The following is a 144,179-nucleotide window of genomic DNA, read 5'->3' as shown; positions in this document are numbered from 1 at the left end:
AAAAAAGGGGGGGGGGGAATGCGTGTCAGGCGATCTCACGGGTCAGACACGCGTTTCCTCGACCAGGACTAAACTGTCCACAGAACATCCTACTCACATGCGTGTAAGTTATTTCCGAATTCAGCTGTGATCACCTCGAACGACTCTATGTCTACACTTGCGTTAAACTCACGTCGTAAAATAAAACTGAATGCGACAAACATTTATATTACCAAAGTCCGAATTCGTATAGTAGCGATTCACATGGTTGTTTGGTGCGCAGTCGTCCAGTCCAGCTGTAGCTGCTCTGTGATGATTCGCGCTGTCAAGACGCTCGGCTGCGCTGGCGTTGGACTGTTTGGCTGAACCCCACCATGCGGTAGCGTCTTGGACCTGCAGGCTGATGTACGGATGTGCCACTGACCCCGTGACGATGCTGCATTACTGACATTTCTATTTCAACATTCCTTTGTTGCATTTTATGGGTTGTTAGTTTTAATTTATTCTTAATTATTTCTTTCATTTTACTCTCACAATTTCATAAAGGTTATTGTTACTTATCCCTTTTATAAGCCTTCTTTCACCATCAATCTATTTGCCTAGACTGTAAAGCACTTTCAGTCAACTCCTGCTCATTTTAAATGTGCTTTTAGAATAGGGACTTGAAAAGTGACTTCTTTTTCATGTAGTTGGTTAAAGAGCATATGTCAGGTTAAATTTGTAAATATGATTAACACAAAATATTTAGGGGAAATACACGTTTGACAAGTTGATGTATTGTTTTGTATGTTTTTTGATACTTAAAGGCAGAATATAAGATGAAAAAGGTTGTTATTTTCAGCACTCACTTAAAACTCCCCCTCCCCTCAAACAAGTCGGTTGACGTCATAAGAGGGAGACGTATTTCTCTGGTCGCTGAGAAAAATGTAGGAGCTGAGCTGTAGGCTACAGTACCCACAGCTGTTATCTGTCAGTCTAATAACTCCGCCATGCCCCTTTAACAGCCCACCCTGAACAGGACAGGTAAAGCTCAACAGAGAGGGGAACTCCGGTGGACATGTCTGAATTCAACACAGCTGCTGATGTAAACACATACTGAAGACTGATAAAATTCATCACGCACCAGTGCTTTATTTGACCAAACAGTAAGAAAATCATCATGTCAATAACACTGACAAATACAACAAACTAAAGTCACTGGGAATCATAATGACTGTCAGGGGCAAGTGTAAAATTTGAGTGTAATTATAGAAGCACAATGTCTATGGTCAGTCGATCATCATCACCATCACCATCTCAAACAGGTATTCGTACACCCGGACCAGATACTTCTGCACCATCTTGCCTCTAAATACAGAAAAGGACAAATACAATGTGTCTGTATAACCAAGCCAAAGAACCAATGAATGCACTGACTAGGCAATGACACCAGTAGGTGGACATGTGCTCCTTTTCATCATTATTCCACTTTGCAAGTGGTCAATTCAAACTCAAAACCCAAACATGTGGACATGTCAAATAGACCTTTCTGTGTGTGAATGTGGCTGTATATGTGTGTATGTGTTATTCTCTCTATGTGTATTTGTTTGTGTAACTGTGTATCTGTGTGTGTATTTGTGTGTTATTATGTGTGTGTGTGTGTGTGTGTTTGTGTATCTGTGTGTATGTGTCATTAGCCCCTTCAGACTGTCGAGCCAAAGCCGAGCTAGCCAGGCCGTGCCGGGGCTAACTGCTCTCACACCTTCAGGTGCGGGCGCTAACTGGTGCCACTTGGGGGCTATATTGGTGCTGCTGACCCCTGATTTCTGGCCCACCCTAAACGTAAACGTTGGGCCACTTGGTGCTAGAGCGGGGCTGGGGGTGGTGTCAAGGTGAAGGCCAGGTCAACCCGTTGTTGTGTGTGGGGTCGAGAAACTTGTAGCCATAGATATGTAGATTTGAACAAAGTCTGAACAAATTGTGTGTGTGTGTGGTGGGGCACTGGGTGGTGTCGTGACTGTGTGTGTTGGGGCTTTGCCCTGTGCGGTCGGCGGCATCAGGTGGTGTTGTGACTGTGTGTGTTGGGGCTTTGCCCTGTGCAATCGGTGGCATCAGGTGGTGTTGTGACTGTGTGTGTTGGGGCTTTGCCCTGTGCGGTCGGCGGTCTCAGACGGGCAGAGCAGACGCGCATGTGGTTGCGGCGCAGGTGGACGCGGGGGAAGCCACGGCCGCACAGCGGGCACAGGAAGCGGCGCCTGATGCCGCTGGGCGCCTGCCGCTGGCGCTTCAGGTCATGGCACTTCGGGCGGGCATGTTCACGTTCACCACCACCACCACCATCTCCACCTCCGCTATCGTGACCTCTTGTGGACAGGGCAGACGTGGACGGTAGGGCGCAGAACTGGGTGGGTGGTACTTCCGAGGAGGGGAAGAGGGAGTATGGTGATTGGCTGATGTTCTCAGCGTCGTAAGCGTCCGTTTCCTGTTCGGATGTGAGGATGCTGAGCTCTGGGTCGACTGGCCCCTGTTCAGCTTGCCCATCTGGGAAAGGATAAACAAGTAAACAGTGTTGCTGTTATAAAAATGCAACAACAACAATGACCACAAAAACAGAATAAGTTGGGTTAAAATGATGACACACAGTAAGGATGTTAACCACATTAACAACACAGTCAGTCAGATGTAAGTAGTAAGGACCACATCAACATGTTCTGCAACACTGTTGGGTCCATCTGTCTGTCCACACCCCTTAAAAAGCCCTTAAAGGTATCGTCAGCAAATCTAAAGCAATTTCTAACTCAGACCACTTTTTCGAAACATTCAGTGAATATCTCCTCACGATTCACTAACTGTAGCTATCAATTCTGTGAGTACAAAGCCTGCATACACAGCCCAGGCTCCATGAACTGAAAACAAACAAATTAGAGCAAGCCTGTCCCCAAAATATAATAAAACTGGTCCAGCCACTGAAAGGGGGATATGGGAGTTGGAAGGGGAGTATGGAGATCAGACTGGTTCGCGCTCTCGTGTTTTGTAGGTGTTTGGTTCAAATATCAATGGACGTAACATCATCCAGAATCGCTGACGGTACCTTGACCCTCCATCAACATAATATAATCCCTCAAATATCCGAGAGATCAATAAATCACCTAAGATGAAGGCTGTCATATAAGATCATATTAAAACCACTTAGAGGGGCAAGGATCTCTTTTGAAATATTAATCGATTGGAGAAAACAACAGTAACAGTATTGTAATAACCAGTAACAAATATGCACTTACATGGACCAGCAGAGTTTTTAGTGTTGTAGTCCTGGACATTAGTACATCCTACAGGAATGAACATGACACATGTGTTCGCTATTAGAGGTCTGTTATAAGTAACATATTTGACATTTGTAGACATGTACATGATTGAACCCTATGTTATTTTGTGTCTGACCATATGTTCTATGCATACCATCTACGCTGTTAAAATGCTGCTTTACTACAGACTTTAACAATCGCTATCGTATGATGGACATGAAATCTAACAAATGTAACTCTTTTCACTACTCATCCATTTGTAACTAATATCATATGATTTGACACATAGCCTATAAAACGTAACTGGCATTAACATGCATTCAAAAAGTACTGCAGGACAGAGTAGAATCTTACCATGTATTTCTAGATGTCTCTTAATAACGTGGCGTCTCCCCAGCATGGCGCCACATTTAAAACAGTGCCAGTGACTCCGCTTGTCTCTCTCCGGCACTCTGTCACAGTAGCAGGGGACCGTGAACAGATCTGTGCAAGGGCAGAGGAATGGGCCACGTTACTATCGACATTACCGCGACACCCTGCTTATTGACCAAGGCTCATGCTTTGATTTTGCTACATTTATTCAGCCATGAGGGCAATACACGGTGGCAGGTTATACTTAAGCAATAAGCCCCGAGAGGTCGTTGTAGGTTACACTGATTATAGAACAGCTAAGGGGCATCAGGATTTAAAGAGTTATCTTCAGTTAGCATTATGGTTGGCTCCCCCTCAGCTTTAAAAATTGACGCGCACAACTCCAAAGTGGAGATTGGAATGCATTTATTTTCTTCATTCTTCTTTATGATTAAACCACATAGCTCTCAATACAAATTTCAAGTTTTTGCCTGAAATTGCACTGTGCCTATTTACAAGGGCATTGTTCCCACCTCTTCTGGGGCCTACCATCAAATGTTGGACCTCTTTAGAAAGCTGAGAACCTCTAGTTTTCGTAGGAAACAGTCAACATAACTGTGTGATGTACTCACACAGAGTTACAGAGGCTAGAATATAGTTTTTTCTTTCTGCCGGATTACAAGCATCTCTGAACTGACCACATTTCAGCCCTCTGGGTCACTTGATATCCCTTAGAAACACAACTGAGCCCTAGCACCAGGTCTTGTGAGGCTGTGTGCAAAAGTAGATCAATATAGAATGAAAATATGAGTGCTTTAGACCATTATTTGCCAAGGTATGCTCATGCGTTTTGTAAAATGCCTACGGAAACTCCCCATAGGACTTTTTGTTATCCAAAATGCATACTGACACTCAAATGCTTACTGCACATGAACCCCTTTGTGTAGAAGCATAATCCTGGTCTCAAATGAAAGGTAACACTTTGAGGTTTCTTGTGGACTATTTAGATTGTATGTCAGGTGTTCTGATATAGACTGACTACAGAAAATATGGAATAATTACAAAAAAGTATCTATTATTGCATTTACTTTGTTGGTTCAATGGGTGTGTATAAGATAAACTATACATCTGTACAACTAATATTGGATAATACAACATGAAGATTCAATTTCTATGGATTCTTGTGAATATTACAGTACCCAATATGTTGCATCTACTTATGGTGCTGCAGCTACACTGCAGCCAGAAGTCAGGGTAGCACCAAAAGCGGAGGAGGGGGGCATTTTGGATCAAATTTAATTGAGACATAATAAAATTAATCTGAAAATGTAAAGCACTATACACATTGTACATGAAAAAAGTTGTCTTTTTTGGATTCCCTTTGCTTTGAAATGGTGTATAACATTACTATGCTACATAGCAATATGGTGCATACAATTGATTTAGAATGTTGGGGGGAGGTGGGGGAAGGGGGTAACCGTCCCGCCGGCGGGTCATGAGGGTTAAACTGTTGAAGCACAATCTGATTTTGATTCAATGGGCTATTGGCCACTGCGGTTTATACACGGGAGTGGTCAATATGCAGATTTGTCTTTTTGAATTTGTATAAAACACTGTCATGTGGTTTATACGTTAATACGGCTAACACACACTCACCACCATCACCACCACCTCTTATACTCTTTCTTCACCAGTGCCATCCTCTTTCATGTGCACCGCCGCGTATCTTAAGTGTGATCGATGTTGCGCGTGACTACGATTGGACACTGCGGAACAGACTCAACTCACCAACGCCATGCTCTTGGAAGTGTACGGCGTATTTGAAGTGTCGTCGGTCCAGGTGTTCCTCGGATGGCTGCATGCCGCTCTTGCACATCAGACAGGCGGCAGCGCCTTCGTTGGCCTTGATGAGGCCCTGCCGTGACCTGAACGTGTGGGAGCCTGTAGGGTGCAGACACACACACACACACACACGAGATTTCAGTAAAGGCATTTCAGGCACGAAACTCTCATAATACGTTTTCTTGATGTAAGTATCAAGGGGAGCCATGTGAGTCTGTGCAAATTTAAACAAATGCTCTATTTTTTGGCGTGACCTGAACATGTGAGTCTGTGGACCACAAACAAACAAACAGGAATTCAGCACATGTATTTTAACCATGGAGGTATTATATAGACCTGCAGAGACATTCCTTATGTCAATGCTAGGCTAGCTACTTCAGCCAAATGCATCCTCAGTTGACTGCCATCACCATCTTTAAAAATGGCGTCTGACGTGCTGACTTCTGGCCACATTTTCACAGAGGGCCACAAGTTATGTTGTCCATGTGGATTTGCTGCTCCAAGCTTGGAAACTTCCAATCCACATAGACAGCATACTCTTGGCCACCACTAACTAACATGGCAGCTAATCGGCTTGTTTGTAAAATTTAACAGGGGGCCGGAAGTCAGCATGCATCAGACGTCAAATTTGTAAAGGTGAGGGGAGCCAACCATAATGCTAACTGGCTGAAGCTAACTCTTTAAATCCTGACCCCCTGATTTTCAGATTTCAGAGATTATAGTGTTCCACTATGTAGGCTGGAATGTTTTTACTTGTATTAGAGGACATAGGCATACAACTGCTCCCTCCAGGGGCACGTTTCTCAAAACCATAGTTGCTGAGTAAGTCAGCAACTTTGTTGGTTGCAATACAATTTCCCATTGCCAACCAACCAAGTTGCCAACAGGTTAGCAACTATGGTTTTGGGAAACGCACCCCAGATTGATCCAAGAGCCAAATTGGGATGAACACATCAGTCTTGTATTTGTTTGCGTACTGCCTCAAACATTCCACGGATTACAAAGTCATACAGTTGAGTGGTCACAGCAAACTGACTACAGAACATGTGTGGCTTTGACACATGAAGCATGTTGGTCACTTGAAGCCCTCAATTTAAAACAAACTCTCTTGTAAAGATGACACCATGAAGCACATCATAAACATTTACATGTTTAATGAATTTATCAAGAACAGTAAACAAAACAGTGTTATATGTTAATACTGTATCAAATTTCACCATTTCAAAGTATACTGGTGAAAAATGAAGCTTCATGATATAGCACACACTACTCAAAAATGTAAAAAGAAAATATATACTGTATATGATGTAAAAAAGCAATTTGAAAAGATTGAAAGGTACACTCTATCGACCACATACAGTGTAGTCAAGAATCCAAACACTTGTGAATCTACATAATCAGAAGTGTGGGGGCTGATTTCTGAGAACGTATTAGCCTGAGAACGTATTTCTGGTCGCCGTGGCAAACCTATACTTCACATGCTCCTGATTAATACTCTGAAACGACCTACTGACGGCATCCTATGATTGTCTGCACCAGCACAAGAATCACCCGGATCCATAACTGTTGTGGTGCCTGTACAGTCTAATACATAATCTGAGGAACAACAAAACTGTACAAATACAGCAAACTTTTTAACCTAAAATAAGTCAAACTTTCAATGTGAAAATAACACCATAATAACAACACCACACAAAGACACATCACAAGCCAAACTCGTGTGATTTTGTCTCTATTGCTTTCAGTGGCTGTTGTTAAGAAGTCTGGCGCGAATCTCTCGGACTCTCGGGCTCTCCTTGGCGCTGCCCACGTCAATGCCGTACACCGTGGTCTGCAGGAACGTGAAAAAGTTGTACAGGGGCTCGTCGTAGGACCGGCCGAACACAAAGTGCGCCTTGAAGAGTTCGTCGAAGGCCGCGGTGGCAGTGTTCACTTCGCAGGGGATGGCCTTCTGTTCCAGAACGACGAAGTAATTCTGAATGCTGCTCTTCCTCTCCCCAACACAGAGGAGGAACGGAGGTGCTGCTCGAGCTTCCTCAAGGAAGTTCTCCAGGCTGTTGCCCGTCTGGAAGGCAAAGAGGGAGACGGAGAGTCAGAGAGAGACAGAGAGAGAGAGAAAGAGAGAGAGAGAGATAGAGAGATAGAGAGACAGACAGACAGATAGATAGAGAGAGAGGTACAGAGAGAAAGAGAAAGAGATAAAGAAAGAAAGAAAGAAAGAAAGAAAGAAAGAAAGAAAGAGAGGTACAGAGAGAGAAAGATAAAGAGAGACAGACAGATAGAGAGAGAGAAAGAGAGATAGATATATATAGAGAGAGACAGAGAGAGAAAGAGAGAGAATGTGTCTATGACAAACAGAAAGAGTTCCCTGATGTTTGCATGTAGAGAAGTGAGACATCTTACTTTCATGAATTTCACCAGATGGTCACCAGCTTCCGCAGCACTAATCTTCTTGTGCTTCTTGCCCTTTGAAGTTGGCGGCAAAAGATGCAAGAGCAAGAGTATGGTTGCCAGGTCACTATCCCAATCTGTTCACAAACAAACACATAAACAAACAAACAAAATAACTGCTGCATTTAAATCGGTATGATTCCGGACTGATTGATAATTATGATTTTAGGTCACACTGTGCATTCAACAACTCCGAGGTTGCCCTTAGTTACCTTCGGACCATTCAGACGGCTGGCTCAGTGATGACAGGAAGAGGAGGCTGTCCATGTGTGTGCCGTGGGGGAGTCGCTTACAGTCGTCGATGATCCTGGGCTTGTAGAACGTCTGCCACCGCGACAGAAATCGGCCTGACACCTCCTCTCCAAACAGCATGGTGAAGTCCTGATTAACCTGCAGCACAGAGGAAAGAGACAACCATGAGAACATGCAGGCCAACTAGCCAACTAGCCCCCTAGTCAATAAGTTACATTTCCTGTCTCGGTCCGCTGGATCAGATGTTATTTTAATTCATATATCGGTCTATTTATGACCCCTACGTTTGCGTGTGGCTATTTTGTTTTGAATCCATGATCTTCCTTGTCAAAATATAAAGGCATTATTGACAAACAAATTTCCTCCTGTTCATCGCACCCCACCTGTCATGTCTCTATTCCCCACATTTGAGAACTGGTGTAATGTATGGAAAAATCTGTCTGCTGGATATTTTTGTTTTGTTGACCTATGAGTGTCCTGCTGTGGACGTGTCTAAGCTTAAAGGCAAAAAGGTCAAAAAAGGGTGCCATTAACCCAAATTGGCCACTTGAAGAATATTATATAAGACCATATATATTTATTATTTAAAATATATAGTAAATATAAAGCTTTTTTGAGGAAAAAAAACAAATCTCCATCTTATCTCCTCACCAAGCCAGGCGTGTCCAGGAAGCGCGGGAAAAGATCGAGCACGGCTGCAGCCGACGCCGTCTCGGGGTCGTGCACCACATCCTGTCGGCGCTCTAACGTGGCCTTCATGTTCTCCCTCACGAGCGCCACGTCGTCAGAGCCTCTCATCAGCATCACGGCCTCTTGACACTGCTCAGCAGAGATCTGCGGAGGTGCCGAGTGGGCCGGTCGCCGCGTCCTTGGGCCATCCTGATAGGTGGACGGACGTCTCGGGACGTCCTGATAGGTGGAGAGACGTCTCGGAGCATCCTGATAGGTCGAGAGAGACCTTGGGGCATCCTGATAGGTGGAGAAAGATCTCGGGATGTGACTGGATGAGGAGCGCTGGACTGTTTTCAACCTCCAGGCCAAGTAACCAGAACCACTCTGATGGTCGTAGTAGTGCTCCTGAAAAGTAACGGCACATTTTTAGCTCACAATCTTGCTGTAAATGTGGGATCTAGATTTTACCAACCGATGCATATTTAAACACACACAAACAATGGTAATGTGACATACGATGGCAATAATACAACAATATCAATAATAACATCACCTTTAGCAATAATATCACCTGTTATTCATCCAGATACTTACATAACCGTTCTTGGAATTCAGATCCTTTAAGAGAGGGAATAAGGTTACTATTCCGAGGGCGTAGGACACCCGGACACTCACTGGTGGGGGTCTTCTGCAGAACAGGACAAGACTGGATTAGCTGGTCAGACTCAAAATGACAAATGGGAAATAGAAATAACAACAAAAACAAACAAGCATCTGTAGTCTACCAACCCAATCACTACTACAGACGTTTGAACTTCATTCATAACATCAGCAGTTTGAATATGACCAGGGGCGCCTGCAGGATTAAATGTTAAGGTACGCACAGACATCGGAACCCCCCCCCAACACATCAACACAAAAAAAGCGCATAACATAACAAGCGCTAACATATTTGAACGGAACTGATTTATTGAAGGGATTTATTGAACTGATCGATCTAATGGGCACCAAGTTGGAGGACTGTGTCTTAGCCTGGCCGCTAGCCCTTTTTTGACGGTTCAGGAGACGGCTGGCAAGCAGAGGACGCCTGTGCATCATTGCATTTAGGCATTTTAGAAAATGTTTGAAATAAACTCATTTGTTTGAAGCTTCGTTTACTAATTTTTATGCTGGTAATCGCACACGGTATGGTAGAACTACTGACTGATACTTGCTGTTCTTCAATTTGGAGGGAATCGACACTGATGACACACAGCGAGGGGGCAAGCGATACAATTAAATTTTTTACTTTCCCAGTAACCAATCAGTTGTCATGATCACTCACACACCCCGCCCCATCTACTAGACCGGTCTCTCTATCGCAAACCCCATCCCTGCCCCGCCCCCGATCACACACAAACTTCTAAACTCTCTCTCTCTCTCTCTCTCTCTCTCTCCCCCCGCGGAGCTTGAAGGTACGCACAGTGCGTACGGCCGTACAGCTGCAGGCGCCACTGAATATGACCATTTCAATACATGCTTTACATTGCATTTCTAATGAATACCGGTAAAACTCCTTTGAGGTGGAGACAGTAATTAAAAAAGAGGCACGAATACAACAACAACAACAACAGAAACAGAAACAATAGCAACAACCACCACAACAAAGAAAAGGGCTCAATACATGACTCACCCATGATTTTCCATCATGTCCGCCACCAGTATGTTCACCATCTTCCTCCTTGTTGCGTCGGAGAGACATTTCATCTTATTGTACTCCTGAAATATCCTGTCACCCCCAAGCTTGGAACGGAGTGCGGTCTGGACAATCTTAAACATTAAACAGGTCACAGGTGCACATTTTACAAAGCGTACAGCCAAGTCTATTAAGTAATGGTGAACAATCATAAAGCATATATGAAAAGACAGTTTGACACGTAGATACAAGGATATGTAATTAAATAACATAAAACAGCAAATATTTTCACTCTACGGCACATCCCCTATGAAATCCTGGCACTCACTCCTGTACGAACACGGCATACAGTAATTCTCTGTGTATTAGCCACATTGGCTCCTTTCAGACATACACTGGACTTCTGACATGATCCGGAGGTCACGCGTGTGGGCAGTATGTGTGGACACAAATGTCCAAATTATTTGACCTCGAAATCACCCGGGTCTTACACTACCAGCCCCCTAGTCCAGAGATTATGCGGTTGAAGATATGTCTGAATACAAAAGGGTAAGATGCGGGTGATTCACACCTTCGCTGTGTGAAGCTGATGGTGTCCCCATGGCTTAACTGTAGTTTATAAGGTTATGATGACTGTCATAATCAAGTTCATCCATTAATTCTGACGCTATAATGACGCTAATTTGCCAAGACGGGAAGTTGTATGTACTGTGTGTTATGCTCGGGAACACAGTTAGAAAGCAAGCCAAACTCTGAGCCAAGATTACCGTTGCATCATGATTTAACTGTAGGCTATGGCCAGATTGTCGCCATAGCCTTTATGTTGACAGGGTTTCGGCTACCACTTTGATGAGGACGATAACTTAAATGAAACTCTGTGGGCATGTCCGTGAGCTCCCATGTACATGCCCCCAGAGTGTAGCACTGTAGCTGCCCCATGGACATGCCCCCAGAGTGTAGCACTGTAGCTGCCTGGCTGCGTTAGCTGCTGGCTGTAGCAACTCAAGCAAGGTAAAACCGTTTACTTTTTAAACTGATGGATTTTGTTTTAGTACTAGGTGACCTCGCCAGATTTTTCTTTTAAGTACATCAGTTAATAAGTGGTTTAAGTACAGCATGTTAAGAGTTTGTAACAAACATCCTTTTAATCTCATGTCCTAACTTTTATGCAAAGTTTAAATGTCTTTAGTCTTTGTATTTCATGACATAGGAGCAAAAGCTCACCACACTTGCTGAATGGCTGTCAAGAGGAGCCTCCACCAACTGCCTTTTTCGAGTTTGGGTTGCATTCTGAACCGCAGGTGAATCTGAGGAATGAGACGAAGAGCTGGATGTTGCCGCTGAAAACAATAATAATAATAAAAGAATATATATGAAACATGGTAAAATCTGTCCATTGAAAATATTGTAAAATCTACACATGTGCATTGACTGAATGCACAACCCATTTGTTCATGCCTAACTGAAGAATGTGGCATTCACAGCACAGTACTGTACATCACACTCCCATTACACTCCCATACCGTTTATTCAGCATTATGTCATAAATCAGTTACTTTACCCAACATTAATGACCAAAACCTAGTTAGCTAATTTATAAATCCTGGCTAGTTGGTAAATGGTATTACCTAACAATCAACAGCTAGCTAGTTCACTTTGACACATTAACAGATTTAGGTAGTTTCCCTGGTTAAAAATGCTGGTAATGCACTTGAAAGGCACTTACCTTCTATGGCGGCCATATCATGATTACTGTAGGCATATGAAGAGTCATTGTCCGGTAGTTCTCCACTGTCGTGTGCTACACAAATAAGCAAACAGAGGACAAGTACGCTACTCCAAATGGACAAAATGTTTTACACTGAAAGATCAATAAAACTACAGAGTAAATACAATCTGGTACTAAAGACGTCAAATGGCTCCTTTGAAGTAATAGTTTATTCAATGAATCTTCCTAGACAAGAGTATTTAATTAATCTCCCTAGATAAGAGTCGTTTGTGGTGGATTACATTCTATTATGACAAATTAACTCAATCAGTTACAATTAGTACATTTCAGTAGGGGTATTTACCGTATATTCTAAATGACTGTTTTGTTTCAAATGTACTGCATTAAACAAGTGATGAATATTTCTAATTTGTAGCAAAACGTGCTTGTCATTTTCTGGACCACCAATAACTGGTACATGAGCCTAGACAAGCAGAGTTTGTGCTTCACTGGAACCTGTTTACCAACAGCCAGGGCTTTGGTAGTCAACACACAAAGATTTGAAGTGCCTTCAGATTCTTTTGAACAGAGGTGAACATCCAAAGTGAACATGTTTTCGCCGAAGTGTTAAATTTGAGCATGTTTTAGTAAATATACCAAACATCTTTAGTAAACATTCCAAACATCTTCCAAACATCTGTCAACCATTCCTCCAGCGTCATTATATGTTTGTATATGAACTACCTCCTCTGACTGTTTGCCAGTGTTCGCAAATCTTCACAGTAGGGCTGTGCAATTAATCGATTAATCGATAATGACTTCCAACGATAATGAAAACAGCATAATCTAAACACATTATAATGATTGTATTTTGCTGCACTATGCTTTGCAACAATGCTCTTGTTTTGTCTTGAGATACATGTCCAGCACACCTTTGTTTTATGGTGTGTAACTGTTCCACATTTTAATTTTTTCTATGCGTTGTTTTTTGCCTGATTTTCAGTTTAATTATATCTCAAATTCAACTAAAACCCACATCTGTAATTCGGCCGTAGGTATGAGGTATTATGATTTGTTTTGCTATAATCGAGCAGCCCTAGTTTACAGCGATTTCTAGGTTCACATTTGTTTGTGAATTTAGGCGCACCTGTAGTTTGTCATTAGCCGCTGGCTACCAACCAGAACTGCTAAAGAGGTAGTGCGTCATCTTTGTGGAACAATGATAAATGAGAGGTTGTTTAATAATAGTCTCACAATAATCGCTCCCACTCAGCAGTGGTCATTGCACAAATGAAGATAGCAGCAAACACCACTGTGGATCTAAGAATAATTGCTCAGGTTAAGCATCCCAAAACGTCACAAGGTGGCCCGAAGAGGATATACAACTTGCACAAAACATAGTAGACAGTAAATACTTACATACATACATACACATACGTCATATATGTACGTACTATGCAAACATATGTAACAGGAGTAAAATCAACAGGAAAGGGAAACACAGAAGTAAAAGTGAGAACACAAAACACTGTACAGAAGAATAATAAAGTGTAAAAAAAATTACACTAAATTATGACAAATACCACACAATCAAAGAAAGTACTAACAAATAGGGCTGCCACTAATGATTATTTTCATAGTCGATCATAGCCGATTAATTTCCCCATTATTTTCTCGATTAATCGATTACCGTAGTTGTTTGATTGATTAAATGCCAGAAAATGATGAAAAAAAAAAATGTTTCCAAATCTTTGCCTTGCTTTGTCCACACACCAAAGATATTAAGCACACGGTCATAGAGGAGTAAGTAAATCTGGCTACAATCTAGTCTACAATCTGAGCTACAATCAGACAATTTTGATGTATTTTCCTTAAAAAAAGGACATAAACCGGTTAATCGATTATCACTAGTCGACGGTTAATTTAATAATCAACAACTAATCGATTAATTGATTACTCGTTGCAACCCTACTAACAAACCTAACAAAACACATATGAAATAAATGTACATCACTGATTTACAGGGAGCTTCTCTACATTTGCCCTAAGAGACCTCTACTTACCTGCATGGCTATATTCAAAGCTCCCGTCCCACTCGCTGTTCTCCACCTTCACCGACTCATCAGGGACCTGCCCCTCGGTCTCCCTGTCCTCGTGCCCTCCGCCTTCCCCTTCATCCATTTCACATGCCTCCTCCTCCTGTTTGACCCCTGGAACAGCCACATCGGTTGTCCTGCCACAATCAGAGATGAGTTTCAGAAGGGTGCATTCTTGTGTGGAATTCTGGGAAATGTAGTCTGGAGCCATGGGGCCAGCTTCAGCGGGGTGGAAAAGAGTACGATGGGTCATGTCATCAAGAGTATGATGGGTCATGTCATCAGACGCCTATAAAAAAGAAAAAAAGAAAAGTATTGTAAAACATCTTCAAAAAAGACAAAGAATCTTCACGACTTACTATCTAGTAACTGCATTCACTCAAATACTTTCTGAGATAAAGCTCTCCAAGTTTCTTGCACTATGTCAAAACTCCAGGACCTCCAACTTAAAATCGTAACCGGATATTTCAACCAGATAATTCAATATCTGCACAACCGTAAGCATTTTTAATAACAAGCTCCGGACCTGTGTTCTGACTGGGCTGGCGAGGACTTCTGGGTTCTGCATCTGTGTGTCGACAAGTCGATGTTTGTGAGCGTGGGACGCCAGCAGCTGTGTGCGCAGGGCCCTGATCTCATCCTGTAGACCAGTGATGATCTGCGTCACACTCCTCAGAGCACGAATCGTCTAAAAAAGGACATAAATGGAAGTCGAAGACAAATTCACAGTTTCTATCTTTACGTTTATTACACACAGTCTGCATAACTGCAGTGTTTCCCATACAGTACATTGACTTATTTATGGTGGCCCACCACAATATCAACATTGACCACCACACAATGATTTTCTATGTTGTACTATTTAAACTGTAGAGCTATGTGACACACTCATAATATGATACTCATGATATCAGTGTGAAGCAGAGAGATGATTGCATGGCCCCATCAGTGGGACAGCCAGCTGTTGCTCTTGCTGTCACAAATAGAGAGCAATCACAATAGCATCCAGGCAAAGTCTTCTTTTTTTTGCGGATCAAATGTTTGGAAAAGGTTAGCTGCTATGTCACAAAGCACAGAACTTACACTTTGTTTTTACAAAGCATGTTGAAAAATAAACATCTTCTGCTATTATCACATAAACATGATGCACAAAATCATGGCGCTTTCAGTTATTTTTACCTCATTGGCATCCGCTAACTGGTAGTCCTTTTCCTTCAGTTTGTTCTGTAGTTCCTGAAGCTGCAGTTTCAAGAGTCTGTTTGCAACATCTTGTTCGTTCAGTGCCCGTTGCGACTCCAGCTCTCTCTCTTTAATTTTCGACATCAACGTTTGCAGGGCATAGTCAACGTCACACTACGAACAAAGAAGAAAAGAGTAACGGTATCAAAGCAGACTCAGGTTGAAAACGGTATCGTCTGTCTTTTATTGTCATCGCGAGCAGGGGAAGAACACTTAAGTAAGAGTGTAGGTAGGTTGTATTCTACCAGCAGACAATGCAACAGAGGCAAACTGGTAAACCAAAATAAATGTTTACTCACGGGAGTCATCATCATGGCTATGCAACGTTATTGCTGTTGTGACCGGGATGGCAATGTTCTCGCCGTTTCTGCTTCCTTTTCTTCTTTCCTTACTACAGTAGGAAAACACCCAAATTGCTCAGTAGCCTGCAAGGCGACTGTAACATTACCTACATAATATTTCAGTGGAATTTGCAAATTATGTGCCCACTACGTACTCTTCCAAAAGGAATTATGTAGGCTAGTCACACTCACAGCTAGTTAATTAATTTCCAGTTTAACCAGTTAGCTGGTACCTACTGTTTCAGTTGATCGTGCTTACGTTAATTTAGTTTGATAAGTCTATTCTAAACGAATTTTATCAAAGTGAGATACAACCATACAACGCTACAGGCACAACCTGGACTACCGAGACTTGCCACTGTTTTCCTCCGCCCAGTCTGTCACCCCAACACCTCTCTTCTTCTACACATTTTGAGTAGCCTACGCTTAGAAGCACACACCGCCACCTACTGGAACAGAAAAAAAGAAACGCTTACCTTCAAAGTTTTCAGCATGAAGGACTGACACCTGACCTGAATGACTGCGATGGCTGTTTAAAACTGCAACAGAACCTGAGGACATTACCACCTTCTCTGGTCTCGTTTCGTCTCCCCTACTCCACTCCATGGGATGGCTTCAGTGGTGTAGTGTAGACAAACACTTGTCAGTCAGCCTCCAAGAAAAAAAATCACTCCAAACTTGACAACCATAGAAGCTCCTATCCATCCAGTCCCTGGGTCCTTAGCATGGAGTACAAATGGGAATTCCAGCTCTGAGCCAGATCTTTTGGCTCATCTCAGCAATAAGAATCACCTCTTCTGGCGCTTAATATAATATCACTTCTGTGATTTTATATAAATGTGACACATTTTTGATATATGATTACCCTCAGCCCCTGATGGGGTTAGGTCTGTCTCTCTGTGTGTCTGCTCATAAAACAAAACGACAACAACTTACAATCAAAGCAATATTTTAACAAATGAGGCCTCATCTACACATGAACTAAATATTTTAACAACAGTAATGTGTGTATTCAAAATGTTTCCAAAAGTGTCATCCAGACAGATAGATGATGTGCATGTCCTCAGGAAAATGAGTAAAAAAAAAAAAAAAAAAAAATATATATATATAAAAATATAAATATATATATATAATATATATATATATAAATAATAGTAGAACATCAATTAGCGAATAACCCATCTGAACTCATCCCTGGTGCTTACTGTAACTGTTTATTTCACTCATGATGTGTCTTGTAACACATCAAAAAATACCTGCAACACACTCTGATCTCTTCAAAGACCAACGTTTCGGCAAACAGCCTTCTATCAAGGTTACAAAGGCTGTCTTTTGAAACGTCAGTTTTTAAATACATAAAGAGATCAGCCTGCGGCTACTCGGTCTTTTAATTTGATAACCTCCTGGTCAGCACCTCTACTAGGGTGTGCATTCCTCCCACTCGCTGTTCCAAAAAGGTAAACTTTAAACAAAAGGTTTCCATCAAAAAAAAACACTTTATTTTAAAGACTGCAAAAACATGGCTGAAACCTGTTTGGTAGCCTACAGCAGATATATTGAAAAAAAAACAGAATATATATTTTTTTTAACAGCCTGGTCCCATGCGATCAGCATCATCCTCAGTCCTCAAATATCATAATCAGTATCAGTTGAAAAAATCCTACTTCGGCCGGGCCTTACATCCATATCTACACTTTGCCCCTTAAGAGCAAAACTTTCGTTGTTACATTTCCGACGGAGGACAGCTCTGATTTCGGATGGTGAGGTTCCAGGGAAGTGTCCAATGACAGCATCTGTAAATGTTAAACAAACAAAAAAATAAAAATAAAAATGTCTCTTATCCGACTGGTGCCTGTGTCACAAATGAACCCTGTAGTTATACACACACGGTACATACCAATAATTGCATTCACTTTAGCAGGGTCCAGAGGGCTTTTGTTTGTTTTTCGTCCCGTCAGGCTACACTTTGCTAAGGTGTCTCTTCCAAATATAACCACAGCCAACTCCTGCGCAAAAAGGCTCATTTTTGACCGAGACAGACGGTCATACATTCTTTTTGGAATAGACAGACCTCCAGGCAGCTGGACCTGAAAGAACATTCCACACAGAACAAGAAATAACATTCATACAAAAAAACATTAGAGAGACTAATTAACTGTGCCAACATGCATCTACCAAAACAAAACTGTCAAAGCTGATACAACGCTAATGGGTTGAATAGCTCATCACACTGGCATTCTTGAATGTGTCTGATTGGTGTGAAAAAAAAGTTGGAACCCAAAGTTGGATCATCACATCTGTTCACACAGCTTGTGTAGAAGACCCCCCCATAAGAAAGCAAACGATGAAATGAGATCTCACCTGACAGCCCTAAGATGACAATGTAGTGAGAAAAGAAAATGTGAGTATTTTGAGATCTTAAGTCGGACTTGAATTGGACTTGGGCTGAGACAAGAGGAGGGCTATTGATCACAATAATAAGAATGCATTTTGTTGCATGTGACCTCTACATCCTAAAACATGTTATAGCACCATGATAGGAAATGTAAAGTTAATTTACTAACAATAAGAATTTATGAGTATTTTGCATACAAGCCTATAGGAGCCAACAATCTTCTGCCACCAACACATAATGTGACACTGACCATTTCATTTTATTTTATGTACTTTACCTTTTAAACTATTATAACTATTTGCTGTTTGTATGCTTTTGTCTTGAGTCTTATACACTATATAAGGTTTTAATGGGTTAATCCAAGTGAGTTCAGATTCTTTCTATGACAGTTATGTTAAATGTCTTAAAAAAAATGATATATTCATTAAACCAATGAAAGTGTTTTGTGAGAGATCATTTTTGCTGTGCTACGTGGACACCAGTTTCTTACAGTAAGTGGCACTCACGTAAAACTATCACTGGACTATAAACACTAGTATGGACATACTTTACCATTTCTCTTGTAGGAGTGGAGACTGGGGGTTCGCTAAAAGATATGTCCAGTGGTAAAACAGGTGAGGCAGATGGTATTTTCATGGCTGTGACCAGGTCTTTCAGCGTTTTTACGAAACTGGGCCACTCTGCAAAGGCAAATGAGTTGTTAGGGGCCACTCAAGCTTGAAATATCCCGGTAATATTCATCAGTGTCCCATTTCGCCCCCTTCTGACAGTGCACACAACAGACCACAGAAATTACATAACAGAATGTTCATAGCAGTCAAATCAGATTCCGTAGATCTGCACTGAAAACCCCAGAGTTGCCAGCAGGCCCTAATCTCTGGAATGCCCTGCCAGCGCTGCGCATTTGTACAACATTCTCCTTCACACCATCAAAACCATGCATAAACATAAACAAAAGTGATGTCATATTATTAAATTATCAATTATATTCTGTTCTATTAAATTATTAATTTTGAAAGGGATAGTTCTGGCCTTCGATTGCACTATGTACCTTTGAATGCTGTAACAATATCATCGTTTAGCGCACATTTGAAAGCTGCAACAATATCATTGATTAAAAAAACGTTGAAAGCTGTAACAATATAATTGTTTAGCGCACCTTTGAAAGCTGTAACAATATCGTCGTTTAGCGCACCTTTGAAAGCTGTAACAATATCGTCGTTTAGCGTACCTTTGAAAGCTGTAACAATATCGTCGTTTAGCGCACCTTTGAAAGCTGTAACAATATCGTCGTTTAGCGCACCTTTGAAAGCTGTAACAATATCGTCGTTTAGCGCACCTTTGAAAGCTGTAACAATATCGTCGTTTAGCGCACCTTTGAAAGCTGTAACAATATCGTCGTTTAGCGTAGCTCTTTTACTCGGAGGTAGCACCACGCTCTCGTCACTCTCTTCTTCACTTCTATCGCTGACTGTGTCTATCAGGGTCTGGAAAACAAAACAAATTTTAAAATGAATTTTTGCACGTACGACCCAATATTTTCTACTGCAGAGGAAACACAAAAGCCAGTTGTAAAACATAATTCACTGTTAAATACAAAATTACACTCATTTTGTGTGAGGTAGATACATGTTGGAGGCTGTGTTTTTGCCTACTCCTGGAGTACTAAACCCTTTTCAGACATAAACATGGAAGGAATCCCTAAACTAATAAACTACTGAATAAGAAGCTGCACTCCTTGAGCTTGGTAACATACATGATTCCAATATATGTACTGTTTTATTCTTGTGATTTATATTCTCTGTTAGCACATGGAAATGGATAAATGAAAGGAAAAGCTCACCACACTTGCTGAATGGCTGTTTAGAGGAGTCTCCACCAGCAGCCTTTTCCGAGATTGGGTTGCATTCTGCACCACAGCAGTCTCTGAAGAACACACATACGAGGTGGATGTCACTGCTAACTAATAATAAAAAAGTGATTTTCATGTATGCAAACATATGTCGATACACAGTGTTCAACTCTTATTACTGGTCATAATACAGCATTGCAGAGAGCAATTGCTTTCATTTATTTCTTTGTCTACTCAATATGAATGATTTAATTATCAATTTTAGTTGTAGTTCTCAATGTTGGCTACATTACTGTTCTGAAGTTTATCATTAAACTAAAACTATTATCATTAAATGGCCATGACTTCATATAGACCCTAAATAATTACAATACGGTGCCTCACCAAGTTATCATATTATAAGTATTCAAAAACCATACAAATAAATAATGAAGAGATTTATGTGGCGATTTTCTAGGCTGATTTGACATGGAACTACACTCTCATTCCGGCGTTATGATCTGCTGCAGCTCAAACTTGTTGCTGGAAGTTACAGCCTACAGGGACTATGTCAAAGAAAGCCTAGAAAATCGCCACGTTTCATTTTCCGTTAGTCTTATTACACTTTCTAACTTGAGAAGAGACAAGTTTTAACCTGTACTGTCATTGTATTTCTATCTGTATATTGTCAATAAAAAAATTTATAAAAAAAAAAAAAGAAGAGACAAGTTTTAAATAGGAAAATTACCGGAAATCTTAGTCACTTTTAAGCGTGATGCTAGCAGGCGAGATGCTAATGGTCTAATCCGATTCAATGATCTATGCTAGGCTGGAGCTAAAATTGGTATTGCCAGACTCACAGAACGGCTGGATGAACTGGAGAAAGGTAAAAATCAATTATTGTTTAACTCGAGGGGAGGTGGAAAATGAGTGTAATTCCCAAAATGGTGGAACATCCCTTTAAATAAACAACAGCAGTAATAATCATACTTTCAAGTTATAAATCAAAAATAAATTTTATATGTGATGACCCACCATGCAGTTTGTAAAAGTGTTTTTATTAAAAAGTAATTTTCAAAACTCAAACGCAGTTTACAATTATTTATAACCATCATCTTTACATCAGTCCTGTATTTTTCAATTTCAAGTTCAATTTAAGACATTTTAAGACCTTTTTAAGACCATGCTGAATTAAATTTAAGACCTACAGGAAATACGAAAAAGTATGAAAGAGTCCCAGAAAGGCTTTCAAAGTAGTAGTTGTAGTTTTATTGCAGCATACTAATACCTGGATCTACAACACACAGAATTAAAACATTCGGAAACACATTTCTCAAACAAATAATAAAAAATTAAAAAAATACAGGACAATGGAAGAATCTTTAAATGAACGTACATATTTAAGACATAACTAAATATAAAGATCTAGTATGCAATATCTGGACTTTTTAAGGCCTGAAATTAATATTATTAAATTTTAGACTTTTTATAAGACCAGCAGAAATCCTGCTATAACATGATAAACAAAATGATAAATGGAAAACTGATTTCATAGCAGCTGTCAACAGGCAAAACAACAGAGCTTTTCTATATAAATCCAGTTACGTATACAGACATGATAAACAAAAGAGAGTTTAAAAAAAATCACAATAGAAAAAAAAATATATATATATATTATACATGTTAACATTTTAGACCTTATTGACCTTTAATTTTCCCTATATCTAGCAGGTGGTTTGATTCTTTCATAACCGTGATGAGGCCTGCGTTGGGCTCCAGACTACACTGAGCCATGCACAGGGACGCAAACCTCTGCAGGCTGTCGCCTCTTCTGAACGTCGCCCTCATGACCCTGAACAGCTCCGGGTTGACCGCCGCCAGCTCCGCAATCGGCGCCTGGCTGACGATTGTGTTTCGGTCCACCTTCATTCTAATGTAGGCGTCAGTCTTAGTGTGGCCACTTTTAACAAGCTTGAGGACCTTGTTGTATCTCAAGATGGAGTCTTCGGGAGTTCTCACTGAAATAAAACACCGATAGTGAGTATGTGTATACATCCACAAATGTAAAAACATTATATGACAAATACACACCGAGACATGATCTGATGAAGGCCCTATATACCAAAATGTCATTATCTAATAAACTTTTTCATATGGAGCCAGAATGTGTGGTACTTTCCGATCATCGAAAAACACACCGAGAGCCTTAATTTAAATGGTAGGCAAAGTGAAAAGTATAACTAAATCCAAATTAATAACAAGGCAGAAACCCTACTTATTTAATATCAGGAGTAATATCCTAAGCACAAACATAAGTGGATCAGCCCACACACCACATAATAGCATTGAGTTTACGCATGAGACTTTGTGGTGATGCATCTGATGTCAGAACACCAGAGGGTAGATATTTAACAGCTGGGGATTAAAGTGGCCCCCGTATGGCGCACTGATGTCGGCCTTTTCATTCGGTCCCCTGTACGGCGCACTGATGTCGGCCTTGTCATTCGGTCCCCTGTACAGCGCACTGATTACATTGTCATTCGGTCCGCTGGAACTGGTTTTCGGTGCCTAACACTTCTGTCATTGTTGTGTTGAACAAGCGGACTAGGTGCCCTATCATGACAGTCTAAAGTGCATCGTCACTAGTCAAAAGCTTATTCAAATTTAGTAGGATGTCCAGTCCACATTGGGAGTGTTTTCGTTATCAAACATCGAGCGCATGGTGCAACAAGGTGTTCCTAGGTTTTTTAATCAGTCATATGGGTGTGTTTGGGGCGCAACATCATTTAAACCTATTAGAATGACATCTGTCATTCCCTTTAACGGCGCAAAGCGCAACGTCAAAGAATGCATCGGTATTTTGACAGTCAACGGCGCATTTGAAGGAGTTGCTGCTTGCAAGAGCGTATGGAACAGTCATTTCACTAAACCATGCTTTACTAAAACCTAGCATAGCCTTTACGCATTTGCACTCGTCTATTATTTGAACTCATTGGTAAAGTGAAACTAACTTAACCATGGTGTCGGTCAACGACAAGGCAGTTATACGCAATAAGTTACTTTCACTATTGACTGACAATGGGTTACGTTTATCCTGTAGAGGAGTTGCTTATAGCTGCGTCTTCAGCTGTGCTTTCGCCTAATCACTTTTAACAGTCATTACCAATTTGCAAATGCATTGTGACATGTATTTCGTAATATCTTTATTCTAATTATGTTTCCCATTGTAGCCTAATCGTGTAATTTCTAATGTTTTGCATAGATGTAGGCTGGTGCGCGTTCATGGAGGATAGAAGGATGGTGCGTTGTGCATTTGCCAATATGCCTGTTGACAATGCGCTCTTAAAATAACATATAAACAACTCGCCATAGACTTAGGTTTTTCTTGGTCCGTGGCGTAATGCATTTTAGGTGGTGTACAATAGCGATTTTTAGACAAGGCGCTAGGCCACTTCCTAGGTTGTTAAAGGAATTATCCGGAGTAAAATGCACTTTAGATCAATTTACGGATGATTGGGAGTACATACGTTGAGTTGACATCCAAATCATGTCATTCGGATGTGTTTTAAGAAAGTTCGATGTTACCGTTTTTAGTCAAAACTCGTTAGCGTGGAAGTGAGAAGTGCATATTATTTCGCCGCTACAAAACGCTATTTTTATACCTCTTCTACAGTTCCAAACAACATTACACTTACGTGGTAGTGAGTAGAGGGTCCCTAAAGCCAAACCGAAGTATCCCGAGGTCTTTATGTGGTTGGATAGAGAGTCCAGAATGAATTTCATCAAGCCAGTACCTTTCCGGAAATGTTGTCATCTTTGCTGCCATCTTTAGGGGAAAGTCCGTAGGAGTCAATTGCCAAGTGTGCTCTGGAAATTCACAGTTTTGTCGCCGTTTAAAAAAAAAAAAAAAAAAAACATAGTCCAGTATTTCTTTTGAAATTGAAATGAAGTTGTATTGACTGGACTATGTTTTTTTTTTTTTTTTTAAACGGCGAAGAAATTGTGAACTTTCCCCTAAAGATGGCAGCAAAGATGACAACATTTCCGGAAAGGTACTGGTTTGATGAAATTCATTCTGGACTCTCTATCCCAGTGTTTCCCAAATTTTTTTTTTTGGGACCCACTTTTTAAAAATGACAGACTATCGCGACCCATTTCACTTCAGATCTAACATGCAAAATGCATGCAACCACCAATATTTAATTTATTAGACAACATAAATTGTGCTGGCGACCCAAATAAAATCTCCTGCGACCCACCTGTGGGTCGCGACCCAGTCTTCCTCGGGATACTTCGGTTTGGCTTTAGGGACCCTCTACTCACTACCACGTAAGTGTAATGTTGTTTGGAACTGTAGAAGAGGTATAAAAATAGCGTTTTGTAGCGGCGAAATAATATGCCCATCTCACTTCCACGCTAACGAGTTTTGACTAAAAACGGTAACGGCTCCCACACACAGCTGCGTTCCGTCAATGCATGCCAGTGGGTGTTCCCGACGGTAGCTATGCAAATGACTTGAAGTAAACCCGTAATGTGATTGGTTGGTGCCGTCCGTAGATTGGCTTGATTGGCCGGTGCCGTCTGTCGGTGCAGCAACAGCTGAACTCCTCAACGCGAGCGGTGGGAAACGCGACGCGACGGACCCACAATTCAGTTCGGCAACGGATCACGTGAGCCCATTTAAAGTGAATGGGATGCGTCTCCAGCAACGCGAAGCACGCAGCTGTGTGTGGGAGCCGTAACATCGAACTTTCTTAAAACACATCCGAATGACATGATTTGGATGTCAACTCAACGTATGTACTCCCAATCATCCGTAAATTGATCTAAAGTGCATTTTACTCCGGATAATTCCTTTAATTACCACACCCCTGAGCACATTGTTTAAAAAATAGATGTAAGAAAAATAGGACAGAGGCCGCACTATGCATACATACTCTTTTATTTGCACATACGCGTTTCGGCGTGTGCCTTCTTCAATTCTTCTTGTATGTATAACTATCCAGGCCAGCACTCTTAAAGTTTAGAAATAGACAAATTGAGTGAAGCCTGCTCCTATCCTCACTGACTTAAAAAATAGATGTACAAAATAAGAAAATAAACTTTGCGTTGGGTGGAAAACAAGTTTTACGCCATGCACCAGGGTGCAAAATAGGGGCATAGATCATTTTGATCCTGTAGTCAGAGGGCTTTAATCCTGTAGTCATGCAAGGCTTTCTCTCTCTCTCTCTCTCTCTCTCTCTGTGTGTGTGTGTGTGGTGCGTGTACTCAGTGAAATTACTCCAGCACAACTATACATAATGTTCCCTAGCTTTAGACGGACACCCCTTATTATTGCTTTCAATAAATTATTCAAATAGGATACATGTTTGGATTAGGTAATGTGGTATTTTTCTCAAGCATACTATTAATTCATAGCCTCAGTTATCAAACAAACTCTCTTGTGTTTCAGGACCTACATATTGCATTCCAATGTAGCTTAAACTTTTGTACTCCTTTGTAAGTTGTTTTGGAAAGTGTCCGCTAAATTAATAAATGTAAAATACTGTACACAACGTATTTTTTTACCTCTTCTGTCCTTCTTCTTTTTCTTTGGCAAGGGCTCGAACTCTGATGTTTCGGCTGAGTCTGAAGATATATCGGAGATGGTTTGGTTTGAAGGCTGCTGAGATGGTTCACCAACTTCAGCTTTCAATTTTAGGGCTGTCACCAAAAAAAAAAACAATAAACAAACAAGCACAAAAAAAACAAATATATCTACTGGACTATGCTCAATAAAAAAAAAACGGTTGGCATCAAAACAATAAAAGAATAAGCGACAACAGAAAAGGTAACACTAAATGTATACATTAATAACTCTTGGATTAGAAACATAATCAATTTAATTTCCGTATCGGCCTGAATTTTAAGTGTGGTACATAGTGTGATCCTACTGTTAGACAGTATCATTGCATTGTATCATGATATGTAGACAATACCCTGCCCTATTGCTGACTAAAACAGAATTGAAAATCTTTATTTGAATCAGTATTTTTCGATTTGTAATAATAATTATTTTATTAAATTGGGGGAATCCCATCAAGATAATATCTATTTTTCATGAGAGACCTAAATAGACATACACTTAATCAGAGTTGTAAAAGTCCGGCTTCAGAAAGTTAAAGTCCTGCCATGCATTGTTTATACCTGTGCGCTTAACACATGTGATTTCACTAATTAGCTGATCTACCTGGCCTAAGAATTGTGCTAATTAGAATCAGCTGATGAAGTGAATGGTTAGAACAAAATATGGCAGGACTTTTTTACTTTCTTAAGTCGGACTTTTACACCTCTGCACTTCATCATGGGGCAATGGGATCTAACATGAAAGTACAAGACAACGTGCGCCTGGGAACTTACCACCCTCCAGTCCTTCACGAAGGAAATTTCTCTCTTCGGTCAAAGACTCCACTTTTCCCTCTAGATTCAGGATCTTCCCCTTCAGAATCTCAACAGTTTGTTTCGCACTGTGGACAGTCTGGGCCTCTTCTAGGTCAGATCAAAGGAGAGAGGTGTAGCTGTGAAAATTGTCGGATGGCAATGACCTAAGTGAATTGTAGATACATTGTAGCTTCTGATTGCTTTTGTTTACGGTCAGTCAACAAAATGAAATGTAAAATTATTCACTTATTCAATTATTCACTTAACATAGTGTCCCTCACTGGAGTTTTTAAAAGCTTGATTGGTTTAAATAAGTTACTAAAGAAGTGACTAGTTATGCTCACTGACTGTTCAGAAAAAAGACTAAATAAATGCTACAATTGAAATCATACATTCAGTCATCGCATCCTTTCCCCAAAAAAATATTTCCTGAATCAGTTATAGCTAAATGACTTTGGTTTATCTGATGCTGGTTTGGTTTGGATGTTTGTGTCTGCACATGGACACCATTTATGTAAACCCACCTTCTTCCTCAGCACTTGAATACGCTTCCGGGCTGGACTCTCCAAGAATAGATAGTGTGGTTATTGAGCGGATTGTAGACATAACACATAAATGACATGACTACAATTGCCTGATCGGCATCTTTAACGTGGTGGCACTACTCACGGGTCTGTCAATCAAGTGTTCACCTCACTTGGTAGCACCTTGGCTTGATGGATTAAACACTTTATTTATTTTTCAACAGCAAATAATGGTGTGCGAGTTTTTTTCTTGATTGACTGTTACGTTGCCCAAAACTAACGCACCCGCACAGCTACTACTAAACAGCTAAACTACTCACGGGTCAGACACTGTCTTCTTTTATGACTTGCCATGAAGGGTGCCTCAACACTAAGGTCTTCACACATGATTACTGCTTTTATGTCTAGTCTTGTTCATCTGAGACCAGATCTTAAGGTCCACTTTGCGCTAAGACACTTGGTGGATCCTGCCGGTCTTCTCTATCAAGAAAACTTCTGACTAATGTCAAACATGGTGCTGTTCCATGTATTTAAACTCTGTGGTCACAGTTAATAAGGTTTTAATGTTTGACAGACTACACACATCCACACCAATACATTTTAGTTCTGTGAAATAGTTAAACATTTATAATGATAGGGAAAGCACTTGAAGGGGAAGGTAAGCTGAGCTGCACGGAAATATCAGTGTACCAAAATCTGACCAGCAGTTACTGAAATAGCATCTCCTAAACAGACCTGTTTGTTGTGTGGCTTCAATCTAACTGGCTCGGTCTTGTTGCAGATGGCTAGATGTTAAAATCTACAGCTTACTCCCATTGAGGAATATGCTTGGACCCCAATGATCACCGCTTCCAGCCATCTTAATTACGATGTACTGTATAACAGTATCAATTTATTAACAAAAAAGTGCTTGTTTCTAAAAATTGCCGATTAACCGAATAATATGATGATTGCACTTTAACCAAGTATTTTCAATTCATCTGACCAAAATTTGGGCATCACTGTGGGTCAACTCTCCTATTAGGAATTTTGCCGGTTTGCTTTCAAAACAAAATGTTACAGAGTGACTTGTACTGTGTGAGCAAAAACAATTTGCTGATTTATTTTAAAAAATCTTGTCAAATACATGCTATGGAACATTTACATTTGTGCGTATTGTTTTTATAAATACTGACATCTTAGAATTATTGAAAGAAGCTCCTAAAAATCTTTACAGCTTTAACTCATTGAGTGCCTTTCCTTCCCATGCGTTGAGTGCCAAAAACGTAATATTACGTTTTTAGCTTTTTTTTTAAATTAGGAAACTAGACACTCTAACACACCTTATATGTGATTTTGGGAACTCTGTGATGAATGGAAATGAAATATATGACGATTGTGAAACTCGTGAAAACGCACAATCTGGACATTTTATCTGGACATTTTATCATAACTCGGTTGCCGCTTTGGGTCGAATCAGTGACGCATCCACGTCAGGTCAAAACCAGGCCATTTTCGTGGGTCTATCACTAGGTGGCAGTCTATCCAGGTCTCACTGATCACTTCCCGGAAAGTTTACCCAAGTAAGTAACAGGCAACACTCCATATTTCATGAAAGACGTTATATCTCCATTTCTAGAAAAAAACAGCGATTTTGATGAAAACTAGCCACTGTTTAGCTTGGGATTTCTCAGGAACAGAGGCGTGTAGAAATACACGGTTTGCACCCAGCGAGAGCTTAAAGTCTCACCTTTTAATCAAGCTATTGTTTGTGTTCATAGCTATAACACAGAATATGCTGTGGCTGTACAAAAATCATCAACAATGGTCTAGATTGCTGGCACTCTAGGGCAAAGCTCCCGAAAACAGCTTGGCATTCAATGAGTTAAAGTCACAAATACATACACCATTGATTTATAGAGAGTATCTCTTAGTTTTGTGGTCCACTTACCTGCATGGCTATTTTCAAAGCCCCCGTCCCACTCGCTGTTCTCCACCTTCACCGACTCATCAGGGACCTGCCCCTCGGTCTCCCTGTCCTCGTGCCCTCCGCCTTCCCCTTCATCCATTACAACTTCCTGCTCCTCCTGTTTGACCCCTGGAACAGCCACATCGGTTGTCCTTCCACAATCAGAGATGAGTTTCAGAAGGGTGCATTCTTGAGTGGAATTCTGGGAAATGTAGGCTGAACATGTGGGTCCAGTCTCAGTGGGGTGAAGAGTGTGACAGGACAGGTTATCAGATGCCTATGACAGAACAAGGGATATAAAGGAAAAAGGACAAGTAAATACAAAAGTAGAGCATTTTAAAAGCATTTTAAAAACTAAAGGCCGATTCAGACCGCCGGCGTAGCATGTGCATTGCGTGTCTGTTCCATGGCTGACACATAGCGTTTTGTGTAAGTACTCATACCAATAAACATCTCTGATGCAGCCAATCTGCCTATTAAAACATCTCTTCATTGTCTCTTTCGATTGGAAGCGCTTCCAATACACACACCCTCTTTCTAGTTGGCACACGTTTGGCAGATGTGATGATCACCCCGTTTAGCTGGCAAGTAATTATGATATATGAGGGGTACTGCATGTCAATTGCAGAATGATGATCGCTAAAAATGTTGCATTTTGGGAGTGAGATGTCTGCAACCTCGCGTCCCACTTGCTATGTGTTCGCACCACAATAGGCGGGCACATCTCCCCCAGTTTTAGAACTACTGCGTTACATCTGGCTGCATGCACCAACCCGCCACAGTTTCTTAAATGATGTCTTTTTTTTGGTTGACTGGTAGGAAAGTCGCATGCAAACAAATACATTACTAAGAATGGCCTAATCACTAACAAATGTCCTGTGGCATCTTTGATCAAGTTTAAATACTGGATTTTATTTAAAAAACATTACAGGTAGTATTTCTATAATATGCTTCCATATTTGCAAACGTATTCACATGCAGTTTCCATAACAAGATGGTAGGCTCTGTGTCTGAATTTTGATTGACTGGGAGGATATTGGTAGGTTCTGGACCTGAGTTGTGTTTGAAGTGGAGCGGGTTGCTGGGTTCTTCTTGGGTGTGGTGACTAGTCGATGTTTGTGAGCGTGGGACGTCCGCAGCTGTGTACGCAGGGCCCTGATCTCGTCCTGCAGACCAGTGATGATCTGCGTCACACTCCTCAGAGCACGAATTGTCTGCAAAGGACATAAACACAAGTAAATACAAATAAATTCACAATCACCATTGTTCATAGACACAGGGGGCATCTGCAGGGGCTTAGCCTACAGATTAATCATCTTGTTCACATGCAGCCCAGTATCTGAGTTTCCAAAAGGGGTGACTGCTGCAAAAACATAAACAAACTTTAAACTAGCCTGCATATTAACATACTCTTAAAATAGATTACATTAGAAAATGTAATCACAATTTTTAATATAAAATGCAAATGTCATTAGGCCTATTCAATAGTATCCACAAAAAAGTAGCTTAGCTAATCACGAAAAGCCAGACAGACAAAACCACTTCATTCAATCGTCTCCTTTCGGCAGGCTACATTACTATATGTGTTGTGGTAATTTCCAAAAGTCTATCTACTTTCATAATTCACACATAATAATTTCGAAACATCAAACATCCACGAAGTGAAGGCACTTCACAGTCCGTAGGAGCGTAGTTACCTCATTGGCATCCGCTAACTGGCTCTCCTTTTCATTTAGTTTTTTCTGTAGTTCCTGAAGCTGCAATTTCAGGAGTCTGTTCGCCACATCGTGTTCGCTCAGTGCCCGTTGTGACTCCAACTCTCTCTCTTTTATTTTCGACACCAACGTTTGCAGGGCATAGTCAACATCACTCTAAGAACAAACAAGAAAAAGTGCATGTATCAAAGCAGAGGTACCAGTCTCGGTTTGTTTGCAACTGTAATTTCTCTCCCTTGCACGGTATCGCGAGTCAACCTTACATTAGGGGAACATCCGAGACTACAATCAGTCAGTGCAGACAACTACACAGGAGCATAAAGGCTTCTGTTCAATTAAAATACAAACATTTACTTACGGGCGCCATGATGACTACGTTTTGCTATATTGTTGTTGTTGTTGTTGTTGATTGATTCTGTATCCAATTCTGCCAGGGAACGCAGCTTCCTGTGTAGCCAGAGAAGAAATTTTCAATATGGCCGCCATTTAGAAGTTGCTTCAAAATAAGAGTGGAGACCGATTCCGTTTTTCAAAAGAAAAGTCCCTTAAAGGACACCATTCTTTTGAAAAACCACAGCCATTTTTTTTAATGAAAATGAGTGCAGATAAGATAGACTGGCTCTACCCGTCCGACAGTAGGTGGGGTGGATAGGTATTTTTGCACATTCTGATTCTAAAATCTTAAAATCCCTTTGAAAGAATGAATGGGGTTTTGGAACATTTTGACTGGAGTGGGAATCCAGCCCTAGTATACATTTAGACGTAATGTCAACAGTATTATCTCAGACATTCATAAGTCAGTCAGACCCCTGATGGAGAGGGCAGACTTTGTGCTGCGGCCTATGTGAGTGCGGTGACCATAGTGCTGTGGATTGGAGAATATTGTGACCTATGCAGCCTAAGGTCTGGGCTGGGGTACTCCGTACCGACAGGATTGAGTAGTAATGGATTACATGTTATCTGGATTACAAAAATCAATTACTATAATCAACCCAGATTACGAGATTATAGCAGAGACTTTCTAATGAGGAGACACGGCACTCAAAAAATCCTCCATAAAAATGCATGGGGCTAGTTTGTAACGGCAATATGGCCATTGTCTACACATATCCCACCCCTTCCACGGCAAAATGTCAACATGTGAATACATTGAGCCAATCATGTGTTGTGAACTTGCAGCTGGAGCAAGGTTGGTGTCGTGAAGCCTTGCGCACGTGCATTTCTACTGAATAGGATGCCCGATGAGTGCCCAAAAAGCGTTGCAATATGGCCGCCGAGTGGAGGGACTTGCCTAAAAGGACTTTGATTATAGTTACATTGTTTTGGATTACTTGATTGTTTTATCATGCAACTTTCTGATAGCCTAGCTAATGTTTTAATTTGACAAGCAGTCCACGAGAAGTCATTATCATCCAATTGTCTGTGTAGTTTCTTGACAAAAAAGAGGTTCAAATCAAAACCCAAGATGGAGGAGCCGTCGATGTCGACTGATAGACCCGTTCCAGTTGGGAAAAATGCTTTCAGTACTTGGCAATATTGCCACAACTTTGAATTTAAGACAGTGGAAAATAAGATAGTGTATGTCATGTGCAAGTTGTGTAAAAAGTAATCCTAAAGTAATCAGATGTCACATGTTACGCTGCATAACGGTAGGCCTACACAAAAGCACAAAATGGCAGATATTGTATAGGTGGCAAGTGCTGTCATCACTTGCCAATATTACACATTTCTGAGGTGGACTGCCAAGATTGAGGAGATTATCCACATCAAAAGCATCTTCAAATAGCATCAGGATCTGAATCTGCAGTGTGAATCTTGGCATCCAGCCACTCACTACATCATTAGCATAGAAACAAAACAAATCTTGATCTTTCAACATAGCTGTATGCTGTCCCAACAGTGGCACATGTTGTTGCCTTTTCTGTCCTTTTTCATTGCACCCAAGATGAACCCCAACAAGGTAAAAGTGTGTCCTACCACATTGCACTGAACCCAAAACCTCTATTGTGCTAATCCATGTTCTATCTAATTAGATGCAACTGTTCTCTTCATGTTTAACATAACATTCTGGAAAACAGGTGCTGTATATTACCACTAGAGAGCAGTATAAGTCACTATACTTCTTTGAATAGAAGGGGAAACAAAATATCAGTAGGCTATGTGAAATTTAACTGAAAGCATTTCTCTCAATTAAAGTGGTTTCCGTAATTCATGTACAACCACTAACCTTTTTTTGGTTCAGAAAAGGCACACATCATGTTATGGAAGGAATGGCTGTTTATTAAATGGAACTCCACTGGAACAGGTGTCAGGATTGAGCTGCATATGACATTTAGGTAGGTTAGGGAAATGAATGAACTCGTCACACGTTTATTCAGTCAAAAAAGGTTCTCCACGGGGATGCATGTGCAGTCCAATAACACAGAGAAAGGTCAAAATGGTCATTTTTTTGCTATTTTGAAGACATTTTTGGTGTGTGTGGATGTGTGTGCGTGAGTGTGTGTCTGATTCTAAGCATGATGCTCAGGTGCTGGAGATGTGTACGCATGAGAGTGTCAGCCCTTCTCTGCTCTCTGGGCTTGAGCGAGTTCCTCAACAACTTACCAACACACTGGATGAGAGTACTAGCATGTGCTGGGGGTTGCTGGAGGCTCATCTCTACCATTATCATTATCACCATCATCTTTATCATCTGTAGTTACTTAGTGGAGGCCCTGCTGTGCAGAGTGGAGTCTCCTCAGGACGTCAGCCAGGGTTGCAGACTTGGGGGAATGTCCTACTCCTGCATCTGCAGAAGCTGTGCGATGGCGTGAGGTCCAGGTGTCTTACCCAGGGGCCCAGAGACTGTAGCCTCAGGTGGCTTGTGGTCAGACAGAACTCTCGATGCAAAGGCTGCTGGGCTCAGCAGTCAGTCAGTCAGTATTTTAGAAACGCATGCACAGAGGGAGAAAGGACAACAGGGGAAAGACGATGCTACACAGTGGTGACAAGACAAGAAACACAGATAGAGAGAGACCCCCCCCCCCCCCACACACACACACACACATACACACATAGGAATGTGTAAACAGGAGTGTGTGGCTCTCCTCTCCTGCAGGATTAGGAAGTCATGTGATCTGGCACAGGGACACTGAGGAGTCATAATATCCAAACCTAAACCCAGGATAGAGGGGCTCAGTGAATGTGGAGTGGAACGTGTGCAGGTGGGTGAGTGTGTTAGAGGAGACGTTGTAGAAGGACAGAGTGCCTACTGGCCAGTCCAGGTACACTCCTACTCTGCTGGAGTGGGAGGAGGGGTCAGGTATGGCAGTCTTCTTATTATTGTGCCAGGCAGAGTAACTGTTACCAGAGTACCTCAGTCTCCAGGACGTGTCATTATGTCCAAACCCACAGTCATCACCCCTCCCTTTTCTCTGGATGCTTTTATAGGCCACTGCTACTTCCGCCCCATCACCACTCCACTCAGCCTCCCAGTAGCAGCGTCCAGACAGACCCTCTCTACACAGCACCTGATAACAGTAGTCAAATCTGTCTGGGTGGTCAGGATACGGCTGCTCCTCCCTCACATATGTCACCTTTCTGTTCCCCTCAGAGAGAGAGATAATTCTGTGTGCTGTGTTTGGGTCCAGTGTGAGCTCACAGGCATCTGCAGAGAAGAGGAGAAGAGAGAGGAGCAAACATCCTCATCAGAATGGGATAGGAAAGGGCACACACACACACACACACACACACACACACACACACACACACACACACACACACAAACACAAACACACACACACACACACACACACACACACACTTACACACACGAGACAAGTGAAGGAACACACATACATACACATGAAGAAACAAACACTAACACACAACTTTGCATGAACATGGAGCTCATGAACATGCCCCCAGAGTGTAGCACTGTAGCTTCCTGCAGCAACTCAATCTTTGTAGAACCTATTGTTTTTGTTTTGTTGTTTTTTCCGCACTGATAGTACTCAGTGACATCAGAGATCTATGTGGAAAATTGCTGGAATTCTCCTTTGATGGTTGATCGTTTTTCAGGAAAAGTAAAAACACTCACATTTTCTCAATCCTGGTTTAATCCTGCACTCTCCTCCATGGTCATACCTTAAGAGGGATAGAAGAAAATACAAAACTTTAAGTATGTGAACTGAGACAGTAATATTACTACAGAGTCTGTATATCAACTCATCAATATTTCTCTAGAATTACTTCTATGTTAAGCAAAGTGAAAGTAAAGTGACTGGGATTTATTGTGTTAGTGTGTATTTATCCAAAAGCGACACAGACTCGAATCGAACCCAGATTGTGCCAGATTGTGTCCCGCCAACAATCTTGCGGTGTTTGTCTCCCGTCAATAAGGATTTCAAAAGCTGCTGTGAAAAGGATGGGAGAAATTGAACAGCCTATTGTAATCCCCAGTCAAGGCTTCCTGTGTCTTATAGCAAACGCTGAGGCTGCCAAATTACTGTAGCTGGATACCAGGTTCTGGATCCAAGTTGGTATATTGAAGAACTCAAGGACAAAGCTGATTAGCTGGTGGGGAAACTGAGTCATTTTCTAGATCCAGCCAAACTACATGGAGGTCTGCCTTTACATGTTTGGCTGTCTGAGGCCCCTATCTTGCACCTGGCACAAGGTGGTGCAAAGCGCAACGCAAAGCTTGTTCGATGGTGTTTTAAGCCCCCACTGTCGACTTCAAGGCACCTACAGTAACCCTAACCTGAACCTTAATCCTAACCCTTGCCTAACCCAGGTGCCTTCCATGCAGCGCTGCCTGGAAGACAATGTTGGGGGCTTAAAACACCGCAAAACGTATTCTTATCTTACACCCTGTCAGTGGCGGATTTCTTTTTACTTATTAAATCTTGCGCCCTCTAAACACCCTCTAAAAAGAATTACGCCACTGACCAAGAAAAACATGGTCTATAGTGAAAGGCGCATATAAAGCAGAGCTGAAGATGCACTGTCATGAGATGTAAGCAGCAACTCTTCTGCAGGATAAATATCCTTAGGATTTTTATTCAGTCATTCGAACATTACTGGGGTAAATGTTGTTTTTTCAGGCTATGTTTTCGATGGTTCAAAGGATGTTACCCCCAAAGTACACCCATGACTGATTAAGAAACATAAGAACAACCTTTTTGCACCAAGTGCCCAACGTTTGATCAGATAATCACGCCATTAAATCAGTGAATATGGACTGGCCATGCCTTTAATGTCTATAAACTTCACGCCTCTGACTATCCGTTTCTGATCGCCAAGAGAGAGCCCTAAATCTGCTACCAGATCATGGTTGAGTGGAGGAAACAGTACTTAAAGGGCCACAACATGCCCAGTTTAGTATGTGTGATTTAATTATCTGTAAACATGAGAGAATATCCAGCCTCCACACTAAAAGCTCTCGAACACAGGACAAATGGATGAACAGCTCCACTAGAAAGATGTAATACACACTCACATGAAAGTCTCAAGCTTACAGTTGGGATCATCCAGTCTGTGTGTGAGCTCTCTGACACCTGAGTCTCCTGGGTGATTGTAGCTCAGATCCAGCTGTTTCAGGTAGGAAGGGTTGGATTTGAGGGCAGAGGACAAGAGAAAACAGCCCGCATGTGTGATGAGACAACCAGAGAGTCTGAAACAAGAGATGTTTTTTTCTCATTATAAATGGAAGACATTGCATTGAAGGTACAGTATACAAGCCAGTTGCAAATTCAGTCAGTTTGACTAAAAATCCACAACAATTTGTCATTCATGTACAGATCATTATTAACAATATTCACAAACATTTCAAACAGGTACACTGGCACATCGGGTCAGTACTACACTGCCTGGCCAAAAAAAACGTCACACACTCCAATATCTCATTGGACCGCCTTTAGCTTTGATTACGGCACACATTCGCTGTGGCATCGTTTCCACAAGCTTCTGCAATGTCACAACATTTATTTACGTCCAGTGTTGCATTGATTTTTTGCCAAGATCTTGTATTGATGACGGGAGATTTGGACCACTGCGCAGTTTTCTCCATCACATTTCAAAGATTCTCAATGGGGTTAAGGTCTGGACTCTGTGGTGGCCAATCCATGTGTGAAAATGATCATTTCTCATGCTCCCTGAACCACTCTTTCACAATTTGAGCCCGATGAATCCTGGCATTGTCATCATGGATCATATGTCCGTGCCATCAGGGAATGGAAATGGATGGAATGGATGGAATAGCCTGGTCATTCAGTATATTTAGATAGTCAGCTGACCTCATTTTTTGGGCACATACACATTGCTTAGTTAAATCCTGGTGGTGACCTTTTTTTGGTCAGGCAGTGTATATTACATTACACTCCTTATTACTGACCTCAGTGTCTCCAGCTTGCATTGTGGATGTCTTAGTCCCACACAGAGCAGCTCCACTCCTTCATCCTGCAGGTCATTGTCACTCATGTCCAGTTCTCTCAGATGGGAAGCTGCACTTTGCAGTACAGATGCCATCATTCCACAGCTTGCTTTAGAGAGGTGGCACAGATCGAGCCTGTTTCAAATGAGAGTGGAAGGTCAGTCTTTGAACACTGGACATTTTCAAGGCCATCCGTTAGCACCATGAGGTCACTGTATCTCATGAGCATTGACACACGCACAGATGAGCGAATCACTCACATTATGTACACAGCAGGGACATGGAGAAACACTACATCACACACTCTGCAGCCATGCAAATAACTTGTTGTTGCTGTTCTTGCTGTTTAGTGTCAGGAGGACAACAAGCGACTTGTTGACCCTAGAGGTTAACTTAAATAAACTCTAAACTCTAGATCTAAAGTCTAAATGCACGTACAGTAATAAACGTTTTCTTTTTTCTTTTCTGCTATTCTGAATGTGTATCACTTATTTCTATTGTTCTGAGATGGGAAGGTCTCCCTTGCAGCACTGCTGACATCATTTCACAGCTTGTTTTCGAAAGCTGCTACTGACTCTGTCTGTTTTAATACATACAGTAGCTGATTCCAAAGATACAGGCAGCATACAGGCAGCCAACAGTGCCACAATATTTGTGCACACAAACCTTAAACTTGTCAGTATACAGTTGGGGCTACTAAGTCCCGCAGTGAGACAATGAAATCCAGACTCGTTCAGGTCATTGTGACTCAGGTCCAATTCCTTTAGAGAGATTGCGGACTGCAAAGCAGGGGCTGCAACTTTACAGGATTTCTTTGTGAGCTTAGAACCAGTAAGTCTGCATAGAGTGAGAGGTCAAGAGACAGAGAATAAAATATGGCATGGTAGCATGAACACAAACAAATAGTACACTGTTTAACATGTTATAGGACAAATTATTGGATAAATTATAGGACAAGAGTAGAACCAGATTGTAGGATTAAAACAAAAATCAACACAACAAACAAAGAAGGAACAAAGTATTCACATGTCGACTTTTTTGCCGCGGAAGAGGCAGGATATGTGTAGACAAATGCCATATTGGCTTAATAAACAAACCCCATGCATCTCTATGGAGGATTTTTTGAGTGTTGTGTCTCCTCATTAGAAAGTCTCTGGAAATAGCTACTATTTCCTTATAGGTGTCACAATCAAAAAGTCTGATGGGATGAGACTCTGGGGAAAGACATACTTTTCAAAACTCTTTCCAAATCCTCTCAAAATATATTACCAGCCAAGGCAAGCACACAGTTTCAGTAAGATGTGGACCACAATGAGGTGCAAAGCATGAGCGCATGTCTGACACATACGTCATAAGAAAGTTCAGCACAAACCTTAAAGTCTGCAGTTTACAGTTAGGGCTACTTAGTCCGGCAGCAAGAAGCTGAGCTCCAGACTCCTCTGTTAACTTACAACCAACAAGTCTGCATAGAGTGAGAGGTAAACAGACTGATAATAGATCATGGCATGGTAACATTAAATAATAATTAAAAAATACACGTGTTTAAAATATTATAAGACAAATAATATATATATATTTTTTAAAGTTCAGTTCAGTTCAGTTAACTTTATAGTCCCAAAGGGAAACTTGTCTCGTAAAATACACTGTTTAAATATTATAAGACAAATTATGGGACAAATCATATTACAAGAAAACAAACAAATTATAAGATACATTTTAGGACATAGGAAAGCAAAACATACAATAAAAAGAAATAATGTGCATGATGATCCATTTGTGCTTGGCAGAATTTGTGAGATACTGGCTAGTTTTTGGAAAATGTTTGTGTTATTTAAGGATAACCATGATTTATTATCATATAATTGTGTGTGCCCTTTTTTAAATAGTAATGATCACTGAAATCACTCAAATAGCCCTGATAAAAAGTTTACATAGCCTTGAATGTTTGACCTTAAAGGCCTACACACAAGGCCGGTGAATGGGGCAATGTACACAGCAAGTGGAATGCAGGACTATCTTGTACAACAGTCATGACTGTACTGTTATGTGTGACATAAAGGTCTAGTGACAAGTAAACAAAATCAAATCATTTTGGCGGGTTAAGTTTGTGCTGGCTTTCCAGGCTAGGAATCTATATGTGTTTAGTGAACTGCTTACAATATTACTGACCTAAGGGTCTCCAGACTGCAGTTTGGACTCTGTAAAGCAGATAGCAGCTTTTCTCCTGACATCTGCAGGTCATTCTGACTGAGGTCCAGCTCTCGTAAGGAGGAGTTTGCATACTGCAAAACTGACGTCACAATCTCACAAGACGTCTCCATTAGCTTACAGCCAGCAAGTCTACAAGAAAGTGAAGGGAAGACAAAAAATTGTAGTTTGGGGTAATTTATTAGATGTCTGCATTTAAAACCTTCATTTACAAGAAAGATTTGATTGCTACACTTCTGAAATGATTTGGTCATAACAGCTGATAAGGAGGGAAAACGCCTTCTCCCCTCTGAATGGTAAAGTGACACGCCCACTCCGGGTTAAAAAACAACTATTTTCTGGTTCAAATTCCGAACAAGTGCCTGTTTGGTCGAAATGCTCCGACCAGTTCAAATGTTGGTTCACGAATGGGAATGGAGCCGGTTCTTTGTAAAGTATGAAATTAGCCTATCTATTTCTACTCTACAGTCTAGCAGCTCTTTTCCATTATGATTTGATTCTAGCGACGGTGCTTCACTGGGGCTATGACCATGGGGGCTCAAGAACAGGCCCCCAGAGTGTAGCACTGTAGCTGCCTGGTAGCTCTGCCGGGGGCAGCCATGGCCTACTGGTTAGCACTTCGGACCGGTAACCGGAAGGTTGCCTGTTCGAACCCCGACCTGTAGGCATGGCTGAAGTGCCCTTGAGCAAGGCACCTAACCCCTCACTGCTCCCCGAGCGCCGCTGTTGATGCAGGCAGCTCTCTGCGCCGGGATTAGTGTGTGCTTCACCTCACTGTGTGTACACTGCATGCTGTGTGTGTTTCACTAATTCACGGATTGGGATAAATGCAGAGACCAAATTTCCCTCATGGGATCAAAAGAGTATGTATACTTATACTTATAATTATAATTATACTCTAGCTGTTGGTTGTAGCAACTTGAGCTAGGTAGAACCAATTGTTTCCGTTTTTTCCGTACCGACAGCACTAGGTGACCTCAAGAAACAGAGATCTATGTGAAATATTGATGGAATACTCCTTTAAGGTAAAAAAAAACCCTTTAGGTCTGCTTTAAATAGTATCATGCAACCTGTAAAAGCTCCTTATAAAGTTACCTCTATGACAACAGGATTACACTTACAACAATTCAGCCATTCAGCAAACATTTTTTCATGTAGAAATTAACTCACAGAGCCTTTCTGCAACATCTCATGGCTGGAAACAGTCTCTTGGCACGTTCTGGAGAGGTTTTGTACTTGTTCAGGTCAAACTCATCCAGCACTGTATCAGACATCAGAAGCACATGAACCAAGGCTGAACAATGAACCAGTGAGAGCTGTTTCACAGCACCTTTCTCTTCCTTCAGGAAAGCCTGGATTTCATCTTGAACAGAAGAGTCATGCATTTCCACCAGGCAGTGGAACAGATTTATCCACCTCTCAGGTGAGATATTTGGTCTCTGCATCAACTTGAGGTTATTAATTGCTTTCTTCACACTCTCTGGGCTGCTGTGTGTGTGTGTCAAGATGCCAAGTAGAAGTCTCTGATTTGACACCAGAGAAATGCCATGAAGGAAACGAACAAACAAATCAAGGTGTCCATTTTTGCTTTCCAACGCTTTGTTCACTGCATTCTTCAGCAGCTCATCTAGAGGTACATTGGGTAAAGACCTGGACTTTTTGCTTAGAAATGGTTTCAGGACCTCCATGTTCTTACTCATGTAGGAGGTAAACAAATGAAGTGCAGCAAGAAACTCCTGGATGCTCAGATGCACAAAGCAGTAGACATTCTTCTGGTGAAACACACATTCTTCCCTGAAGATCTCAGTGCACATGCCGGAGAACATTGAAGCTTCACTGACATCAATACCACACTCTCTAAGGTCTTCCTCGTAGAACATGAGATTGCCATTCTCCAGATGCCTGAAAGCCAGCTCTGCCAGTTTCAATATGACACCCTTGTGGGATTCCAGGAGCCCCTGTCTATCTGTCTCACTTTCCTCTTGATACTTCTGGTTCTTCCTGGTGGTCTGGATGAGAAGGAAGTGTATGAACATCTCAGTCAGAGTTTTAGGGGCTTCCTTCCCATCATCCTGTTTCAGTATTTGCTGAAGGACAGTGGCTGAGATCCAACAGAAGACTGGCATGTGGCACATAATGTGAAGACTCCTGGATGCCTTAATGTGCGAGATGATTGTGTTGGCTTGATTCTGGTCACTGATCCTCTTCCTGAAGTACTCTTCCTTCTGTGGGTCATTGAACCCTCGTACTTCTGTCACCTGACTGATGCACTGAGAAGGGATCTGACTGGCTGCTGCTGGTCGGGAGGTTATCCAGAGGAGAGCAGAGGGAAGCAGAGTTCCATGAATGAGGCTTGTCATCAGCACATCTACCGATGATGATTGTGTCACATCAGACAACTTCTGGTTCTCTTGGAAATTCAGAGGAAGTCGACTCTCATCCAGACCATCAAAGATAAACACAATGTGACAGTCTTTATATTCACCATCCTGTAGCTCCTTAAGCTCAGGGTGGAAGTCAAGCAGGAGCCTCTGAAGACTGTACTGATCATGTTTGACCAAATTCAGCTCACGGAACGGAAGCACAAACATGAAATCTACATCCTGGTTAGCTCTCTCCTCTGCCCAGTCAAGGATGAATTTCTGCACTGAGATGGTTTTTCCGATGCCAGCGATCCCCTTGGTCATCACAGTTCTGATGTGTCTCTCCTGTCCAGGTAAGGGCTTGAAGATATCATTGCAGTTGATTGCAGTGTCTACTGTAGATTGTGGTCTGGATGCTGACTCTACCTGCCAAACCTCATGTTCATTGTTCACCCCTTCACTCTCTCCCTCTGTGATGTAGAGCTCTGTGTAGATCTTGTTCAGGAGTGTTTGAGTCCCTGACCTTATGATGCCTTCACATATGCTCTCAAACTTCTTCTTCATACTGGCTTTATGGGTCATCAGTACTCTGGTCAGGACATGGTCATCTGTTTTGGAATAATAATAATAAAAAAAACAGTTTAATACAGGTGGTGTGTGTCTGATTGGCAGCGAACAAACAAACAGACACATACATACATAACAATAATTAAACAGACATCAGTACTGCACACAGCTGACTGGTCATTTAGTCCAGAATAGCAACAATGAAAACTGGTCCCTGGGTCCAGCTCTTTGGAACAGTCCCTTAAGAACAATTGTTCTGAAATAAATATTTTCAGACTTCCGACTTCCGTATAACATACCTGTTAATTCAGCCCTGTTGACTGGAGCATGCTCAGTTAAATTGTTCCGCCCAACACTGGAGACAAAGAGTACTTATATGGTAAATGCACTGAACCAATAACAGCACACACGCACACACACACACACACACACCACACACACACACACACACACACGTGTACACACACACACACACATGTGTACACACACACACACACACACACACACACACACACACATATATAATATATATAGTAACTATATATAATGGAAGGAACACCACTCCATCATCAACCGGCCATGCACAGGAGCTCCTCACAAGATTTCTGACCAGGGAGTCAGAAGGATAGCCAGAACAGTAGCCTAAGAGCCAAGGACCACTCGAAGAAAGCTCCAGAAAAGACTCAGAGGCAGCAGGTACAATCGTTACAGAGAAAATCAATACACTCCATCTCCATCCTCAATCCATATAATACCCATTGATCCCCCAGCACCTCTACACACACACACATACACATACACACACACACGTAAACCTACAACTGGCACAGTAGACGTGAGGATATCTGGGGGGAAAAGCTGATGACTCACTTCATATCTGATTGGGATGGTCCACTGCTGAGTTTGGGAGGCTGATCCATGGACCAGTCACTCCTTATGGACACACAGCTGGGCACTGGAAACACTGGTCTGTGTGTCTGTGTCTGCAGAGAACAAAATTGATTTGGCAAGTTATCTTCACAATGGTGGTTCAAGAAGAAATGCCTATGTCTATCTCGTTCTTTCTAACACTTGTTGATTTCTCTCTCTCTCTCTCTGTCTCTCTCTCTCTCAGATCAGACACACACACACACACACCTACAGCTGGCACATAACAGTAGACGTGAGGATATCTGGGGGAAAAATCTGATGACTAACTTCATATCTGATTGGGATGGTCCACTGTTGAGTTTGGGAGGCTGATCCATAGACCAGTCACTCTTCATGGACACACAGCTGGGCACTGGAGACACTGGTCTGTGTGTCTGTGGTCTGGAGAGAACAAAATTGATTTGGCAAGTTATCTTCACAATGGTGGTTCAAGAAGAAATGCCTATGTCTGTCTCGTTCTTTCTAACACACACACACACACACACACACACACACACACACACACACACACACACACACACACACACACACACACACACACACACACACACACACCTCCAGCTGGCACATAACAGTAGATGTGGCAACTACAAACAGACAGTCACTAGAGGCTAAGTGAGGAAGATATAAAAACACTGTTCGGACTCGTTCCAAACAAACGCAGATTCCTCGATGACGTTAACTTTGTTTTTATTGTCCAAACTCCAGGTAAAAACATCCAAGCAGCTAGGCAGGCAAGTCCAGACATAAAGTGCTAGTGCAATGTGCAAAGATGCAATAAAGTGTGTTGTTTCTATACAAAATGATTAGATGTGACAGGATACGGTCAACAAAAATGTGCTCTCCCTACTCACCCACTCTCTATGCCGCCATACCTATGCCCAGGTGCCTATATCCATTCATTCATTACTACACCTATGCCCATGTGACTTCAATACCAATGACAGATATCAAAATAAAAGTACCAATACAAAACGCACACACACAACATACAGGAAGTGGCATAAGGCCGCTACAGTAGACATGGGGATATTTGTGGGGAAAAGCTGATGACTCACTTCATATCTGTTTGGGGCGGTCCACTGCTGAGTTTGGGAGGCTGATCCATGGACCAGTCACTCTTCATGGACACACAGCTGGGCACTGGAGACACTGGTCTGTGTGTCTGTGGTCTGCAGAGAACAAAATTGATTTGGCAAGTTATCTTCACAATGGTGGTTCAAGAAGAAATGCCTATGTCTGTCTCGTTCTTTCTAACACACACACACACACACACAAACACACACACACACACACACACAGTAGACGTGAGGATATCTGGGGGAAAAAGCTGATGACTCACTTCATATCTGATTGGGGCGGTCCACTGCTGAGTTTGGGAGGCTGATCCATGGACCAGTCACTCTTCATGGACACACAGCTGGGCACTGGAGACACTGGTCTGTGTGTCTGTGGTCTGGAGAGAACAAAATTGATTTGGCAAGTTATCTTCACAATGGTGGTTCAAGAAGAAATGCCTATGTCTGTCTCGTTCTTTCTAACACTTGTAGATTTCTATCTCTCTCTCTCTCTCTCTCTCTCTCTCAGATCAGACACACACACAGACACAGACACACACACATACACACACACACACAGCTGGCACATAACAGTAGACGTGAGAATATCTGAGGGAAAAAGCTGATAACTCACTTTATATCTGATTGGGATGGTCCACTGCTGAGTTTGGGAGGCTGATCCATGGACCAGTCACTCTTCATGGACACACAGCTGGGAACTGGAGACACTGGTCTGTGTGTCTGCGGTCTGGAGAGAACAAAATTGATTTGGCAAGTTATTTAAACAATTCTTGCAATTCTAAACCTGCAAGAAGAGGAAATAATAGATTTATTTAGAATGTAGTAGTCTTACATCTTTACTTCCTGTGTTTTGTTTGCTTTGTTGACCATGTGCTCATCTCTACTACCATGTGTTTATGTGTGAACCTGGTCATTCATATTAACAAGAACGATATTTGTTTATCGTTATAGTTATTGCTCTGGGTGTGAACGGCCCTTTACATCTTTACTTCCTGTGTTTTGTTTGCTTTGTTGACCATATGCTCGTCTCTGCTACCATGTGTTTCATGGTGTTGCGCCTCGCTGTGCCATGTGTTTCATGGTGTTGCCCTGCGCCTCACTGTGCCATGTGTTTCATGGTGTTGCCCCTCGCTGTGCCAAGTGTTTCATGGTATTGCCCCTCACTGTGCCTCGTTATCTTAGTGGCACTTCTGTATTGCTTCCTCATGTTTCCTCACGTCCTCGCTTTATCATTGTGTTAATGTCACTTCGCTGCAGCATACACCTCATTGTTGTATGTCCGAGTGCCCAAGTTTCAATGAGACACTCTAAGAAGTGGAGTAGAGTGCCAACGTGTCGTCAGTGTAGATTGGTGGTTGAGCAATTTCCTGCACGGAGGATCAGCCAATCCACACAGATTACATCATGTGTGGCCGTCGGAAAACTGCGACAGAGTGACAGAGAAAGACAGGACCCAGTTAGCCCCCTGCTTGGCCCCTAGAGGGTCTTCATTGTCGACCCAAGCTGCCCCAATGATTTGCCCAGCAGGGGGTCAGGATTTGGAGGGTTCAGCCAGTTAGCATCTTTAAAAATGACGTCCAACATGTGCTCACTTCTGGCTCCTTTTTCACAGTCAAGCAAATCAGGTGCCACATTTCCGACAGCCACAAATTATGTAATCTATGTGGATTGGCTGATCCTCTGAGGAAGAAATTGCTCAACCACTAATCCACACCGACGGCATGTTGTAGGCCCACTGGCTACTTGGCTACTACTTTGGCTAAATCCCAATCCCAATCTCTCCCCTTACGCACCCACACACTTTGATGCACATTCCTTAGGGCTGTACCACTGGGTCGCACCCTTTCTGAGCCCTTTCCCCAAGTCAGCATATGAACACTTTACTCAATGGAATCACCTACAATTCATAACGCTGTGACGTGAAACACGGGGAGAAATCTTTGCTTTGTGTTTAGAGGCAACCATAGCAACACAGACAATATTTTAATACTGTGTGTGTGTGTGTGTGTGTGTGTGTGTGTGTGTTAAACTCACCCAGCACTGAATAGCACTTGTCCTTTGCTGACCCACTGTCCATGAGTAACAGATTCCTTATCCTTCAGGGACATGTGGCTGGATACAGGGTAATCCATCCTAATCAATAAATGTATCAATCAATACAGAGAGAGAGAGAAACAGAGAGAGAGAGAGAGGAGAGTGATTTAGATGAAGAAAATCATGAGGCAGGTCCCCTATCATTCTAACAAAATAGACAGATCGGGTATAGTCGGAGTGTAATGGACGGCCCTATATGCCTCGGGGTTACAGCTCAACTATCGGCCCTGGGATTGGACATTCTGACCCTGAAAGGAACTATATGTGTGTGCGCACAGTTTGGGATTACTTCAAGAATCTCCATAAGAGTGTGGTTGCTCTGAGTGTTTGACAATGATCACCATCACTGGTTTGCACAATTTTGAATCTTTTAATTATTCTATGTTGTCTTTTATGTCTTTCAACTATTTTAACTTTTTCTATTTTATGTACTGTACATTCTGAACTACTGCCCTTTTAAGCTTTTATGTACCATCTGCTCTTGTTTATGTAAAGTACATTAAATTACCCCTGTGTATGAAATGTGCTATTTATATAAAATTGCCTTGCCTTGAGGCACTTACTTTTTTGACTAATCAGAAGAAATGTGAGGGTAAACGTTTGCCCTTTTTGTTTAGTTTGCGAGGGTTTCAATCAGTTCTTTGCAAACACAGGTAAACAGTCTGATGAGGTAATTTCATGTGGATATACCATACATGGATACTAGACAAATTCCACAAACTCCAACTGAGGTCCTGAGACTGTGTAAACAAAAAAACATTTTACTTCTATAGAATATCGTTACTTTCAAACACATGCATACAAACTGCATTGTTGTTCATCAGACTCAGATGGATTTGAACTATTCATAGAGAACTGCAACACTGCGAGAACATTGCACACCACTTCATACATGAATCAGAATATATGCAGCCAGTGTCCCTCTCTATGTTGTTGGTCTCACAGGTTTGAACTAAGAGCACTGGTGTAGTCCATGTGATACAAAGGACTACACAGTATACCCACTTAAAAAAAAGCATCAGTATACCCACTTAAAATAGGCAAGGGTACATATTAACATTTGGGGTTGATCACCCAACTACAGCTACTGCACTACAGGTGAGGGCAAACTGATAGATATCTGACTTCCCCAGGTGCTTTAGAGAGATTGATGTTTTCAAAATGTCTCTCAGTTATCAAAGTGTGTATTCTAAGGGATCACTTTGTTTTACACACTTCACATGAACCACACAGCAACACATGAAACTGGAGACTATTACAGCCTATAATACTTGGCTCATCTACAGAATTGTAATGATTTGAAGTGAACGCCTCCTTACCTGTTCAGTCTGCAGTCTTGTCCCCTTTCCCCCTCTCTCACATATTTCATAAGGCAGGAGGTTATCTGAAGCTCTCAAGTGGTTCTTTTCTTTAAGATGGTGTGAGACTCAGTGAAACTCAACAACAGGGGCGTCACTAGACCTTATTCACTGGGGCACGTGCCTTAGTAAAAGTCTCCAGTGCCCCAGTAAAATTCTAGCGCGGCTCTAGCTGGAAACGGCATTCATGAGCGCATCTCCGTGCCTGCTTTAACTCATGGCTCGAGCCTGTCACTTACCAGCCAAAAAAAAACAAGGAATAAAGAAAGGGGCCATAATAGCCAATCAGGAAATAGCACCTCTGTAGCTAGGTAAGATTGAACGCAACAACCAATGAAAATCGTTCACATGATTCTTCCGAGTGTTTCGTTGTAGGCTACTGCACACACATACACTGTGGAATCCGCTGGAGCTCATTACATCACTTTGAGCACAGAGTAAGTCGTCCCCTGTTTAAAGTTACAACAAATTCACAACTTGTTTGACAGAAAAAATGACAAGTTGATCGATCGCTGTTAGAGAGTGTTGCCCACATAACTAGCATCTGTTTTTCAATGCTTAGCGTCATTGTAGCCTAAATTTAGCAACAGTTTACCTGCTTGTGCTTTCTCACTCACACACACACACACCATGCGTAGGCTGCATGCACACATGCGGACAATTAATACGGATTTACTGTAGAGAGAGTCCTGTAAAAGTAGCCTATACTGTTTGTGAAGCTGTCCTACTGTAAAACTAAACATAGCCTTCTGATAAACTATATAGAGATGGACATCAGAAAATTCTTCCTGAACAGAGGCAGAGGGAGAGGAACAGTGAGGAGAGATGAGGAGGATGAGGGAGGTATGATAATTTTGCCCACATTAACGGTAACATTAACATTTATGCTGGTAATAGCCAGTGCTGTGATTTGATCAATGGTTTAATGGCAAACTTAAATAAGTTTGCTGCATTTGCAAATGTAGCCTATAGTTTTTTATATTACCTTGTCTACATTATACTTTGCTCTCCTATTTGTCCATATTATTTATGCTGGTCTCTAGACCTTATTTTTGCACTGTTGGACTAATGTTGGACTACTTTTTGCACCTTCACCATGACACTCACTCTCTTGACCACCTTACCATGCACACATAACTAAAGGACTACTGTTGGACTACTTTTTTCACCTTCACCATGACACTCACTCTCTTGAGCACCTTACCATACACACAGAACTACAGGACTACTGTTGGACTACTTTTGCACCTTCACCATGACACTCACTCTCTTGAGCACCTCACCATGCACACAGAACTACAGGCCCTGTCACTACAAGCGTCTCATGCTTGATCGATCACCCTCAAGCACACTGGATTTTTTACATTTAATTTATATAGTATATTTAGTATTTAGTTTTGTTAGTTTTTCTTATCTCCTACTGTCTCTATTGTACAGTGGAGTTTGGTTATATGTTTATACTTATACTTATATTTACCATTTCTGCTGTAAGTGCATGTTGTTTGTGATGTCTATATGCTACCGAGACCCCCCTGAATTTCCCCTTGGGGATCAATAAAGTTTTTATCTATCTATCTATCTAATAATACACATAATCAGATAGCCATCTGTGTAGATTATTATATGCTACATTTGCAAATGATCACCAAAAGTCAGTATGAAGGCTTTAGTAGGCTATTTAAGCTACAAAGAACTGCAGTATTGCCAGGATGTCTATAGGACCCTTGCCTAGGAGGGAAGTATATCTCAATTTTGACTAAAAATAAGCTTCCCTTGTGTTAGTAGGAAAGCCTATTAAATTCATGCAGTGAGTATAGGCCTACTTATGCCTATGTGTTTGGATGTTGCTGGATAGTGGCTGCTACAACAATTGAGGGAGAGAGTGCTGAAGGAGGAGGAGAAGAAGGTCAAAGAGAGGGAGAAGAGAGGGGAGAAAGAGCACAGGCTGGGCAGTCCAGTACCAGGCACGGGGAGGAGGAGGAGAGAGACAGGCAAGAAACGGATGAGAACATGATGGAGGCTAGACGTAAAACTATTCAGAGTATGGAGGAGGATGTCTGTGACCTAGGGGAGATATGTGATGGTCCAAATCAGGCTAGCCATTTATTTCATATTGCGCGCACAGTTTTTTTTTTTTTTTTTTTTTATGTATTGGGAGCTGGGGGCCTGTGCCCCAGCAAAGCTCTAGGTCTAGAATCGCCCCTGCTCAACAAGCAGGATGTCTGAATGAGGTAATTCTGTTAATGATCAAGCAGCTCATGAATCACTGCAGAGGTCAAAGGTCATCTCCTCACCTGTTTTATAACTCACCGTCTTACAGCACACCAACAGAATCTAGTTTTGTGTACAATAAGAATTGTGAAGTTTTATATTACATGTCTAGATTGTCTACATGTAAAACCAGTCACCATGAAATAGCATTAGGTCCTTGTGTGGCCTAACATGTTTTTCCACTGCTCACAGAACCAAACACATTGAGACATTGAGGGTGTGTATAGCCTGACGCGTCATACTCAGATTCTAGGTCCTAAGGAGCCAAAAGCTGCTGAAAGACCTTTAGCACTTCTTCAGAAAGGGTATGGACAAGCTGTCACATTCTCTCTGTGACGTCATAAATAAATTAATAAATAAATAATGAATACCTCCCCCAACCTGTGTGATTTAAACAGCGCTAGTACTGTCAGTCAATAAACTCCACTAGTAGTGTTATCAGTCTGTAATCATAGTCAGTTCCTGACAGCTTCAAACACACTAAATAACAAAGGCCTTCTGGAGAACACTGCAGGTCACAGCACTGTGTGCACAGTCACAGAGAGAGAAGTCTGTATTGCCTCATGTTGTGCTGCATTGGTTTTACTCAAAGTGAAATATATATTATGTGTTCACTACCTGTTATCATTGATACCAATCTGTTAAACACAGTATACAGGTAATAAAAACTGACCTTGTTCCTCCCATCACCACGTGTAGTCTTAATGACCTACTGCTGCCATCTAGTGTTCCAATAAAGCAGAGGCCACATTGATGAGCCAGAGGACATATGAAAGTACCATTGTGTCTCAGCCATAACTCCTATGGGACCTATATATTGCTGTACATGGTGACTACCTGAGAGCAGTTAACGTTACCGGCCAAATTTAAATCATAAAGCCTACAGTTTTTGCACAGGTGTAAATGTCTGCTTGCAACACATATAGGCTGCAGGTTATGGCTGAGACACATGGTACTTTCATATGTGCTTGTACTGTGCTCTGGTTCATCGATGTGACCTACAGCTGCAGATACCCACACTCTGATGAGGGTATCTGCAGAGATGCTCCCTGCAGCACAGGGGACAGGTGAGTAGGAGGCCGCTTGGAACCAAAAGGCCCGTTTGTTCTGCTTTAAGCACCATCCTGTTGTTTGATTGGATGCTTACTCTCCCTCCTGCTGTACCGCTGGTATATATATATTTCAGCTAGAGGAATTATAATTATTTTCTTTATTTTATGAAACCTTGCCAGGTATGTGGACCTGATGATGTTTTCTTTAGGTCAGAATAAAGTGGAGCGACTTCTGCTATAATTGAGAATGCACATGCGTAGTGTGACTGAACATGGTATTGTGTTAATGGCTAGTGGGGAAAAAGGAAGATGTCTCTTGATGTCATGTTATTCAGCAACACTCCAAATGTACATCAGTGAACACAGTCTTCTCTTCGTCCAAATGAAATGACAGACTCCCCCTTAATGGTCATTTTGGACCACAGATAAATGCAGAGCCAGTCAGGCAATGGTGGAAAAATCAGGAATGAAAGTTTATTGTTTACAATGGTAAACACCAAGGGGAAAGAGCATGGATTTATAAAAAGATTCAACAGCTTCTCTGATTAGAGGAGCAAATAGTTGGACTTAAAGTGTCCCTCCAGGTTGAAGAGAGAGGGGCGTTAGTCACTGGGCCCAGTTTATCTGGACCACTATAAAGCCAGCAGAACTCCAGACGAGACGTCCATCAGCATTGGTCATTCAGGCCATTTAGACTCTCAGATAACACAAAAAGCAACAGTGACACTGAACACTCTCTCTCTCTCTCTCTAACACACACACACACACAAACACACACATATACTCACAAACAGAAAATAGTTGTGTCATACACAGAACAATCTTAAAGAGTAACTCTAGTGAAAGTGTGGCCAGCACTAGATCCGCCGCCACAGTGACTAATCTGGCCAGGGGGAAGCTGCCCACTGAGCTGGTTGGGTCTGCTTCTAGTTCTGGTGCTGCCTGATTGGTGGATCTGCCAGCAGATTCTGAGGGGTTGGGCCTGTCTGTGGCCTCCATCAACAGGTTCCCCCTACAAAACCAGACACAACAACGCTACCAAGACAACTAATCCAACGACGCTGAAACCGGAGCGGAACCAGAACAGAAGCCAAATTGATTGAACATGACAAAAAGTCATTCAACAATATACTGGGTTATGAAATGGAGGGACAGTGAGGACTGAAGCTTCAGGTTCGTCAGCAGCAGCAGGAGCATAGTGGAGCAGTGCTAACTTCCCAGCAGGCCTGAGGAAGCAATAGTTGTCTGACCCCTCACTCCACTTTTCTCTCTCTCCTCTGCTGTGTCTCAGAAGCTGGATGAGATGACCCAAGGAAGAACAACTAACCTATGATGATGTTTCCTTAACAACTAACATATGATGATGTTTCCTTACTCCCTATAGGACCTTTTCCTGGGAATGAATTAACCAGCCTCGTCCTTTACATGAGACATGAGTACTGAGGATGGTCAGTCTGTTAACTGGACTTAGTTCATCTAACACCTGTGCGTATTGGTTTCACAGTTGGGTCTCAAAAGGCAGTAGACACCCTCTGGACTAACTCATCAAGGTCAACTGGTATGACCTTTGCTCACTGAGAATGCACAAGACAACAAACCATTTATTTGTCATTTTCAATTTATTTCTATGCAGTTTTCCTATAAATTAAACCCTGTTCCCCTTTGTTGATATACAGTACACATATCAAAGTAAAGACAACATTTTAAGCAAATTACATACTACCTATTATTGAAAATAAAAAGACTCCCCTCCCTCTCTCTCACTCACAATCATATCAGAAAGTCTCCACAGCAACAAACTTAAATCAAATAACAGTGGATTAAAATTCAACCAATTCAAGTTCAAATGTACGAAATTCAAAACACTGCATCTGATATCTGATGTGTTTGGTCTAGTTGGATACTTGTCTACTCAAAATGCTCATTATACATCATGTAAAATAAATGATCAAATATTAAAAGAATAAAAGAATAAAGGATACAAATGGAGCAACAGATAGAGGGAGAGAAATGTGTGTGTGAAAGAGAAGAGGAAGAAAATGGAGGGATGAAACAGAAATAGAAACAGGAGAAGGAGCCAGAAAAACAGGAGGAGGGATGATGAGGAAACAAAACAAACACACACACAAGTGTATAAACAGGAGTGTGTGGCTCTCCTCTACTGTAGGATTAGGAGGTCATGTGATCTGACACAGGGACACTGAGGAGTTAGGATGAACATAAAACCCAGGATAGAGGGGCTCAGTGAATGTGGAGTGGAACGTGTGCAGGTGGGTGAGCGTGTTAGAGGAGACGCTGTAGAAGGACAGAGTGCCTGCTGGCCAGTCCAGATACACTCCTACTCTGCTGGAGCGGGAGGAGGGGGCAGGTATGGCAGTACTCTTATTATTGTGCCAGGCAGAGTAGCTATAGTTACTATAATGCACCAGACACCAGGACTTGTCATTACATCCAAACTCACTGTCATTACTCTTCCTCTGGATGCTTTTATAGGCTACTACTATTGCAGCCTTCACGTTCAACCTAGTCTCCCATTCATCCTCCCACTCAGCCTCCCAATAGCAGCGTCCAGACTGACCCTCTCTACACAGCACCTGATACCAGTAGTCAAATCTCTCTGGGTGGTCAGGATACGGCTGCAGCTCACTCACTCGTGTCACCTTCCTGTTCCCCTCAGAGAGAGAGAGTTTTCTGTTTGCTGTGTTTGGGTCCAGTGTGAGCTCACAGGCATCTGCACACAAGAGGAGAGGAGAGAGGAGAGAACATCCTCATCAGAACATTGGGTAGGAAAGGACATGTTTACAACACACACACACACACACACACACACACACAAACTCCCTCTCTCTCACAAACACATTCAGTAAACACAAACACATGGAATAGCAAAGGAAATGCTTACAATACAGACACACAAAAAACAGTGCTCTCTCTCTCTCACACACACACACACTCAGCAAAGTCAGTAAACACACAGAAGAAACAGAGTCGGCAGCAGAGAACAGGATGCTGAATAGGGTCATTCCGTGTGAAATCACCCAATTTCAGCACAATTTGGCAGGTGACCCTCTCTGAAAAAATCTGAAAAAAATCACAGGTGTTTGTAGACCAAACCTATGCATAAATCTTAAATAGTATATCTGTATCACTAATGGTTCCAAAACTACAGTCCTTTGAAGTTTCAAGTCATTTTAAGCATCGTGGTGAACAATCCTTTTTGTTCAACTTCCAACATTATTGGCTCTTTTGGTATTTCACACACATTAGTGAAACTATGTGAATAGAAGTACATTTTCCTGTTGAATTAAAAAATCCAATCGGATCTGGAGTGTTTAGATTGGATATGTGCAGCAAGCAAGTGACTCTCTTACTCTTCCATTGACTTCCATTGTATTAAAAGAGCACCACATGTCGTGCAAAGTGGTACTGCAGATAAAGTACAAATTCAGTGGATTTATAGACAATATTTGTAAAAAATCTTATCTCAATGAAGAAACTCAGCAACAAGCCCACATTTTGGGCAGATGATCCTCACATACAAAATGATATATGGTAAAATTAAAAAAAATCCTGTTAACTGTCCACGTGGTGAAATGAGAAGATGAAAACGGGCTTTTTGAAAATCAAGCCCAATTTAATAAAAATGCTCTGACAATATGATAATGTTAACAACCCAAGTTAATGCATGGACATGACCTTATAATCCATACATGAGTGGGAAAATATCTGATGAATTTGTGTCACATACTTTTTGAATGACAAGCCCTCAAAGGTGGTGATGTTTTTTCACATAATGAATTTATAGCCATTTTCAAAGCTTTGCAGAGGGGAAATTACACAAGATACACCTGATTTGATTGGATTGTTTAATTCAACAGGAAAATGTACTTCTATTCACATAGTTTCACTAATGTGTGTGAAATACCAAAAGAGCCAATAATGTTGGAAGTTGAACAAAAAGGATTGTTCACCAGGATGCTTAAAATGACTTGAAACTTCAAAGGGCTGTAGTTTTGGAACCATTAGTGATACAGATATACTATTTAAGATTTATGCATAGGTTTGGTCTACAAACACCTGTGATTTTTTTCAGATTTTTTGGGAGAGGGTGACCTGCCAGCCACTGGGTGATTTGACACGGAATGACCCAATAGAGACAGAAGGAAGGGAAGGGAACACATGCAGAACACAAACACACACACACACACACCTTTCTCTCTCTCTCAAACACACAAAACATAAACACACTCAGTAAACACACACACACACAAACACACACCTTTCTCTCTCTCTCAAACACACAAAACATAAACACACTCAGTAAACACACACACACACACCTTTCTCTCTCTCTCAAACACACAAAACATAAACACACTCAGTAAACACACACACACAAACACACACCTTTCTCTCTCTCTCAAACACACAAAACATAAACACACTCAGTAAACACACACACACACACACACACACACACACACACACACCTTTCTCTCTCTCTCAAACACACAAAACATAAACACACTCAGTAAACACACACACACACACACACACACACACACACACACCTTTCTCTCTCTCTCAAACACACAAAACATAAACACACTCAGTAAACACACACACACAAACACACACACACACACACACACACACCTTTCTCTCTCTCTCAAACACACAAAACATAAACACACTCAGTAAACACACACACACAAACACACACACACACACACACACACACACACACACACACACACACACACACACACACATTACTCCCTTTCTCTCTCTCTCAAACACACAACACATAAACACACTCAGTAAACACACACACACAAACACACACATTACTCCCTTTCTCTCTCTCTCAAACACACAAAACATAAACACACTCAGTAAACACACACACACAAACACACACCTTTCTCTCTCTCTCAAACACACACACATTACTCCCTTACTCTCTCTCTCAAACACACACACATTACTCCCTTTCTCTCTCTCTCTCTCAAACGCACACACATTACTCCCTTTCTCTCTCTCTCTCTCAAACACACACACATTACTCCCTTTCTCTCTCTCTCTCAAACACACACACATTACTCCCTCTCTCTCTCTCTCTCTCTCTCTCAAACACATAAAACATAAACACAGTCAGTAAATACACACACACAGCCACACACACAAACAATCCTGAACTCGTTCAGAACACAAACACACACATTACTCCCTTTCTCTCTCTCTCTCAAACACACAAAACATAAACACACTCAGTAAACACACACACACACACAACACACACACACACACAACACACACACACACTTCGGACTTGTAACCGGAGGGTTGCCGGTTCGGACCCCGACCAGTAGGAAGCGGCTGAAGTGCCCTTGAGCAAGGCACCTAACCCCTCACTGCTCCCCGAGCGCCACTGTTGTTCCAGGCAGCTCACTGAGCTGGGATTAGTGTGTGCTTCACCTCACTGTGTGTTCACTGTGTGCTGAGTGTGTTTCACTAATTCACGGATTGGGATAAATGCAGAGACCAAATTTCCCTGACGGGATCAAAAGAGTATATATACTTATACCAACACACACAATCCTCAATCCCAAACAGACTGACAGACTTCACCTCTGTCTTCAACAGCATCATCCAGGCCCTGCTACAGGACAAGCTCTCCCAGCTGAGTGTGCCTGACTCCACCTGCAGATGGATCACAGACTTCCTGTCTGACAGGAAGCAGCAGGAGAAGCTGGGAAAGCCCACCTCCAACCCGCTAACCATCAGCAGTGGTTCCCCACAAGGCTGTGTTCTGTCCCCTCTACTCTTCTCCCTTGTGGACTTCAGGAAGAGCCCAGCCTCACCTGCCCCCATCACCCTGTCTGGGTCCCTAGTTAGCACAGTGGAGTCCTTCTGCTTCCTGGGCACCAGAATCACCCAGGACCTGAAATGGGAGCTGAACATGAGCTCCGGAAAAAAAGAAGGCTCAGCAGAGGATGTTCAACCTGCCAAAGCACATGATGGTGCACTTTTACACTGCCATCATTAAGTCCATCCTAACCTGCTCTATCACTACCTGGTGCGCTGCGCTGGTAACCCAACGATAAGAGCAGACTGCAGCGTATCATTGGTTGTATTGAGAGGATGATTGGCTGTGATCTGCCATCACTCCATGACTCCACCACTCCATGACCTGCATGCCATCCCTTAGTTATGCTGCTACAAGCCTTTTCTTTCTCTTTCAGTGTGTTTCTGCAGGCCCCCATACATACAGTGATCACCTATGCCAAAGTGACATTTAGCTGCTAAATAGAAAAAAGTAACTTTGACATAATTAGTACATCTATACAACACTCAACAGTAGATCACTACTTACATGTTTTCAGTTCTCCATGGCCATGTCTTAAATGATAGAGAGAGAGAAAGAAAGAAAGAAGAAAATAAAGAAAGAGAGAGAGAAAAGGAGAGATAGATAGAGGGAAAGAGAACAGAAGAGTATCCGAACATTAGAGCCTCTGTAATTGTCAGCAGCATGTGAAATGTTCTTCATGAAGGGTTTTACTGATGGTGGTTTGAATAAAACAAATCTATTCATGTTGTAGTAGAAGTGCATTCTACTATTATTGAATGTTGGTGGACAGTAGGCTTTACCAACTTGAGTATTGTGTAGCCATTCTAAACAAAGTTACTGTGTTATAAGAGCAATGAGCCACTTAAAGCCTTGCTATCAGTGACTTTGCAGGTGCATTCTAAAATTTGTCACTGATGGTGAATGTTTCCAGAGTACATCATACCCCTCATTAGTCATCAAATTCCAAACAACTAATTAAACTGATCACTGACTCAGCCATGATATAAGACTCTGACACGACTATAGTGACACTCAACACACACTCATCACCTAACCCATATTTACTGCTGGGTAGAAAAAACACTGAAATAATGTTGTGTGGTGAACATACTGGTACTGAACCCATATCTTAAAGTCACTGTTTAAAAGCCTGAGGAGAATAAAAGGAAAGTCAAACACACACCTCAATGTCTGCAGCTTACAGTTGATGTCACTTTTCAGTTCACTCAGAAGCTGAATTCCAGTGATGTTCAAGTGATTGTCACTCAGGTCCAGTTCTGTCAGGGAGACCATGTGCTGCACAGCAGAGGCTACAACCTCACAGGACTCCTCTGTTAGTTTACAACCAGCAAGTCTGTAAAGGATTGGAGAAGAAAAGGTGTACACAGCCATCCCTGATATCATGATGCTCTTATAAGAATAGTGTATGTAATAGGTCAACACTGCCTCCTGACTAGGTTCCTCAAATGTTTTCACCAACTCAGACCTCCAAGTATATGTGTTTTCGCTTGGAAAAATTATTTTTTAAGCCTGGCTTTATCACACAATCTGATCTTGTTTGTAAGCAAATTAGTGCATATTTAATGAGATAGGGTCTAATTTGCATATTCAAACATTAAAATAGAAAACAACATGCAATACATTTTTTTCTCATCTTAAGGGACACCAGGCAACGTTTTCGTGTTAATTACTCATCTTCGTAAGTCGGTATATGGTTAAATGACTCATTATAGGGCGAATGAAGACTCTCTCACCCGCCCCTACTACCTGTAGGAAGAATATCCCGCTTGCAAGTTCAGTGTATCGTACCCGCCGACCGAAGCAGGATCAGTTTACAGCACAGAGGCAGGCTAACGAAACGCTAGAGATTGTTGCAAACGTGTGTATAATTGCAGAGCCGGCGAAGAAGCAGCGAAAACCCTTGACGGAAGAAGCAAAGAAAAGGAAAAGAGCTTCAGACCGAGCGAGGGGGAGTTTCGTAGAGAAAAAGCATCAGGCTTGCCTGGTGTCCCTTTAATGAGTGGCTCACTAGTTCACCCACTGGATTGCTTAGACTGATGCAGTGCTAACACCCCCTATGGATGAGAGGTAATTTATAGATTGGCACTAATAGTGAAATGGAGGAGCAGCGGAAGAGGGGGGAGTCTTTGCAACTCCACAGGCCAGTAAGAAGGGTTTTATTCCCTACAAACGGAAGTGGGGTCGTGATGGCTGTCAATCAACCCTATGGACTCCTCCTGAACATTGTTTAGAGAACATAATTTAATACAGTCTACTTTTACCAGTCTGTGTCTGTTTAAACAGTCTACAATATTACTACCTCAGATTGTCCAGTTTGCAGTTTGGACTCTGTAGAGCAGAGGCCAGATCTTCTCCTGACTTCTGCAGGTCATTCTGACTGAGGTCCAGCTGTCTTAAAGGGGAGTTTGCAGACTGCAGAACTGAGGCCACAATCTCACAGGCAGGCGCGCGGGAACCTATTTTTGACCAGGGGTGCTGAATAACAAAAATAATGGATGTCCGACGATCTCCCCGCCCCCCCTCCCCTGGACATGTTTCGGATTTTGACTGCTAAATAGCCTACGTCATTTTAGTGCGGTGTGCGGGTGATATCGAGAAGTTTTAGAAAAGTCCTGGGCAGCCACAAATTCCAATGTTCCGCGACAGCACTCCGAGTCCACTGCGCCCACCCTAACCCCACAGAAGCGCACTTGACATCATTAGCCTATTTCAGTATAGCTAAGGAAAATTACTTTTCTGATCGTCAAAACCACACCAGAGATGTTAGGTAAGGGATAATCCTCGACGAGGTGTCCATTATCAGAAATAAATGGATGACGCGGAGGCGTGAACTGTCCGACGCGAAGCGAAGTCCATTTATTTCTGATAATGGACGCATCGAAGGGCATTATCCCGTTTATACCATGGTCACTTAAGAAATAAATAAATATGAAATCAATTATTAATACTAAATGAGTTTTAGAGTTAAAATCGTTCGTTTTTTCAGCTGTTTTTGCAATGCTGTGGAATATTGATAAGTCACAGCTGAGCGGACTAACTCAGGCGTTGTCAAGCAACGTCATAATAATTTTATAGGTGTAGTAGCCTATATCACTTTTTAAATGACACAATTTTCAACCTAGACCATGGTATAAGCTTTAAATATAGGCTAATAATCAGGCTGCAATGATCTCGCAAATAATTTCTGAATAGCCTAAAGTGTGTCGTCTCCACAGCAAGTAGGCTATGTGTTCTAATAATTTCTATCTTAGCGACTAGGATAGTGAAATGATTTCACTAGCTATACATTTACTAGTTTCTTTCAGCTTATCCATGCTTTTTTTGAACGTGTAAATCGCATAGAATATGTAGGCCTATATCAACCATAGGGCTACACACTTGATCGCTATCACATAGGCCTAGCTGAAACCACGCTACGGTTACAGTAGCCTAACTGACTCACGTTCAGGTTGATCTCTATAACTGTTAATTTTTAGTAGCCTATATTCGAACCTATCCATAACCCTTTTTTGCTATTTGACTCATCATTTCACATACAAAAATATAAATAATGTCAGACAGCGAATTAGTAATTATTTTAAAAAAATATTTAAAAATCTATCTCCTGCCAGCAGGGGGTGCTGCAGCACCCTCAGCACCCCCCTTCCCGCGCCCTTGCTCACAGGACTTCTCTGTTAGCTTACAGTCAGCAAGTCTGCAAGAGAGGCAAGACGATAACATGGTAATGGCTCATGTCCTAGTATCTTAAACGAACATACCAACATTTTGGGAAATTAGCTTATTCATTTTGGGAAATTAGTTTATTGAAAGTGTTCCCCAGAGTTAGATTAGATGATATATACTCTTCTCGTGTCTGTGTGTGCTGTAACTAGTCTGTCGCACCCACCGTTAGCTTAGCATTACTCATTGAGTTGGGCAGAACCAACTAGCATATCTTCCAAAAGTGATAAAAGAACTCCAACATCAAACATCCAACATGACACAAACACACACACACACACACACACACAAATTGAAAAGTGATTTATTTTTGCGTAGAGAATGTGCAGGACTGAGCAGCGATACATCTAGTAAGTCAGGGAAAGCTAGTGGCATGTTCAACTGTTCTCCAAGACATACACATGCAATGTGAAAACATGTAATATAAACTAAGCCAACCTCAGGGATTCCAGCTTGCAGTTTGGACTCTGTAGAGCAGAGAGCAGTTCTTCTGCTGACTTCTGCAGGTCATTCTGACTGAGGTCCAGCTCTCTTAAGGGGGAGGTTGCAGACTGCAGAACTGAGGCCACAATCTTAAAGGACTTCTGTGTTAGACTACAGTCAGCAAGTCTGCAAGAGAGGCAAAAGTGGACAAAAAGGCAATGTCTCATGTCCTAATACCATTAAGGCACCTGTGTAGTGTTAGTCCACTGGAATCGAATAACATGAGGTACTGCATGTAAAAATAACCTTTCAGCAAGGTCACAGAACTATCACCAAACTGAACCATTACCAAACTATCAGTGTCTCCTTCCATAGCAGTGTGTCAACCATTTGGAAAAGCTGTATCAGTTGACAATGAACTTGAAGTAGTTAAAGGACAATTCCGGCGCAAAATGAACCTAGGGGTTAATAACACATTTGTACGAGTTCGACCGTTCGCTGGGATTTATTTTCATGCTAGTCGAATGTGACCAGTTTTATTGCAAACCGCTAATTAACGTTTAACGCTAGCCTTCGGGGCACACGTACAGTAGAAAGAAATCGCTATTTCTATACCACTAACAAGGCTCAAAATAACACCACACTTACACAGTAGCATAATGAGGGTCTCTACATGTAAACCGAAGCATTGAGAACTTTGTAAGTGTACAGGCAGTTTATTAAAAAGAAACACATTACCGTTCACGTCTGGTTCACATACAGGCAGGCGCCTTGGGAAAACGAAACTCTGGGATGTGAAGTGAATCTCATGTGAAACGTTGTTGCTGAAAGAAAGGACTGTGCAAAAGAGAAGCACTGAACGCAACAGGAGACATAAGAGATGGCAGGCTATTTGAACGAATTTGAAGACATCGAGGATGAACCCTTATTGGACGTCTGAATATAGCCTACCAACGAAGAGCTGCGGAGCTCCGTGAAAGGGCTATGAGAGAGAGAGAGCTACCTGTAGTCAATGCTGCACACAGCCTCGCACTTCTAGAAACTGTAGGCTACCTGCGGACATTGTGAAGCTATAGCCACCGAAGAGGAGTGCCTGTGTTGCATGGAGTGGGACCTGTTGCGTCGCGACCCCCAAGAGACGCAGTGTTTTGTAGAGTCTGAAGATTTCCCCTCATTGATAAACAGGGCTGTAGTTGAAACTTTTTTCCATGTCCCGAAAAGAAATTGGAGGCGGCGATCCATAACAGAGAGACCAGATGGACATCCACTAAGTAAGTACACTATACAAGTTATGTTACATCGGAGCTATTATTTCTGATAGGCCTATATTGAGCAAATTACGTTTGATTTTAGTTTACATCGCCTGCCTGTATGTGAACAACCAGACGTGAACGGTAATGTGTTTCTTTTTAATAAACTGCCTGTACACTTACAAAGTTCTCAATGCTTCGGATTACATGTAGAGACCCTCATTATGCTACTGTGTAAGTGTGGTGCTATTTTGAGCCTTGTTAGTGGTATAGAAATAGCGATTTCTTTCTACTGTACGTGTGCCCCGAAGGCTAGCGTTAAACGTTAATTAGCGGTTTGCAATAAAACTGGTCACATTCGACTAGCATGAAAATAAATCCCAGCGAACGGTCGAACTCGTACAAATGTGTTATTAACCCCTAGGTTCATTTTGCGCCGGAATTGTCTTTTAAGACAGATGCCACCAAGGTGGCAAAATGATGTTTTAAGACGCCATGTGCTGTACAGCAGATTCAACAACATCACAGGGAAATACAGGCCGCTTGCTTATTATTATTGGCACCAATATCAGTAGAGAAATTGTGTAACACAAGCTCTTACAAGATATTTGGTGTTTTTCACCTAATAATACCTGAGTGTCAACATCTTGCAGTTTGGATTCAGTGCTTCAGAGTTCAGCTTTCCTCCACAATCCCCCAGCATATTCTTACTCAGGTCGAGCTCTCTCAGGTGGGAGTTTTCTGACTGCAGAGCAAATGCCACAATACCTCCAGACATCTTAGTAAGTCCACAGCCAACAAGTCTGTAAATCAAATGGACATACTGTAAGAGTCAAGGAAAACAATTAGTAGGGGGAATGTCCATCAAAATGACAGAACAACAATAAAGGGCAAAGCCCTGTCCAAGGACCACTGTGTTACAGATTAACAGAACTACGGAAAAAGGGTCAGCAGCATAGTCTATATAAACATATAATAGGCTATGTTATCATGCACTGCATCCAACTATTGATTCAAATCCAATGCATTAGCCATAGGCCTAGTCTAAACTAAAGTGATACATTCATTCACAGAAATGGAATTTGTGCAAGTTTTCCCTCTCATGCACATCTGTGCACTGAGAAGCTCTCTCTGTTGGACTGAGATTTCATTCCTTTACACTCTGTTGAGTGTAAAATGATAAGAAGGTGGTAAGAGGTGGGGAAAGTGGCAGAGTTTGCACTGGAACACCTGGTTGAGTCTAAGGGACGGGACACCAACCCGACGGCCGACCATCGGCAGAAAAGCAGTCGGACTGATCAGTCGGCTCCCGTCTCCCCGTGTCGGTCAAAAAAATGCAGCGGAACACACTGAAGCGATGCCGACGCCGAGTGTACGTTTTGTGCGAGCATAAGACGTAATACATTTCCATAGCAGCAGCCAATGGACTGAAATGGCACTAGTTTCGGACTTCTCTGATTAAGCAATATGAACATATGAATATAAATATATATTGTGTACTATTTTATTGTCATTGCTTGTGTGTGAGGCCAATGAAACACTCTTTCGGACACGGAATAAATAATTTATTTTTGCCCGTTACCCGAGCTAGCTAACGTTAGCAGTAAATAAAAGTGAATGTGAATGTTCACTAGCTAGATAGCAACTAAGGACTTTGGTTAAACTTGTATGTTGTTTAAAACTAACCTGAAATAACATATGTTCAGCAACTGTGTAGTAGTCTACTAGTTCTAGCAAAAATGTGTTAGGAAAGTTTTATCAAAATGGGTTCCGAACTTCATCGCTGAATGTAGGGCTAATGGTAACAGACCTACTAATCTGAGATAATGGGCTAGTCAAGGGTTCTAGCACTCCACCAATCAGATTGGTCATTGAGGCCGACTGCCTTTGGCCGATTCGACATAGGCCGAAATGAATGCTGACTCCGACTCCGTCTGACGACGGCATAGGACACACCAAACCGACTTAAGTCACCGACCTCGCCCGACTGTCTATCTATCTATCTAGTTTCTATCTGAACGATTTGGATACTTATGGCCAACATTTTGAGATCATCCAATCAGAGTGCTAGCAATAAATCACATGACCATGTTTAACCCAAACTGGGCATTTTACCTCATCAAATGCTTAATAAAACAACTAACTATCTATTTTTATGTGTTGGGGTTGTTAAGAAGACATTGTTTTCCCCCCAGTAAACTGTTAGCTACCATTGCTCCACTGAGATTGAATGGGATTTAGCGTTTTGCTAACAAAGTTATCGCAAGGAAGTTGCAAGTTGTCTGTTGCCCTCATTTGCCCTGTGTCTCATCTGGTTGCCCGTTGCAAGCACAATTGCCCCGTGCATCATCAGCTTTACAGTTAGCCATCATATTTTAATTAAGGAGGGAAATTGAAATCTCAAAGCCTACCTAGTGGGAGGCCTGATCATAGTGAGTGGCACAGAGCTTGTCTATTCTCGATCACACCAACAAATTCACTGTGAGGATTCTGTGCTCTATATGGGACCGAGACATATGAGGAAGTATTGGACTAACGAAAATGTGTGGGACCAAATCTAGCACCAAAGAACAGTGACATGCCTCTATACCAAAAAGTATGAATGTGTAGACGAAACCTAGTATTACTAACCTCAGTTTCTCCAATCGGCAGTTAGGGTTTCTAACACCAGAGAGCAGCTTCATTTCTGATTTATGCAGATCACAGCCACTCATATCCAACTCACTCAGTTGAAAAATATATAACTGCAGAACTGAAACCGCAACCACCGAGGAGCTGTATTTAAGTTTACACCTGTTAAGTCTACAGCAAAAGAGGGAAACACTGTAAGCAACATGTGATCTATACCCCTTACATTCCCAAATATGAAATGGAAAATAAAGGTTTTAACGGTTTAGCTGTACATCAAACAGAAATACCAGCCTCCGTGCACGGTACAAAAATACAGACCTCACTTTACAGTCTTGATTCAGTGGTTGATGGAGCAGTCCTCCACAGTCCTCAAGCTCACTGTCACTCATGTCCAACTCTCTTAGGTGGGGGTTTGCCCCGTGGTGAGCCAAGGCCAAAAATCCTCCCCTCAGTTTACAGCCAACAAGTCTGTTAAAACATACACCATGTAAAAGGTAAGTACTGTGTAACATAACCGTAAACCTAACTGAAATCAGAGAGGACAAGTGTAAAGTAGTAATGTTGTTAATGTGTGGCTCACTAGTTCACCCATTGGATTGCTTAGACTGACGCAGCGCTAACCCCTACGGATGAGAGGTAATTTATAGATTGGCACTAATAGTGAAATGGAAGAGCAGCGGAAGAGGGGGGAGTCTTTGCAACTCCACAGGCCAGTAAAAAGGGTTCTATTCCCTACAAACTGAAGTGGGGTTGTGATGGCTGTCAATGAACCCTATGGACTCCTCCTGAACATTGTTTAGAGAACATAATTTAATACAGTCTACTTTTAACAGTCTGTGTCTGTTTACACGTTCTACAATATTACTACCTCAGATTGTCCAGTTTGCAGTTTGGACTCTGTAGAGCAGAGGCCAGATATTCTGCTGACTTCTGCAGGTCATTCTGACTGAGGTCCAGCTCTCTTAAGGGGGAGGTTGCAGACTGCAGAACTGAGGCCACAATCTTAAAGGACTTCTGTGTTAGACTACAGTCAGCAAGTCTGCAAGAGAGGCAAAAGTGGACAAAAAGGCAATGTCTCATGTCCTAATACCATTAAGGCACCTGTGTAGTGTTAGTCCACTGGAATCGAATAACATGAGGTACTGCAAGTAAAAATAACCTTTCACCAAGGTCACAGAACTATCACCAAACTGAACCATTACCAAACTATCAGTGTCTCCTTCCATAGCAGTGTGTCAACCATTTGGAAAAGCTGTATCAGTTGACAATGAACTTGAAGTAGTTAAGACAGATGCCACCAAGGTGGCAAAATGATGTTTTAAGACGCCATGTGCTGTACAGCAGATTCAACAACATCACAGGGAAATACAGGCCGCTTGCTTATTATTATTGGCACCAATATCAGTAGAGAAATTGTGTAACACAAGCTCTTACAAGATATTTGGTGTTTTTCACCTAATAATACCTGAGTGTCAACATCTTGCAGTTTGGATTCAGTGCTTCAGAGTTCAGCTTTCCTCCACAATCCCCCAGCATATTCTTACTCAGGTCGAGCTCTCTCAGGTGGGAGTTTTCTGACTGCAGAGCAAATGCCACAATACCTCCAGACATCTTAGTAAGTCCACAGCCAACAAGTCTGTAAATCAAATGGACATACTGTAAGAGTCAAGGAAAACAATTAGTAGGGGGAATGTCCATCAAAATGACAGAACAACAATAAAGGGCAAAGCCCTGTCCAAGGACCACTGTGTTACAGATTAACAGAACTACGGAAAAAGGGTCAGCAGCATAGTCTATATAAACATATAATAGGCTATGTTATCATGCACTGCATCCAACTATTGATTCAAATCCAATGCATTAGCCATAGGCCTAGTCTAAACTAAAGTGATACATTCATTCACAGAAATGGAATTTGTGCAAGTTTTCCCTCTCATGCACATCTGTGCACTGAGAAGCTCTCTCTGTTGGACTGAGATTTCATTCCTTTACACTCTGTTGAGTGTAAAATGATAAGAAGGTGGTAAGAGGTGGGGAAAGTGGCAGAGTTTGCACTGGAACACCTGGTTGAGTCTAAGGGACGGGACACCAACCCGACGGCCGACCATCGGCAGAAAAGCAGTCGGACTGATCAGTCGGCTCCCGTCTCCCCGTGTCGGTCAAAAAAATGCAGCGGAACACACTGAAGCGATGCCGACGCCGAGTGTACGTTCTGTGCGAGCATAAGACGTAATACATTTCCATAGCAGCAGCCAATGGACTGAAATGGCACTAGTTTCGGACTTCTCTGATTAAGCAATATGAACATATGAATATAAATATATATTGTGTACTATTTTATTGTCATTGCTTGTGTGTGAGGCCAATGAAACACTCTTTCGGACACGGAATAAATAATTTATTTTTGCCCGTTACCCGAGCTAGCTAACGTTAGCAGTAAATAAAAGTGAATGTGAATGTTCACTAGCTAGATAGCAACTAAGGACTTTGGTTAAACTTGTATGTTGTTTAAAACTAACCTGAAATAACATATGTTCAGCAACTGTGTAGTAGTCTACTAGTTCTAGCAAAAATGTGTTAGGAAAGTTTTATCAAAATGGGTTCCGAACTTCATCGCTGAATGTAGGGCTAATGGTAACAGACCTACTAATCTGAGATAATGGGCTAGTCAAGGGTTCTAGCACTCCACCAATCAGATTGGTCATTGAGGCCGACTGCCTTTGGCCGATTCGACATAGGCCGAAATGAATGCTGACTCCGACTCCGTCTGACGACGGCATAGGACACACCGAACCGACTTAAGTCACCGACCTCGCCCGACTGTCTATCTATCTATCTAGTTTCTATCTGAACGATTTGGATACTTATGGCCAACATTTTGAGATCATCCAATCAGAGTGCTAACAATAAATCACATGACCATGTTTAACCCAAACTGGGCATTTTACCTCATCAAATGCTTAATAAAACAACTAACTATCTATTTTTATGTGTTGGGGTTGTTAAGAAGACATTGTTTTCCCCCCAGTAAACTGTTAGCTACCATTGCTCCACTGAGATTGAATGGGATTTAGCGTTTTGCTAACAAAGTTATCGCAAGGAAGTTGCAAGTTGTCTGTTGCCCTCATTTGCCCTGTGTCTCATCTGGTTGCCCGTTGCAAGCACAATTGCCCCGTGCATCATCAGCTTTACAGTTAGCCATCATATTTTAATTAAGGAGGGAAATTGAAATCTCAAAGCCTACCTAGTGGGAGGCCTGATCATAGTGAGTGGCACAGAGCTTGTCTATTCTCGATCACACCAACAAATTCACTGTGAGGATTCTGTGCTCTATATGGGACCGAGACATATGAGGAAGTATTGGACTAACGAAAATGTGTGGGACCAAATCTAGCACCAAAGAACAGTGACATGCCTCTATACCAAAAAGTATGAATGTGTAGACGAAACCTAGTATTACTAACCTCAGTTTCTCCAATCGGCAGTTAGGGTTTCTAACACCAGAGAGCAGCTTCATTTCTGATTTATGCAGATCACAGCCACTCATATCCAACTCACTCAGTTGAAAAATATATAACTGCAGAACTGAAACCGCAACCACCGAGGAGCTGTATTTAAGTTTACACCTGTTAAGTCTACAGCAAAAGAGGGAAACACTGTAAGCAACATGTGATCTATACCCCTTACATTCCCAAATATGAAATGGAAAATAAAGGTTTTAACGGTTTAGCTGTACATCAAACAGAAATACCAGCCTCCGTGCACGGTACAAAAATACAGACCTCACTTTACAGTCTTGATTCAGTGGTTGATGGAGCAGTCCTCCACAGTCCTCAAGCTCACTGTCACTCATGTCCAACTCTCTTAGGTGGGGGTTTGCCCCGTGGTGAGCCAAGGCCAAAAATCCTCCCCTCAGTTTACAGCCAACAAGTCTGTTAAAACATACACCATGTAAAAGGTAAGTACTGTGTAACATAACCGTAAACCTAACTGAAATCAGAGAGGACAAGTGTAAAGTAGTAATGTTGTTAATGTGTGGCTCACTAGTTCACCCATTGGATTGCTTAGACTGATGCAGCGCTAACCCCTACGGATGAGAGGTAATTTATAGATTGGCACTAATAGTGAAATGGAAGAGCAGCGGAAGAGGGGGGAGTCTTTGCAACTCCACAGGCCAGTAAAAAGGGTTCTATTCCCTACAAACAGAAGTGGGGTTGTGATGGCTGTCAATGAACCCTATGGACTCCTCCTGAACATTGTTTAGAGAACATAATTTAATACAGTCTACTTTTAACAGTCTGTGTCTGTTTACACGTTCTACAATATTACTACCTCAGATTGTCCAGTTTGCAGTTTGGACTCTGTAGAGCAGAGGCCAGATATTCTCCTGACTTCTGCAGGTCATTCTGACTCAGGTCCAGCTCTCTTAAGGGGGAGTTTGGAGACTGCAGAGCTGAGGCCACAATCTCACAGGACTTCTCTGTTAGCTTACAGTCAACAAGTCTGTAAGAGAGGCAAGACGATAACATGGTAATGGCTCATGTTCTAGTACCTTAAAGGAACACACCAACATTTTGGGAAATTATCTTATTCACAGTGTCCCCCAGAGTTAGATTAGACGATACATACCCTTCTTGTGTCTGTGCGTGCTGTAACGCATTCTGTCACATCCACCCATTAGCTTAGCATAGCTCAATGAGGTGGGCAGAACCAACTAGCATATCTCTCAAAAGTGATAAAAGAACTCCAATATGTCCTATTTACATGTTGTGACTAGTATAATTGCAATGCATGACCAACAAATATGAAACAAGGCAGACAAACCAATCTTATTGTGTAAACTTTTATTAATGAACAGTTAATTTATTCAGTTCGTTCATCTCTTTTTGCATATCTTTCCAATTAATACCACACCACACGAGGATAGACGACAATAGTATGCCTAACTTCTAATCCTAACAGGCTACACATACGGGCACATAGGGTCTGCTGCAATAATTAGCTTCCACTATGATCAATGGAACTGGCTACACCAGATGTGATAGGGGCCCGTACGTTCTGAAAAATAAACGAGTCCTCCAAATTTTTGCATGTCGCAAATGAAATGTTAAAAGTTATGTGCCCAATGTAGCCTCCCTGTAAGACCTAACTATTAACTTCTAAGTCTAAGGTCATTGTTGCCATCATTACAGAGTATCCCATCAGGATTCCATTAAAAATTAAACACAATCCAATGTGTCTCATATATTTAAAGATGTAATATCACAGATGTGTTGCTAAACTCAATTTAATTGCTTGTAAAAGCAGAATTATGCTACATATTATTCTTTGAACAACATTGTGATGTTAAGGCAAGACACTATAGGTGAATAGGGTCAAATTTTTAACAAGCAGATATCACTATGGAAACTTACCCAGTTGATTACTTACATTAATATGAGAAAAAAATTATTTCTGTAGTTTTCTGTAATTAATGTTTACATATGCAAATTAGGCATTGTCTAATTAAATATGCGCTAATTTGCATACATTTTAAGGCAAGAAACCTGAGCATTGGATACAGCCAGGTTCAAAATTATGTTTTCATTGTGTTCAGATAATAGATGGGGAAAAATTTACAGAGGGATATCTACTTTTGTTATCCTGGAAATCAGAATATGATGTCAATAGCCCTAACAAATCGATTTTTGCCATCTTTTTAGGCATAAAATGTCATTTAAGTCAGGCTAGGAATAATATATCAACAAACCCCTCTGTAAAAATCTTCGAAATATAGTTAGGCATAAGTCTAGAAAGTTTGGTGTATGTAAGTGCTTCTGAAGTGGAGTTTCCTTGCTCAGAGTGGGAGAGGAAACTCATTTTGAGAAAACAGCCTTGAAAGACAGCCAATGAGATTCCGTTCTCAGCCTAGACTCGTCTTTGAACTTTCGCGATTGGTTGCTGATACAAAGGAAGTGTCCATATATGGATGACATAGCGTGATACATGAAAAACAGAGCTTTCCAACGGCACTACACACTAGAGTGTGGTTACCCGACCCGAGCCCGATGGGTTCCGATGGAACCCGATGGGTCGGGTCGGGTTCGGACAAATATTTAGAAATTATAGTCGGGTTCGATTCAGGTTCGGACACATGGGGGAAATATGCACTGGAAGCTTTACATTTAAAATTCCTTATTATGTTGGGTAACTAACATGTCTGCTTTACATGATGCAAACGTTTGTTTTTTGAGAATAAAGTAAAACGTAAAGTAAAGACCTAATAGCTTTCCTCCTGTGTGCAAGATTTGTTTATCGTGACAACGCATTTCAGGCCGCCTGAAATGCACAAGTGTTGTCACGACTACATGAACAAATGTTTATGCACATTTAGCACATATGCACATAAGCACAGTCTTGGGTGACGTTAAAAAAAGTTGTTAGCCTATCAGGAGATTTTAAGATTATTTGCGTTGCATACTGTGGTAAAGACATAGGCTACCGGTAGGCTGTAAGGTCGTCTCGTTCAACTGGATGAGGATTTCCTCGAGTTGCCCCAATTAACATTGATGCTGCATATGGATCAGTGACAGAGGCACTGTAGTTTCAAAGGCTGTTGCAGTTCATTTCAAGACTTTTCGTCAATGGTAAGACAAGAATTCTATTTCAATAGGCTATGCTTGCTTGGGCCTCTTGTGTTAATGTGCGCTGTGTGTGACCTGCGTGCGTGCACGCTCATGTGATTCTGTAGACAATTTGTTGTGTGTTCCGTTTAATGGGCTAGGTCGGGTTCAGGTCGGGTTCGGACGCAACTCTGTCGGACACGGGCCGGGTTCGGACAGAAATTTGCGGCCCGATCCGCACTCTACTACACACAATATGTTTTGGGTCACGGTCGCGGGAGTGCATGCAAGGTTAGAATGCTAACTTTTGCTGAATTTAGGATAAATATACAGGCGCGAGTAGACACATTATAATGAAATAAACACCTAAATGTGTAAATCAGACTTTTTTGTTGTAGTAGTGTGATAGAATACATGCTAAAGTAACAGACTAGCTCAAAATCTCGAAATTGACCAGTGCATGAAAAAACGATGTTTTCACCTGCCGTGTCTCGACTTAAAGGAACACGCCACCCAAAATCAGTAGTAATATATGTTCTTACCTTAACTTTCACGAGTTGAGTCATACCTCTGTCGCGCCGGTAGGTGCACTCAAACGCTCTGTCGCGCGGCGCGAATGTGTTAGCATGTTGCTATGCTAGCGGGCTCTGCCGTGGCCGTAGAGAGAGGAACATAGCAGTAATCAAACACCTCCATTTTTTTCCCTACTTAAATACAGTTGCACGAGTAGTTGATAAAAATGTGTACGTCACACAACATGAAACGTGGCGATTTTCCAAGCGAATAAACAGGAGAACTACAATGTGTGGCGCAATAGCACTTGGGAGTACTTCGACCTAGCGTGGTAATATTATTAACACCTAATTGTAGATCCTATCCACCACAGAGTTTAGAATCCATGCTGGATCGACCCTCAGCCTCTCCCTCCCCTCTGAGCGAGAGAGAGGCACACACACTAGAGATGCGCTGATGGGCGCTATTATTTCAACCATAACTGCATAGCTAAACTTATCATCCATCAGCACCAAAGTTTGTTGACCAATTTTCAAAACTGCACCCGCCCACCATCCGTTGGTTGTTTTAATGTAGGCTATATGGGTGATGCGCTGCTGACGTGAGGCTAGAAAGGCCTTGCCTGTTCTAGAAAGACTGATCTAATGCAGCAAATATATTAAAAGGCTGAAGTCGTACATTGGCTAGGCCTATCCCCAGAATATCAGCAGCAAACTCAGTCTCTGTCGCGCAAAACAGTCTCCAAATAAAACGCACATCGGCCTGTTGCCTATTCTGCCATGCAGCTTGTGACAATATATCGTCCAAAATGCTTGATTACATTGCATTCTCCACATTTTTAGCTAAATTTTCATGTACCACATCAGCATTTTTGTTCAGTGAATCTTTTGTAAATTGCTTTACAATTACCGTCGGGCCCTTGTCAGCAGACTTCGGCTTGCCTTTTGCCACTATTCACTCCTCGTCTTCCGATGTCATTTCTGAGTCATCTACAGATGTTTACACACATTCACCTCCCTAAATAGAACCAACTTGACGTTGACTTCAACCTGTGTTATATCCTAGATGAGACTGCCTGGGTTATTTTGTTTAGATATTAGCCTATATAGAAAACACATAATTGTAGCCTACCATTCAGGGAATAGGCATTTAAAAGAGAGACAGAGAGTGATATGACTCAGAAATGACATCGGGCGATGGCAGTGCGAGATGTTCAGAACGTAAGAGCTAAAACTTCTACAAACTCAATAACATCCACAGCGGAAAAAGAAGGTAAGAAAAATAGTCGGAAAACTTAGATGTGTAAGGCAAGCAAGCAAGTTTGGCGGTTGTTACTAAAAATGTGAACATGCACGTTGCACTGTTGTGCGGTGGACTTTCAGAATTAATGGAGTCGGAGTTTCTTTAATATTGAGGCGTCATATTTGTCCGATGGCCTGCTATAAAATGAATTGCGATGTCTGTCTGAAAAAGATGCGCTCGTGCAGTCAAAATAAAATGGGAGTCTTTTTCTTTTTGCAAAAAATAAAGTACAATAGGCATTAATTAGTAGGCCAGGAGCATGCTGAAATTATGTGGCAAATTGCGTTTTTTATTACAATGATAAAATTGTAAAAGGACGTAACCGAAGCTGAGGCAAGCCAGGCAATAGGCCTATAGGCCCGACGGTAATTGTAAAGCAATTTACAAAAGATTCACTGAACAAAAATGCTAATGTGGTACATGAAAATTTAGCTAAAAATGTGGAGAATGCAATGCAATCAAGCATTTTGGACGATATATTGTCACAAGCTGCATGGCAGAATAGGCAACAGGCCGATGTGCGTTTTATTTGGAGACTGTTTTGCGCGACAGAGACTGAGTTTGCTGCTGATATTCTGGGGATAGGCCTAGCCAATGTACGACTTCAGCCTTTTAATATATTTGCTGCATTAGATCAGTCTTTCTAGAACAGGCAAGGGCTTTCTAGCCTCATGTCAGCAGCGCATCACCCATATAGCCTACATTAAAACAACCAACGGATGGTGGGCGGGTGCAGTTTTGAAAATTGGTCAACAAACTTTGGTGCTGATGGATGGCTGATGGATGATAAGTTTTGCTATGCAGTTATGTTTGAAATAATAGCCCATCAGCGCATCTCTAGTGTGTGTGCCTCTCTCTCGCTCAGAGGGGAGGGAGAGGCTGAGGGTCGATCCAGCATGGATTCTAAACTCTGTGGTGGATAGGATCTACAATTAGGTGTTAATAATATTACCACGCTAGGTCGAAGTACTCCCAAGTGCTATTGCGCCACACATTGTAGTTCTCCTGTTTATTCGCTTGGAAAATCGTCACGTTTCATGTTGTGTGACATACACATTTTTATCAACTACTCGTGCAACTGTATTTAAGTAGGGAAAAAATGGAGGTGTTTGATTACTGCTATGTTCCTCTCTCTACGGCCACGGCAGAGCCCGCTAGCATAGCAACATGCTAACACATTCGCGCCGCGCGACAGAGCGTTTGAGTGCACCTACCGGCGCGACAGAGGTATGACTCAACTCCTGAAAGTTAAGGTAAGAACATATATTACTACTGATTTTAGGTGGCGTGTTCCTTTAAAGGGTAATCTCGTTTCCCCTCCCCCAATCTACCACACACACAATCATTTCCATCACAGTCATCATCATATGTCTAACAGTATGTGTCTGCCAATAGTCTACTACAGTACTAACCTCAGTGTCACTAGTTTGCAGTTTGAACTCTGCAGAGCAGAGAGCAGCTTTTCTCCTGACTTCTGCAGGTCATTCTGATTCAGGTCCAGCTCTCGTAAGGGGGAGTTTGCAGACTGCAGAGCTGAGGCCACAATCTCCCAGGACTTCTCTGTTAGCTTACAGCCAGCAAGTCTGCAAGTGGGAAAGGAAAAGAATATTACTGTATATTTGGGTCTCAACCACTCACACACATACAGTATGTTACTGTTGACTGCTGCATCTGTTACATAACTGAACATAAACATTAACAGTGAATTAAAATATCAACTTACATTTAAACAACTAATTAACACCAACATATGATATTTTAAAATTAACTAGACAAACATGTTTAACATGTGTGTTAAATGTATAGAGGCTATTAATCCATCATAGAACACATCTAATGACTGAGTGATTACCCTAAAACAGGGGTCTCAAACTCCCGGCCCGCGGTCCAATTCCGGCCCGCGACCTAATGTCAAAATAATAATGTAATTTGGCCCATGAGGGTATTTTTAATTGCGACAAACAACAACACTGGTTAAAATAAACGATAGATCCAAGTACGGGGACAAATCCCATTTGTACTCTCCTCCACTGGTTGCTAGACATCCAGAGCTTCGATTCAAGCCCAAATTCGATGCACAAAGTTTTCAGGAAATACTAAACGAGAAACACGAAGACGTGCATTTGTTTGTAATGACGCGGAAGCGATGCAGGCCATAATTTTGCACAAATTGAAGCAGAAATAGGCCGACACCAAATGTTGAAAAATGTTCACGTGTGATGAAGTCTTGGGTAGGCTATGTTATTCACCTATTCTGATTCTGAAGGAGAATATCTGCCTTTTGGAGATTATGATCAACTATTGACAGTTATAGTCACATGTTGAAAGTGTTGTGAATCATTTCTGTAAATGTACATACTGTGTACTTCTTATGGTCATTTGTGATTTTTGTACCCATGTGTGTGTCTTTGGTCTGTATGCAGTGTATCCATTGTTTATCCTTGAATGATTAGAATTCAATGAATGCCTGTCTAGAGGCCAGGTGTGAAATGTTAATGTTTGTAGAAACAGCATGTGGCCAGGCCTCTGAAGAACTTCCCAGGAAAGGGGGTAGTTTTAATTAAAAGACAATAGAAGCTGACCAGACTTGATGGCACCAAAAGGCCACATCCCCTTCCACCACACCTTTACATTGCATATTCATAGTAGGTCACTCCTTCTCTTTGTGTGTAACTTAAATATGGTAGACTTATTTCTGTATAGTCAGAGAATACTGGTGAAACCCATGATGGGGTGACACAAACATGCATCTCTCCCTTGAGGGGCACTGGCCCCTCATTGAAAAGAATAAAAGCCTGGATCCTGATTTTCCATCGTCCTGACTGAGTCTTAAGAGAAATATGGTAGAAAAAATATACTATCAGTGTGTCTGTGAATGGAGGTGCGTCTTAATGTATATATATATATATATATATATATAATATGGACGTGGTACAGACAGCAGGGGTAGAAAAAATAGGGCTCTGAAGAACTACACTAATCACCCACGATAGGAACTGATTTGGGTAATTTTTTTTTTAAATCCTTATTTTTTATTGATTTAAACAACCAACATTCTTTCAACACATGTATTCAAATACAACATAAAGATACACTTCTTGCCCATCTCCCAACAACCCACCCACCCACCCACTTTGAGCCATCTGTTGATAATAATAGTTTGCAATAAAAGTAACAATAATAATTGTAAAAAAAAATAAAAATATTATTGTGGCATTTCTCATAGTAGAGAAAAAGGCTGGCGGTGGTGAGAGGAATTGACTGAAATAAATATAAAAATTTGGGGAGAATGTTCATTTTAATGGCATTGATTCTGCCTATTAACTCATTGAGTGCCAAAATGCGTTGAGTGCCAAAAACATAATATTACGTTTTTAGCTTTTTTTAATTACGAAACTAGACACTCTAACACACCTTATATGTGATTTTGGGAACTCTGTGATGAATGGAAATGAAATATATGACGATCGTGAAACTCATGAAAACGCACAATCTGGACATTTTATCTGGACATTTTATCATAACTCGGTTGCCGCTTTGGGTCGAATCAGTGACGCATGCACGTCAGGCTAAAACCAGGCCATTTTTGTGGGTCTATCACTAGATGGCAGTCTCGCCAGGTCTCGCTGATCACTTCCTGATCACTTCCTGGAAAATTTACACAAGTAAGTAACAGGCAACACTTCATATTTCATGAAAGACGTTATATCTCCATTTCTAGAAAAAAACAGCGATTTTGATGAAAACTAGCCACTGTTTAGTTTGTTATTTCTCAGGAACAGAGGCGTGTAGAAATCCCACCGAGAGCTTAAATCCTCACCTTTTAATCGAGCTATTGTATGTGTTCATAGCTATAACACAGAATATGCTGTACAAAAATCATCAACAATAGTCTAGATTGCTGGCACTCTAGGACAAAGCTCCCAAAAACAGCTTGGCATTCAATGAGTTAATGTGAGGGGGAGAGACATCCATCTATTTAAATAATTGTTTACATGTGAAACAATGGGGTCATAGTTATGTGGGATTATGTTTTTTATTTGAGGTGTGTTTTTGAGAAAAAGTATGGAAGATTTGGGGCCCGTCCCATTTCTCCCCCCTTAAAACTTCCACTTGGTTTTGATTGCCCTCAACATTAAAGCCCCCTCGACAAGGAAAGTGGAGGGGAAGATCTTTCCCTATGAATTGGGACACCACTAAATGCAAATTAGCGTAGCGAACGTGCTCACCTACTGTACGTCACGCGCAGCGTCGACGTGTCTACCGGTAGTAGCCTGCTACTATTTTCATTCAGGAACATGCCCGTTCCAGCGGTCATTGTTGTGTGGGCTGTGTTGGTTTATCTACGTCTAGTTAATCAACAAAGATATTCGTGTTCATGTGAACGCCAGAACACCCACCTTAAATATTGACGAAACTACCCAGATCAGATATATAACGTTATTTGATGGGCAGACTCTCTCAAAGCACTCAGCAGATATCATGAACATCGTCAGATAGCTTCGTGAGATATTTTCTAACATTAGTGTTCAAAACTCAACAGTCCATCAGATGTGCATCCAACTAACATATTCCAACATATTCCAAAATTTTAATATGCTTATTTGCGAAAATATATGAAAAATGTGGCCGTGTCGCTGAGCTCGCACGGTATCCTGGGTAATTTCATCTCCCACTTCGTTTTAAGCCTGCATCGGTCCTGGCTATGTTTTGAGGGTTGATTTTAAGGGGAAAATAGCACTTCCCCTTGCTCCCTAAAGTAATGGGACACCCTAGCCCTACACGTGCATGCACAAAAACGAGGGTTAGGGCAAAAATCTAGGGGTAGGGGAGGTATTGGGACGGGCCCTTGGACTGATTGACCTTATATCCTGAGAATGTTCCAAAATAATTAATCATGTTGATCAGAGTAGGCATTGTGTTTTTTAGATCTGCAAGGTATAATAATATATCATCTGCAAATAATGAAATCTGATGCTCTTGACCTGCAATATCAATTCCCTTTATCCCTGGATGACTTCGTATGGCTATTGCCAGGGGTTCAATAGACATCACAAATAGTAGGGGGGGCAGTGGGCAACCCTGTCGCGTATCACGTGATATATTAAAGGGTCCTGAAATTAAGGTTCTGAAGTTTAGGTCCACATCCATATCGGGAGAGCATATCAAATAAATAAGGCCATTCAACTCTGTCGAACGCCTTTTCGGCGTCCAGAGACAGTATGCAGTAGTATCTGTTTTTCGTGGATAATATTCAATGCTCGGCGTATATTATGAAAGGCCTGCCTGCCCTTCACAAATCCATTTTGGTCATTATGAATTATTGCTGGTAGATGAGCTTCTAGTCTCATAGCTAGTGCTTTGGCTAGTATTTTAGCATCAGTGTTAATCAAAGAGATCGCTCTATATGATTAACAATAGTGTTGTGGTTTATCTGGCTTTGGCAAAAGTGTAATTAAGGCCTTTCTTAATGACGGGGGCAGAATTCCAGTTTCTAGGGACTCCTCAAACATTTCAAATAGAGGGTGAATTAATTGATCTTTGAAAGCTTTATACATATCTATAGGGAGACTATCTGGTCCAGTTTTCCCATTTTTCATTGTATCTATAGCCTTCATTAATTCCTCTACAGACAAAGGTGAATCTAATTTCTTTTTCACTTCATCTGAGAAGGCAGGTATTTGAAGACTATCTAGAAAGCTAGTTTGTTGTTTGACTCCAGCAGATTCTGATTTGTATAACGATTTAAAGAAATGGGTAAAAGCCTCATTGATCTCCTGTGGATCAGATGAGTTTGTTATAATGCTATTAATGGCTTTATTAGATTGTATTTTTTAAATTTGCCAGGCCAGAAGTTTGCCAGATTTTTCTCCCTGCTCATAGAATGTTTGTTTCAGGCGAAATAGGCTGTTTTCAGCTTTAGATAGTGATAGCTTGTTGTATTGTGCTCTGAGGAGAAGTAGATCCTTTTGCTGTGGTATTGTATGTGTATGATCTTCATGGGTTTCTTTTTCTAGCTTCTTGATTTCTTCTTCAAGTGATCTCAATTCTAAATTAACTTTATTGGTTATACATCTTGTGTAGCTAATCATCTGTCCTCTAATGTAGGCTTTGAAAGCCTCCCATCTAACAGAAGCACTTGTTTCGTTTGTATTTATTTTGAAAAACGCATCAATATTAGTACCCACAAATTCTAAGAACTTTGTATCATGTAACCATTTTGGATGCAGCCTCCATCTATGAGGACCTCTAATGATCTTGTTCAAGTCATATAGAGTAACAGGGCCATGATCAGAAATCACAATGGTCTCATATCTAATTTCAAATATTTGTGGGAATTGCTGGTTTGAAACTAAGAAATAATTTATATGTGAATATGAGTTTGATGATGAGGTGAAGCATGCAAATTCTGATTTGTTTGGATATTGTCTTCTCCATGGGTCACACAAGTCTAATTCCTGCATAAAGGTCTGTAATATTTTTCTCCTTTGAGCATGAGTGTTATCTACACTCTTGAGTCTATCAAGGTCTGTTGACAGGGTTGTATTGAAATCTCCTCCAATCAGGAGTTGGCCAGACATAGGAGCTAAAAGTAAAAATAAGTCTTAAAAAAATGTGGGCTATCTGAATTTGGCCCATATAGATTTACAAGATTTATCTTCTTGTCAGTGAGTAGCCCTTGAAGAATTAAATACCTGCCTGCCTTGTCAGATATGACATTCAGTACTTGAAATGGAACAGATTTATGAATCAATGTTACTACCCCTCTTGCATTAGATGCAAATACCTGTTCTGCCCATCCTCTACTGTATGTAATCTCTGTAGTTCACTCGACAGTAAATGCGTTTCTTGTAAGAACAGTTGCTTTGAGTTGTTTTAATCTATTCATGACCTGTTTCACTTTAGATAATTTACCTAACCCCCTCACATTCCAGGATGTTATATTGATATGTGAGTCATTCCTCATGTAACCATTGTGTATTATATTTCCTTAAGATAGAGACAATACCGGTTGTAAAAACATACATTAACACAAGTTCGACAAGAAAAAACAAAATAGCAAAACATCTTGCAAAATGAGGCTCTTGGACGCAATTAACCCGAACAAACCTGCGTCGCTTCCCCCTCCCCCCGAACGTAAAAGATTCAACAGTGGACTCGACTGATCCTTCTATAAGGAGCATTTTTATTTATGATATTTTATCATTATTTTATTTATAAGCTAAGGTTGCTAGCACAAGTGTCTTAAAAGAGATAAAAATACTTGCACTTTCTCTTTGCAGTTTTGTGAAGTATATTTTTTTTAAAAACATTGCATTTTCAGAAGTAGCCGTTCTTTTTTGTATTATTCTTTAACACTGACGTGGCCCTCCAATCAGATGACGTTGGCAGAAGTGGCCCCCAGCTCATTTGAGTTTGAGACCCCTGCCCTAAAAGCTGCACTAAAGGAAACCTCATTCAAATCTGATATCCCTCTCAAAGTGATTGTGGAGCAATTCAGATATGTGGGCATTCGATTCAGTGTTTTGTTCAAATTTACACTGACACTACACATATCCTATCGGGTTCAATGTACCATGTGTAAAATAAATGTACTCTTTGCCAGGTGATTCTAAGAGAGATACTGATTTTTGATTTTCGCATTCGCAAAATCAACTTAAGACTTTCTCTTGGGAAACTCAACTAATGTAGCTGGCTATTGGCACATATACAAGTGATGGCAGAATGGGAAATGTGTCAGTGTCATAGTGTGACAATGCATTGGTTGATTTGGTAAGAAAAAGATTATTATTGTAATGATGCTAATAATAAATAATGAGCTGTAAAGTAACTCAGATTTTTAAATTGTTAAAGGATATTGACTAATTGTTGTTATTGTGAAAATCACAAAAAATATTGAGATATTATTTTTTATCCAGATCATATAATCACCGCTGTCAATGGCAACGGGTTTTGTGCTGCTGATTAAAGTTTTTCATATCACTCTGCAAGTAGTCCGGTCACTTCTTGCATTGGAACTTCATTCAAAAGTGAAAGCAGACGGTTGATCAGTTGTGTTCTAAAGAATGTTTGATTAAAGTTCAGCGTGTGTTGCGAACTATTTGTTTCTCAGCAAAAGCCACGACGAAACGGTAACAAATAAGTGTAAAGAGACATATCGTGGAGTTTTTTTTTTCGTTTTGGCAAGTAACCGTATAATAAGCGGAATAATGTATAGAACGCCGGTCATTATTGGGAAAATCCTCTGGCGTGTCGGGGTCCGGTTCGCCCTGTCGGGACTTATTTTCCCAATAATGACCGGCGTTCTATACATTACCCCCTACATGAAACTTACATACAGTAGGACATTTGATTTGGAACAGCTACTCAAAGGTAGCCTATTGTCTCTATTGACATCAGCACACTCCATTTGCTTAAAATAGGCTTAACTGGGCCCCAGCCGTGGCGCAACTGGCTGGGGCACCTGCACCATACGCCGGCGACCCGGGTTCGATTCCCGCCCCGTGGTCCTTTCCGGATCCCACCCCGACTCTCTCTCCCACTTACTTCCTGTCACTCTCCACTATCCTGTTGCATTAAAGGCATAAAAAGGCAAAAAAATATACTTAAAAAAAAAAAAATAGGCTTAACTGATGCAACAATATGGATGTTTAAAACCAGGACTAGGCAAATCTAAGGTGGTCAGGCGGGAGGCATCTGTTGATTTGGCACAAATGACCCTGGTAACAGTTAATGGTTGTGTGGGTAAATGAGCAGCAGCTGATAAATATGTAATGAGCAGCAGAAACAGCACACTCTGAAAGGGACTGAAAAAGAGTGTAATAGAGGTAGGTAAGAATCTTTTCCTACAAGCCATTTCCAGCAAACAACTTCAGAAATTTTTTTTCTGGAACTCATAAACCTATTTTAACTTGTTGAAAAATAGTCATAATATGGGCACTTTAAAATCACTGGATCGTTGGTAGGTACATTTAATTTCCTTTCCTACATAAATGGCCTGCACGATTGGTCCTAATAACATGAATGTGGATGTGTGAGGAGATACAAACATTTCATACGTGCTGAGTAGACTACATGGCAGCGGAACTCAGATTATTTTCTAACTGCAGTCACGACTCGTCTACAAACTCCATAATTTACCAAGTCACAAATGCAATCAATAAGCCAAGATCGCCATGCAAAACTGTCATTCCAGTAGCATGGAAAACCCAGGCCCTGGTAATCTAAAAAGATTAAAGTGCGTATGTCAGGTAAAAAAAAAAATTGACAAATGAAGGGACATGAAGCAAGATAGTAGTGAGTAGTGATGTTTCTTGAAAAAACAACTCTAAATGCAATAGAACAATATTTACATTTATTTTTATAACTGAATTTATGAACATTCCAGACACAGTGATGACCTCATAAGAGGGAGTCCAGCAAAGTTGAGCATAGGGGAGAATGGGTTTTAAGTGCATTTTCTTTTACACTGATAAGGCCAAAAATGTTCTCTATGACATACCAGTGGTTCATGAGCATGAGCCTGACTGGCAGGGACAAAGTAAAGACGAATAGGCTACAAAATGTAGGTAAATCATGGCCATTAAATCATCAGTGAGAAATTGATTAGGGGTGTGAGTAGGATCAGATCACTATTAGTATGCATCATGGCTTCAAAATGGCAGTTGTGTCATTTGCCATAACATAGGCTTTCATATACAACAAGTTAAGTAGAATCAGTAAGCAAATTAATAGTCTGTCTATAGCTAACATTAGTTGATAAGCAGATGTATATATATATATATATATATATATATATATATATATATATATATAAAGAGCAAATGTGTGGTAGCACATATACACTGATGGTTTTATAGTCAGGTCTCTAAAGAAAAGCATATATGCCCATGGTTGGCTGAACACAGAATAATGAGTTGCTTACTGATTCTACTTAGTTTAGGCTATATAATGGCCTATGTGATGGCAAGTGACACAACTGGCATTTTCAAGCATTGCTACTTACCCATATCTTCTTCATCACATTTAAAGATCAATAATGGTTGCCAGTAAAGAAAAAAGGAATCAGGATATTTTTATGTGAGGCAGGTAGTAGACTCTAGCATGACATACTGGAATGAAGTCATGTTTTTGGCCTTATCAGTGTAAAAAAACCTACTTTATGATCCTTTATCCCATGTGTTTTAATTGACCATCTTTGCTGGACTCCCTCTTATGAGGTCATCATTGTGTCTGGAATGTTTCCTGGAATGTTCATAAATACAGTTATAAAAATAAGTAAGGGATAATGGACGACACGGTGGTCTGTTCACAGAAGTTAATGCACTGTCGAGGTTGTAAAACGGCCCCGACGCGAAGCGGAGGGCCGTTTAAACCTCGTAGTGCATTAATTTTCTGTGAACAGACCACCGTGGAGTCCATTATCCCGCTTATTCCACTGTTGCCACTTGCGTTGTGTTCATTTCCTGTTACAATTTAAACGTTTTAATCGCTAAAACTGTCTTGTTTGTAGAACTAATTTCTTCCGACACATATCAACTAATTTCTCAACTTGCAGGACAAACTGCCGTTACTAGTTCTAAATGGATGCTTGCTACGGCCAAAGGCCAGTCGTTAGTTCTATCTCTCCCGTTGTCAAGCGGGCGTATCCCAAGATTCTGATGAACTTTAGCTTTGAAACATCGCTATTTTACTTAGCCTGCTGCAATCCATCTAGCTAAAAGCCACCTCTGTCATATGCTACAATGTTATTATGTTCTGAACGTCTGCATTTTACAGCTCGGATACAACGTGACAGTTCATTTAAACTTCACAACGAGTTTGGCGAATTAATATACAAGTGTGATACGGCCAACAAAATGGATCTACTTCATAGGTGTGCAGATAACATACGGTTAATGGTCGTTCTAAATTACGTAGGACAATGGGAAATTCAACCAAGCAGTGGAATAACTGTAAATATTGTTCTATTGTATTTCAAGTTGATTTTTCAATAAAAATCACTACTCACTACTATCTTGCTTCATGTCCCTTCATTTGTCAAAAATGTTTTTTAACCTGACATACGCACTTTAAGGGTCTGGTCATGAATAATGAAAATGGTCCAACTCGAGGGGCGGCACCAAGCATGCATTTGAAAAATCTCACTGCACACAATTGGATAACGTTTTTTAGTAAATAGTTCACTCATTTTACTAAACTGTGAGCTCATTTGACAAAAATAGCATAATTTAGCTAAATGAGCCCACAATTTAGTAAAGTGAGCACACTTTTTAAGAAACTGAGCACATCATTTGCTAAATTCAGTGGACAATCTAGTACAATGACAGCATGATTTAGTAAAATGAGCACACATTTTAGTAAAATGAGTGTACATTCTATTGATATACACACAAAATCTCTTGCAATGACACCCCCGGGGTGCCATACTATCACACAGACAAAGACACACACACATACACAATTTGCATTGTTTTTGCACAACCTTGAATTTAGTGTTGAATTTCATTGTTTATGTTTTTGTGACTTGATACAATTTTCAATTGAAATACATATGTGCATACATGCACATTCACTCTCTCGCACACGCACACACACACACACACTTTGTACTTGTTTTATTCTGAACTCTGTTCTATTCTGATGAAAAACACAGTTACACTTTGTTACACAATGGTGATTTAATTGTGTTTCATGGTAAGATAGACCCAATGTCCTCAAATGAGGACATCACTTTTCTCAAAAACTACTTGATGTACAGAGGTGAAATTTATTTTGTATTCTCATGAAGCCCTAGTAAACCAAAATAACTGAGAGAAATAAAAAATTCAAATTTATACCCCGGGTCTCAGGAGGTTAAGAGAGTTTTGAGGGAAGTCTTAAAAGATAGGTCTGATGAGAGAGTCTGGTTAGAGGTCTGAAGTCTTGGAGAGCATTTTGATGCGTCAGCTTGCTGTGAGGCTGCATACAAGTATTGAGACTTTTGCTATCACATTGGCAAACCCGTTGGTTGAATTTTTGTTTTGTTTTGTCGTCAAGTATTTTTGTTTGCACTGTTTTCACACTGTAAATAAAATCTGCACTTCACTAAAATCCACTTTGCTTGGTTGCTGTGTCTTCACCTCATCATCACTTCACCTCAGAGAGTCCTAGCCGCTCATCCCCCGCGTATGGACCGTAAGGACCGTATTTGCACACTGCTGTGGATCAAATAAGCAAACTATAGGTCTGCACTAATTGCAGTTAGCTCCTCCCCTGACCAAAAACAGATGTACACTTTAAACAATTAACCCTTAGAACCCTAGACTGTTTTAAGGGCATTTTCACTACCTTTAGTTAGAACAGGGGTGGGCAAACTGCGGCCCGCGGGCCAAATCCGGCTCGCCAAGCACTTTCATCCGGCCTCCCGAGAATTTAATTTGGTTATCAGGCTGCTCGCTATTTTTTTCCTGCGATAGAGACAACGTTGGCTAGTTTTACGGCAAAATGCTTTTCACTCTCCTTAGAGAACGTTTACAATGTCAGTGTTAAATAGAGATGATGGTGGGTTGTGCGGCCCGCCGGCCAATTTTCAAAACCCAATGTGGCCCTTGAGCCGAAACGTTTGCCCACCCCCGAGTTAGAAGCATTTATCCTGGTCAACACACATGCAATATTTCTTTCAGAACAGTCTAGACTAACCAGATCTGCCACCATTTCATATATTAATACTTGCATTGATTTGATTTTGATTTTTAAATAAAAATTAATTTTTAAAAAGTGTATTATACAATTCTTACATTTTGAAATGTATCTCACCACAGCAAGCTGTCAGCTGGGCATGACTTTCATGTATGTGTAGGCCAGACTGTACTGAATCTGGCAATATAACAACAATGGTGAGGGGGGACTTTGGGGCTGAGCAATGTGTGTGTGGGCAGTGCTTCGACGCGGTCCGCGCACGGGATCACGCAGTATCACGCGACTTTAATTCGTATTTTTCCAGTGACGCTGCAACAACCCAAAAAACCGGTAGATGTCTCAAGTGAGCAGGGTGTCTCGTAAAAAGAAATGGAGCCTGGAAAACCCTACACAGACTTCACTACAGACTTTAGCAGAAATAATTTAATAGCCAGAAATATGCCTGCCCTGCCCTAATAAAGAAATATTTGGTTAACTGCGAGTGAATCCCGTTTGCAGCCGTAGAAGAAACGCAGGACAAATTAAACATTCCGGTTTTCTCCGAGTGCAACGATGATAGACAGACAACATTTGGACAAAATATAGAGCATATTAACCTCCGTTGCTCAGCCAAAATACCTTCCTGTTACGTCCTGTTATCACAGAGTTACAGGCGATAAACAATTTTTGATGGTCACAAGTTTACTTCATTAGCGGTTTATTTTTTTTTGATTATTAAAGGGAAACTTGGCAGGATTTCCCCCTCTGCTGGAGAAATTGTGCATTATGCTATTTCAAACTGTGGAAAAAGGTAACTATAAAGCACATGGATTTGTTTACAAGCTAGCAAAACGGTTAGCATAAGTTTGGCAGACAATGTGGATGTTACAAGGTAAGAAACACGATTTAAAACTAGTTTCTTGTTTCTCACTTATCTTTTCGGGACGGTAAATGTTGCAAGGTTGCAAGGTTGGTTTTCCGCCTGGGGACGCTAGGGGCAGGAACAGGTCATTTAACCATCCAAATGATTTCTAAACGGGTTTATTACGTTGAAATAGTTGCCAAGTTCCCCTTTAAAGAGTGTTTTTCATTTAAAGGTTTGACTTCGTGCTTATTCAGTAGAGCATTTAGTGCTCTCCCCAATCCCAGACGTTCACATTGCATGTTTGTTTGTAATGGATGCAACCGCGAGATAGGCTACGCGTTTGACGGCAATGAGTTGTTAACAGACATGAACTAAGACATATAGCCCAGCAGCAATCTAGGGATTGTTCATTATTTATTGAAGGAGGAATTTTGAGTGCTTCAGTCAAAAGTTGCATGACCCTCCCTTTGCTTGCTAGAAATTGTTCAATGACCGTCCGACAAAATTGTTAAAAAAACAATCCCTATGTTCCCCAGGTCCTATGTTCCCCGCTCAGGGTTAGGGTTAGGATTAGGGTTATGGTTAGGGTTTTAAAAAAGGGTCCTATGTTCCCCGGTCCCATACAAAGCGGGGAACATAGGACCCGGGGAACATAGGTACGCTCCCCCCTCCCCTGCCAATTGTCGCGGTCTTACGCCCGCGCTGCTTTGCGCCACAGCCACACACGGTGATAACGTTCTTAAATCAATCTTTCCCGTGAGCTTGCATGCTACCAGTCCTTCCTTTTCAAATGTGTTGCACCTGTTTGCACAATTTCACAAATAATCATATGTGATTAATAATATGACAAATTATCCCTGCGCATGGGGACCGAAACAATGCATGCCAACTTTTTCCGTGTTTATCACGTATTTTAACTTTCCCCCGCTGTCTTGCCGTTTTAATGTTTTCCCGTAGAATATCCCATATTTTAATACTCTCATAACAGCCCTGCCATCGGGCCGGTCTCTGTGTTGCCCTGTTGCTACCTCCTTGTCCTTCCAATGAAACAGATGTCTTCAAATCATCGTTTTCCTTGCTTGAAGGCGAACGTGCGCACCTGCCTACCATCAGGCTACTCAGCTACTAGAGAAAGAATTTCCCCTGTTGGTATGTTCACTCCAAGTTGGCCTACCATAACTTACCAACTCTGCACTGTACCAGACCCTAACTGGCTATTTATATTTTTCTGTGAAATAAGCAAATGTATTTGTTCAACTTTATGAAGCAGAATTAAGCAGGCTACTTGGAACATAACACATTTAACAAAGGACAGATGTATGTTGCTAGTGACAAAATATTAACTTTCAGTGTTTTACGATGCCTTTGTCATGGGGAAGTGTTTTTCCCGATGCATTTATTCACATCACACACATCACAAAATGAGTAATTTCGGCTTTGTCTGAACTGGCCATTGTAGGCTACAGTGGGCAGTGCTTCGACTTGGCCAGCTTCCCTCGCGGTCCGCGCGGGATCACGCGGCATCACGCGACTTTAATTTGTATTTTTCCAGTGACGCTGCAACGACGCTGCAACAACCGGCAGAGGTCTCAAGTGAGCAGGGTGTCTCGTAAAAAGAAATGGAGCTGGAAAACCCTACACAGACTTCACTACAGACTTTAGCAGACTGGTTTAGAAATATTTTAATAGCCAGAAATATGTCTGCCCTGCCCTAATAAAGAAATATTTGGTTAACGGTGAGTGAATCCCGTTTGCAGCCATAGAAGAAACGCAGGACAAATTAAACAAATTATTGCCTTTATCTTATAACTCCTTGTCTGAGCGACTACCAGGCCTATGGTTTTTAAAAGTCAGATGTTCCCTGACAAAGACATTCGAAAATTAAGAATGTTTATTGACTTGAAAAATACACTAATTTTTGCAAACTCCCTTCATTCAACCCTTGAAGACATCGCGGTCTGGTGCGCTATGTAGATCGTTTCTCGTACCATTTAATTTCTCAGAATGTAGGTCTACTAGGCCTACAATAACGTCATCACCAAATGTACTGACGACTGTAGCAGCCCAAGGTAACCAGTTGTTGTAGAGGAGAGGCAACCCCTTGTTTCAGATAGCCTGGACAACATGTTACCTGGGTGTTGCTTACGTTATTAATTAATGGTAGCCTACAATAGTTAATTGATTCGCGTAACATATTAGTTGGCTCAAAGAGTAGGAAATCAGGATGGAGAGAGTCACGCGTGTGTTGCTTTTGCAGGATCGAATCCAGTTTAATGCTAGTTTTGTCCGAGTGGCTGTAATGTAGCCGAGCGCTCATGGCGTATGAAAAGCGACTTCAAACCGCCTAAAACAACTTGTTTGTAAATGTCTGACAACTGCTGCAGCACATGCACGCGCAAGGAAACCAGTAGGTGGAGAAACCAGAAGACACACAACACCAAAACGATTTTAAAGCTATTTCGCATAGGCTACTCAATGGTGCTATTTCACACGCATTATAGCGACCCCCACTCACCGGGGTTAGGTGGAAGGTGTTAATAGACGATTGGCGTAGCCTACAGTGGACTAGGGATGTCAAAATTGCTCAAAAATGACGTTCGAATATCCCCTCTAAAATAAACACATGTATTCGAATATATTGGAATATCTAGGCTATATTATTTGCGCATTATGTCAATGACGCGCATCATGTCATCTGTTTTTAACTTTTTGTATGGTTATTGCTTGACAGGGGGGATCCCAAGCAGCTTTCAGCCATTGCATTTCCTAATTCACCCGACACTGATATTCAAAATGTTGAAACTATTTCAGCATAGCCTATAAGCAGTTTAATTAAATGTAATGTTAGTTGTAAACAAACGGGCTACTTGGTGAGGCTTGGCCTCACAGATGTGCTTGTGCCTTAAATGGCAATACAAATCTTCACGATAGGCCTAATTAACTGACCGCCCGATTCACGTTGGCTGGGGGGCAGGGGGGGCCATCAGACAAGGGTCTATGAATTGTTAATCCGGCCCTGCCCCCAACGAACGCAACTTTCCACCTCTGAGACAGCTTAAAAGAAGTCTAGAGGACTCCTAACTCACTAAGACCTACTTACTGTAGGCTGCGCAAACCACAGGCCTTTTTTTGGGCAAGCCTGCATTAAAGGCAGGCCTTCTGTTGAAGAATTTTATATAAATCCTGCGCTAACAGTAGGCTAATCCTCCGCTACCACAGCTGTGGATAGTGTGGCATGCTCACGCTTTATGTCTCCTTCTTGCAAAGTAGGCCTATAGCCCAACCATTTACGTCTTCAAAAAATAACAACTTGCCAGATATGCCTTCATATCTTTGGGCTTCACAGCCGAACGAGTCATAGCACTGAACGGAGAGGCAACTGGCATGTGATCTCCCCACGGGCCAATGGATGTACAAGTTTTCCGCTGTGCCTACGATATTTAATCCAGTGTTTTGTCAAGTTGCAAAATGCTATTCGTTTTAACGAATTTTTATGATAGTATGAAGTACTCTTTGTATAGGGTACTATCTTAATTGCTTTATACTCAATACTTGACCAATGGCTATTGCATCTGTCTATTGAAAGTGAGAATGTGGCATGTGATCTACTGTGTAGGCTTCATAAAATCTATCTATAAAGCAAGAAGCGTCTGTGTGTCTGTGTGTCTGTCTGTGTGTCTGTCTGTCTGTCTGTCTGTCTGTGGCACGCATATCTCGCTGACTGTTTGTCAGACTGATTTCAAACTGGGCATGAGTAAGTGCAGTGCCAAATTTGACGTTGTTTGAATAAGAAATGCAAAAGATATCATTAAATATATCGGTAAAAGAAGCACATTGGCTTTCGCCGCCACTCCCCCTCCCACACACCACTGTACTGTAAGCTACCAGTGAGGATAGAAGCAGGGCTTTGGCAGAGTTGGATCAGTGTAGGTTACACGGGTAAAAACGTAACATGTCAGACCTCAACAATAAAGTGAATTCCGCGGATTTTGCAACAACACATTTCCAACTGCAAGGTCTTACATTGAAACGCGCGATAATGGTCCCGAATTAAAGAACGTCTCAGAATGCCACACATGCAAAGCATAACCAGCGACAAGCAACGAGTGGCAGACAGAGTGTGATGTCACATAAGAATAGCCCAGGCTACTTTGGACTGTCTTTAGACTTTGAATAAGCAAACGACAATTCCAACTGCAAGGTCCTAAATTGAAACGAGCGATAATGGTCCCGAATTAAAGAACGTCTCAGAATGCCACACATGCAAAGCATGACCAGCGACAAGCAACGAGTGGCAGACAGAATGTGATGCTATATGAATAGCCCAGGCTACTTTGGACTGTCTTTAGACTTTGAATAAGCAAACGACAATTCCAACTGCAAAGTCCTAAATTGAAACGAGCAATGATGGTCCCGAATTAACGTCTCAGAATGCCACACATGCAAAACATAACCAGTGTGTGATGTCACTTATATGAATAGCCCAGGCTACTTTGGACTGTCTTTACATTTTGAATCAGCAAACGCCAATTCCAACTGCAAGGTCCTAAATTGAAACGAGCGATAATGGTCCCGAATTAAAGAACGTCTCAGAATGCCATAGGCCTACATGCAAAGCATAACCAGCGACAAGCAACGAGTGGCAGACAGAGTGTGATGTCACTTATAAGCCACCACAGACTGTTTTTGAGTCACACCGTTGCAAATTCCATATGATGCATCATTCCACAAAATGGTTTGTTTTCTCTATCATCAAGTTATTCAATAGGCTAAGCATATACTGTAGCCTTGACTCAAAACAGCTGTTAGGATTATGTCATTTTGATGTCACATACAGCCATGCTTAAATTCTGCTCACTTCACATTTATGAAGTATCTGTAGGCCTATTCATTATTGAATGCTTACCTGGAATTATGTTTTTCCCTATCATCCTATTTTTAAAGCAGGCCTACCTGCAGGCATGTAATTGGGCTACAGGAATAGCATGTTTGAACGGGCACTGCACTAGTAAAATAAACAGATTGCTAATGGCCTACTACAAGCTGATCTGGGGTGCGTTTACCGTACAACTACGGAGGTTAGCTTTTTACTAACAGGATGCATCGTTCAACTAACCAACATGTAAGTTACGACTTGTGAGGGCTCTGTCGGGGATCAGTGCCCCACATGGCTACAGGCAGGCCAGCAAAGGCAGATGAGAGGCATAGTTTTAGATGGGCGGTACTACCTGAGAGCAGTGCGTTAGGAAGCTCCGCCCCCCAGGTGTCTGTGCCTGTCTCTGGCCAGGTGCAGAGGGTTAGTCAGGCAATTAGCTGCCTTTTTAAAGCTCAACAGGACAAACCTCAGGCAGACTGGCTTGGACTTAAGAAGAGTGGAGACCAGACGTCAAGGCCAGCCTCAGGTGGAACGGAGCTGAAGTGGAACGTGGCTGAAGCGATTGTGCTACTGGAAGCTACAACGGCTGGAACAGGAAAGAGGGCCTGAAGAACCGTGAACAACCAAGACAACCAATAGGGCTGGGTGACAAGGTCAGTGGCAGGGACTGAACTCCCCACTAACGTTGTCTTGTGTCTCTCTCTCTCTCCTTTGTCTCAGAAGCCGACACGAGTCCTCTGACTGCCTCAGTCCAGCACTGAAGATTTGAGTTGAACTTTGCTCCCCATCCCTTTTCCCCACACATTATAAATAAATTCCTAAGTTTGTTTCACTGCAACCTCTGCGTCTGACTGCTTTGTTCCGATTGGTTGACCCACTACTCTGCCCCGCACGGCCGGGCGGCCACAGACTGTTTCCCAAAACTGTCGTATTTACATAGTACTGTAAGTTTGGACCACGATAGTTTCCAAACTTCAGTAGTCTGGACTAAGGTGGTTAATGATGTTTAGTAGCACGTGAACGGGCACCTGCACATACTTCTGTGGCGCATTGCGTTAAGGCCGGCAGATGACAGCCGCCGTTGCACAGCAGTTACCAGTCCCCTGTCCAAGAGTTCGAATCTGGGTTAAGATTTTGACAACAATATTGACATCATTGTTTACCTAAGTTTATCTTTTGTGCAGATCATATTATCAAAATCAGAATCAGCCTTCTTGGCTTGGTTTGCATAAACTAACAAGGACCCCCCCCCCCTCCATGAAAATCAAAGGCTACATATTCTCAGCTGACTCGTCAAAAAATGCGCACCACCTTCTGCAGGTGTGTGACTTACTTACGTGCACATGGCTGCAAATTGACTTTTAATTGATGTATTTTCTGCCTTGGGCATTTTAAAATATGGATGTATGGTGGTTAGAAGTGTAAATATCAATTAGAAACCTAAATATATTTATAATTATTAATTTGCAAACAAATAACTGGCGTCAGTGACGTCTTTGACATGAAGATCCCTGGAACTATGCTTGTCCTAGCATTCTACCACAGGTCGAGAGGTGTAGTTGTAACTACACAACTTTACGATAGTGGTTGCGAACGTTCGTTGCTACTATGGTTTTGGGAAACACTAACGTAGTGTAACGATGCATTGGACTATGTAAGTTCCAAATATGAATGTAATTCTGCGGCATAAAGCAGATGTATTTGTTTATTGTACAGAAAAATAAAAATGACATGTCAAGCAGTCAATTGACTACATTGCAGTCAAGAAGTAGGGCAAATTAATTTACGAAACCAAAACGTGGGTCATAGTTGTCTAAGCCTCTATAACGTAGCCTGTTAAAAACATCGCAGAAGCCTACCCAAGGCTACAGATTAATTCTGAACAGTTATTTCTCTACTGGCTCAATTATCACACCACTGTTTTGATTTGCGTAGTTGCGTTAACCCAACACTGACAATAATGTAGAAAGCAAATTTCGATTTCGATTTCCGTTACCACCGTGCAGTCAAGCCTTAAGCCATACCCAAGTAGCCTAAATCGAGGTAAATCGAGCTTTTTCAGATGGGGCGGCAGGCAGAGCGATGTACAGTGACAGAGCGACGCACAGTGGCTGAAAGTGGTACTAAAGCTTCACGCAGCTTCACGCCTCGTAATGCGTGAATGAAGTGGTCATTTGAAAGCGATGCCCACTGTACGTAAAAAATAAACAAGTAGGCCTATCCCCTATCCAATGATATCGGCAAATGTTTGTTTTCCAAAGTAAGAATTTCACTTCACCATGCACCTTCGACAATGAATAGCTCATTACACTTATGTGTCATGGTATCATTACAAACATTATTCTGTGTCTTAAAAACTGGCATTTTATGGCATTGTGTCATGTAAGGTCGTTGCAAAATCTACAGAAATGTGTGAGGTGGTCAGCGGGGGACAATTGAGACACACATTGGATTGTGTTATTACTTGAACATTCCACACTATCCACAGCTGTGGTATCGTGTGCAGGAGGATTACTGTTAGCGCAGGCTTTATATACAATTCTTCAACAGAAGGCCTGCCTCGAATGCAGGCTTGCCCAAAATAAAGGCCTGTGGTTTGCTCAGCCTACAGTAAGTAGGTTAAATAACAGACCCGCCACAATGTGCGGTATGATGATTTTTTACGAGGAAGATTTTGGTGCCCTACGCGCATTGCATGTTCTTAAATAACAATGATCATCAGTAGCCTAATATTCGACTATTATTTACAGTGGGTCCCTGTTAAGTTTGGACAGGTCCCTTCAGGAATCACAATCCCCATTTTCTCAGCAGAAATGGCACAAACCGCAGTTGACACAAACAACCACAAGGTGTCACTTTGGTGCCACTACTATTTTTGATGCGACTTGACTTACTGCTTCCATGATGCAGTTTCCAAGTCAGTAGAACAATCAGAGAAAGCTGAGCCATTACCAAACATATATGATAATACAATAGCGTGAGTTTATATATCTTATACCCTATTTGTCACGGTTACTTATAGATTTGATAGTGTAACGATAAGCGCATAAGAGCATAAGAGACTTTCAGCGGGGGCACGGAAACTTAAATTGATCACGGTAGTTTAAGCTTACACTTGACAAAACATTTTAATATGAAAATGTAGATGCAATTGTTGTAAGATGATGCAGCTCCTTTAAGAAAGCACCGTGCAAAAAAGTAGACGTGCTGTTGAGACTGGAGCGAGTCATATTCAAAATGCAAAAAATAACACCGCAGATAAAACCAATTATCCTCATTCATTGCAACCGCAGCATGCCTGCTTGCCGACGTTTAAACAAAAAAGATATCAAAGCACCTTTTGCGTTTGAATGTAACACGAAAAAATGTTTAAACAGCTGGACAAATGATTTAGCTAATTGATTATAGCCTGTACACCAGCAATTGTTGAACATTTGGAAAAAGATCGCTCAGCTGTTGCCACAGTCACAGGCAATGTCAGAAACAACATGAGAGCTCATGTTGTTGAACATGAGAAATCTCTGCTTTAAAGCAAGACCTAAATGAGTGGAGTTGTGTTGGGAATGTCGGTGCAATGTCCATGCTATAATGGTCTGACAAACGTACTGCCTTTTCAAGCAGTTCATCATCACCTGCAAGTTGAAGGATCATAGGACGTAAAGACTCAAACACAAAACAAGTTTCCCGCATGCTTGCACATCTTTGGGAGAGCTGACTGATTATGATGTCCAGAGTTGCATTAAATACCTGCACTTTGAAGTATCTCTCTGCATCGGTTAAGCGTTCATCTTCCGATAGTTCGTCAAAGTGACGCTTCACTCTCTCGTGCTCTAACATTTTCAAATGTAGGCCTACTCTGAACCCCCATTTATTTGCGAGTGTCTGCGCTGTAGCCTTGGCCTGGTCAAAGGCACGCAGGTAGTCAGAAAGGACCGGTATAGAATTTTCCAGCAATTGCATTGCGGGGGTAGCGACGGGCCCCGGGAGGTCACAGGCCCTGGTGCGACTGCACTTGCTGCACCTATAGTTACGCCACTGCGTGGAGCGCTAATGTGTCTACTGTAAATCATTCATGTGTGAAAGTCATTAGGCTGGAAGCGCAAATGTGTCTAAGCTCATTAGTCTACTTTCAATAGGCCTACTGTACAGCCTGAGAGGGGGAACATAACCTATAGCCTAGGCTACTGTAGAGTAGGCCTACAGTAGGCTAAACAATCTGTTACGAAAGTCTGCAACGAAAGTTTCCTAATGGAAGCGCTAACGTGTCTATTGAGCTCATTAGCCTACTTTCAATAGGCCTACTGTACAGCCTGAGAGGGGGAACATAGCCTACTGTAGAGTAAACAATCAGTTTACTTAGTTACATTTGTTTAGTTAAATCCAGTTTTCTACTCTATCTCCATGATATGCTTAGCCTATAGAAAGACGAAGTCGGGAAAGTGCTTCAGAGAAAACGTATTTATTGAAATAATGAACAATCTACATTCTACAGTCTAAATTTAAAGCACGTTGAATCCCTGGGAAGATCTGCGTGTTGTGCGGAGGAATTCGTTGATCTTATTGATGCAGTCCTTCAGTTCACTCCTCCCCATAGCAGGGAACTTTCGTTGGAGTGTTGAGACCACAACGTTTTTCACATTCTGCGGCAATGCTCGCTTGCCCTTCGTTCCATCCCAGTTGGTTTTGCTCCAGGCTTTAAAGTGTTCCTCTGTGACGATGGACCTGAAGAGCAGGCATCCGTATCTGCCCACTTGGCCGTAGCTCTGTTGGTGAATCTGTCAGTGACTAATGTGAGAAGCGGGTTCTGTGTTGTAGGCTATGCATTTTTCCGACACTTGGCTGCAAGCTCCCCTCCCCAGGGGCGGAGCTACGTGGTGGCCAGGGGGGGCCACGGCCACCACTGGTCAAAGCTTGGCCACCCTGCTGGCCCCCCCAGCTCCGTTCAGTGAAAAGTAAAAAAAAAAAAATTGCTGCCGTTTTCGACGGCACTTTGCCAACACTTTGCAAAGCAGGGACTGAACCAATTACTGCACTCTATCTACGACCATTGGCCCAGTCAGGAAGTGTAGCCCACGGTTGTGATCAAATCGTGAGTAGGCTAGTGCAGCAGTAGGACAATTCAAGTCATCTGTTAAAAGCACTTAGTAGACTAGCCTATTACTTAACCTCAGTAACAACAGGTGAGTTGATGAGTTGGAACATTAATGCTAATAAGATGTTAGAATGTGTCACGATAGCCACGTGAGCTGCGTTGGGCTGTCCTTAGGTAGGCTCTGACATTGACGTGTGGGGCTGATCAGAAATAATCGGATGCCCGCGGTAAAGCTTTACAAAAATATTTCGATAAAATTCGGGTGAAATGCAAGCATATTAGGCACATATCTCCGGATGGCTCCAATAAAAGTAGGCTAATAGGGCCTAGGCTAGGCTACTTTATAAAAAACATGATTTGCTGACTGCCTGTGGTTCTTGCCATAGCAGCTGGTCAGGCAGAGGCAGGCTGCTTTGCCTGAGTTCTTTACATTACTCCAGAACTGTTCATCGCAGCGAGATGAAACCTTAATTGCGTGACAGGGCAGAAGTGGGGCTTTCCAACGAGACTAAACTCTTGCCTGTACGATGAAGTAGGCTATGAAAATAAAAAAAATCATGAAATTAAATCAAATTGATTCATATTTATAGTTTACCTGCGCACCCAATACTCTCGTTTGAATTACTCACGAACCCGTGATCGCATAGATATGGCAAGCATATCAGAAGAAAGAGGAGACACAGGGCTATCTATTGGTACCAAGTATATCGATGCTTCTGGGCTATAAAAACAGACAACGTGACTGCAAAATAACATCATGTACAAAGACCAACTCTCGTTTGAATTAGGCTACTCACGAACCCGTGATCGGATATGCCACGCATGTCAGATGAAAGAGGAGATAGAGAGCTACCATTTGATACCAAGTACATCCTTCTGGGTTATAAAACAGACGAAATGACATCAAAATAATAACTTCATATAGCTCGACTTACCCCACGTTTTTGTGTGTTGTGGTGGCAAGGTACATAATCCAACGCTATCATGTGTTTCTCTATCGCAAAGTTCATACGGTTTTGAGATCCCAGCAAATTCCTGCATGGCATCCAATTCGAGACACACATTGCATCTCAATTTATTCGACAAAGAAACACCTTTTTGCCTTCACTTTGTTCATGACAGTAAAGTTGTTTTAGAATCATCATGAGTGTACACACATAATAAGACTGATTAAGTAAGGTGCATTATCATAATGTACTTTTCTATAGCATTGGCCTATTTATGGAAAACGATTTGGAGTGGACAACAAACTGACCTGTGTATCAATGTTGGCTTTACACAATTTATTGCCATTATTAAAATAGGCTATCCTAATCTTCAAAACTTTTTGAGTAGTTTTGAAATAGTAGTTTTGATTCCCAAGTGCCACCCCAATAAAAAGTCTGGACCCAGCTGGCCCCCCCTATAAAATAATCCTGGCTTGAGCATCATTCACACATTGTATTCTGCACAGTTTCTACACGTGGAGCGCTAATGTGTCTAGGCATACTGTTAATCATTCAAAATGTGTGAAAGTCATTAGGCTGGAAGCGTGTCTACTGTCAGTGACTAATGCGAGAAGCGGGTTCTGTGTTGTAGGCTATGCATTTTTCCGATACTTGGCTGCAAGCTCCCCTCCCCCACCCCCTTCTTTCACAAGCAGTGCAGCTTTCTGAAGCGGTGCCTTTTGAAGCTAATGTAACAAATACCACCAATATTGTTGTGTGGCAATAAAAGTCTATCCAGGGTTTGCACAAGTAGCCTAGCCTAAATAGGCCTAGATTAATGTCCCAAAACAAGTCGTTTTATGCGCTCATTATACATGGATTTCTATGAAACGTCACGAAAACATGCTGTGCGCAACCAAGAGGCAGAAAGCACCATAGAACAGCATAGAGCAATGCAAAAGAGCAAAAGAATAAAATGAGTTTTTGTGCTGAAATCACGATGGTTAGAGAATGTTAAATATGTTCAATATCCCGAACGGAATGCATGTCTTCGCCAAAAATGACAAAATACGATGTTATGTTAATAATGCAAATGAACGGCACACTTTGAAATATAGTCGGAAATGAGATGTTATTATCATTGAGACAACAGGGGTATACAATAAAATCCGATTGTAGCTTACAGCAGCCGACTATTTAGGTTAAGTTTATAACGTTGTGGACGGCCACCAAGCGTCTTCTGCCCCACAGCTGTGGCACAGTCTTGAGTGACCGGATTCGTTTTCCTTTGTCATATGAATGCTGTCATTTTGTTAACATTAGGCTACTGTTAAGGAGATGCTGTAGGCAAAAGCTATATTTCAACCTCGTTAGTGTCAGAACTATTCACAAGGTTTCTGGGCAGCATTTTTATGTTCTGTTAGCAAGCGAACTTCTCATGACTACCGTCAAAGTAGCCTACTGCCAGCTGACGAAGCTCTCATTTTAAAACATTACTGAGAGACAGACACTGTACAATCAAGAAATCTTGCCACTGAATCCAAAACTATGTTTAACATTATGTACAAGGCTTAGGCTACAGTGGACTAGCATGTTGCAGGGGCTGCTAAAAACACAGAGAAACGCACTGAAAACTCGGCCAATCACAGCCATTGCTGTGGTCTGGCCGACCGTGGAACTCCACATCGGACTATGCTGCCCCCAAGCGGCTGCAGTTGCTACATTTCACCATTCACCATGATCGTGAATGAAGTGTCAATTTTTAACGGGGACCCACTGTAAATGGGCTATGCATTGGGTTAGACACCAGGGGCCATATTCACAAAGCCTTTTGTCTTACCACTAGGAGTAGGCGACTCCTAAATAGCAATAAATGATTTTAGCTAGGAGTTTCTCTTATTAAGTTATTCACAAAGCCTTTCAGACCTACTCTTAGTAAGGGAAAATGACAACTCCTGAACAGATTCTGGAGCTGAGCGCTCTAGAATCTTTGACTAAGAGTGAGTGAGTCTTCGTTGCTATGGATGACGTTATTACTCATGCACGAGCTTGACTGAAGGGACCACCTTGATTGGCTGATGATTGTAACGCGGGAATGATTCCAAACACCTCCCTTACGATGAGTGGCAGATGACAGGTCTGAGAATGCGTGCGCTACACAAGGATGGAAGATGATGAATAACTGAATAAAAAGGCCTAGCCTAAATGAATCAAGAGTAAGGCAAAACAAATAGCCTATAGTAGCCTAATGAAAAATACGGATTGATGTAGTATCTTTGTAATATTATTAAATGAATCTGTTACTATGCCTATGCCTACGTTTGCAAATGAGAACATTTTAATTTGATTCACAATAATGTTACATTTAATTTACATGTTGACAATGAGTAGCCTAGTTTTGGTTGTTGGTGGCATTATTGCATGTTAGTTATGCCTACAATGCAAAATTGCTTCCTCACGATTGGAAGCTCCTGTAGCCGCATAGGATTTCAAAACAGGCGAAAGGCGAAAAGGTTTGTGAATAGGTCTGTGAGTTAGGAGTCCTCTCGACTTCTTTTAAGCGGTCACAGCTGATGGGAAGGTGTGATTTGTTGGGGGCAGGGCCGGATTAACTAGGCACAAATGTCTGATGTGATTACTATTATTATTTTGAGAAATGCTGAATAGACCACAACCAATTTCAATTCTTCAACACGGTCACCATTAGACTAGAGGGGAGAAAGAATGGGAAAAGATCTGGGCACAGTTCATCCAGAGCTTCGTGCCAAGTAATAAGCGTTGAGTCGAGATGTTTGTGTGAATGAAACGAAGCGTATAGGCCATAGTGTGACATGCGTAAACCAATGGTGTAGAGATGACGCCACAGGGTTTTATTTAAGAGAGCCTACGTTTGTATGTAGGCAATTTATATTCACAATACTTAGGCCTACTAAAATAAATAGTATTTTATTTGTATTGGTTGTTTAGAGTAAAAAAAAATAAAAAAATCGGTTGGTCTTAACGCAAGTTTACAACCGGCAAGTCGGTCGGACTAAAAGGGGAAAAAAAAATATTTGGTCGGTTCTAAATTGACAGGTTCGGTCGGGTTACGGCAAATGAAAATATTTTTAAGGATGGCCTGGCAGTGTTTTTTTGCAGGTCTGCAGAAGTCAACCAAATATGAATGTAATTCTGTGGCATAACGCAGATGTATTTGTTTATTGTATAGAAAAATAAAAATGACATGTCAAGCAGTCAATTGACTACATTGCAGTCAAGAAGTAGGGCAAATTAATTTACAAAACCAAAACGTGGGTCATAGTTGTCTAAGCCTTTATTGCGTAGCCTGTTAAAAATGTCGCCAGATAGTATTAAATCGGCAACAACATTGTTTTCTGCAGAAGCCTACCCAAGGCTACAGATTAATTCTGAACAGTTATTTCTCAACTGGCTCAATTATTACACAAGACACTGTTTTGATTTGCGTAGTTGCGTTACCCCCAACACTGACAATAATGTAGACAGCAAATTTCGATTTCGATTTTCGTTACCACCGTGTAGTCAAGCCTTAAGCCATACCCAAGTAGCCTAAATCGAGGTAATGTTTAATTATGCATGATTTATTTTGTTATTGAGTTCGTAGGCTGGGATTACTCTCGGCAACAATTATGTTTAATGGTAGCCTCCTTATTTTTCAGAAGGGGCGGCAGGCAGAGCGATGTACAGTGGCAGAGCGACGCACAGTGGCTGAAAGTGGTACTAAAGCTTCACGCCTCGTAATGCGCGACTAAAGTGGCCATTTGAAAGCGATGCCCACTGTGTGTGGTGTGTGCCTTACAGAAATAAATGGCATTTTTTAATTTAGTGATGAAAAATGACCTTTCTGTGCTCCATATCTAAGACACAAACTGAACTGGCCTGACTTAACCCGAGTTTGTGTGTAATCCTGTGTGCACTCATGATGATTCTCTACAACAACTTTTTTACTGCATTGCCATGAACAAAGTAAAGGTAAAAAAGTGTTTCTTTGTCGAACAAATTGGGATGCAATGAGAGCCTTGAATTGGATGCCATACAGGAATTTGCGAGGATCTCAAAACCGGATTATGAACATGCTTTGCCATAGAGAAACACAAGATAGCATTGGGGTATGACCATGCTTTGCCACAAAAACACACAAAAACATGGGGTAAGTGCAGCTATATGAAGTTATTATTTTGTCTGTTTTATAACCCAGAAGGAAGTTTTTGCGTACTAAGTAACAAATCGTACCAGCACACTTTGATGTGAAAATGTGTGCCATGTTTGCAAAATGCATACAGGTTGGCAGGTCTGGTTCCAGTTTATAAGTGTGTGAATACGTCTTCTAGTTTGAATGGAAAAGCCTATTTTTTTCCGTATCTATATGCCCACCAATTTCCATGTTCTGGTGTTCCAGTAATCGTTGACCAAACATTACTGTAAAAATACAACCTCATAAAAATATCAAACTGCTCTCATAAATATCAAACTGTCAAGCCATATGTGCAAGACCAATCTTTCATCCATATATCCTGTTTGTAGAGTTTAGGGTTTATAAACACTGTTGCTGTAAGTATTTTTTTTTGTTAACCGTTGTTACGTCCCTCCACTACCTATGGTGGTGCTGTTTCCTCATTTAATGTTTGGTTGCTCGGCAGTATGTTTTTGCTCTCTGATTGTGTGCAGGTGTGACCTGTAATGAGTGGGCGGAGCCACAACCTATAAAACCTAGGCACCCCAGACAGTCGACGGAGACTTGTGTTCCGGCTACCACGCTGATTATTTGTCTTCCTGCGTTGTTCCTATTGTGTTATAGTTAAACTCCCATTTTGTGTTTTGTAATTTACCTTATTGTTTAATAAACCCCTAGACCAAAACGAGCCCAATTGACTTTTTCGGTCATTCTATGTTGTGGCCAGTGCGCCTGGCCATAACATTTGGGTCCTCGTCCGCTCTTTAGAGATTGTTAGGAAGTAGCAGGAATTTTTGAGTGCGACTTTGGGTGAGTACCATAATTTTTTCTGGGTAGAGGAGCGTGCACCTCAATTTAGTAAGCCGCCGGGCAGACACCGAGTCTGCCAATTTATTATTTTAGTTTCTTATTTTTGGTGGTGACCCTTAGTTGGTACGTTTCGGAGGTTGTGGTAGGCTGCGCAATCGGTCTGCTATGTCCTCACGGGTTCAACGTTCAAAGTACACCAGGTAGGGGAACCACTGAAGACTAGAGAGGCTAAGTTTAGTTTTTTTTTGGATAGGTAAGTAGGGATTGGGGTGTAGCAGTGAATCTCCCAGACCTCCGGTACTCCCTTGTATGTCGCTTTAGTGAGTTCATATGAACTATAGTGCACTGCAATAGTGTAGTGTTTAACAGGTTGAGGTTAAGGTTAGAATAGTTGGCTGCATATTTACGGGGTTCTTGACCCATTAGTGCGTCTAACCTTCCCTCAATTTGTCAGTATTGTGGCGTGGTAGAGTCATGTTAAAAGTTTTGTGGTCATTTCAGGGATTTTGATCACATCGTTTCGATATTTTTTTTTTTTTCTGAAGTTGTGTAGCAGCCTGTAGTAGCCGATTTGTTTTCTTGTTTATTTTGGATTGTTATATTAATCATGTCTGTGGTTCAGGAGTTTGCGGAACACCCTTCTGTAGAGGCGTTTAATAATCTTAAAAAAGAGCAACTTTTGGAGTTGGCTACCCAGTATGAAATTGAGTTGTCCGCTTCTGAAAAACGCCTCAAACAGAGCATTAAAACTGTTCTGCTCCCAGTATTAGTAGAGAGAAGGGTTCTGCCTCCCGTCGATATGAGCGATTCCATCCGTTTGAAAGAACTTTCTATTCGGGAGAGAGAGTTAGACAATGAGAGAGAAGCGTTGCGTTTAAGAGCCTCCGAGAACCAGTTGGAAATGAAACGCTTAGATTTAAAAGCTAGACAGGAAAATATTGATATCTTTCACACTGGGTCTTTCGACGTGAGTAAGCACATTAGGCTTGTACCACCGTTCATTGAGAAAGACGTGGAAAAATATTTTCCGCATTTTGAAAAAGTTGCATCAACCTTAAGTTGGCCGAAAGAAGTATGGACTCTGTTAATTCAGTCAGTGTTAACTGGCAGGGCACAAGAAGTGTATTCTTCACTTTCACTTGAGCAAAGTAAAGACTATGGTGTGGTTAAGGCAGCTATTCTTAGTTGTTACCAACTAGTCCCAGAAGCTTACCGACAGCGTTTCCGCCGATGTAAGAAAATCGAGCGTCAGACTTACATTGAGTTTGCTCGTGAGAAAGAGGCATTGTTTGATCGGTGGTGTTCGTCAAGTGAGGTAGACAGTCAGGCAAAGTTGCGAGCTTTGATTCTTGTGGAGGAATTTAAAAACTGCTTGCCCGATGTTGTAGCTACTTACCTTCATGAGCATAAAGTCGATTCTCTGCATGAAGCTGCCGTCCTGGCGGATGAATTTGTTTTGACTCACCGCGTCTTCAAAGACCGACATATGCCTGTAGGTTCATCTCCAGTTATGTCCAGATATCCAGCCCAGTCCCAGTCCAGTTATGCTGCGGTCCATTCTTCCAGTAGTCCAGAGCAGGCCTGTTTTTATTGTAAGAAGCCTGGGCACTTGGTGGCAGACTGTCCAGTGCTGAGAAAAAAACAAGCTGCTAAAGGCTTTGGGTTGATTAAAGCGTCTCCACATTCTGCGTCGCGCTGTCTGGAATTTTCAAGCGACGTAGAGACAGGCTATGAACCTTTCCTTAGCGATGGTTTTGTGTCGTTGATAGGTGATAAAAATCTCACTCCCATACGCATCTTGCGTGACACTGGTGCTGCACAATCATTCATTTTGAAAGGGGTTTTGCCTTTGTCTGCAACAACGAAAGATGGCACCAGTGTATTAGTCCGTGGCTTTGAGATGGGTTTTACTGTTGTTCCACTTCACCAAATCATTTTAAAGTCTAGCGTAGTCAGCGGCCGCGTTGCGGTTGGTGTTCGTGGATCTCTGCCTATTCCTGGCGTGTCCTTTATTTTGGGCAATGATTTAGCAGGTGGTAATGTGTGGAACCGAGTGGGTTCGGAAGTTCTCCCTCAAGTCGTTGCTGTGCCTGGCAAGCCAGCCGTCCATGAGTGTGTGGAGAAAAGTCCCGATGTATTTCCTGCCTGCGCGATTACTCGCGCTATGTCAAGGAAAGAAGAACGCTCCTCTTCTCCTGTTGAATTTGATCTTTCTGATTCTTTCTTTGTGAATCTTGAGTCTGAGAAGTCTCCAGGGGCATCAGCTGTAGTTCATCTATCTGGGCCTGATAAGAAAATGAATAGAATTGTGACGGAACCTGCGTGCTTGTCACGCACACAACTGATTGCTGCTCAAAAAGCAGATGTGTCACTAGTCTCTCTATTCTGCTCTGCCTCATCTGATGTTGACATTGATAAAGAACCACAATGTTTCTTCTTTCAAGACGGTGTCTTAATGAGGAAATGGAGGCCGTACAATGTTCCAGACCATGGGAACTCTGTCCATCAGATTGTGATGCCAATTGAATACAGAGATAAAATTTTGAGTGTAGCTCATGACTGTGTAGCTGGTCATATGGGGGTCGCCAAAACACTAAACCGTGTTAGTCAACACTTTTACTGGCCAGGGTTGAAGCGGGATGTAGTTCGTTTCTGTAAAACCTGTACGGTCTGTCAGCTGGTTGGCAAACCCAACCAGAAAATCCCTCCTGCTCCTCTGTATCCCATCCCAGTGGTGGCCCCGCCATTTGATCATGTCATTGTTGATATTGTTGGTCCACTTGTGCGCTCCACGAGTGGATATCAATATCTTTTAACAATGATGTGTGCAGCTACTCGTTTTCCGGAGGCTATCCCTCTGCGAAAAATTTCTGCCAAAGTGGTGTTAAAGGAGCTTCTCAAATTTTTTTCTATGTTTGGTCTGCCAAAAATCATCCAGACTGATCGTGGGTCGAATTTCATGTCTCGCGTGTTCACCCGTGTTTTGAAACAGCTTAGCATTCAACATAATGTTTCCAGTGCCTATCATCCTGAAAGCCAGGGGGCACTGGAACGGTATCACCAAACGCTGAAGAGCATGTTGCGTGCATATTGCTTGGAGTCTGGTAAGGATTGGGCAGATGCAGTTCCCTGGCTGCTGTTCGCCTGTAGAGAGGTGAGACAGGAATCACTTGGTTTTAGTCCTGCTGATCTTGTTTTTGCACACACTCCACGAGGTCCATTGGCCGTATTGAAAGATCAGTGAACTTCCTGCAAAAGACATCTTGAGCTATGTGTCACACTTTCGTTCTCGTTTACACAGAGCCCGTGAGTTAGCCCGTGAGAATCTTGAAAGAGCACAAGGCAAGATGAAACACTGGTATGACCGTAAGACCACAGATCGACACTTTAAAGTGGGCGATAAAGTACTTATGTTACTTCCCATCCCTGGATCTGCTCTACAGGCCCGTTTTAGTGGTCCATATGAGGTAGTACATAAAGTTTCTGACCGCGATTATGTAATCGCTACTCCAGACCGACGGCAGCAGAAGCGTCTTTGTCACATTAACATGTTGAAGCCTTATTTTGAGCGTGCTTCTGCTTGCCTAGGTTCATCTCCAGCTGTGCTGGAGTCTGATTCGACGAGTGACAAATCGGTGCTGTTGTCTGTTGTGGTGGAAGAGAGTGATGAGACCGAAAATAACCCATCTCGTGCTTTAATTGAGGGTCGTCTTAACAACACTGAAATGCTCTCAGTTTTGGCTGATCACCTCCCACATCTCACAGACTCCGAGAAGGCTGACATTTTGGACATTGTCCATCAATTTCCAGAGTTGTTTAGTGATGTTCCAAAACAAACTCATGTCATCGAGCATGACATTGATGTTGGAACAACAGCACCGATAAAGCAACATCCATACAGGGTCAATCCTTTGAAACGTGCTGTGTTAAAGAAAGAAGTACAGTACATGCTTTTAAACAACATTGCAGAACCTAGCATGAGTGCATGGAGCTCTCCATGTCTCTTGGTGGCAAAGCCTGACGGTACATTCCGGTTTTGTACTGATTATCGGCGTGTTAACGCAGTTACCAGACCTGACTGCTACCCGTTGCCCAGGTTGGATGATTGTATTGATCAGGTGGGATCTGCAGTCTTTGTTAGTAAGTTTGACTTGCTGAAAGGCTATTGGCAGATTCCCCTCACCAGTCGTGCAAGAGAAATATCTGGCTTTGTTACCCCAGATGACTTTTTGAATTACCGCGTTATGGCCTTTGGAATGCGTAACGCTCCCGCAACATTCCATCGGTTAATCAATACAGTGTTGTCTGGTATGTCTGGCTGTGAGGCCTATTTGGACGATGTGGTCCTTTATAGTGCGTCATGGCAAGAACATGTTCAGCAGATCCGAGATCTATTTTGTCGACTGTCTGCAGCCAATTTGACCATCAACTTGGCCAAATGCGAAATTGGCAAAGCAACAGCCACTTACTTGGGTAGAGTAGTAGGAGGTGGCAAGGTGCGTCCTTTGGATGCCAAAGTGTCTGCTATCTGTAGTTTCCCTCCCCCTGTTGATCGTCGTGAGTTACGCAGATTTCTAGGTATGGTGGGCTACTACCGTGGCTTCTGCAAAAACTTTTCATCTGTAGTAGCTCCACTGACAAATTTACTCAGTCCAAAGGTGGTATACCAGTGGTCTGACCAGTGTCAGAGCGCCTTTGAGAATGCGAAGGCATTACTTATTTCGGCTCCCGTGTTGGCTGCACCTAACTTTGCGACACCTTTTTTTTTTAATGGTTGACGCGAGCGATCATGGTGCTGGTGCTGTCCTCCTCCAAGATGGTGTTGAGAATGTCCATCACCCCGTTTGCTACTTCTCTAAGAAGCTCAATCAACATCAACGGCGGTACTCCACCATCGAAAAGGAGACCCTGGCTATTGTTCTTGCTGTCCAACACTTTGAAGTGTACCTGGGTGCTTCAGATAAAACGGTCATTTATAGTGATCGATCATGACCCCCTGAAGTTCCTCAGCCGCATGAGAAACGCCAATCAGCGTCTGATGCGGTGGAGCTTGATTCTACAACCCTTTAACATCGAGGTCAAGCATATCCGCGGTACTGATAACGTCTTGGCAGACGCTTTATCTAGAGTACCTTAGCCCAGTATTTTCATGTCTGCAGTTATTTTATAACTGTATTGACATGTTTATTTTTGTTTCTTTTTCTGTGTGTTTATTTGTGTATGCTGTGAGTGAGTGTGTGTGAGTGCGTTTGTACTTTAAATTACAGCATTGCTGTAAAAAGTAATTCAGTTTTGAAATTGTCACATGCATCTCTGTTGTGGGATGTTTGTGTGGCACCACATATGTCTTGTTCTTTGTGGTTATGGAGACTGGAGTCACCATTTTGGTGTGGGGGTGTGTTACGTCCCTCCACTATCTATGGTGGTGCTGTTTCCTCATTTAATGTTTGGTTGCTCGGCAGTATGTTTTTGCTCTCTGATTGTGTGCAGGTGTGACCTGTAATGAGTGGGCGGAGCCACAACCTATAAAACCTAGGCACCCCAGACAGTCGACGGAGACTTGTGTTCCGGCTACCACGCTGATTATTTGTCTTCCTGCGTTGTTCCTATTGTGTTATAGTTAAACTCCCATTTTGTGTTTTGTAATTTACCTTATTGTTTAATAAACCCCTAGACCAAAACGAGCCCAATTGACTTTTTCGGTCATTCTATGTTGTGGCCAGTGCGCCTGGCCATAACAACCGTGTTTGAAAAAATAAATGGCATAATATTAAAATATATTATTGAAAGTTTTGGTATACATGCTGCATAACTGCAAAACTGTGAACAATCTTTATTTATTGTCATATTGTACTCATACTCACTCAGCCTTTCTGACCACTACACATTGAACATGAAATAGAACAACTCAGAATTGAATTATTGTCATACTCACATAGCTTTTCTGCAGCATCTCACAGCTGGAACCAATCTCCTCCTTCCCTCCTCTGTTTTGTATTTCTTCAGGTCAAACTCATCCAGAACCTTCTCAGACATCAGAAACATGTGATCCAGTGCTGAACAGTGGGCTGATGACAATTCACCTGAGAAGTCAACTGGAGATGTCAGATATTTTTTGACTTCATCATGTAGAGAATGATCATTCATTTCAAACAAGCAGTGTAAAAGACTCTTGTATCTTTCAGGAGAGAGATCCGTCCTCTTGAGCATTTTGACGTCCTGACATATTGTCTTCATGCTCTCTGAGCTGCTGTGTGTGTTTGTCAGGAAGCCTCGTAAAAGGGCCTGATTGCTGTCCAATGACATGCCTACAAGGAAGCGGAGGAAAAAGTCCATGTGTCCATTTTGGCTGTCCAAGGCTTTATCCATGGCTTTCGACAACAGATCATACAAGGAAAGGGAAAAAATAGAAAATGTTTTCAGAAAAGAGGCAAACACATGCAGCGCAGCAAGAAACTCCTGGATGCTCAGATGGACAAAGCAGTGGACCTTCTTGTGTTGAAACACACATTCCTGCCTGAAGATCTCAGAGCACATGCCAGAGTAGACTGAGGCTTCACTGACATCAATGCCACACTCTCTAAGGTCTTCCTCATAGAACATGAGATTGCCACTCTCCAGATGCTTTAAAGCCAGCTCTGCCAGTTTCAATATGACACCCCTGTGTGATTCCTGGAGCCTCTGTCTATCTGTCTCACTTACCACTTGATACGTCTGGTTCTTCCTGGTGGTCTGGATGAGCAGGAAGTGTATGTACATCTCAGTCAGTGTTTTGGGAACTTCCTTCCCATCATCCTGTTCCAGTATCTGTTGAAGGACAGTGGCTGAGATCCAACAGAAGACTGGCATGTGGCACATGATGTGGAGACTCCTGGTTGCTGTAATGTGCGAGATGATTCTGTTGGCTTGATTCTGGTCACTGATCCTCTTCCTAAAGTACTCTTCCTTCTGAGACACATTGAACCCTCGTACTTCTGTCACCTGACTGATGCACAGAGAAGGGACCTGACTAGCGGCTGCTGGTCGGGAGGTTATCCAGATGAGAGCAGAGGGAAGCAGAGTTCCCTGAATGAGGCTCGTCACCAGCACATCCACTGATGATGCTTGTGTCACATCAGACAACTGCTGGTTTCCTTGGAAATCCAATGGAAGTCGACTCTCATCCAGACCATCAAAGATGAACACAATGTGGCAGTCTTTGTATTCACCATCATGCAACTCCCTAAGCTCAGGTTGGAAGTCCAGCAGGAGCCTGTGAAGACTGTACTGATTATGTTTGACCAAATTCAGCTCACGGAATGGAAGCACAAACATGAAATCTACATCCTGGTTAGCTCTCTCCTCTGCCCAGTCAAGAATGAACTTCTGCACTGAGACAGTTTTTCCGATGCCAGCGATCCCCTTGGTCATCACAGTTCTGATGTGTCTCTCCTGTCCAGGTAAGGGCTTGAAGATGTCATTGCAGTTAATAGCTATATCTTCTGTGGTTTGGGGTCTAGTTACTGACTCTATCTGACTCCAAACTTCATGTTCATTAATCACCTCCCTTCTCTCTCCATGGGTGATGTAGAGCTCTGTGTAGATCTTGTTCAGGAGTGTTTTGATGCTTTCACATATGCTCTCGAACCTACTCTTCATATTGGCTTTATGGGTCATCAGCACTCTGTTCAGGACATGGTCATCTGTTTTTCAAACACATAAAGATGAGTATCAGAGCTACAGTAATTACCTGACCAGTGAGATCAAAATCATAATAACATACATGTCTTTTAATTATTAGTATTTCTTCATGCACATACAAGCCCTAATTTTGAACACAGATCTGATTCTTCAAGACTCACCTGTCAGTTTGGCCCTTTTGACTGGAACATGTTCAGTTTGCAGATGGGTGCTGCCTCTCATGACTGTGTGCTCATCTAAGGGAGGCTGTGGAGAGATCTGTGCCGTGTGGATGTGTGGATAAAGAGGTTGCTGGATGTGTGGAGGCTGTGCCATGCATGCATGAGGTTGCTTAACTCCAACACATACTTCTTTGGCATGATCCAGCCTCTTGATTCAAGTTTGCAGAACCCCTCTTTCAGTTTGTTTTTGCTATAAATGCAACAAAATAACACATGTACATCACTTAAAGGTGTCATCAGCAATTGTATGTGATTTTAAGCTCATAACATTATTGTCACATTCAGCAATCATCTCCTCACCACCTGCTAGCTGCCCGTTCTGTGAGTACACGGTAAAAGGTCTCTGTAGGGAGCCCAGGGCCCAAAAACTGGAAATACAGTGGGGGCAGCCAAACAAAAATGAAACCTTGTCTGGATTCTCTCTGGGAATACTGAAGGGAGGTGTGAGCCACCTCTCTGACGTGTTTCATTTTGGCCACCTCTCTGACGTGTTACATTTTGTTATTGAATTTGATTGCTTTTTTTAAAAAACAGTCTTTGTCCAGTCATCTGGCTTTTCATCGCTTTGTGTCATGGGGCATATTTGCAGAATAGGCCCATTTATGGGGTTTTCACTGGAATTTGTTCATGGGTCATTATTGTTATCCGTGGGATTTTCCTGTTTGCTTTTTTTATTGCATAACCTAATTGTGTGCAGTTTTGACCACCTTGTTCACAATAAAATACAATTAATCACACTTCATTGTGGTTGCATTTTTGTTCAAAAGTTCTTTGAAGGAAAAGGTTCTGTCTGAAGTAGGTGTGCACTCCACTGTGTTGAAAACAACTTTCAGCAGTCATCTTACACCAGGCTACATTTTTTTCCTGATATCCGAGTGCAGGTGATGTAATATAGCTACAACGAAAATGATGGAAAAGGTTGTGCGCATGGATTTGTTTTATTGAAATTTCTTAATCAGAGCTTTGGAAACGTAGGTGCGAATTAACTATCACCTATTGTTGGCATATGTGCAAGCAGCTTGTAGGGATCATCTGTAGCCTAATTGAGGCCAAGGTAACCAGTTGTTTCATCCCCATTTAGAACAAGGTCCGTCCGGGTGTAAATAAGCTACTTGTGATGAGAGAAATATGAGGTTCAACTATTTCTTAAAATGAAAAACCTGAAATGAAAAGCATTGTAGAGGTTGCAAATACTTATCTTCCGTTGTAAACATAACATTGTAGGATAGGCTAGCCTAACTTTGGAAACGTAGGCTATAGAGGTATGAGTCATGGCAATAGAAATATGCTTCTCATAAACCAAAGGAACTGGTTATTGTTGCTGTTTTTCACAGCCTCGAATTCATGCATTTCCAGGGTAACCAGTTGTTTCAGACCCATTGTTTCAGAATGTGTATGCTGCCTAGTAGAATTTATGACAAATCCTTGCACACGGATAGCGCAGATGTGTAGCAGAGTGCACAATATAGTTTGTTGTTTGTTGTGGCCGATACCGATACGATAACCGATAATATTACTCCTGAAAAAAAAATATGAAAAGTGATTTGGGGAAAGCATTTAATAAGCATAATTTTATTGCAGTAATTTTACCTACCACCAAATGATGGACAGAACTCAATAGTACGGCAGTCAACAACATAACAGTAGCCTAGCCCTACAGTATGTGTGGCTCCTTTAAGTGAACCTGACGTCAGTGAATTACGAGTGAGTGGCTAGAGAGTTTGAATCGTTCTCGTTTAGGACTAAACGCTCATAAACGGCTCAGCTTGGAATAAGCTACAGTATAGCGACCAAATCAGAGTTTGTGAGGGAAACTTAGGTTTAGTTTCAACTGCGGGTAACTGAATAAAGCTACAACTCCTCAGACTGTATCTTATGTCTGTCTACTCTGTTGCGCACAACCTGCTGCAGCAGAAATGAAAGGCGTTAGCCCTGAAGGTTTTAATAACATATTATGATGACCTGTCTGGAACTGAAGCACGAATGGTTAGCATATTTCTAGCTAATAATACAAAACCCAAGCTAAAATAATGCAAATATAATACTAAAACACAACTTAGAACTAGGCCTACTTATGTACTCGTCCCACTAACGAGTTTGTTTATGTGTTTCCCCGACCAGCGCGGTAAAGTGCAAACACGCCAGCACAAGACGGCTCTAGATAGGGCTGAGTTCCGCTCTGGTAAGGTTAAATGGCGGATCATTCACGAGAGGATTTTGAGATGCACAGATTCCCAAATGAACGCATATCCACAGATTTTGTTAGAGTGGTGAAATACATTCACACCGCTGACATTATATTGAGGAAAAAGTATAGCCAACCAAGCTCAAGTAGCTCAGTGTAGACAGACGGACCTTACGTAGGCCTAAATTAGGACTTAAAAAAATATCGGCGCAAATTATCGGCCAGAATTCTGTATTTTTTCACTTATCGGCTAATAATATATCGGACCGCCGATATATCGTGCATCCCTAATAGAAACATTATATAATTCGAAACATGCATTATTCTAGCTATATTAATGGCATAGTGCATGCTATTTCCATAACTGCGAAATACGCGCATCACCATGACGGCAATGAGTTGTTAACAGACATGAACCAAGACATTTAGCCCAGCAGCAATCTATCTATCTAGTCTACACAGACTTGAAGTACCATTCATGGTATGTTGTCAAATATTGAAGTTGTGGGAAGTTTACATAATTTAAGCTGTATGTTTCATTCATCCCCCATGCTGTTTCATTTGTCCCAGCCAGGAGGGACGAATGAAACATAATGCACGTTCGACTTCTCCTTAAATAACTCTTGAACGGTTTTGTTCAGAGCTGTAAATGCAACTGTATTTGACAGAGGACAGATGTAGGTTGCTAGTGACAAAATATTAACTTTCAGTGTTTTACAATGTCTTTGTAAATGCACAGGTCCTCGGGTCAGCGCATCTCTGCGACGCAACGTTTTACAAAAGATAAAAGTGCCCGATATACAGTATGATTTCATTAGCGCGCGGCGTATGCAAATAATAACAAAGAAATGGAACAGTGATGGGTGTGTGGGTAGAAGGCGTGAGATGAGATGAGGATGGGGAAAAAGTGAGAGTGAGGAGGGGGGGGGGGGATGAAGATTCACCTGCAGCTATCTGATGCATGTTTTAATGGAAATGTTGACGGCCGCCTTATAAAAATGCGTAAACGAGAGTGACACGTTCAAGTCGTACCTACGCCGGTGCAGCAACCTGGCTCTTAATAGTTGGAGATGCCTCTCGCTAATAATGAATCCCTCCAATGCCAGGCTTTTCAAAATGTCTTTGTATTACATTCCCAGCCTAAAATAGCACTCTACCATACTATCCCTGTCCATTGTGTGAGCAGCGACTGTTCCTGTTTGAGGAGTTGCGCTTGATTTGCTCATCCAGCTGTCCAGTGCACAGCCTATAGGCCTACCTATTTCGTGGCCACAAATTACTATTTCGTGGGAACGAATTAATATTTTGTGGCCACAAATTACCTATTTTGTGGGAACGAATTACTATTTCGTGGGAACAAATTAATATTTTGTGGCCACAAATTAGTACTTTTTTGGGAACGAATTGCTATTTTGTGACCACAACTTATTATTTTGTGGGAACGAATTGCTATTTCGTGGCCACAACTTATTATTTTTTCCCCCATGACATATCCGGGGCTCCGTAGCTCCCTATAGCTAGCCACACAAGAAATTAATGATACTTAATCTCTGCTTAGCATGCTTCTCCGCTTAGCATTCTAATAACAGAAAGGGCACATTTATGTTGACCACTACAACATGACTAATGTCTGTAACTCTATAAAACACTTACTTTCATAAAGGACGCACACCATCCAGCACAGTTCTACACATGGAAACCGATATTTTGGGTACTTGTTTGGCCACGAACTCGTCACTCTGAAACTGAACTACTGTAGGCTGCACCCTCACCCAATGAGAGTCTTTCAGTATTAAATGTGTACGTGTGATTACGAATGGATGTGTGTGGTTTGCAATTAGAAAAAACAAGAAATAACATTTCCAATAATTTCCCATGATAAATTACATAATATTTGCACCTTCCTTCCTTGTGAAGCTCACATAATTCTAATGATGTCACCGTATGTATGTGAAATGTAATACAACGTTGCCACCTAGCGTATGCATTTAACATTAACGTGACATGTCCGGCTTGTACTGTCGTCAAATCCATGCTTTGAGGAAAACAATGTTTTTATCATAGTTTCCTCTTCAGTGAGCGATTACCTGGTTGTTTTTGTAACAGACAATTTGTTTATTGTCCCTAGGTTTACAGAAACACCTATTCATATTAATACGTATGGAAATCAAGTTAACACTGCCGACCACTGTTTGTCTATTACATGGCCCAGAATGCCTTGCATGTCTTTACAACAAAACAACCCAGTAAAACCTAATTTCCCGTAAACATATGAATTTACATACTTGTAACATTTTAAATAATACTCTCCCATCATGATATTTAACAATAAGGAAAAATTTAATTTGAATACCGTCAATGTGAAAACAACTCATTATGTAAGCTATATATAGCTAGTGTTCTCCTTGCTATTTCAGTTCGTAAGTCCATACTATCCCATGGCAGAGCAAGGATTTCAAGATTGGGCAAGGTTGCCCGGAGACATTGTGGCTGCCCAGAGACTAGGGCTGAAACGATTCATCGAGTTACTCGAATAACTCGATTACAAAAATGACTCGAGGCAAAAACCCTGCCTGGAAGCCTCGTTAAATTCCTATGACGCGCACTATACGCGCAGGGATCGGATTGTTCCACACGGACCATTGTTCAGGAAGCACACTACTAGCGCGTGAATCGTGATACATTCTGAATTTAGCTGGCACGATGGCGGAGTCAAGATATCCATAAATGGCAGAGAATGTCTATAAAGTTTTCAAGTAAATTTTTAGGATCATTACATAATCAAAAAGGAAAAGAACAAGCATCTGAACCTAAATATCCACTCCATGCTGTTTCACCAAGCGTCAATAAAGTAGGCTAGGCTATTTATCAATCTATCTAGCCCAGAGTGCGAATTACCCCACCATAATTGGGGGGCACTGCTCCTTCACTTCTTCTATGACCATCATCCACTACCATCAATCCCCATTGTGATCGCCAAGTGCAACATGTGTTGTGCAACACTTGTGCAAGGTCTAAACATGCGACAAACTGATAATCAGTAGGCTACAGAATATCTCATTGTTATTATATATCCAAAAGAGAACTGTTTTGATCAACTCTCAAAAGTTAGAAGTTAAGTGCACTGAAATACCATTCTAATTAGTGAAAGTAATACCTTACATGAAGCCTATTGCCTATTTCATGACATATTGATTTGGTTTATTTTTAGATTTCATAAGACCTGGAGGTAAGATCCAACCCTCTCTAGGCCTACTGTATAAACAGAAACCAATTTTTCATTATAGTCTATGGTGGTCAGTGTCAAATCAACACAATTGTCTAGAGATATGTGAAACCTGAGCAATCTTTAATGTGATTAAGGAGCATACTATGAAAAAAACATACTAGCCTACCACAGAAGAACTACAGAGCGGTAACCTATAGGAATCCGATAACCAGAATGTAAAAACAATACTAACCAATTTAAAACAAATTCAAATACTAGCATGTAGGCCTGCTATTTAGCCTAGGCTACTTGGCTCTTTTTATGTTTCCACAGGTTTCACTGATGTTATGTAGGCTTAGCTACATCAGACCCTCTTGTGCATAATATAAAAACAACACAGGATCAGTGGTAAACTAATTTCAAAAGGGCACAATCATTTATTCAAGATAAAATGAGAATGGACACCTAGGCTATGGACTGGAGTTCATATCCTTGGAAATGACAATCGATTTTACCTCACTACAATGTAAAATAATTATTTAAATAGAGATTATTGTTAACTAACCTTGGTGACTAACCAACTAACCAACCCTCATTGGGTAGGCCTAAGTAGCAGGTAAGCAGCCGGTAATTAAATGTATGAAGACATGACATGAGCTATGAAAGAACAAAACACGTTAATACATGAAGGTTGTAAAATAGCACATTTTCAACAAGCTAGACGTCTGCTAGCAACTTACATTTACCCATGCACGTCAGCAGCAAACCGAATTTAGGCTAGGTTACGGGAGGAATCTACCTAGCGTTTTGTCATTCAAAGTTGACACTTGCTTGTGAAGTTGAAGTCGTTCTCTATCCATAGTCTCTATCTCCGTTGCTTCTAGCGCCACGGTGGTTATAAATGGTACGGTCCATTATAGGCATGGAGGTATTATATATAACTGGAGAGAGTGACTAAGTCCCGCCCCCATTCATTTCAATGGCCATTGCTAGGCTAGCTACTTCAGCCAAAAAAGCATGAAATTGACCGCAGCCATCTTTACGAAAATGGCGTTTCATGGGTGTTCGTTTCCGGCACCAGCTAGAATTAGCCTATTAGATTCCACGTTACAGACGGAGACAACGTAAGGTACAACGGTATGTCGTTGATGAAGATTGGACATTCCCTCAGAGGAAAAGGAGTTGTTCGGGAACACGCTTCACCTCGTTATAAGCGCAAATTCATTTAATTGGTTGGGATAACATTTTGGGAATGGTGGTAAAGTTTGCCCTGTCTCTGAAGTCCTAGGTTATTTAATGTGATGTTCATATGTGATAATAAATTATGCGAATCAATATTGTGTCACTTTAGGCTTCACAAATAATGATCCCTAAATACTATATTTGGACAGGTTGTAGGCTATTACGCAATAGGCTATCCAACGAAAATTACTATTTATTAAGTAGACATGGTATGTAAGAAACGTGTGGATAGCTGGGATTTTTGCTGCACCCAGTGTGAATTTGCAGCTTGTTAAGCCTAGGCTACATTTGCAGGCAGACGAAATGAAGCCAACGCAAGTTAAACTTCCGATAGAAGAGCACATCCCTCGGGTATTGTGGTTCGAGCAGGCATAGAGTCTGCAACTGTTGTTGGACATTTGGCTTTTGCCTCGACTGGCAGCCTGAACATTTAAATCAAATGCATAGCCTAATCATGTCAATGTTGCAAGAAAGCAGACGAAATAAGTCATTGACATTTGTTTCGTTTTAAATCACTTGGGGAGACAGGTTATATGATCGATCCAGACGTTGCGTTCTACAGAACTACAGCCTGTGCGTTTTAAAATAGTCTTCATACACAACGCAATGAGTAGGCTAATAATTGGATATAGGTCATAGCTATGCATCTGCCAAAGTGTATGGTCATAGTCAGTTACTTTAAGGTAATTACTTGGCACCCCGCATATACGGCAAATAATAGCCTAATATGACAACATTAACATTTTTATTTACCACAAAGTCCGGTAATACAGCCTAAACCATGTAGGCATTAAGTCAAGTATCAGTAGCTTAATCCAAGTAGTTAGTTGTTTTATTTGTCGTCTTCCAGAAATGCAAACCAACATGGACGCGCGAGGACGCTCGTGCCCAACACTAAACTCGTGCATGAGCTGTCATCTACCAATCAGCATGTAAAAACTGGTGCCGGAAGTTGCAACCATGTAACGCCATGTTTTCAAAAATGTCGGCGGCCGAATGCCATGCTAAGTGGCTAAAGCTAACCCTTCAAATCCTGACCCCCTGATTATAGGGGTGTCTGAAATCGCTTTACATTATTTTTTTCCTAGTGAAAATAGGAGTTGACTTGTATTGTAGCCAACTGTAATGATATTTTTTTCACAATATCAGAAAAATTATCTGACCCCCCCAAAACTGATATTTCTGTCTCTTTGGGGGGTACTGGGTCTTCATTGGGGGGTATAGTACCCCCCAGTACCTCCTGTAATTCGAACTATGGTTGTAACTGTGCGATTCAGTCCTGCACACACCTGGACTCGAGCCCGCGAAACAGACGCACCTTAGATCGGGAGTCGAGCGTGCTGATAATTGAGCTAAAAGCCCAGGCTATAAGCTTTCGTGTCAGCAGCACTATTGACTCTGTTGGCTCTCCTTCTTCAACAACCCACAACGGCGCCTTCCGTGTCACGCAACTTTAATGCTTTGAATTACATTTCGAAGCAGTCACGTGGGTGTGTGTGAAACGAAGCTTCGGACGTCACTGATCACGTGATTATCACAAATAGGGGTGGGCGATATATATCGTCTGCGATAATATCGTGATTGTTGTTTTAACGATGTGCAAATTTACATTATCGAGTATTTAAATTACTTATGGGGGAAAAACACTCGAAATCACGCATTGAAACCCCATACATTCACAAATCCAGGAGGTGTATGCAAGAGAAGCCCCGTTGCATCAGAGCAAGTGTCACATGATCCCCAGTGGGTCCACGTTGTCACACGCAGGTCTAATGTTTATTTTGTGTAGCGAGATCAAGACGTAGCCTACAAGGGATTTTGTGCAGCTACTTCTGTTCACGTAGCATGAGACAGTCCTTTTTTCCTACATGGTATTATATGGAGAGAAAACATTTGCCTTTGAGTATTTTAGTAGTCAGTTGTAAACAAAGAACTCTTCTCATGTAACCCTTTTGTAAATGGACTAAAGTTCGCTCTAAATATCTACGTGTATCGATTATGCTAACCGTTAGCATCTCTATGGGATTTCTCATATACATTAGCCATAAGCTAACGCATTAGTTTATTTTCTGTAACTTGGAATGCTAGCAAAACATCGAAGGGAATAACTGAGATGTACAGTGGTTCCCTGTTAAGTTTGGACGGGTTCCTTCAGGAATCACGATCCCCATTTTCTCGGCAGAAATGGCACAAACTGCAGTTGACACAAACAACCACAAGGTGTCACTTTGGTGCCACTACTATTTTTGATGCGACTTGACTTACTGCTTCCACGATGCAGTTTCCAAGTCAGTAGAACAATCAGAGAAAGCTGAGCCATTACCAAACATATATGATAATACAATAGCGTGAGTTTATATATCTTATTTGTCACGGTTACTTATAGATTTGATAGTGAAACGATAAGCGCATAAGAGCATAAGAGACTTTCAGCGGGGGCACGGGAACTTAAATTGATCACGGTAGTTTAAGCTTACACTTGACAAAACATTGTAATATGAAAATGTAGATGCAATTGTTGTAAAATGGTGCAGCTCCTTTAAGAAAGCACCGTGTGCAGGGATGGAGAGAGAGAAAGCGAGAGGGGATAGGCCTATGTGTGTTAGAACTTAGCGTGTGGAAGAAGTACGTGCTGTTGAGACTGGAGCGAGTCATATTCAAAATAATGCAAAAAAAAAGCAATTATCCTCATTCATTGCAACCAAAGCATGCCTGCTTGCCGACGTTCAAACGAAAAATATATCAAAGCACCTTTTGCGTTTGAATGTAGCACGAAAAAATGTTTAAACAGCTGGACAAATGGTTTAGCTAATTGATTATATAACCTGTACACCAGCAATTGTTGAACATTTACCTGTACAAGTACATTGACAGTAGCCCAGCCTAACAGCATGTTGTAGGCCTATTGTAGAAATTTCACTTAAATTGCAACCGCAACATGCCTGCTTGCCAACGTTCAAACGACAACGAAAAAGATAATAAAACAACAAGAGGGTTGAGTCTGAATGACACTGAGTTTTTAGACACTGAGTTTTTGTAGTTAAGAAATATTTTCGTATAAAAAAATGGTCATTCAATCTCCTTCACTGACGCCTATGGAAAAGGCTTAACGTCCCAAAACAACGATCAATGATCATCAAATTTCTCTCTCACATTGCTCCTCATAACCATCTATAAAAAAGTGTTTTTTCTTTTCTTTTTGAGCACATCCGAATCCTAGGACATAACGCACTGGACCTTATAATAGGCTCGAGATATAATTCCAAAGGGGGCAGATAGGGACCACTGCACTTAAAACTTAAAAAGATGAAGCTTTCCGAACTTTGAAATTGCGATCAGTGACTGGCCTCGGGTGAACGAAGCTTTTCGAAGTTGAACAGGCTATTAAAAACTATTTGCGCACCTCCATGTCACAGGAGAGACTGGGCTCTCCCTTGTATGAAAAAAAAAAAACGTGAGGCTACCTGCAAACTGGCCTATGATTTCATTGCTGAGTTTGCGGCAAAGCAAGAAAATGTTTTTTTTCCTGAGTCAGGATATGGCGAGTCAGTGTCATTTATTTGTCCAATGTTAGCCTATAGATACAGACCAGTACATCTTATCAATAGTTTGAATGTCGTGTGTGTTTCTGCTCATTGACAAATACCGTTCAGCACAATGATTCATGCCCAATTAATTCCCCCTGTTAAAGTGTTCGCCTTTGTTACACTATTTGGTTTCGTGATGTAGCCTAGCCTATGATAAACACCATATGGCCAAATATGTGACTCAGCTAATGTTATAGGCTATACAATTGAATTTCCCCTCTTAAAGGCAAGCTGGTGTAGCTTATTAGACTAGGCTACTATTAAAATACACCGACGGTAGCCTTGGCTATGTGTAAAGTAAGCTGTCGCATGATTTCATGCACGTAAGTGAAAAGGGCCTTGCATCTGTCAAGTTCGCACAGGGCCTCGCATCCCCTTGCGACGGCCCTGCAGCTCCTCCTAAGACAGCGAGGAAAAAGTTAAAATACGCGATAAACCCGGGAAAAGTTGACAGGTTTGTTTCGGTCCCGGTGATTATTTGTGAAATTGTGCAAACGACAGCCTTTTCAAGGCATTTCAAGGAAGGAGTCGTAGCATGCAAGCTCCCAAATTGACCCAGTAGCCTAAAGCATCAATAAATTGTTGGGACTGGGGAGGGTCATGCGTTTTTTCTCAATCACTTTGGAGGGTCATAGAAAAAATTCTTGCTGGCGAGGGAGGGTCACGTCTTTTTTGACTAATGCTCCCAAAACTCCTCCGGTAGCCCCTTAATTAAATAAATAACGAACAGTCCCTAATTGATTAATAGCCTAGGCCTACACCAGCAATTGTTGAACATTTACCTGTACAGGACATTGACAGTAGCCCAGCCTAACAAGCAAATGTTGCAAAATACATCAAAAGACGCAATTAATCAGAAATAAATAATGTAATCTGCATCGCTTTATTTAACAAACTGCAAGCAACAAGAGCATTGAGTTCGCTGTAAGGCCAAACCCAAGAGCAAAGTCTATCTGTTAAGGCAGTCGATAGGCTATATAACAAGCTGTGTGCCTGGAAAGACGATAGATGACGGCTCTGGTCATCCCATACCCTCCCCCCACTTCCTGTAGCCTACCATTATGAAGGCCTGTAGCCTAAAACGACTCGTTGCCTTTTTGTGACATTAAGCTTTTTCACGTTAAGCCCCCCTCCCCCATCCCCTTCTTTCACAAGCAGTGGGGGAGCGCGGGGCACAAAGTAACACTTTTTGGTAGACAAAGGAGGGTTCTCCGCGCTTCTGTCGTTTGACCACAATCCGTTGCAACCAGGCCAGGACAGATATTTTAGAGAGAGACGCCGGTGCAGCTCAGATGTCTTCTTAATTTTCTTTATTCTTTAGTAAAAGGTGCAGAACATTATTAAACTTTGACTAACATTTGACTAACGAACATCGAAACGTTAGTCAAAGTTTAATAATTCTATTGGGTAGGACTGTAGCCTACACTGGTTGCTGTGGCACAGTCTTGAGTGACCGAATTCGTTTTTCTTTGTCATATGAATGCTGTCATTTTGTTAACATTACTGTTAAGGAGATGCTGTAGGCAAAGTCTATATTTCAACCTCGTTAGTGTAGTAAAAAAAATCAGAACTATTCACAAGGTTTCTGGGCAGCATATTTATGTTCTGTTAGCAAGCGAACTTCTCATGACTACCGACAAAGTAGCCTACTGCCAGCTGACGAAGCTCTCATTTTAAAACATTACTGAGAGACAGACACTGTACAATCAAGAAATCTTGCCACTGAATCCAAAACTATGTTTAACATTATGTACAAGGCTTAGGCTACAGTGGACTAGCATGTTGCAGGGGCTGCTAAAAACACAGAGAAACGCACTGAAAACTCGGCCAATCACAGCCCTTGCTGTCGAATTCGTCTGGTTCGACCGTGGAACTCCACAGCGGACTATGCTGCCCCCAAGCGGCTGCAGTTGTACTTACATTTCACCATTCACCATGATCGTGAATGAAGTGTCAATTTTTAACGGGGAACCACTGTACTCTGTTGGTCTGCTTAGTTTTACAGTGAATCCTAAGTAAAGGTTTTTGAAAGGAACTTCAGCTTCAGACTTTTTCTTGAGACACTGTTAGGCCTAGTCATCTTCTCTAATGTAGCTGGCTAGACCAAGTCATTGCCACACACGGGGCCAAAATTGGAAATGTGTCAGAGTGACAATGCATTGGTTGATTTGGTTAAAAAGTCACAGGTTAGGTTATTGGTTATTATTGTATTGATGCTATTCATAAATAATGAGCTGTAAAGTAACTCAGACTTTTACAATTTTTTTTTTAAAGGATATCGACTAATTATCGTTATCGTCAAAATCACAAAAAATATCGAGATATTATTTTTTGTCCATATCGCCCAGCCCTAATCACAAAACAAATCAAGCTCAGATACAAAGCTTCACTCCAAATTGGTTCATGTCTTCGATACACGCTTCGAAGCAGGGGGTTCACGAGTAACATCACTAGTATTTTACTTTGGATAGACAATAGCAATACATCATAGGAGTGATTAACGTCAAAAAATCTAGACTGGAGAAACTCTTTGACACCTCCACCTGTTTAGTGTTCTAAAGAGTGTTCCTTTCTCACGCTCTCTCTCGTAGCCCGCTGCCCCTCCTCTGCTCTGCATGTGCATTTAACAAAATATTCACGATTGCTGAAGGATTGTTGTTGCCACATAGAAGCGTTGCATAGAAGATGTCTGGCTAAATTGCTATTAAATCCGCTTAGCATCGTGACCATGCTGCGCAAATTTGTTCAAAACTGCTGCATTGAAGTTAACTCTAAGGTCTTATCACAGCATAGTAGGCTACATTGAAGAGACTAAACTAAGTTAAGTTATGCAATCAAGCAGTATCTCAAAGCTAACGTTAGAATAGGCTACTGTTTGGATGTCGAATTTAGCATGCTTAGCCTACTTACAGCTGCTTGTCAATTCGTTGAAGGGCTCATTTTATTGACTCTGAATGTTTGCAAAATCCCGATGTAAATGGAAGTGGAAAAGTGTTTTCCAAAATTCAAAAGTGCTTGTCCCGAAGAGAAGTACGAACCTTTATTTTAACTATTTAGAAAACGTTATGAATTGCATCCACACATCAGCAGCCTTTAAACTGTGTTACAATTGCAATTTGCAAGGGTTCCCACACGAACGTCTGTGACAGGTCCGTGTACCTTCTGTTCATTTGATTTTCAAGGTTGAAACAGTGATCAAAAAACGGATTTGAAGACCTTTACCTAAAACAGTACTTCCCAGAGAAAAATCAAATATTGAAGCATTTTGTGGAAAAAATAATCAAATATACAATGAGGGTTTGAATTTCAATATTGTAATTTCAATTAGTCATTATTCAAGTTAAAAATGAAAACCCAGGCACACGAGGCCACCACACACTCAACAAGCTAGGCTACTGCATGCTGACAGCATTTTTTTGCCACTGCCCGAATGGATAATTGCTAGCCTATATGTTCATCAAAGGGAGCAAGATGGTGATGTTGAAGGACAGTGATCTGCACATAGAAAAATAAATCGCCAGAACATTCCAAGCTTCTCATTTTGATCGATATGTAGGCCTAATTTATGTCCAGGTGTGCTAGGGAGTGGGATTAAGGTTGCGTGCACCCTTCGAAGAAAGAGGGGAAATGTCACTGAAAAGACAATCGACATCATGCATTTATTTGCCTATGTTTTGTAGGTATAGGCTTAGCTTAACAGTTTAAACTGCAAAAAAAATCTAACGTCGGTGCGTTTGACTCGTATCGGACTCCCATAATGCCATATGTGCATGTTGGAATGTGATATATCGGTTTTAGTAGGGCTACTGTATTTGCATTTACCTTGAGGTGTGTTAGCATGTGTAGTCTTCTACAGTCTATGGTTGTACCTCATGTGTTTATTCATGTGTGTTGTGTGTGACTACCCGTTCGTGTATTGTGCATATGTGTTAGTGACTAGCCTTGTGTGTTCTATAATGATGTTTTGACCTGTCTGTGTTCCCCGCTCCTGACCCAATAAATGTACTGATTTGAACCTTGTTGCCTCAGTTGTTACAATATGAATATAAATATATAAATAGCCTACGTCCTTGGTCAGCTGGCTATATGCTTCCTTAGGCCTTATCACGTGCACCCCCCCCCCAATGCAAGGACAGCTCATTCTCGATTCTTTCTCCATTACTATTCTCCTTTACCAACATAATACAGGCAACGATAGGCTAGTCGCGCATACAGAACAACAGAGGAGCCCAAATTCATATTTTCGTGCCTCATGCTAGGCCAGTGAATTGTTGTCAGATTTTTTCCAGCTCTGCGTTCTACGGCTTCCACCCCTTGCTCCTAGTTGATACAACGTAGGCCTAGTTGACATTTCTGCGTACGTTAGCTTGTTTACAAACATGTCTCTAATTAAAACGTCATAGGTTTCAATGTAGGACAGCCTAGCGGGGATAGGCCAAATGAAAAATTGAGGAAAGTGCCGATTTCACATTATTGTTGTTCGGATTTTGAATTTCGGTCGTGGAGATACAAAGATTTATATCCAAAACAAAAACACGATGGAATTTCCTATTTTGTTTTTTAAAAATACAGATATAAGGTCGTTTTTCGATTTTCCATTTTCGTTTCAAATTTGAAAATCAAATGAACAGAAGGTGGACCGGGACAGCGCCCCCCCCCTTGTCCAAGTCAGCTACCGCCACAAATTGAATCCAATTCTGTGGGAAACACTGTATAGGCCTAGAAATTCCTAGCCAAAGAGCCAGAAGGAAAGACGCATGGATGGCTATAAAAACTGTGCTTTCATTATACAACTAACACGACAAAATACATTGATAACCCTTGAGCCAGCTCTTACTATGTGAAGTCAATGGCAATGCAGCGTTTGTTTGCACCTCCAAAAACATGGCGTAGGCTACCTGGTTACCTCGCAAAAAAGGCCACAAATACCCGTATGTTTGTGTGAAAGAATGAAAAGTAGGCCTAACGTAGGCTACTACGCCCAACACTAGCCTAGCCTAAAAGCCAAATCCGTTACAACAATCGTGTCGTCTCCGACTGATGGCCCTCTATGTAAATCTTGTATAGTCTTCAGTTGTAGAAAATGACATCACAGCCTATCTATCGATTACCGTAAATTTCACGTATTAGGCGATTATGTTTACTTACCGACATAAAAGCGGTGGAAAAGTTACGGCCTTGCTCGTAAAATCTACTTTCGTTTTGTCTTGTTCCGTGTTGATCACATGACCAGTTCAACCAAAACTCCCTTACGAGGCTGAAGTTAGCACCACTTTCATTTCCGCGGGGGAATACCACTTTCAGATCGCGGGGGAGTTAAGTTTCCGTTCCACCTTAAATAATGCAATTTTCTACCTCGTCCACAAGGGGCCAGTGTTGACCGCAAATCCGCGATAACACAGGCATGTGCCTGTTGCAGATGAACAGGCACTGTTCACAGACGTTCAAAAGCCTGTATATCTTTTTTCTGTTGACTCCACTGCCGAATGTTTTGAGAAATGTTGCCTTTTGTGTTCTATTAAATAATTTGGTAATTTAGAGGGGGGGGGGGGGGGGGGGGGGGGGGGGTATGTAGTTGGTAGCAGATTTTGAAGTTTTTCTACAGTAAATGTATTGCCCCTCTGAAAATACAGTATATATTTGTGGAAATTGCAGAATTTCAGCACTAGAACAGTGACTGATGTCCCATGAAGGATTTTGCAAGGGATATTTCACCACATTCTATATCTACACCTCCTCCCCTTTCCAATGACATCCCACTTGTGAAATTCTATGGTAGAAAATGCCCTTTTTTGCCCCTCTGAAAATACAGTATATATTTGTGAAATTGCAGATTTTCAGCACTAGAACCGCGACAGATAGCCCATGAAGGATTTTGCAAGGGATATTTCACCACATTCTATATGTACACTTCCTCCCCTTTCCAATGACACCCCACTTGTGAAATTCTATGGTGGAAAATTAGATATTTAGCCCCTCAAAACAGTATATATTTTGTGAAATTGCAGAATTTCAACATTTGAACAGGGACAGATAGCCCATGAAGGATTTTGCAAGGGATATTTCACCACATTCTATATCTACACTTCCTCCCCTTTCCAATGACACCCGACATGTGAAATTCTATGGTAGAAAATGCCCTTTTTTGCCCCTCTGAAAATATAATATGTATTTGTGAAATTGCAGAATTTCAACACTTGAACAGGGACAGATAGCCCATGAAGGATTTTGCAAGGGATATTTCACCACATTCTATATTTACACTTCCTCCCCTTTCCAATGACACCCCACTTGTGAAATTCTATGGTGGAAAATTGGATATTTAGCCCCTCTGAAAATATAATATGTATTTGTGAAATTGCAGAATTTCAGCACTTGAACAGGGACAGATAGCCCATGAAGGATTTTGCAAGGGATCTGTCACCACATTCTGAAACTACACCTCCTCCCCTTTCCAATGACACCCCACTTGTGAAATTCTATGGTTGAAAATGCCCTTTTTTGCCCCTCTGAAAATACAGTATATATTTGTGAAATTGCAGATTTTCAGCACTAGAACCGCGACAGATAGCCCATGAAGGATTTTGCAAGGGATGTTGCACCACATTCTATATCTACACTTCCTCCCCTTTCCAATGACACCCCACTTGTGAAATTCTATGGTAGAAAATGCCCTTTTTTGCCCCTCTGAAAATATAATATGTATTTGTGAAATTACAGAATTTCAACACTTGAACAGGGACAGATAGCCCATGAAGGATTTTGCAAGGGATATTTCACCACATTCTATATCTACACCTCCTCCCCTTTCCAATGACATCCCACTTGTGAAATTCTATGGTAGAAAATGCCCTTTTTTGCCCCTCTGAAAATACAGTATATATTTGTGAAATTGCAGATTTTCAGCACTAGAACCGCGACAGATAGCCCATGAAGGATTTTGCAAGGGATATTTCACCACATTCTATATGTACACTTCCTCCCCTTTCCAATGACACCCCACTTGTGAAATTCTATGGTGGAAAATTAGATATTTAGCCCCTCAAAACAGTATATATTTTGTGAAATTGCAGAATTTCAACATTTGAACAGGGACAGATAGCCCATGAAGGATTTTGCAAGGGATATTTCACCACATTCTATATCTACACTTCCTCCCCTTTCCAATGACACCCGACATGTGAAATTCTATGGTAGAAAATGCCCTTTTTTGCCCCTCTGAAAATATAATATGTATTTGTGAAATTGCAGAATTTCAACACTTGAACAGGGACAGATAGCCCATGAAGGATTTTGCAAGGGATATTTCACCACATTCTATATTTACACTTCCTCCCCTTTCCAATGACACCCCACTTGTGAAATTCTATGGTGGAAAATTGGATATTTAGCCCCTCTGAAAATATAATATGTATTTGTGAAATTGCAGAATTTCAGCACTTGAACAGGGACAGATAGCCCATGAAGGATTTTGCAAGGGATCTGTCACCACATTCTGAAACTACACCTCCTCCCCTTTCCAATGACACCCCACTTGTGAAATTCTATGGTTGAAAATGCCCTTTTTTGCCCCTCTGAAAATACAGTATATATTTGTGAAATTGCAGATTTTCAGCACTAGAACCGCGACAGATAGCCCATGAAGGATTTTGCAAGGGATGTTGCACCACATTCTATATCTACACTTCCTCCCCTTTCCAATGACACCCCACTTGTGAAATTCTATGGTAGAAAATGCCCTTTTTTGCCCCTCTGAAAATATAATATGTATTTGTGAAATTACAGAATTTCAACACTTGAACAGGGACAGATAGCCCATGAAGGATTTTGCAAGGGATATTTCACCACATTCTATATCTACACTTCCTCCCCTTTCCAATGACACCCCACTTGTGAAATTCTATGGTGGAAAATTGGATATTTAGCCCCTCTGAAAATATAATATGTATTTGTGAAATTGCAGAATTTCAGCACTTGAACAGGGACAGATAGCCCATGAAGGATTTTGCAAGGGATCTGTCACCACATTCTGAAACTACACCTCCTCCCCTTTCCAATGACACCCCACTTGTGAAATTCTATGGTAGAAAATGCCCTTTTTTGCCCCTCTGAAAATATAATATGTATTTGTGAAATTGCAGAATTTCAACACTTGAACAGGGACAGATAGCCCATGAAGGATTTTGCAAGGGATATTTCACCACATTCTATATCTACACTTCCTCCCCTTTCCAATGACACCCCACGTGAAATTCTATGGTGGAAAATTGGATATTTAGCCCCTCTGAAAATATAATATGTATTTGTGAAATTGCAGAATTCCAGCACTTGAACAGGGACAGATAGCCCATGAAGGATTTTGCAAGGGATCTGTCACCACATTCTGAAACTACACCTCCTCCCCTTTCCAATGACACCCCACTTGTGAAATCCTATGGTTGAAAATGCCCTTTTTTGCCCCTCTGAAAATACAGTATATATTTGTGAAATTGCAGATTTTCAGCACTAGAACCGCGACAGATAGCCCATGAAGGATTTTTCAAGGGATGTTTCACCACATTCTATATCTACACTTCCTCCCCTTTCCAATGACACCCCACTTGTGAAATTCTATGGTGGAAAATTAGATATTTAGCCCCTCTAAAAACAGTATATATTTTGTGAAATTGCAGAATTTCAGCACTTGAACAGGGACAGATAGCCTATGAAGGATTTTGCAAGGGATATTTCACCACATTCTGAAACTACACGCCCTCCTCTTTCCAATGACACCCCACTTGTGAAATTCTATGGTTGAAAATGCCCTTTTTTGCCCCTCTGAAAATACAGTATATATTTGTGGAAATTGCAGAATTTCAGCACTAGAACAGCAACTGATGTCCCATGAAGGATTTTGCAAGGGACATTTCACCACATTCTATATCTACACTTCCTCCCCTTTCCAATGACACCCCACTTGTGAAATTCTATGGTGGAAAATTAGATATTTAGCCCCTCTAAAAACAGTATATATTTTTTGAAATTGCAGAATTTCAACACTTGAACAGGGACAGATAGCCCATGAAGGATTTTGCAAGGGATGTTTCACCACATTCTATATCTACACTTCCTCCCCTTTCCAATGACACCCCACTTGTGAAATTCTATGGTGGAAAATTAGATATTTAGCCCCTCTAAAAACAGTATATATTTTTTGAAATTGCAGAATTTCAACACTTGAACAGGGACAGATAGCCCATGAAGGATTTTGCAAGGGATGTTTCACCACATTCTGAAACTACACTTCCTCCCCTTTCCAATGACACCCCACTTGTGAAATTCTATGGTAGAAAATGCCCTTTTTTGCCCCTCTGAAAATACAGTATATATTTGTGAAATTGCAGATTTTCAGCACTAGAACCGCGACAGATAGCCCATGAAGGATTTTGCAAGGGATGTTTCACCACATTCTATATCTACACTTCCTCCCCTTTCCAATGACACCCCACTTGTGAAATTCTATGGTGGAAAATTGGATATTTAGCCCCTCTGAAAATATAATATGTATTTGTGAAATTGCAGAATTTCAGCACTTGAACAGGGACAGATAGCCCATGAAGGATTTTGCAAGGGATCTGTCACCACATTCTGAAACTACACCTCCTCCCCTTTCCAATGACACCCCACTTGTGAAATTCTATGGTAGAAAATGCCCTTTTTTGCCCCTCTGAAAATACAGTATATATTTGTGAAATTGCAGATTTTCAGCACTAGAACCGCGACAGATAGCCCATGAAGGATTTTGCAAGGGATGTTTCACCACATTCTATATCTACACTTCCTCCCCTTTCCAATGACACCTCACTTGTGAAATTCTATCCTGGAAATGTGACCTTTCCACCCCTTAGAACATATAATATGTATTTGTGAAATTGCAGAATTTCAGCACTTGAACAGCTACACACATCCCATAATGTCCTTTGCATCGGCCGTTTCAACACATTCCGAAACTACACTCGCTCTTCTTTCCAATGACAACCCCCCATGTGAAACCCCCATCGCATAAAATGGCTTTGTTTTCGATTAGAACTCCTATGGCCTATTTCTCTCATTGCAGTTTTTATACACTAAAATTTGTCCCTATTGGTCAAGACTGATTTGTTGCAAACAATTCCACCGTATATGAATAGCTGAGTGTGTCCTCTTCCAATGACTTCCTTCATGAGCAATTCCATCCAAGAAAATAGGCTTTTTTAATTTCAAAATCCTCAACCTATTATTCTGATTGTGGCTTTCAACACTACATTTTCTCCCTATCACTCAAGTCATTTGGCACATTTCGGTCATTTTGGGGGCCAAGCAGTGAAGCTGCGAAGCATCATTACTGTTTCTACCTTTTTTAATTGGGGGCCAGTAGCAAAGCCCAATTGTATATTTACGCTTTCCTATTATTCGGGACCAAGCAGTGTAGGCACCCATTGTGTTTGTACATTTTCCTATTATTGGGGGCCAAGCATCGAAGCTGCAAGGCACCCACTGTGTTTATATGTTTTCCCATCCTAAGAACACACAATAAATGTGGACTCTTTTTACCACTGTGGGGGCGCTATAATCATAGGATGTAGGCTCATATATCAGCAATGCTTTCGCGTACCGAAACAAAACTTGGTATATGGACTTAGGACCCCATCCCGAGGACACACAATATATTTGGTGACCTTGGACCACTAGGAGGTACTAAAGTTACAGGAAATGAGCTCATATCTTGGCAATGCTTTCTCGTACCGAAACCAGACTTGGGTCATGGATTCGCCACACAATAATGTTGGTGATGTTTGGTCACTAGGGATAGATTAGATTAGATTGGACTCAACTTTATTGTCATTGTGCAGAGTACAAAGTCAACTAAATTCAGACACTGCTCTTGCTTGCTTGCCTGCCGGTTCACACTTCACCCCTCACTCTCAGTGCAACATGCACCTCCACCATCAAAGGCTGATGCACCCCTCCCCCACAATGTGATCATGAACAATGCGACTACACTAACGCTGTTCACAAGCCACCAGTCTACAGCCACCAAATACCCCTCATCCCCCACGAGGCTGAAGTTGGCACCACTTTCGTTTCCGCGGGGGAAGACCACTTTCAGATCGCGGGGGGGTTAAGTTTCCGTTCCACCTTAAATAATGCAATTTTCTACCTCGTCCACAAGGGGCCAGTGTTGACCGCAAATCCGCGATAACACAGGCATGTGCCTGTTGCAGATGAACAGGCATTGTTCACAGACGTTCAAAAGCCTGTATATCTTTTTTCTGTTGACTCCACTGCCGAATGTTTTGAGAAATGTTGCCTTTTGTGTTCTATTAAATAATTTGGTAATTTAGAGGGGGGGGGGGGGGGGGGGCTTTTTAGCCCCTCTAAAAACAGTATATATTTTGTGAAATTGCAGAATTTCAACACTTGAACAGGGACAGATAGCCCATGAAGGATTTTGCAAGGGATATTTCACCACATTCTATATCTACACTTCCTCCCCTTTCCAATGACACCCCACTTGTGAAATTCTATGGTGGAAAATTTGATATTTAGCCCCTCTAAAAACAGTATATATTTTGTGAAATTGCAGAATTTCAACACTTGAACAGGGACAGATAGCCCATGAAGGATTTTGCAAGGGATATTTCACCACATTCTATATCTACACTTCCTCCCCTTTCCAATGACACCCCACTTGTGAAATTCTATGGTTAGTAGAGGTCCTGGGAAAGATTTGTATGCACTTCATTTAGCGGAGAATATCTCAACTGTTATAGACTAATATGACCCCATTGAACAACGTGGGATGTGTGCCAAAATCGCTACCCGGGACGAAAGTTCTGAAAATTACCACAATAGATGACACTATTATCACATTATAGGTGAATGGGACTTTTTTTTTCCTTAATAGATATTCTCATAAACTTCTACCAGTTTAATCTTCATATTAAGAGAAATACTTTTTGTATTACACTTTGTCTTAAAAATAAAATAAAATATGCAAATTAGCCAATATCTCATTAAATATGCGTACTTAAACCCTTGCCTGGGTGTTCCCATGCTGCCTTGCGCGCGATTTGATTCACGCTTCTAAGGCAGCCTGGAAACATAGACAGTAAAAGAAATGGACGAACAGACTCCGTCGTTTTCAATGGGAGGGCACTGAGTCAAAAAGAAAGATTTTTCAGTTGGTCCCCCGTACTGCGCAGACTCACACTTAACTTCGTGACGTTAGCCATCGAACTGAATCTTGTAACTCATATGATAGATACACAGAAATTCTTCTCACACTTCCTTCGCCTTCAAAGTCATCAAAGTTAAACATTTATTTATGTATTATTATTAATATCATCCTCATCAAGTCGTGTTAATGTTGAAGCTACCACACATGATCATCTTCAAAAACAGTCATGCTAAAACAAAACAAAAAAGTTATAGCCTGTTTGCTGGGTTGAAGCTAATCTTCTTTTCACTTTTCCGACCTATGATCAATCCATCGAAAACCTCTGAAATGATTAGTGCCGTTTTAAAATTAGGTTTACTTCTTTATTATTATTAGGTTGCCTCTGTGTAATGCTTTACCTTAACATACGGTCGTGTATGCTAGGTTTTGCTTATGAGTTACCGTCATAGACAGTAAGGTGGACTGAGCTTCTTATCCAAACAATACGGTTATCTCCCTACGGCGCGAAAGAGAGTTTACGTCAAAGCTAGCTTCCCTCCAACCGAACAAGCTAACCATTCTTCTTACGGGTAACCAACGTTACGGACGAGGTAATGGAGTCTGTTTTGCCTTTGTAGTGTTTATGTAGATTACACAGAAGCTACAACATCGGCACAGGATATATGTTATATGAAGTTATGGTATTTCAAAAAAATCCTAGAATGAATGGGCTTCTATGGGAGTTAGCAGAGAGGTGGTCCCTCCAGCCTACGTCGATTCTTCTACTTCCGGGAATTCGCCTGCCCCCTTGCCTGGAAACTACCGCCCTAATTTTTGCCTCAGATAGGGAACCAATCACAGAACAGGGGGGAAAGCAAGACGATGATGAGCTATGCACAGACGCATTTGATAGACATCCGTGGCACCCAATAAACGGATCTGGGCATTTTTTTCAAATACGAGAAAATGAACGTTTGGTTCCCAGACCACGTCTCATTGAGAAGTGGTGGCGCTAGCCAGGCTACATAAACCCTTGAAGCTATAGATTTTCTGAGGTGACCACAATGTAAGATATGCCAGTTTAAATCGTATGAATCCTCTGACACTATAAGCAAAGTGTAAAGACAATAAGCAAGGTGGTTCAGTGAGTAGGCCTATTGTGTAGGCTAATATAGGCTACTGTTGAAGTAGGTCTCATCTTTTTTTTAGCTAGGTGGTCCGTGCGTTTCTTTTTTATTGGTTAAGTGGTCTTTCATCTGAAAAAAGTTTGAGAAACACTGCTATAGCCTAGCCTATTATCAACAGCAACTTTGGGTCCAAGCACCATTTACAGACGCCACCTCGATCTTAAATGCAGATGCTTATGGTTTTGTAAGAAAGGGGAGTTTATTAGTCCCTGAGATTGTAATCTCAAAACCTGAAGGTTTACCAGATCCCTGCTTGCACAAGAATGGCTGTCCCTGTCAGCTGGTATCCATTGCTGCAAGTACTGCAAATGTAAGGGAGGCAATAGTTGTAAAAATCCTATCACTGAATGAGTTCTCATTATAATCCCCATACCTGGACTCTGTTGAGAAAAAGTTTAAAAGTTTTACCTTGCAACACAGGGAATAAAACTGTTGTTCTGTATGTTTCACTTTAAGTTAACATTCCAATGATAATAGCATAATTATATTACATTTCTACAGCTACATTACATTGGTAACATCTACAGAAACACAATTAAAAAGTATCAAACCAGAATTCTTACACCACATGGTAATTGAATAACATTGTGATCACCTTAGAAAATATGTAGCTTGAAGAGTTTATGTATGCATATTTAATGAGATATTGGCTAATTTGCACATTTTATTTTATTTTTAAGACGAAGTGTAATACAAAAAGTATTTCTCTTAATATGAAGATTAAACTGGTAGAAGTTTATGAGAATATCTATAAAGGGAAAAAAAAGTCCCATTCACCTATAATGTGATAATAGTGTCACCTATTGTGGTCATTTTCAGGACTTTCGTCCCGGGTAGCGATTTTGGCACACATCCCACGTTGTTCAATGGGGTCATATTAGTCTATAACATTTGAGATATTCTCCGCTAAATGAAGTGCATACAAATCTTTCCCAGGACCTAGACTAGGTGGAAAATTAGATATTTAGCCCCTCTAAAAACAGTATATATTTTGTGAAATTGCAGAATTTCAACACTAGAACAGCGACTGATGTCCCATGAAGGATTTTGCAAGGGATCTTTCACCACATTCTGAAACTACACCTCCTCCCCTTTCCAATGACACCCCACTTGTGAAATTCTATGGTAGAAAATGCCCTTTTTTGCCCCTCTGAAAATACAGTATATATTTGTGAAATTGCAGAATTTCAACACTAGAACCGGGACAGATAGCCCATGAAGGATTTTGCAAGGGATGTTTCACCACATTCTGAAACTACACTTCCTCCCCTTTCCAATGACACCCCACTTGTGAAATTCTATGGTGGAAAATTGCATATTTAGCCCCTCTGAAAATATAATATGTATTTGTGAAATTGCAGAATTTCAGCACTTGAACAGGGACAGATAGCCCATGAAGGATTTTGCAAGGGATGTTTCACCACATTCTGAAACTACACTATCTCCCCTTTCCAATGACACCCCACTTGTGAAATTCTATGGTGGAAAATTGCATATTTAGCCCCTCTGAAAATATAATATGTATTTGTGAAATTGCAGAATTTCAGCACTTGAACAGGGACAGATAGCCTATGAAGGATTTTGCAAGGGATATTTCACCACATTCTGAAACTACACTTCCTCCTCTTTCCAATGACACCCCACTTGTGAAATTCTATGGTGGAAAATGGCCTCTTTTGCCCCTCTGAAAATATAGTATATATTTTGTGAAATTGCAGAATTTCAGCACTTGAACAGGGACAGATAGCCCATGAAGGATTTTGCAAGGGGTCTTTCACCACATTCTGAAACTACACTTCCTCCCCTTTCCAATGACACCCCACTTGTGAAATTCTATGGTGGAAAATTGCATATTTAGCCCCTCTGAAAATATAATATGTATTTGTGAAATTGCAGAATTTCAGCACTTGAACAGGGACAGATAGCCCATGAAGGATTTTGCAAGGGATGTTTCACCACATTCTGAAACTACACTATCTCCCCTTTCCAATGACACCCCACTTGTGAAATTCTATGGTGGAAAATTGCATATTTAGCCCCTCTGAAAATATAATATGTATTTGTGAAATTGCAGAATTTCAGCACTTGAACAGGGACAGATAGCCTATGAAGGATTTTGCAAGGGATATTTCACCACATTCTGAAATTACACTTCCTCCTCTTTCCAATGACACCCCACTTGTGAAATTCTATGGTGGAAAATGGCCTCTTTTGCCCCTCTGAAAATATAGTATATATTTTGTGAAATTGCAGAATTTCAGCACTTGAACAGGGACAGATAGCCCATGAAGGATTTTGCAAGGGGTCTTTCACCACTTTCTGAAACTACCCTCTCTCCTCTTTCCAATGACACCCCACTTGTGAAATTCTATGGTGGAAAATGCCCTTTTTTGCCCTTTGAATATATAGTATATATTTGTGAAATTGATGAATTTCAGCACTTGAACAGCCATACTCATCTCAGGAAGGATTTTGCAAGGGATGTTTCTCCACATTCTGAAACTACACCCTCTCCTCTTTCCAATGACACTCCCTATATTAAATTCTATCGTTAAAAATGGCCCTTGAAAATAAAATGTATTTGAGAAATGTATTATTTTCAGCACTAGATTTGGTCTAGAAATTTATTTTGGCCTATTTTTCTGATTATACATTTTCAGCACTACATTTGGTCCCTATCACTTAAAAGTCATTTGCCACATTTCTGTCATTTTTGGGGCCATTAGTGTTTCTACCTTGTCTTATTGGGGGGCAAGCATTGAAGCTGCGTAGGGACCCTATAGGGCTAGTAGGATTTGTTATTATGCTTCTTTCTAGTGCCATGGGAGTCCATGGCAGCACATACAAATGTACATAGTAAAATGCTCAAACTTTGCACACTTATTCTACTCAGGCCACTTATTCACTTCAGGCCACTTTTCACACCTATATGTATCTCCACAATTGGAGATACATATAGGAAGAAACCTTGAGTGGATACAAGACTCAAGGGCCTGACCAATCTGCCTAGGGTCAGTTACAGGGCAGTAAGGTCTGTACTGTATACATAATAAATGAATAGGTTAGTTAGGTGTACAGAATAGAACACAACAACCTGAGGTATGTTACAAAGAGTTAAAATGGTTACATAACCAGTATGATGTATGCATGAATCCTATTTAGTGTCAGGAAATTCAAATAGTCCAATGTAGGCATGTATTGTCCATAGGGATTAGGAATTGTCATATGTCAAGTACTGGGTAGCTAGGCTGCACGGGCCAGGAATCCAGACAAGGGGACTGCAATAGGCAATGGTAAGTGTTACGGCCAGCTCGTTCCCAGACCGAAACATAAAGAGGGACACGGACAACAAGGTTCAAACCAAATATATTCATTTATTAAAGTAAAGCACAAGGTTACCAATAGCAAAATGTCTAGGGGGAAATTAATGGGAGTGGTGGCGTGCGTGTATGAGTGTATGGATGTATGGATGCAAAGAAGCTAGTGAAGTAGGCCTAAAGACAAAGAAAGAGAAAGAGATGTAGAGTTAAAAATGAGGGGAGAGCAAAGTGTGAGAGAATCAAAGTGAGTGCCTGCAAGAAGTAAGAAAAATGCCTAATCAGAAAGATAGGGAACCCCTTATATAGCCCCACCCTAACCATAGGTGTAATCAATGAGGGTATTAGCCCAACCAGGCCCAGCCCTGCCCGTGCACTGACAGGAGAAGGCCTGAAGGGGCACAGGGTCATCACATAGGGCAGTCATCATAGGGATGGGACTTCAGGTGCGATGAGGGCCAAACACAAGGATGGCTGATGACTGGTAATAGTTTATCTCACAAGTGAGGTAAGAGGGAAGAAAGAGAGATAAATAGTAGGTATTACTATAAGTCATGATGGTTAGTATTAATAAGTATATCAATGGTATTATATAGTGTTATATTATAGAGACAAAAGGCAAGAGAGGGAGAGAAGAGGGAGTTGAACTTGCCTAGGAGAGAAGAGGGAGTTGAATGGCAAGACAAAGACGAGAGGTAAGAGGGGGAGTTGAGAGAGAGAAAGAAGCAGAGTTGTACGGCATGACACATGAAAAGTCCATGACAGCGCTATGCTACAGCAGCATACCTAAGGCATGGTGAAGGGTAGTCAGTTGCCACCATGACACGCATGACTAGGGCGCCAGTCACATGAGGACACAGCAGAGGTGGTCCATTCCAATAAAAACCCGGAAGTTCCACACTACACCATACCTAACTATGGGAGGCACTAAAGATGTATGTTTTAAGTCTAGACATGGAAATAGGGAGGGTGTCTGCTAATAAAATTGATGGAGAGAGTTATTTCCAGAGGAGGGGTGCGCTGTAACAGAAAGATCTGCCTCTACTGTTGGGATTACAAGAAGTCTAGTATTCTGTGATCGTAGCAGTCTAGGTGGGTAATATGGTACTAAAAGATCTTTAATATAGGTGCCCAGCCATTTATGGCTTTGTATGTTAGAAGTAATATTTTTAAGTCAATGAGACTTTTAACAGGTAGCCAGTGTAAAGATGCTAGGATGGGGGAATTGTGTTCATATTTTTTGTGAGTGCTTCAGTGTTGACTGACCAGTCCAGTGTATTGTACAGATGTATCCCCAGATACTTGTAAGTGCTTACCACCTCCACATTGACCCCCTCAATGGTAACTGGGAGCAGAGCGGGCTTAGACCTCCGGACATTGCACAAAGTCCTTCACCAGGCTCCTATATTCCTCCTCCTGCCCATCCCTGATACACCCCACAATTGCAGTATCGTCTGAAAATTTCTGCATGTGGCATGACTCTGTGTTGTAGCAGAAGTCAGACATGTACAGGTTGAAAAGGACTGAAGAGAGCACTGCTCCCTGTGGAGCTCCAGTGCTGTTGATCACGGTGTCGGAGAGGCAGTTCTTCAGTCTGACGAATTGTGGCCGCTCCATCAGGTAGTCTGCAATCCAGGATACCAGATGAGCATCCACAATCATCTGCAGGAGTTTTTCACCCAGTCTGAGGGGTTGGATGGTGTTAAAAGCACTGGAGAAGTCAAGGAACATGATACTCACAGCACTCTTCCCCTTGTCCAGAGAAGGGGGGATGAGGGGTATTTGGTGGCTGTAGACTGGTGGCTTGTGAACAGCGTTAGTGTAGTCGCATTGTTCATGATCACATTGTGGGGGAGGGGTGCATCAGCCTTTGATGGTGGAGGTGCATGTTGCACTGAGAGTGAGGGGTGAAGTGTGAACCGGCAGGCAAGCAAGCAAGAGCAGTGTCTGAATTTAGTTGACTTTGTACTCTGCACAATGACAATAAAGTTGAGTCCAATCTAATCTAATCTATCCCTAGTGACCAAACATCACCAACATTATTGTGTGGCGAATCCATGACCCAAGTCTGGTTTCGGTACGAGAAAGCATTGCCAAGATATGAGCTCATTTCCTGTAACTTTAGTACCTCCTAGTGGTCCAAGGTCACCAAATATATTGTGTGTCCTCGGGATGGGGTCCTAAGTCCATATACCAAGTTTTGTTTCGGTACGCGAAAGCATTGCTGATATATGAGCCTACATCCTATGATTATAGCGCCCCCACAGTGGTAAAAAGAGTCCACATTTATTATGTGTTCTTAGGATGGGAAAACATATAAACACAGTGGGTGCCTTGCAGCTTCCATGCTTGGCCCCCAATAATAGGAAAATGTACAAACACAATGGGTGCCTACACTGCTTGGTCCCGAATAATAGGAAAGCGTAAATATACAATTGGGCTTTGCTACTGGCCCCCAATAAAAAAAGGTAGAAACAGTAATGATGCTTCGCAACTTCACTGCTTGGCCCCCAAAATGACCGAAATGTGCCAAATGACTTGAGTGATAGAGAGAAAATGCAGTGTTGAAAGCCACAATCAGAATAATAGCTTGAGGATTTTGAAATTAAAAAAGCCTATTTTCTTGGATGGAATTGCTCATGAAGGAAGTCATTGGAAGAGGACACACTCAACTATTCATATACGGTGGAATTGTTTGCAACAAATCAGTCTTGACCAATAGGGACAAATTTTAGTGTATAAAAACTGCAATGAGAGAAATAGGCCATAGGAGTTCTAATCGAAAACAAAGCCATTTTATGCGATGGGGGTTTCACATGGGGGGTTGTCATTGGAAAGAAGAGCGAGTGTAGTTTCGGAATGTGTTGAAACAGCCGATGCAAAGGACATTATGGGATGTGTGTAGCTGTTCAAGTGCTGAAATTCTGCAATTTCACAAATACATATTATATGTTCTAAGGGGTGGAAAGGTCACATTTCCAGGATAGAATTTCACAAGTGGGGTGTCATTGGAAAGATCCCTTGCAAAATCCTTCATGGGATATCTGTCCCTGTTCAAGTGTTGAAATTCTGCAATTTCACAAATACATATTATATTTTCAGAGGGGCAAAAAAGAATTTCCCCCATAGAATTTCACAACTGGGGTGTCATTGGAAAGAGGAGGAAGTGTAGTTTCAGAATGTGGTGAAACATCCCTTGCAAAATCCTTCATGGGCTATCTGTCCCTGTTCAAGTGTTGAAATTCTGCAATTTCAAAAAATATATACTGTTTTTAGAGGGGCTAAATATCTAATTTTCCACCATAGAATTTCACAAGTGGGGTGTCATTGGAAAGGGGAGGAAGTGTAGATATAGAATGTGGTGAAATATCCCTTGCAAAATCCTTCATGGGACATCAGTTGCTGTTCTAGTGCTGAAATTCTGCAATTTCCACAAATATATACTGTATTTTCAGAGGGGCAAAAAAGGGCATTTTCAACCATAGAATTTCACAAGTGGGGTGTCATTGGAAAGGGGAGGAAGTGTAGATATAGAATGTGGTGAAACATCCCTTGCAAAATCCTTCATGGGCTATCTGTCCCTGTTCAAGTGCTGAAATTCTGCAATTTCACAAAATATATACTGTTTTTAGAGGGGCTAAATATCCAATTTTCCACCATAGAATTTCACAAGTGGGGTGTCATTGGAAAGGGGAGGAAGTGTAGATGTAGAATGTGGTGAAATATCCCTTGCAAAATCCTTCATGGGCTATCTGTCGCGGTTCTAGTGCTGAAAATCTGCAGTTTCACAAATATATACTGTATTTTCAGAGGGGCAAAAAAGGGCATTTTCTACCATAGAATTTCACAAGTGGGGTGTCATTGGAAAGGGGAGGAGGTGTAGTTTCAGAATGTGGTGAAAGATCCCTTGCAAAATCCTTCATGGGACATCAGTCGCTGTTCTAGTGTTGAAATTCTGCAATTTCACAAAATATATACTGTTTTTAGAGGGGCTAAATATCAAATTTTCCACCATAGAATTTCACAAGTGGGGTGTCATTGGAAAGGGAGGGCGTGTAGTTTCAGAATGTGGTGAAATATCCCTTGCAAAATCCTTCATAGGCTATCTGTCCCTGTTCAAGTGCTGAAATTCTGCAATTTCACAAAATATATACTGTTTTTAGAGGGGCTAAATATCAAATTTTCCACCATAGAATTTCACAAGTGGGGTGTCATTGGAAAGGGGAGGAAGTGTAGTTTCAGAATGTGATGAAACATCCCTTGCAAAATCCTTCATTGGCTATCTGTCGCGGTTCTAGTGCTGAAAATCTGCAATTTCACAAATATATACTGTATTTTCAGAGGGGCAAAAAAGGGCATTTTCTACCATAGAATTTCACAAGTGGGGTGTCATTGGAAAGGGGAGGAAGTGTAGTTATAGAATATGGTGAAATATCCCTTGCAAAATCCTTCATGGGCTATCTGTCGCGGTTCTAGTGTTGAAATTCTGCAATTTTACAAAATATATACTGTTTTTAGAGGGGCTAAATATCCAATTTTCCACCATAGAATTTCACAAGTGGGGTGTCATTGGAAAGGGGAGGAAGTGTAGATATAGAATGTGGTGAAATATCCCTTGCAAAATCCTTTATGGGCTATCTGTCGCGGTTCTAGTGCTGAAAATCTGCAATTTCACAAATATATACTGTATTTTCAGAGGGGCAAAAAAGGGCATTTTCTACCATAGAATTTCACAAGTGGGGTGTCATTGGAAAGGGGAGGAAGTGTAGATATAGAATGTGGTGAAAGATCCCTTGCAAAATCCTACATGGGATATCTGTCCCTGTTCAAGTGTTGAAATTCTGCAATTTCACAAATACATATTATATTTTCAGAGGGGCAAAAAAGGGCATTTTCAACCATAGAATTTCACAAGTGGGGTGTCATTGGAAAGAGGAGAGAGTGTAGTTTCAGAATGTGTTGAAAAGTCCGATGCAAAATGACATGTAGGCCGTAGGGAATACATTTACTGTAGAAAAAATCAAATTTCAAATTCAAAATCTGCTACCAACTACATACCACACCCCCCCCCCCCCAGTGTAAAATGAACAAAATTATTTAATAGAAAAAAACATAACACAACATGTGTCAAAAGATCCAGCACAGAAAATAAAGAAAAAACTACATAATCTGCCACCCTCTACATAACAACCCCCCCCCCCCCCCTCTAAATTACCAAATTATTTAATAGAACACAAAAGGCAACATTTCTCAAAACATTCGGCAGTGGAGTCAACAGAAAAAAGATATACAGGCTTTTGAACGTCTGTGAACAATGCCTGTTCATCTGCAACAGGCACATGCCTGTGTTATTGCGGATTTGCGGTCAACACTGGCCCCTTGTGGACGAGGTAGAAAATTGCATTATTTAAGGTGGAACGGAAACTTAACTCCCCCGCGATCTGAAAGTGGTCTTCCCCCGCGAAAACGAAAGTGGTGCCAACTTCAGCCTCGTTTGATGAAGGAAGGTTCGCTTTATCCCAGAGAACCATACTCGTTTCACTTAGGCTAGACTAAAGCAGAAGAGAAGAACTTGGCACTAACCATGTAGTCGTGTTTTCTATAGCATATTCGTTAACCTGTCGTTCTTTGAACTCTTTAAAAATGCTGGGATATGTCTGCGAGTTGTTTAGCCTTGCGTAGCCTAGGCTACTGCTTATAAATGACTTTGAAACATATTTTACAAACGGGGCTCTGTGTACCTGATGGCTTGCCTTCACTATTCCCCCTGATGGCTTGCCTTCACTATTCCCGATGTATCCCATATAGTTCCAGATTTCACTTCACCTTTTGTTTTATCCACAAGGCAAAGGCAGAGTACTGTCGGCAAAGAACTATGTTGACGTTAGCTGCGCACTCACTCACTCAGAGATGCCTGCTTGACACGCCCACTTGCCCAGATGCGTGCAAGGAGCAATGAGAGCAGCAGTTCACACAGACGCAGAACGTTATTATTTTAATAAAGTATCGATTCTAAAAACGTCGGAAATCGTATCGTTTTTTGCGTGAAGGCATCGTGATACCTTTTTAGTATTGATACACCGTGCAACACTACTCTTAAGACCACCGTCATTTGCAATTTCGATCAACTGCTCTTCCTCCTGCGCTGACATGTTAGGACTATTCGGGATATTAATAAATGGGTTGCGGACCCACTCATTGGTTTGCCGTGGATCTTTGGAGGATGGGAAGTAGCCTAACGCTCAAACTCATTTGAAAGTGCAACAAGGTGATCGCGCACCAGCTGCAAGAGAAAGGGCCCTGCCTCAGTCTCTCCCAAAACCCCCACTACTGTTTGGAACAGTAGCTGTTCAGTGGCTTTATCTGCCACTGAACGGACAGTCGTCATTCTCCCCTGGAGTGACAGAGGACAGTCATTAAGCAACCCGAATATGCCACATAGGACACCCAGTCCTCATCACTAAAATGTGCAGCTAACGGTGACTTTTTTTCTGTAAGAAATCTCTGCAGTGGCTCTCGCAACTTAAACACCCTGGCCAGTGTCTGCTAAAGATGCTTGTTTTTTGTTGCTCATTCTAGCAGT

At 41.5% G+C, this 144,179-nt stretch overlaps 4 protein-coding genes across 8 annotated transcripts; all 4 read right to left on the bottom strand.

Annotated features, from left to right (window-relative positions):
* Positions 1 to 6,593: 6,593 nt before the first annotated feature.
* On the bottom strand, positions 6,594 to 16,374 carry LOC143125970 (uncharacterized). Of its 2 annotated transcripts, XM_076287845.1 has the most exons (13): positions 16,083 to 16,374; positions 15,849 to 15,940; positions 15,490 to 15,663; positions 14,837 to 14,998; positions 14,278 to 14,599; positions 12,233 to 12,307; positions 11,731 to 11,846; positions 10,504 to 10,640; positions 9,426 to 9,519; positions 8,811 to 9,236; positions 8,120 to 8,297; positions 7,860 to 7,984; positions 6,594 to 7,521 (listed from the first exon to the last, which is right to left on the bottom strand). In XM_076287845.1, the coding sequence occupies exons 2-13, from the start codon at positions 15,861 to 15,863 to the stop codon at positions 7,198 to 7,200; spliced, it is 2,148 nt and encodes a 715-aa protein (XP_076143960.1). In that variant the 5' UTR covers positions 15,864 to 15,940; positions 16,083 to 16,374; the 3' UTR covers positions 6,594 to 7,197. The 2 variants fall into 2 exon arrangements, with proteins under 2 accessions (XP_076143960.1, XP_076143970.1); XM_076287855.1 differs by having other exon boundaries at positions 9,426 to 9,516; positions 15,849 to 16,374.
* Positions 16,375 to 17,366: 992 nt separating this feature from the next.
* LOC143125950 (uncharacterized) lies at positions 17,367 to 31,189 on the bottom strand. 3 transcript variants are annotated; one of them, XM_076287816.1, is made up of 9 exons: positions 31,082 to 31,189; positions 30,706 to 30,879; positions 30,061 to 30,222; positions 28,991 to 29,285; positions 20,129 to 20,211; positions 19,661 to 19,772; positions 18,838 to 18,965; positions 17,788 to 17,977; positions 17,367 to 17,683 (listed from the first exon to the last, which is right to left on the bottom strand). In XM_076287816.1, exons 1-9 carry the CDS (start codon positions 31,088 to 31,090, stop codon positions 17,517 to 17,519), a joined length of 1,320 nt encoding a protein of 439 aa, XP_076143931.1. In that variant the 5' UTR covers positions 31,091 to 31,189; the 3' UTR covers positions 17,367 to 17,516. The 3 variants fall into 3 exon arrangements, with proteins under 3 accessions (XP_076143931.1, XP_076143940.1, XP_076143949.1); XM_076287825.1 differs by lacking the exons at positions 17,367 to 17,683; positions 17,788 to 17,977; positions 18,838 to 18,965; positions 19,661 to 19,772; positions 20,129 to 20,211 and adding exons at positions 20,498 to 22,134; positions 25,685 to 25,819; positions 26,516 to 26,644; positions 27,061 to 27,099; XM_076287834.1 differs by lacking the exons at positions 17,367 to 17,683; positions 17,788 to 17,977; positions 18,838 to 18,965; positions 19,661 to 19,772; positions 20,129 to 20,211 and adding exons at positions 20,500 to 22,134; positions 25,685 to 25,819; positions 26,516 to 26,644.
* Positions 31,190 to 33,830: 2,641 nt separating this feature from the next.
* LOC143125940 (NACHT, LRR and PYD domains-containing protein 3-like) lies at positions 33,831 to 43,226 on the bottom strand. Of its 2 annotated transcripts, XM_076287804.1 has the most exons (8): positions 43,144 to 43,226; positions 40,514 to 42,295; positions 39,305 to 39,475; positions 37,802 to 37,972; positions 37,097 to 37,270; positions 36,203 to 36,376; positions 34,802 to 34,848; positions 33,831 to 34,369 (listed from the first exon to the last, which is right to left on the bottom strand). In XM_076287804.1, exons 1-8 carry the CDS (start codon positions 43,191 to 43,193, stop codon positions 33,831 to 33,833), a joined length of 3,108 nt encoding a protein of 1,035 aa, XP_076143919.1. In that variant the 5' UTR covers positions 43,194 to 43,226. The 2 variants fall into 2 exon arrangements, with proteins under 2 accessions (XP_076143919.1, XP_076143911.1); XM_076287796.1 differs by lacking the exons at positions 37,802 to 37,972; positions 43,144 to 43,226 and having other exon boundaries at positions 40,514 to 42,306.
* A 9,469-nt stretch (positions 43,227 to 52,695) lies between these two features.
* On the bottom strand, positions 52,696 to 126,121 carry LOC143118432 (NACHT, LRR and PYD domains-containing protein 3-like). Its single transcript, XM_076279492.1, has 16 exons — positions 126,063 to 126,121; positions 110,633 to 110,882; positions 108,727 to 110,473; positions 74,783 to 74,953; positions 69,286 to 69,456; positions 68,736 to 68,885; positions 68,418 to 68,588; positions 66,419 to 66,589; positions 65,822 to 65,992; positions 65,272 to 65,421; positions 64,954 to 65,124; positions 62,955 to 63,125; positions 61,088 to 61,258; positions 58,092 to 58,262; positions 57,434 to 57,459; positions 52,696 to 53,788 (listed from the first exon to the last, which is right to left on the bottom strand). The coding sequence occupies exons 2-16, from the start codon at positions 110,784 to 110,786 to the stop codon at positions 53,235 to 53,237; spliced, it is 4,320 nt and encodes a 1,439-aa protein (XP_076135607.1). The 5' UTR covers positions 110,787 to 110,882; positions 126,063 to 126,121; the 3' UTR covers positions 52,696 to 53,234.
* Between the last annotated feature and the right edge of the window lie 18,058 nt (positions 126,122 to 144,179).

The sequence above is a fragment of the Alosa pseudoharengus genome, unplaced genomic scaffold, assembly GCF_046254945.1.
Source record: "Alosa pseudoharengus isolate Yale_2024_CS ecotype anadromous, Long Island Sound unplaced genomic scaffold, YU_APseudo_1.1 YU_APseudo_1.1_scf_1, whole genome shotgun sequence".
NCBI lineage: Eukaryota > Metazoa > Chordata > Actinopteri > Clupeiformes > Clupeidae > Alosa > Alosa pseudoharengus.
This window is presented reverse-complemented; position numbering and strand designations above follow the sequence as displayed.

What these genes read in the sequence shown, in the direction of transcription:
- LOC143125970 (XM_076287845.1), bottom strand. An exon ending in GACATGATGGAAAATCATGG is followed by an intron (nt 9,520 to 10,503) that starts GTGAGTCATGTA and finishes CCTGTTCTGCAG; the next exon opens with AAGACCCCCACCAGTGAGTG. An exon ending in TCCTGGACACGCCTGGCTTG is followed by an intron (nt 8,298 to 8,810) that starts GTGAGGAGATAA and finishes TCTGTGCTGCAG; the next exon opens with GTTAATCAGGACTTCACCAT.
- LOC143125950 (XM_076287816.1), bottom strand. An exon ending in CCACTTCAAACACAACTCAG is followed by an intron (nt 29,286 to 30,060) that starts GTCCAGAACCTA and finishes GTTCTGTCATAG; the next exon opens with GCATCTGATAACCTGTCCTG. An exon ending in TAAAGTGAATGCAATTATTG is followed by an intron (nt 17,684 to 17,787) that starts GTATGTACCGTG and finishes TAACATTTACAG; the next exon opens with ATGCTGTCATTGGACACTTC.
- LOC143118432 (XM_076279492.1), bottom strand. Translation starts at nt 110,786, where the DNA reads ATGGCACAGCCTCCACACATCCAGCAACCTCTTTATCCACACATCCAC. An exon ending in AGATGCTGCAGAAAAGCTAT is followed by an intron (nt 74,954 to 108,726) that starts GTGAGTATGACA and finishes TCCCACTTGCAG; the next exon opens with ACTTGCTGGCTGTAAGCTAA. An exon ending in TGCAAACTGGACAATCTGAG is followed by an intron (nt 65,422 to 65,821) that starts GTAGTAATATTG and finishes ATGTTTTAACAG; the next exon opens with ACTTGTTGGCTGTAAACTGA.
- LOC143125940 (XM_076287804.1), bottom strand. Translation starts at nt 43,193, where the DNA reads ATGGATCAGCCTCCCAAACTCAGCAGTGGACCATCCCAATCAGATATG. An exon ending in CCATCCCAATCAGATATGAA is followed by an intron (nt 42,296 to 43,143) that starts GTGAGTCATCAG and finishes TGTCCTGACCAG; the next exon opens with AGTACTGATGACCCATAAAG. An exon ending in TGCAAGCTGGAGACACTGAG is followed by an intron (nt 36,377 to 37,096) that starts GTCAGTAATAAG and finishes CTCTTGTTTCAG; the next exon opens with ACTCTCTGGTTGTCTCATCA.